The sequence below is a fragment of the Pseudopipra pipra genome, chromosome 14 (genome assembly GCF_036250125.1).
Source record: "Pseudopipra pipra isolate bDixPip1 chromosome 14, bDixPip1.hap1, whole genome shotgun sequence".
Classification (NCBI taxonomy): Eukaryota; Metazoa; Chordata; class Aves; order Passeriformes; family Pipridae; genus Pseudopipra; species Pseudopipra pipra.
In genome coordinates, this window is record NC_087562.1 from 16,132,341 (window position 1) to 16,254,236 (window position 121,896).

The window sequence follows — 121,896 nt, forward strand, 5'->3', positions numbered from 1 at the left end:
AATCATCTGTACTGAAAACACTAAATTCCACATAATTTGTGTACAGATCTTATAGTCCCTCTAAAAAAAAGTCTGCAGTCGTAAGCATGAAAGTCAGTCCAAACAAATAGTGATGTAACACATATATATATGTGGTATATATACATATATACCATAGTTATGCATCTGATAACTGTGATTAGCTGAGAGCATCCCAAATCAATGCATCTCTCGCTTTGCATTTTTGACATAGCAACACTATATGGCAGCATATTCCTTTTATGGTTTGTCTAGAGGATTTCCTCTTAGTTTTTATGCTGCTTTCAGATGAAAAAGGTAGGGGAAATATTTGCCTATTTAGCATCACTTAACAAAGTTTTAAAGGGACCAAGTGTAATTTAAAGTAGTAATAAAAAGTCCTTATAATTTTCCTTAACTCATCAAAGTGAAAATATTTCAAGTAGACATTATTCCTTTGAGCACTTCATTAAATCTGCTTTCAGAGGGAAAAGCATATTTCTTCACTTTTCATAATGGTTTCTAAACATGTTACAGCCAGTATGAAACAAACAGCAAAGTGTTATTGTGTAAATGAATAGGGTGATTTTCAAGTGATAGTTTTCAACTTGAAATCTTTAACATGAGGTGCAAATGACACTAAAAAACTGACATTGCTTATATCCATAGTTCTGATGATAACCTGAGTTCTAAGTTGAATGGCAAATAAAGGTAACTTCAGTAGTTCTGCCTGGAATTTTTCTGTAGTGGAAAACATACAACACAGAACCTGCTCTCATAGGTCTATGCATTATATTGCTGTATAGTAAATCCATAAGCAGGAAAGAGTGGATTTTATGGGTCTGTAGGACCAATTCTGGAAGTTCTGGTTTGGCCCCTGCATCTTTTTTGAAAAAAAAAAAAAAAAATCCACATGAAAGAATTTGGCATAAATTTTCAAGGATGACTGGTAAATATCTATAATCTTTATGATCTCAGTTTATATATAGTATATTAAAAATGTATTAAATATATATGTGTGTGTGTAGTGGCACTTGAATAGGTTGTTTATAGACATTTTTTCAGGAGTAAATTTTACTGTAAGACTTTCTGTCCAGCTCCCTCACACCCCTCTACAGCTCTGCCCACATCACAAGATATGTTTTCATGTAGATTTAAATATACTGGCTTCTAATTTAACCTCCAACAGTACCACATTATTGCCTGTGGTTTATGGTTTGATATGTTTAAAGGAAGTGTAACTGGAAATAGCTACTGCCTATAGCTTTCTCTCAAAATAGAAAAGAATTGCTCTTTTCAACTTCAGTACCAATTTATTTTCCCTACAATTAAGGAATTGTAGAAAAAGCTGCAATTAGTAGGTTTTCTAGAAAAAGACATTTATAATGAGTAGTATGATCTGACATTTGAACGGTCTTTAAAATAGTCACAGTTAAATGACTAATGCAAGTGAATGTCAGAATTGTTTTCCTCTCCTAACATCTGAAGGAAAAAAAATTGCTTATTTTTGTAAATTACATTGTTGCAAATTGTCATTTCCTTTAGGAAACATCAGTGTATCAGTATGTTAGGAATACATTTTCATATCATACCATGGTTTTTAGACATAAATATGTGAGGGACTATTGTTTGGTATTTAAGTGTTTAACATTCAAATGTGCAGATCTTGTAAAGAAAAAGAGAATAGCTGTAACACTGTTAATCATCAACTTATACTTAAAAATACTTATATTGCCCTTGTACAACCTGGAGGCAGGCTGTTAGAGGCTCTCTTGGAATTATGCTGTCCAGCTGTATTGAACAGTATCCATGAAATGTCCTCAGCATCCTTGGCTATTTCTGTAGCCATCCTGAAAGTTTTCCTTAAGTTGGTGGCATTAGGCTTCCATACTTAGTAGAGAGGGAAATCTAAATAATACTAGGTTGTCTTTTTATTACTGTGCATGTATAAATGTTAATTTTTTACAAACCCTTTCTCCCAGGTATTATGGAAGAAGGAAGCACTGTTGCAGTATTGGTGCCAAATATTGGGGAGCAGGAAGCTGTGCTGATTTCAGAGACAGTCATTGGCCCAACACTTCAGAACAGCGAAGATCAGAGAAAATGTAAAACTGATCCACTCATCCATGTTATCCAGAAACTGAGCAAAATAGTTGAAAGTGAGAAGTCACAAAGATGCCTTTTAATAGGGAAGAAACGTTCCCATCCCGATGCTCCTGCGCAGTCCTTGGACGCAGAGGATCTTTGTGAAATCCCAGCTAAAGCAATTGAGCTGTCAGTGATTGCTACTAAAAAGACTGAAGAGTTACAAGCAGATTATTTTGTGACTGAATGTCTTCCACAAAGCAAAAAAAAAGTGACGTGCTACCAGTGTAGTCTCTGTAAGTTTCTATCCCCTTCGCTCTTAACACTACAAGAACATATAAAACAACACGGGCAGAAAAATGAGGTGATATTAATGTGCTCAGAATGTCATTTTGCTTCCAAGAGCCAAGAAGAGCTTGAATCCCACTTCCAAAATTACCACGAGAACGGTGGTAAAAACAGCATCCAGACAAAAGCGCAGCAGTGCGTAAATGTCGCCAGTTCATTCCTGCAGGGGCCGGTGGAAGGAAGTGTCAAATCAGGGACTGATCAGACAGGAAATGTGGAATGTAAAGATGGAAGTCAGTCTGCTCCTGTGCCCGAGGTGGGCAGGAGGAAGTGGTACACGTACGAGCAGTATGGCATGTACCGGTGCCTCATCTGCCGCTACACGTGTGGCCAGCAAAGGATGCTCAAAACGCACGCCTGGAAACACGCCGGGGAGGTCGACTGCTCCTACCCCATCTTTGAGGAGGAAAATGAAACTGCCAGCTTGTCAGAGACAGTTGTAACTCACACACCTCACAGCATGGATACAGTTGTCCTTTCTTTGGAAAACAATGAACTCGATATCCACAGTGAACCTTCTCTTCAGCTTCAGATTTGCAATTCTGAGCAACTGTCATGTAAGTCACCCATAGGAACAAATGTAAAAGAAGAGGAGATATTAACTGAGTCTGTGGTGCATTCTCCTACTACAGAGGTTGTAGAGGAGACTGTATCAGACACAGAACCGGACAATATGATAACTGACAGCCTGCTGTCATCAGCACAGAAAATCATCAATTGTAGTCCAAACAAAAAGGGTCACGTTAATGTAATAGTAGAGCGTCTGCCAGGTGCTGAAGAAAGTGTCTTACAAAAGCCATTCTTGATGAACACTGACATTGACACAGAAAAAAAATTAATCTCTGAGGAGTCCCATGTTACCTGTGAAGAACCTGAAGTTTATCGTTCAGATGAAATTCAAGAAGTAATAATAGAATGGAATAATACTGAGAAGAAAGATAATGAATTAAGCCCTAATAAAAATGTAACAGCTGATGAAAATGTGCCTCCTGCACGAAGGAGGACAAATTCAGAGTCTTTACGGCTGCACTCCCTAGCAGCAGAAGCTCTTGTTACAATGCCCATCAGAGCTGCAGAACTGACACGGTCCAGCTTCAGGGCTCTGACTGGGGAAGATGCTGGGGATGCAGGTGCAGGACAGGGAGGAGCTGATGGCCCATGCGTGGCTCATTCTAAAGTGGTATCCTCACTTAAGGATCCTTCAGAGGAGTTTAGTGGCTTAAACCAAAGTGAATGTGCAATAGTGGAGATAAAGAAAGACAGGCCAGAGTTATCAGAAGCCCCAATTAAAATGGGCATCAGCATGTCACTGCTCACTGTCATCGAAAAACTGAAGGAGAGGACAGACCAGAACGCTTCTGACGACGACATTCTGAAAGAACTACAAGACAACGCACAATGCCAGAACGCCAGTGATGCAAATATCCCTGGAAGCAACCTGGTGGAATACATCCCCAACGTGGAGCGGCCCTACCGCTGCCGCCTGTGCCACTACAGCAGCGGCAACAAGGGCTACATCAAACAGCACCTGCGGGTGCACCGCCAGCGCCAGCCCTACCAGTGCCCCATCTGCGAGCACATCGCTGACAACAGCAAGGACCTGGAGAGCCACATGATCAACCACTGCAAAACCAGGATGTACCAGTGCAAGCAGTGTGAGGAGTCCTTCCATTACAAGGTAAAGTTCTTTCCTGTGCCTGCCTGTAATAGCTAAATAACCTAATTTGCTACTTTTTAAATAATCGGTGATCCCTCTCTCTAACTTAATTCAGTCTGACATCCTGGCTTCGTTGTAATTACAATTAGGTATACTGCCAGCAATATACAATTCAGCTGTAATTACTCTGGGTTACCCACTGAAATAAATTTGCTTCCTCACTTAAGTTATTTTCCTGAGAATCATCTTATGGACATAATAACATCATGTTGTTTCTCTGCCCACATGTAACAACAGGAGGAAATGAAACTATCAGACAACTTTATAGTTGAAACTTCAAAAGAATGCTCAAACATGTCTGCCAGTTGTGAGTGTGCAAATGTAATCATGGCATTTGGGAGTACCATGAGACACATTGAAGCAGAAACCATTTTCTTTGTTTCTCTGTTGTTGTGTTGGTCTGGATGTTCTGTAGAACTTAGGTTTGAAAGATTACATACCAGAGCAGAGTAATATACTTCTGCCATTTTCCTAATTGCTATTTCAAGCATTAGTGCTGGTGAGTGTGTCCCTGTGTACTCAGCTCAGGACTCAAGAATATGGAATAGATTGCATCAGTATCGAGCTCTACAGCTGAAACTCCTGTAGGCAATCCTATCCCATATTTAATGTCATTTACACTTAGTTTGAAAAAATATACAGGTAGGGTAGCAAAAGGCTTTCTCTTCCCTCCCTTCCCCAGGCAAGCAGAAACAGGACCAACGTATTAAGTCACAAGGCAATACAAAAATTGAGTTAATTTTTACATAAGCTCTAACCTCTAATCTAATACTGCTTTGGGAGTATAATAATTTTGGAGGAAGAACAGTGGCCAGTTCTCTGTGGGAATGAGGGAAGAAGGAAATCTGTTTTCTAAATGAACACAAATCATAGAATGCTCTCGGTCATTGTCATCAATCCTTTATGTTACTAATCCATGATATTTGTTTTATTTCTAGTAAAATTACCTAAGGGATAATCTGTATATATGTTAACATTTTATAACAGTTGTCATTAAAACTTGAGTAACAATGTCACAGATGATTGCAGCATTTCAAGTGATCACTGTATGTTTGTAGTGTATATTTAAACATGGGAAACCCTTTTTTTCAGAGCCAACTGCGAAATCATGAAAGAGAACAACACAGTCTTCCAGAAATCTTTTCAACAGCTACATCTAACAAGCTCATAGTTTCCAATGAAGTTGATGACAGAGAAGGTAGTGTGTATATTTACACCTGAAATTACAAAAAATCATTCATAACATTACTTCTGTTTGCTGTATTTGTTTCAACATCTGCTGAAATGTTTTCATGCCTGATCATAACCTTCACTGTGTGTTTTTTTCAGTGTAAAAAATTTACCATAGTCAGTCTTGAGGTAGCATTAATTGTTAGGTAAGATGGTTTTAGCCCCTGTAATTGACCCTTGTATTTCTTGTGAAACACAAATGATACAGAGTATTACTCTGAATTTTTTCCTTCCTTCAGCAGCTACAGTATTTTTCAAATCACCTACAGTAAACAAAAGAAAGCCTTTTTTTTTAAAGTCACCATGGCAATGTAGTTTGCTGTCAGCATATACATACAATTCCATCCCTTCTGTGTTTAGAAATTTCTGTTTAATTATGGTAATGTCCAAAATGAGTAATTTCTTTTAGCCCTAGAGAGGCAAATGTAAGGCATTCTAAATATGCCACCTGTATCTGTAATAGTTGCCAAGGTAACAGTAGGTATGGATTTTCATAGAATCACAGAATATTAAGGGTTGGAAGGGACTTTAAAGCTCATCTTATTCCAACTCCTGCCATGGGCAGAGACACCTTCACTAGACCAGGTTGCTCAGATGTTTGTTTAACTGTGTATCTGCTTATAATGTTATAGTGTTTGTTTTACAAACAACAACAGCAACAAAAAAACCTCAAACCCTTGATGTGTTAAGGTAATCAGGGGAAAAAATAACCAAATTCTGTAGGAGAAAACGTGGCCTTAAAATCCTGTGAGTATCCTGGAGACCCAGTATTTATCACTGTAATGTAAATGCATCCTCTTCTCTGGTGAGTTACCCTTACTGAAAATATTTACAGCATTTTTATTTTGAAGGCAACACTGTAATTATTAACACTTTGAAATTTTAGAGCACTGTGAAAAAATACTAGTAATTATATAGTCTCTGAACAACTGTGAGCTGAAGTGTTTCCATTTTGTGCACATAGCTCTTTTCTGTCCTAACTGTGCTCTCTTGTTTGTTTAGACAGCAAAATGTGCACTCTAATAGTACTTAGGTTGCAGTAGAAATTTCTGGGTTCCACTCTCTCCTCTACAGCTGGTCAGTGAGTGCAAAAGTTATTGAAATTAATGCAGCTCCTTGTGAGAAAAGGGACTAACCAGCATGAGCCAGGGGGGATGGCTTGAACCAGCAATGCTTTTCCAAAGCAACGTGGTCCATGTCAGAATAGACTGACATCCATAACTTTTGCCTTCTGTTCTCTTAGCTCAGACTCTGTTTCTGGCTTTCAGTATACGAGTTAAAAACTTAAAAGCTAATTACCTTATTAGCCTCAGGTAGAATGACCCTTCCCAGCTCCTGTTTGCTCTCATCAATGCAGAAGGCATTTAAATTCAGGAAGTTGATCTGCAGTGCTTAGTACACCTAAGCCTGAGAGAGCCATCTGAAGTCAGGAGAAAACAGGAAGATGGCTGGGGAGAGTCTGCTGGTAGTGGGAACATTTCCCATTAAGTACTGGGTTTTTTATTTCAGAAGCAATAGCATAAATATTTTAATGGAAGTGATAGGAAATAAAACATTCTTAGTTTAGCTGGTTACAGCTTGGACTATTACTTCTGACAATGTTTTTTTTTGCTGTAAACCAGTATTCTTAAAGATGTCATGATATAGGAATATAACTATCTTGTAATGCCTGAAACATGTCAGATTTTGGGAAATACTGTACCTTTGTAGCTGAAGTCCTGTTAATGTGACTGAAAATCAAGAGGACTATCTGCTTTTGAAATTAGTATGTTTTAATGAAGTTGGTTGACTGTTTATATCCTGATCTTGTAACTAAACTTCCATGCAAGAGGAGCCCCTGTTCGAGAAATCTGCCTGCTTTTAATGTAATTACTTCAGAGATTTTTTTAAAATAGTTTTTACTCATTATTATCTTATCCAAGTGTTACAACCATGCACTTTAATTGATTGTTTACCCTACATGAAATTAAGTAATGTGGCTTGAATGAAAACAGTTCTTCTTTTAAACTTTTATTAACTCATACTGTGGAATGCTTAAATTATTTCAGAACCAATTTATAATCAAATTGCAACACCACTGCAGTACAGCAATCTCTTGTCAAACAGATGTCATCCCTATAAAGCGACACAAAACAAAGAAGTTTATGGCATAGCATCTGTTTATGTGAAAGATGCCTGAGCTGGAACAGTTTCATTTCTTGTTTATGAAATAGTTAGTCCTAAAAGTCTCTTTATTCATCATGGTTGTACAATAAATTAAAGGGGAGCATTATGACACTGCATATGATCAGATTGTAAATGTCTAATAATGAAGGAATAGGGTAATAAGCAGCATTACAGGAGCACCTGTTACTGCTGCTACAAAAAAGATCTGTCATTTCCATGTTCACTTTTAAGAGACCTGATATTCTCTATCCAGAAAGCAAAAGAGGCCCCAAACCCACAAGAAATAAGCCAGTGAAGGGGATGAGGGACATGACTGCTATTTTGTAACAGCAAGGGATTATTTGATGTATTATAATTTATGTGCATCTTGTTGAAGGAATAAATACAAAGTAGTGATTGGTATAAATAATTGCTCCTAAGTGTGTGCTACTGGGTGTGAGCCACACAGAACTATGCCACAGCTAATATGTTTGCATAATGCTTTAAAAATCTCATTAGACACTGTTTGTTTTAAGCTGCCTGCCCAATAAAATACCAAATTCATAACAGAAAATGCATTTGGAAGCAGTTTATTCTAAAACTGCAGAATTTAAGATGGAAAACCCATTCAAGTGGAGCATGGAATAGCTTCACACAGCCCCTGCTCTCCCATGGATCTGCAGCCCAGTGAATGTCCTCGATTCATTTGAGATCTTCTACATAAATGTGCTTTCATAAAAAATTAGTTGTAGAAATATAAGTTCCAAGCATATAATTAAGATTGTTTTGATAATTTACATTAAAGGAAAACCAAAACTAATAAATTTTACTAGATGAGCATATTGTAGGAAAAATTCCAATACATTTTGCCCTAAGGTTGACTTGCAAAGAGTGCCTGTTATATATTATTTCCATATTATTTTTTATAAGAATGCCAGAAGAGTGAGCACTGTGTCATGTTTTAAAGTGAAAAATAGGAAATATATTTTCTGTTATCTTGGTACACACAGAATTATTCAAATTTTATTTCAGACTGTCTTTGTATTCAGATTGCTCTTTTATTTTACATGATATACTGTATATTCTTCATAATAACCCTCTGGGGTTATTAGCCCTACCTGATTACTTTGCATCTTGAACCAAAAGTGCTGAATTTTGGGGTGCAAGTTTTATTAGTGGTAATTTTTCCTTTCTACTTCAGTTAGCTGTGTGACTATATCCCTCAGGACAATATTTCTAAGACTTTTTTTTTTTACATAATTCAATGCCTACCTGTGGGGAAAAAGAAATGTCTCCTTAAAATTAGAGTTTTACTGTAAAGATTCTCAGTTGCTGTTTTGATAATGAAAAGATTCAGTCTAAAAAAAAAAAAAAAAAGCATGAAGTGCTGCATGGGAATGGGAAAACTACCTGCATAAAAATACCATCCCTCTTCCCAAATGTTAATACCTTAACCCAAACCAGTTCCATTACTCAGTGAGGGAGCAGGAACAGGGCTGTTTAAGTCTACACACATCTCAAAAAATATTCCAACTGTGCACTTGTGGGCACACATTTTCCTGTGTTTAAGGAGTCATTAGCCTCTGTCTCTGCAAACATTAATTTTTCAAGAGTCTTTTTCATTCTGGAAAGAAAAAATGATTTTTTTTACAATTGCTTTTTAGTAATTTGGAGAAGTTCCAAATTATTTATTAAGACATCTGGTCAGTATCTATTTTTTTTATCATCTCATATCCTTCGGAGAGTGTGAGTATATGTGGATGATGAAGAGGATTTAGAGGGTTTGGGAGGCCTTTTGCTTTGGTTTTCTGTGTCTGCCAGTTTGAAACTCTTCCTTTCTCAATCCCCATCTTTTCCTTTGATTTGATGCATTCTGCAAAGCAGTGAAACTGCTGGGTTCAGCAGTTCCCACATTTCATCACCTTTTGCTGTAAGACAGGATTTTACCCAACTGCAGGAAGAAGGGAAGTGTCCACATAAAGAATGTGTTTTCCTAAAATTTTAATAATTCCAGTAAATGGCAGGGCTAATGCAGAACAGCATGGTAAAATAAACCATACCTTTATTATTTCTATGTCCGTTGCCTGTTTAATACTTTAAAAGCATTAAATATTCAAGACTATTACTCTAAAATGTTAATTCATGTTTTGTAACTCAATTGTGATGAAATTCTCATCTGAGAACTCCTTACAATGCTGGATGCAACTCTCTAAAATAAGGGATTTTGTTTCATACAGGAAATAAGTCTTCAGTTCAGAAACTGTACAGGTGTGATGTATGTGACTACACAAGCACAACCTACGTTGGTGTACGAAATCACAGACGAATCCATAACTCTGATAAGCCATACAGGTAAGTGTCTCAATTATTGCCAGCCTCTGACAAGGTAACTGAATTGCTCATGCAATTTTGAAGACATTGCTAAAGAAGTGCAGTTACATAATTCTACTGCAGATTTGAAGGAGCCACACTTGCTGGTTGACTCAAACCATGTAATTAAGATTTGCTAATTTTTCCAGAATGTACCTTTTGCTGTAGCAGTCTATTGCTTGTTTTCAGTTTGAAGCATTCACATGTGGAAATGGAAATAATTACATTGTAATATTGGACTTCAGCCAACAGCAATAAGACATTTCTCAAAATCCTTGCATGCTTAAGTTCATTTTGGATTTGCTTTGTTGCAAAATGTTCTTCTTTGTCATATTACTGCTTTATACACTGGCTACTACAGAGTGTGGCAAAATTCTGCCCTTTATCTTGTTGCCAGACTCCTCATCTTTTTCACAGGTTTCAAACAATATTACCACACTCACTTAGGATCAGATTTTATGAACTTTCTATGAGGGTATCATATGGATTTATATAGAAACTTGGATATCTAAAATCATGTGTAACACTGTAGCTCAGGTCCCCAGCAAAAAACTAAATCCTGCACTTTTCTATTGGTTGCTGCATAAATTCCTGCAAATTCAATCTGTGCTCGTTCAGTGTGGATCTCTGTCCCTCTCTAGTGGCTAGAAAATAGATCAGACTTAATGGGCTTTTTGAGCTGATATACTTCTGACTTTTTAATACAAGTTCTGGAAACTCAACACCTTGAAATGCTGAGCTCAGCCAGGGACTTTCTCTTTTGGATAAACAAACCCAGAAGACATGTTGTATTTTGATTTGTGCATTATAATGATATCCCAGAACACTAGCAAAAATTTGCAAGATGTTTGCTCAGAGAGCAAACGTGGAATACAAACAGATTGTTTTTCTCCTTAGTATCTTCCCTCTTGCCATTATTTATGACTTGTGAGGTTGGAACAGCAGATACTGCAGAGTGTCTTGTACGTGGTAGTTTTCGAATTGGTGTTAGTTGGCCTGTTTTGATTTAGGAACCCTTGGAATCCATTGGTGATACAAACTGCTGCATACTAAATATAAACTACTGATGTGGCTTGCTTTTCTTACTATTTTTTCATAATCTCCTTAGACAAATTCAAAAAACTGGCAAGCAACAGCCTAAAATCTGTAATGATCCAGGATTTATGGTATTTCTCCTTCTGAAACATGTATTTCTCAAGCCCTCCATAGTATCAAATAGCAACCTACTTTATTGATGCCATTTTTAGAGCTCTAAACATATTTTATAATTTGACAAAAATTGCTGGAAATTAAGCTGTACAGCCTCAAATGATGTGTTTTTGTAGATTTCATACCTTCTGGATTTTAATACTGCACAATTAAATCCTTTCAAAAATAAAGTGAGTATTTTCATACAAAGTGTCCTGCAGTCTTAAACTGTTCCACACTATAGACTAGACTTTATAAATGTTAGACATTTTACCATTAAAAAAAAACCCAACAACTATAGTCCTAACAAATATATAGGAGTTTTAGCTGAGCTTGATAGTTTCCACTTAAATATGTTCTATACAGGAAGGTTTTGTGGTACTATATTGATATTCATGAATAGCATAGAATTTGTGCAATACTTTGAGATCCAAATCCGTGGATCTAAATCTAAATTCAGACTGGTTTATGTATTGTTTTTATACAAAGATAGTGCATCAGAAGTAAGAAAAAAAACCCCAACATAATTTGGACAGCGTGATGAGACACACTTGTCTGAGGGCACTTGAAGCTAAACGTGTTGATCATGTCACTGATTTCTATTTCAGGTATAATGCCCTGAAACTTAGACATTTCATTACTAAATATATAGTTTGACTTTTAAAATGGCATGAGAAACATTGCTGTTGCATTAAGTAGAACATATATTCTGGAGGAACAAGGCTCATGTCTAAATCTAGTCTGTCCCCTATAGCTCTTAGGGTCACATTGTGCCTTTGGTCAACACAGCCAGGTAACTTGGATCAGGGCTGCATCCCATCCTCATCCCCCTTACACTTAGTGTGCTTGCCCACATCAGGAGGGGTACACAAGATAGGTGTAAGGAAGGAACATAGTCCCCATACCCAGAGATTCCTGCTGAAAGGTGGAGGCATTTTTGGGCTGCAAAAGATTCTCACTGCCCAACAATTACAGGTCAGCATCATCACTTTGACTTCTGTAAATACTGTTAGCCTTGAACTGTAATCTTTCTAGGAACCTTTGCTTTCTCTTGTTTTCAGAACAGTGTTAGCAGTTAATTGTCAGATTAGTTCACTTCTTGTTGTCTCTTCAGGTGTCGAGTCTGTGACTTCGCCACCACAAATATGAATAGCTTGAAATGCCATATGAGGCGGCACCCCCAGGAGCATCAGGCAGTGCAGCTAATGGAACAGTACAAGTATGTAACGGCTCTCATTTGGCAAAAAGCTGTCATAGTACTCATTTTGTTATGTTAAGAAACAAAGCAGTGTTTAGATTCTATTATCCTCCCTCCTAGACTCATTCTTTGTTCCAGAAAGTTGTTTGGGGTTGGCTTTTTTTTTGAGGGAGAGATTTGCCGTGGCATTCCCAGGGAGTGTTTATGCTGGCTGATTAAACATGTCCACGGCTTCCCTCTGCTACAGCATTCAGCTTCTTCTTCCCAGAATGTGGTGGTTGCATATAAACTGCCTATTGCAAGTAGTTTCTGGACCGTGTTAATTACCAAAGCATGCCTGGAATTGTTTGGGAGGATGCATGTGCCAAAACCATGTCATGGCACTTCTAATATTTAACATTATAGATGGGTAAATTCCAATATCCAGGAATGTTCTCTGTTTAATATCCTAGTCTAAGCACAGCCTTTGCATATAAATGTTAGTTAGAATCCAGGTTGGCATTACCTAGTTAAGAATTAGTATGAATAGTCATTATGTTTAAGTGATGAGTGTCCTTTACAGTTTGTCCATAGGTATGTGTAGTTTATATATATATGAGAAAGTTGGCACAAATATGTGTAATTGTCTACTACTAATTTGCAACAAAAAAGCTGGGAAAGAAACTCAGGAATATTCTGAACACTTCTTAGTGGAAGATTTTAAAGGCAATAGGGAGAATGCAAATAAAGCACATTCACATCAAGGTTTCTTCTCAAGAAAAGCTTCTTCTACAACTTAAAAGTCCTTCCACTGCCTTTTCCCCTAAAATGTTCCAAGAAGCTTTAAGTTCTATTTGTTCTGCTGTCATACTTCACACAGTATTGCTGAGTGCTCTTACTGTAACCAGAGATTACACTTTGGTCCCTGCATCCCCAAGTCTATCAAAAGCTGAAAGATAATTGTTTCCTTGGTAGATCAATTTAGGATACACTTGAATAGTAAGGTTTAATAATTCACCATAAGTCAACCTGTAGGGCAGATCATGCTATGGAACTGAAAGGCTTCTACTACTGAACTCAAAGGTAAATAATTTTGTCTCTCTGAGAATGTGTTGCATATACTGTAACTATATTTTTAAGTATATGATCATTAACTGTAGTGCATCATGCTAAAATTGTTGGAGTTTTTGTGTCTCATTTGAACTTTACACTAAAGTAGTCAACAGTATTTGGCAATATTCTCACAGTATTCTCAGCAAAGTAAATCTTATTAGTAAGTTAATAAGTGTAAATTAATGAGTAAATTAATTAAGTTAATGTACTTCAAAAAATAAGAGAGTAATTAGAAGGAGATAAAAAACAAACACTGGACTGCAGCTTCCTTCACTGTGTTACCAACCCACTGACCAAGCTGTGTTAGTGGCACAGAAAAATCATATGTATAATAAGACTAGTGGATACATGTGCACACAGAATGGAATTAAGATTATTTGTTGAACTTTGTGTTTTGCAAAAAAAAAAAAAAAATATTTTGGCCTAATTTTATCTGTAAATTAACTATAAGGTCTGCTTTTTATCTTGTTTTTAATGATTTGTTTTTTAACAGCCTCATTAGAGACACTAAGATTCTCAATCTGAGAATGAACTGGCCTATCTTTGAAAGCATCCATTTTCTTTGTAAGGCTTCAAATTAGAAGGAAAAGAGAAAAATAGGATATTACATTCCAAATCAAGTAATAGAGAAAAGTGAGCTAGAAGGACATGCCTGTTGTTCCCCAGCAGGACAGAATTATCTTGCTACATAAGCAAGGTAATGTACCGTGCCTTCACCCAACTTGGGAGATTTTTGCTGTTCTCTGCAATCTTCTGCTGAGCAGAAATAGTTTCCAATATATATGATTATTTGCAGGGCATTTAGGGAGTATATTCTACTGTCATTAAGAGAAGTCATAAAACCTTACTGAATTGTAGTGTATAACGTGTTTTTGTGTAGGCCTTCTTATGTTTTCAGGTTATACTTCTGAAAAGGTCTTAAAAGTTTACAAAATCTGACTAGTATGGTAGTAATTTTAACAGACTCATCATAGTGTACCTACTGGGATCACATTGCTTGAGCAGAAAACACCTTACTCTCATTGAGGAATGAAATCCTTTCCTAGCTATAATTTATTAGCACAAGGTCACCTTTGATTGCTTCTGGCCTTTTCCATGTGATTTGGGAAACTAAAAACTTCCAAAGTAGCAGGGAGCTGAGCAAAGGAGCTTCTCTGTCCAAAAGGCAAGCAGCTACATCATCTTGACTATGTGTGAGGTTCTGCTGTGGAGTGATGTCATGCACTCATCTCCTTTATGCTGAGGTGACTTATTTATCATTTTAAGAAACATTTAAAAAAAAATCCTCTGTTCTGTGTTCATATATGAAAAAATTAATATGAGATTTGATCAGGTTTGGGTTATTTGCAGCCATATACACTACATCTCCCTGTAAATAGGATTTATTCTTCAAGGTTTTGTTCTTCACTGTATAAGACTGTTTTGCAGGGAAATAGAGAATAATCTGGAGGTACCCAAGCTGATAGAAAACTCCGCAGAGAAAACGGTCACCTGTCTGATTCTTGAGCTGTGAATATATTCAAAATCTGACTGGACACTGTCCTCAGTAACCTGCTGTAGCTGATCCTGCTCGAGGCAGGTGCACTGGACTAGGTGATCTCAAGAAGTCTCTTCCAATTTCAACAGCTCTGTGATCCTTAAATAAACTAATACATGCTACAGCAAAGACTTTATTACTTCAATTGACATTATCAGTGCTGATTACACAGCTCCTGCTTGGTTCAGAGCAATGGCAAAGAGAGCTCACTACCTGCCTGCCAGATCCCACACACCAACACACGCCCTCTTTGTGCAGTCATCAGAAATACTGCATCTTTGCAGTGTTTAAGCAGTTTTAACTGGCCAAACAGATTAAGATTTTAATTCAGTTGTTTAAGAAATCAGAAAAATCAGACTTAAAAATTCTCAGACCCTAAAACTAGTCTTATATTTCAGGATGGAACTTTGCAAACTAATGTGGCCTAGTTCTGAAACTGAAAATGGGGACCAGGAAGAAGATTCACGTGGATCTCTCTGCTCATCCTTTTGAAAGAACTAATCCATTACTAAACTAATAAAATTTAACTTCTAAATGTTTCTCTTTTTCCTTCTCCATTTTCCCCTAGATGTTCTCTCTGTGGATATGTATGTAGCCATCCTCCATCCCTGAAGTCCCACATGTGGAAACATGCAAGTGACCAAAATTATAACTATGAACAAGTGAACAAGGCCATTAATGATGCCATATCACAAAGCAGTAGGTATGTCTGATTTGCTGTCAAGCCCTATCATCTAGAATTTTCCTAAGACCCAACCCTGATCCAAAATAAACTTCCTATTAAAAAGCAACAACTGTACATTTTGATATCTGTTTTGGTTTTTTCCTATTATTCCAGGTTTCAAGGACAGCTCACTGACAAAACCTTATTAGAAGGCACAGATGAAAGTACAGTACCTATACTAGGAAGTTCAGACAACTTGGTGTCTTTTACAGAGTCTATCAACCAGACTACAAATGAAATTTCAGGTTCTGATGAGAATGAAAAACCTAACTTGATGAATACCTCATGCAGTTTAGAAAAGAACTCCACTCTACCCCATCTTGGCACAGAATACTGTGTTCTTCTCTTCTGCTGCTGCATTTGTGGTTTTGAGTCTACTAACAAAGAAAACCTGCTGGATCATATGAAAGAACATGAGGGTGAAATCATAAACATCATCCTAAATAAGGACCACACCACAACTCAAAATACAAACTAGGTGAAGCAGTAAGTTAAGAGGATTTCCTAGAGTGAATATTTTCTTGCTTTGCTAATTTTTGCCTGAGAAACTTGCTAAAGAGAAGAATTGCTAGCAAAACTTGATTTCCCATCCTGAGTCCTTGTTTCAGTAGGAGTACAATATTTTAACCAGGGACTGATGAATCATTTAAGAGATAAATATAATGAGTGATGAATAGAATGATCCATTTGAACCTGTTATTTCTTTATATGGTGCCAAGAATGTAGGATTGTTGGTTTTTCTTCTTTCCTTGTCAGTTACTCATCAGTAATAATGCATTAGTACAGTACTTTAAAACCCAAAGGTGTGAAAGCTTTGTATCAGTTGAAAAGCTTTTCTCTTCCTCCCTCTTTGTTGTTTTCCAAGTAATTCAGCAAAGGACTTTTTAACTGTCTTTTTTTGAAACTGGCAACAGGCCAGATAAAAATTTTACAATATGATCTCATAAACCTCACTGGATTCTGGAAGGTAGAGCAGCAGAAGTTGAAGGGCCTAGAAGCATTTTGCTAATAATTTGATTGGATCCCCACTAAAAAACCTGATATTTTTCCAACTCGTAGTGTGTAAAATATCCTTTATAATAATGACCTGTTGTTTCGTAATGGTCTTCTTGACACATTCAGCAGAACTGTTTAAAAAAACCAACCTTGTAATGTCACTTGCCATTTGTGGTGATTACTTTGCAGTATGTATGAGCAATGTTTTTAATGAGAACAAGATATGAATAATAATTGCCACTAAGTGACGTAGACTCCAAAAGATGTAGGTGAGCACAAATTGGGATTTTGAGAAATGCCTACATGCTTTGGCAATCTTTGAAATCCCACTGAGTGGCTAAGTTTCCCCTGTGTCTGTCAGAGCTGTAAATGTAGAAATAATGAGCTGAAAGATAACCTTCCTGTAGAAAATCTTATTTAAAAAAAAAAAAAGGCAAACAATGTCTTAAGCCAAAACTGCATCCAGTCACTTATAGAATAAAATTTTACTAGTATGGATTCATAAAGGGAATTAGAGATTACTTTGTTTTCTAAGAAACACATAGAAATCTCTCCCTCTTAAAACCTTTAGCTTCTAAAATTACAGCGTGGGGGGTTTTTTGGTTTGTTGTTTTTATAGTTACAGCAATTTGCAGTCCAAGACATTCATCTGTGTATCAGTTTGGGATATTATTACACTGGTTAGTTACCTGGCAACTTTGCTGAGGTTATTTATGAAGTTGGCTACTTCACTCGTTTGAAATACATATATCAATCAAGTGAAGTAGTAGCACTTCCAAAGAAGCCCTTTAGCAGCCAGATTTAAACTTTCTAAATCAGGCAGGTATTCCTGCCTTTAATGAATGGCAGATGCACAGCAACACGCCTAGTTCCCGACATGGGGGTGCAGTTGCCTGATTTTCAGTAGCTCATGACTCAAAAAGTTACTTACTCTTAGCAAATCAGTGGTTTCTGGTTCCTTTATTTGTACATTTCTGCTCTCAGAAATCAGCTCCAGCTGTAAATCTGAGAGGGTGGCACGTGTAGTGTCTGTCTGTTGTGTTATCACTGACTGAAGTGGCGACCAGGAAAAGAAAACAAAAGGTCTTTGTACAGCCTCACGAAGCAGCACAAGATGTAAAGGCCAGGGTAAAAGCACTAAGACCTCAAGTACATTTAATGGTATTTGTTTTCATGAGATTTCCTCAATTTGACCTATTCTTAAGGTTAAATAGCTATTATTTTGTTTATAAATTAGAAAGGCGAAAGGACAGATTTTACTTTAAAAATTGGTCAGGATATAAGGTCAAAGCATTTTTGCGTTCAGATATTTGAGACATTTTAAATACATATGTGAAGTACACAGTATTTTAAGTTAAAAGTAATTTTTTGTATTCCTACAGATGGGTTTTACATTTGAAAAAGCACGATTCATTTACACTATCTCAAATTCAATTAGAGATAGTAAACTTTTAGTGGGATATTCATACTGTCTTACATCAATATTTTACCTTCAGTATAGAACTCATGTGAAAATCCTACGTTATCTGGAATACATCTCAACTTTCTCATTCAGAGATCCCATTTGTTGGAAAAATTAAAGGACAGCGAGATCCATTGCTAAACTACCGATCAGTATTGACAGATACAATATTTACCACATTGTTGTTTTTGTGTAAAGGGATAATTAAAGTTGCTCAGCTAGTGAAAGATAAAAGTGAAAAACTTGCATTTATAAGCTAAGAAGGAGGTGACAGTGAACCAAGACTTAAAAAGTGATTCACCTTGAATCAAAATGAACAGCTTTGGTGTCTGTGGAAGGCACACTTGCAGCACTGTGTGCAGTGCACCAGGAATCAGTGTCATGGGATTACTGAGCAGGACATGTCTATTCTCAGTTCTTTGCCATCTTGTTGCTTTTTTCTTTTTGACCACATGTTCCTATAAAATAGTAGAAAGCTACTTGCCACTAAAAACCGTTATCAGTCCTAACAAACGCCAACAAAGAATTCTTTCCCACATACAGAGGTTTATTTTTTTATCTGTCTCCATGCTGCTTGCCTTTAGTTACCCACTCAATTCCCATGGACTCTGTCAGGAGTTCTGCATGTAATCATAGACTTAGTTTTTCTGAAAGCAAATTGTTCCTCAGGTTATCTGCTTTCAAAAGCCCGTGGATGGCTTGGCTGCATGTTTTGGAAGGGGGTTTAAGCGCATTTCAAAGTCACAAACACTGGGGTTTTCCCCTATTTTTTAAGCTTTTAAAATATTCTTGGATCTTTGGTCACAGCACTATCAGGTGATCAGCTACTCACATGCTGTTTGTTTAAATTAGATTTTATTCTGTGATATGAACTGTAACTTGCAGCTTTGTTTTAAATGCCTGTACTTCCACTAAAGAGCAAACTTCATTCAGACTGGGCTGTACTGAAAAATATTTGCATATTTCATCTTCCTGATTTATGCTTGGAAAAATAGAGTGGGATTCAGTCAGAGTTATTGCATTTTCCTCTTTCATAAGCACTTATTTAATCATTTGAAGAAATGTACAGTTGGTGCTCAAAGTAACATTTGTTAAGATATATTTAATAGAAATTTACATTTGCATTTGATATTCATGGACATGGGTACATGTATTTTTTTAAGAAAAGGTATTGTAACACTATGGCACTGCTTTTATAGCCAAAGTATAAAAAAATTTAGAAAACTGACATGTAAAGACTGCAGTTAATTCTGATACTGTATCTTATTAAATAGGATGAGTTTTGTTTTATAAAGTTATCCAGCACATTAAGCTGCATGCCTTAAGCTCTCTCTAGGATTGTGTTCCTGATAGACAACTGTTTGGAACTATGAAGCAAAGTCTGTAGTACTACTTTAACTACCTTCTGGAATACTGTACAATGTTAGAATAATTTATTTTGCTTTACAGGAGTTTGTCACGTATTGACTTTAATATTGTATTTTGGTAATAAACTTTTTTTGTTAAACGCTTTAGTCACTTTTATTTGATCTGTATGAAATATGAATATGGAAAATTCAAACACTGAGCCAGTGTTTAGAGAGAGGGGGATCTGTTTAAATCAAAAAGTATTTGAAATACTTTACTGCCATTTCTCACCCTTTTGTCAATTTATTACAGTTTTAATACTGTTAATACAAGTTTTATCAAAGTAATTGTGGTGATGAAATATGAGACTGTTAAAGTCAAAATACTTGTAAGTCTGCATGCAGTGAGGATGGGACAATGCTGAAGGACAGAACTGGAATTTCTGAATTCACACTGAAGCTAGTGGGAGTTTTTTCCCTAATTTAAATAGAGTGAAAGGCTTGCACAGCTTTTTTCAGGTAAGTGATTGATCTTTGCTTATCCATCACATCAGCCAAAACATATATTGCAACCTAATTTAAAATATACAGCATATTTCTTGGCCTTGCTGGAGCTTTTCTTCCCATCTTTTTCAGGGGGACAAGAAAAGTCTAATTCAGTTACAATTTCTGGAGAGAAAAGAGAGAGTATGGCCAGAGTACCTATTGCTGGTATCAGCATGGTTTATATTTACATAAACAGGCAAACTTTTCTTCTTATTGTCATTTTATTTTTGCTATTATTATTATGGCCCTGGACCAAATATGTTGAAATAAAAGGTAGAAAACTAAAAATGGGTTTAGATGCAATGCTACAGATGCTGTGTCGTGCAGCTTTGTCACATTTTCTCTAATGCAAAACCTGGGGAAAAAAGGTGTCTGGGCTAAAATACCATCCTCACTTCAGCTTAATAAAACAAAAGAGCCCCATCAGAAGTTTCTCCCCTCCCATAAATAACTAGTTGAGTATGATCACAAATTGGACTGGACCCAGGTTGTTGGGATAGAGCAGCACCTTTGATTGTTGTGACACTGCTGGGAACGTGGAGAAAATGGGCAAGAGCCCTGCCACACACCAGTGGGATCTGAATGACTCTGTCCTATGTCTTTGGCAACTATTTATGGTTGGAATTGCTGCAGAAAAGTTAATGCATGACATTACTGAGGGTTTTTTTGCAGCCCCTTTTAGGCATATTTGGAAAAGAGCTGTCACACCGAGTCACTCAGGAAGTGAACCACCATGAGAACTGACCTGACCTAACAGTAGCTTGGTAACAAAATTCAGAATAGATAAAACTAAGATTCTTTTACCCAAAAGCAAAACTTCAGGACCCTGACAAACTGTAAAAGTTGGGAAAAAAAGAGAGAATCTAGAAATTTGGTGGGTTTGCTACACACCACATGGCTGCTGAACAGCAACTAAAAACATTGCAGGTTTAGACTCAAAATTTACTTGGGCAGAATTTGAGTCTTGTGTTTCACAGTAGCTCTTTCTACAGTATTGAATGTGACAAGCCAAGAGAAAACAAATGTAAATAGTATAAAGAAATTGAATTTAAAGTTTCATTCATTCCCTGTACGCTATGGTTTGTAGATGTCATTTGCTGAGATTATGGGGAACCAGGTACTAACATGAAGACTTTGCTACTTTGATCTAATTGGAACAGAATGAGCAAACAGAATATTGTTAAATATCCTTTTGCTGTTCTGGCAAGTAAAAAGCCAGCATTACAACAGTATTATAACAATACTGTAATGATATAATAATAATCAGTATTACTGATTGCTTGCTGCAGTTTGGTGAATTTTAATTTACATTTTATAATACAGTTGTCAGATACTAATATCAATCTGGAAGCTCTTTAGTTCTCCTTGAACTCTCTTCTCTCTTCACAACTTGAAACATTAAATTTCTATCAACGAACATGTTGCCCAATACATTGTTTCAGTGAGAATATAAATAACTCCATTTTTTTCTAGTGCTGCACTCAAACACTTATTGCAACAGGAAATGACTTGTTAAAATATACAGAACTGAGGAAAAACGCATTTTTTATTTTCCCAACTATCTAATCTTCTGCTCTTTGAAACTTGAACAATAGGTGTTAGTATTTCAAAAGGAAGGTGATAGCTGATTAGTTATCCTAAAATGACTTAAAAGTAACATTTACTCTTAGATACATTAACAACTATGTAAGGCTGTCCAATGCTTTTCTATAACACAAACTTCAGCTCTAATAACACTATTTTGCAGTATAGACTGTGTTATTAGTTCAGGAACATCAGTGGGATTTGTACTGCTGGTCCTGTGCAATCATTTGCACAAAATGGAAAACTGCTCCAGGTGACCAGAGTAACTTATCACATAAAAATCATTACATCCACGCACAGTGTCACAAAATACCATAGAATTAAGACAACCCCCCCCTTCTCAGGGATTTCTAAAGCTCTTCACTGATTATGTTTTCTAACCAACTCTGCAACTTTTTGTTCCATGTAGAATTTACTTTTCATTGGCCTCTTTACAAGTAGTGGATAAGGAGAATTTCCATTCAAGGAAATATCTTCCACAGCATTCACTTTCTTAGAAATTTAAGTACATTATCTGACCTCCTTTACACAAAACCCTACAGACATTCAAGGTGTTTTTTCTTTTTTCACACTGTAAAACTGCTTGTCTCTATAAAATATGTTCATTTTAACAAACACCTGACATGTACGATGTGGCAGTGATGCTATTAGTGATAAAAAGAAGGTAAATCTTATGCCCATGGTGAAGCTCATAGTTCTTTAATTCTCACATTCCAAGTTAAGCATTTTCCACAAATGTACCACCTGCCTTATTGTTCTAAATGAATAAATAAAAACCAAGTATGGCTGGTCTGTTTGCTGTAAATTGATTTATAGTAGAATTTTTAACTATTTTGAGAGCTTTATCAGAGGAAGTAAGAAAATCATTCTGTTTGTTCTAAAATACTTATAAAACATTCTAATGTTTTATGTTCTAATGTGCAAAGCAAATACTGAAAAATACTGAAAAAAAAGCTGTGAATTACCAGGACGATTACTACTTACAGTTTTCTTGGTCTCTCTGAGCATGCTTCCTATGAGTTTCATGCCTCTTTTTGCTCAGCGACTTTTTCACTCAACCAAGGTTGTGGAATGCAAAAGGAAAAAAACAAACAACACAACTCAGTATTGCAGTACTGTAAAATGGTGATGGAAAATCAACTAAATACTGTCTGATGCTCAGAATTTGCATGGATTATTGGGAAATCAGCTTTCTGTGATAGGATCTGGTTATGAGTTAATGGGGAATGTTTTTTGAAAACACTACAAGCAACAGTTACAGGAAAAACACATTGCATGGGTAGGTTGTACTGGTTAAATAGAACGAATGTTTGTGCTGCCATTACCTTCCTACTACAAAAGGTCTTCCCCCCCCAAATGTTTATGGTGCAATTAATCAAGACACACAATAGAGTGTAAAACGAGTTAAATACCAGGCGCGCCTCTTTAGGATTCTAATTTCAATTTGAAAATCAAGTACACGTGACACTATAAACATGGGGGGAAAGCGGGGGGAGAAAAAAATAAAATTAAAATACGACAAACACATTCTAGGGCCCTATTTTAGCCCAGGCTCTCCCCGCGGGGTGAGACATCCCGACCATCGGCGGGGAGCGCATCCCGCTCCCGGCTCCCACCGCCCCGTTCCCGGCCGGATTTCCGCCGCCATCCCGCCTCGGGAATTCAAACCAGCGCTGGAACCCGTGTCGGGGCGGGCAGGGCCAGCCCTGTGACGGGGCTGTGCCCGCCCCGCGGCCGCCCCGCCCGGCAGGGCCGAGCGCTCGGCGCCGCGCCCGCCCTTTCCCTTCCCTTTCCCTTCCCTTCCCCTTCCCTGCCCGCCGCCGGGCCCGGGCGGTCCCGCAGCAGCAGCGCCGGCGGGAGCGGGAGCAGCGGCCGCGGAGCCCCCGCAGGTACCGGCGCGGGGTTCGGGGGAGGCGGCGGGAGGAGCCGCCCTGGGCCGCGGAGGCCGCGGGGAGCGGCCGGGCCCGGCCCCGCTCCGGTCCCCCCGGGCACGGCTCACCTGGGCTGGGCGGAGCGTGGGGAGACCCGGCCGAGGAGGGGTGGGGACGAGCATCTCGCCTTTATTTAACAATTAATTGTCAGGTGTTCCACGAAACAGCTGTTTCAAACCAGCTTAGATACACGCTCGCATAGTTCTCCCCCCGTCCCCCTCCCGCCGTGTTTTCCCAGGTGTTTTCCAAAGCTGATCCACTGCTAAAGCTTTGCACGAAGTTCCGTGGTTACCAGCGCAGTTACCCCAGCGGTGACACAAACACCAGCTGCCGCTGGCTGGGGATGGAGCGGGTTTTTGCAGGGTGGGATGTCGCTGATTTCCAGGTGTGGAGTGGCAGGATGGAGCAGTCCGATGTATGGAGCATCCCTGGGTTGCTGAGAGCACCTGGGAGTTGACAGGGGAATGACTGCCTGCGCTTTTTGTCTTTCTTGTAATGTTCAAAAATTCTGTGGTGCTTTAGCAGCATGAAACATCAAGTATTTTTTTTTAATGCTGTCTCCTGTTTTTTTATAACACGTGTTCCCCTGGTATCCTATGGCCCCCCTTTTTTGGGATTTCCTGAAAGCCAGGATTTAAAAAACAGGATTCCTATTTTAAACACACAACTAAAATACCCAGAAAGAACTAATTTTTCTTTGAAAGGCCTACACTTTTTTTAAAAAAGGGGAACCTTGAGTGTGTTTTGAGTCAAGGGCTAAAAGTGAGGGCAGTCAAAATTATAATCATTCCGAAAGCCTGTTCAAGAGTGTGTAAAATTTTGAACCTTAGGTCATTACAAACGTTTGCATTACTTTCATTTGCTCTCTGAGTTGTACAGATTACAAAAAAAATACCTGCATTTTTGTAAGATATGCTTCAATACAGTAGAATTCCCTAAGTCAGAGTCTGTGATGTCAGTAAGATGTGGTTCTGTTTTCACATATTTCATGCACTGTTAAGTGAATGTTTGGGTAGGAAGATGCACTGCTTGTATGTGTCCATTTAGGAGTCAGGCTGAAGAATAATGAATTAAAGTGACTGACATCATGACAGCCGTAAGACAGAGGAGGGTTGGAAAAGGCACAGAAGCAGCGGAAGATCAGCCTTCAGAGGAGACAAATGTGAAGCCTGATGGGAAAATTCCATCTGGTGGGTAACGAAAAGGATTGTAACTTTATGAGGTTTTAGTAATGTTTAGCTTTTGATGCCTGTCCTAGGCACAGGTTAGAACTAGGTATGTACCCAATGCATTGTCATACTTAAATATCACCAAAATCAATTGGATTAGACAGAGGATGTGCAGATTGCTGTCAGTGTCATCTCTTTTAAAATCCTGATGTAAATTGGTGAGAACAAATTCAGACTTCATGTGTCATCGTAGCTTCTTAAAAGAATCCCAGTTCAAATCATTGGTAACCTAAAAAGATTTGAAGACAACTGATGAGATGTGCTTAAGTACAAGCAGATTGCACATAAAATCTGAACTTACCTGCAAACTTTTGCTTTTTAATTTATAGGACACTAGGTAGGTAGATTTAAAAGACAGACGTTAAGTGTCTGAATTCCAGGGTCTGTTTAAGTAAACAAATTCTGGCAATATTTTTGTATGGAATTATAGCTTTAGAGCTGACAAAGTTTGTTGGTTTTTTGTTTGTTTGTTTAAGTTACTTTAAGGGATGTTTCTATATATGCAGTTTGGGCAGAGGAAAGGAAAGTTACATGTTTGTTTCCACACAAACACACTTAGGGTAAATACACAAAGGGAAAGTGATCGTAGTTCTCATCCAGCCCAGCCCTCAGTTCCATGGAATTGCAGGGCTGGACCTTGTTATGGAGATGTCACACAGAGTATGAAATAGCCATTTCAAAGATAAAATTCCAGGACACTAAATCCTTATTAAACCTTACATGAACTTTAAAAAAAAAAAAAAAAAAAGAAAACCTCAACAAACTAAAACCCAGGAATGTAAGTGTACAGTAAATGGCTTGAGCTACCTAGAAACACAACCTTTCTTTCCTGTGATTCCATCCCTAATCTTATTCCACTGTCAGCAGGAGGCCATCTGCAATTCAAAGCAGGACACCATTATCAAAGGCTGCTTTGGCTGCTGTTCAGTCTCTTTGTGGGTATTTAGTGAGACTTCTGAACCTTCAGTGCTGTTTTTTACAAAAAAACAAGCAAACCCCCAAAAAACAGGGAGCCGTTTTATGACACGTGAAGGAGATGCTGATTTCTCACTTTGTGTTCTAAGTGTCATCCTGTATTGCTTGAATTAAAAATGTTCTCCTGGAGGATATTTCAATTTAGAATTACAAATTTGGTATGGCACTGATCTAGACTTGTATAGGATCATGGTGTTCCTAAATTGTAACTACATTTTACCAATTAAGGCACCTTTTATTTCGCTTTGCACGCAAATAAAATCCTCTGAGTTTGCTATATGAGAAAGTAAATAACGCATCTCCATAAAGATGTGTTAAATCCAAATGTCCTGTTACCTGCAGAATGTAAACTGTACTAGGATAGGCAATGTCTAAATGACTTTCCAGAATTCCTTTAGGTTCATTTATGTGTTTCACGGTTACAGACTGAGTTATTTTTCTTCCAAGATCATACAGGTGGAAAGCTATGGAACATACTCTCAGTAACTGTTGGTGGAATTGTTGCCATCTCTCTTGGACTTCTTACTTCTGTTTATGTTGCTACCCTGCATGAAAATGACCTGTGGTTTTCCAATATTAAGGTAACAGCATTAATATGAGCGTTAATTGAAATTTCATTTCTTTATGTATTTATCTTGTAACTTGCTCAAAAAGGTAGAATATTTCATTTTGAAAAATTCAATTTAAAAAAAGCTGTTCTCTCCTTCCCACCATTTTTTCAATACTTCATCAGTTCTATAAATACCTGTCCCCAATTTTTCTCTAAAAATATTGCTACACAGCTCCTGTCTGAATTGTAGCTACAGTTCTTCCAACCATCGATCTTTATCTAGAATAGAATTTCAACATTCTGCTCTATGTTTCTCTGCAGTCATCTTTCTTTTATCCAAAGCAGTCCAAAATTAAAAAAAAAACCAAACATAAAAACAGTTAAAATAAACAATATGCAAAATCCTGGCAGATCGATCTTTAATTGTATTTATACTGTGATATTGTAATACAGTTTAGGGACAGTCTTTTACTAGCCAATACAAATTTTATATAATGTTATCCTAAATGTGCAAGCCTCAAAACATAATTTCAGCCATTCACCAATGTAAAACCAAACATTCCCAAGATCTAGGACTGACTAGTTTTTTTCCTATAATCATTGCACAGAAAATAATGCCGCTGTACCCATAGCTAAATTTAACCAGGGAAAAGAACAGGTGAGTCATTTTCCTTTCAGATGCCTAAAATTCACTCTGCCAGGTCTGTGTATTATGTTATTCAAAGAGTACACCTATTTAACTGAAATAATTGCATTGCAATATGTCTTTCCTATACTGCACAATTTTTCTGACTCAGAAACATTTATATTCCCCTTATAAAAATAATTCGCACTTACTTAAACAACTTCTGTTGTATTAAACATATAATACATTTTGTAAACCACCTTCATCTTTCTTTGAATATATAGATAGATGGTATACAATATATTGAAGGTACACCTTAGGTTTGCCTTTTGCTTCCAAAAGCACTTATTGAATAATTTCAAGGTGTTTGAAGTACAAACAGACATGGATTTGTGGCAATGTGTGGACGTAACAGATACAGTGTTTTTATTCTGTGAAACTAATCCAAGGAGCACAAACTTCACTGAGATAAGCAATACTGTAGTTGTAATTAAGTTGTCCTCACTAATTTCATTTGATAATTAATTGTTTTCATTTTAAGTACACTAGAATTCTAGCCATTAGATATCAAAACTGAAGTAACACCCTCTAATTATTTTTGATCTGGATTCTGTCTCTGTAGCTCTCATTTCATCCCATGGAGTTGATTGATAACAAGTAACATTGGAACATGAGCAGTTTCAGCCAATTTGATGGAAAGATTATAAAAGCATTAAGTTCATCTCCCAGCAGGTTAAAGAAGAAAGATGCAGATACTCTCTGGTCTCACAGTGTCCCTTCTCCACCAGAGAATGCACGTGGCTACAGTGCTAATTTTAAACCTAGTATTGGTTTATGAGCAGTATGGAACAAGAAGACTTCATATGAGGAGTCTGTAAAATTCCCTGCAAAGCTGGGATAGGAAGGCTCATCCCAGCATCTGTAAAACAGTGTATAGACATCTCTGTACCTCTGAGTGTGAGTGGACAGTGTAATCTCTCTAGGAGTTTGTATCTTTTCCCAGCACTTCTGAATTGGCTAATCTTGTAATTACAGCACATAGTATATACTAATAATGACATGAATAAACTATACTGGGGAACAATCTGAGACCCTCAAAAATTACATGGAAAACAAATGGAAAATTTGCTTTTTTTCTGTAACATTTTACTGTTTGGTCAAAAGATATCTTTTTGCATGTATTAACTGAACTTTCTAAAAGCTTGGAAAGAAAAGTTTAAGCTCACACCCCAGCCCAAATTGTCAGAAGGGAGGACTGTAGTCTAATCCTTGGCCCACAGTTATTGCATGCCTTGCTTAGTGAAATGCAGAGGTGATTTTGTTTCATTACATTTTGATTAAACATAACATACGGAATAAATGGATGCAATACTGATGCATGTTCAATGTTTCATTAACCCCCCTGCCCATGAAACATGGCAGTGCATCACCACCGCTCTGAAACATAGAAAAGAAAATAAATTCTAAATCAGTTCCTTTTTGCATGCATTTTGAACTAGTAACTTCAGTCACACTGAATTGGCTATAAACAGTGCAAATTTGGGGATTTATGTTACTGAAAGCTGATACAAAAACTATGTAACAATATATTATCCCCATGAACTATATTCCTTTCAATAAGCTACAATTAGTCAGATAACAAGAATTCATACCCCAAAGGATCTGTGTGGCAACTAAATTAACATAGTGAGATGTAGCAGGAGACTCGTTTCGCCATCTTTTCTTTTACTCCTCTCTTTGTACAGCAGTAGAAGAAGGTCTGCAATGTTTATCTGACAGGTTTGTACTAGGCAGATGTTTTTACCTGCACTATTTAGGTACAAAAGGTGGAATTTTTGTTCTGAAGACCCTGTTAATACATGAACACCACAGTTGCATACTTACAAAATCATATAGTTTGCCAATTGTACTCAACCCTAAAAACTGGAAGTAAAAAGAGTTCATTATGTAAAGTCATGATTCTTAACTCCTAAGTCATTAAAGTCAGAACTTGCAGACACACGTGCAGTGATTGCCTTCCTCTAATTTCAGTAGCAATTCATCCAAAGCCAGTTCAGTTTTGGGTGTGTTTCAGCAATGGTTCACCCAACCAGAAAAACTGTTTGGTAGTGGTTAAACTGTTTTGCTCTATTTTGAATGTTTTGCTCTGTTTTGAATATGGCTTTCAACAGTGCCTTGATTTCAGCTGCTGCAGTGTGTGAGTCCTGTTCTTATTTGCTAATAAATACACTGCTGTTATCAACTTGCCATGGTCATTGGAGAAAGATGTAAAATTGTTTTCTTACCTGAAAAACTGAAAATGCACATCTTGAGGAGTGGTTTATGCTATGAAGGAGATACACCATTGCTGCTTTTTTTTGCCTTATTTCAAGCCTTCCTGAAAGAATGACAAAAAGAAAAAAAACCAGAAGACAATGCAGCATACCATGTCACACAGTCAGAAGTTGTGTTTCTGTCCCCTATCAGCAGGAAATAATCACTTATATATATGATGAATATCACAGGTTATAATCACTTATCTTGACCAAACAATTTTGAAGAAAAAAGTTTGAATCCATTCTTGGAAATGTTAAACCAACAAAGATTTCTGTTTTGATGGTGGCAGTCAAAACAGATTTCTTATCCAAAAATCTTCTCAGTTTTCTTAAAATGTTCTGGCATAACATATCTGAAGTGGCTTGTCTATTTTCAGTGTTTTTCAATAGCAGTTTAGTATCTTTTGGTGCAGAATCTGCTATGAGAATAACAAAATGGGGGCCACCTCTCCCATCAGCTGTTGCATTGCTTGTTCAAACACAAATCCTGAAGAAACTTTGAACAGGAATGAGCCAAGGCCACAGAGCAAATTAATACTCTAGAACAAACAGATAAACTTCAGAGCATTCATTTGTTCTTCATCCCTGCTGAGTAAGCATTTAAACTACTATTATTGAATTTCCCTTTAATAAAATGGCTGCTTCCAAGAAGTCAGATGTAAAAATACAAAATTTTAAATCTTTCAGACATGCAGGATAAGAGTCTTGGGATTTAGTCTCTGAAGTGCTTATATTTTTACATTCTGAATGCAAAACAAAGATGGGTTCCCAGAGAAACTGAGGCTGCCCCATCCCTGGAAGTGTCCAAGGCCAGGTTGGAAGGGGCTTGGAGCAACCTGGGCTAGTGGAAGGTGTCCCTGCCCATGGCAGGGGCTGGAAAGAGATGAGTTTAAGGTTGCTTCCAACCCAGACCATTCCATGATTCTGTGAAAAAAAGGTGGGGAAACAGGAGGCCAACTAATTAGAACTGTACAAAGTGAATGTGTAAGGAGAAGGTCAGTCCAGAACTTTGGAGGTACTTTTCCACAGAAGTACCTGTTGAGTTGTTATGGGTACTTTTACTCTGGATCATAAGTCTGATCTGAGTAGGAACATGACATCCTAACAGATGGGCTGGGGCTTAACCAGCCAGGAGACCATGTCCAAGGATTAAATACCTTTGCTGAAGGCGTGTTCTCAACTGGGAACACTGACAGCAGCTGTCTAGGTTGACTTCCCACCTGTACAGACTAAAAAACAGTTTCCATTACAAAAATTTTGCTTTAGCTATGCCAAAAAAGAAAAGCAATTGGAGCCTTATTTATGCTCTTTATTTATTATTTATACTCAAGTCAGACTTGGGCTGCTTGCTCAGCATTCTGAATGACTTCTTTAAGCTAAGCTGTAGAATTCTGCGCTGCCCATGAAAGAACGTCCTTTGTGTTTTGCTGTGTTTAATATTATAAAGATACAGTTGCATAAATTGGAATAATATGTAACTCCGTGTGTATTCTGGAGGACAGTAGTCTTTTTTTTATCCTTGGAAGAGTGATAACTTCTTTGTTAAAACCTCACTAAGTGAATATACAGAAAGATAGAAAGATAAGTTTGCTCTTCCAATGCTTACCCATAAGTCTGTATTTTATTGACGTGGAATGCAAGGAAAAGTATAAATTGCTGTAGAACTGGAAAAGTATTGTGGGTGAATCAAACAGATGTTATCTTAGCATGAAACAGATGTAAAACTCACTAGTGTTTGTCTCATAAAGTATAGCATTTGGTTGAATACAGCTGGTGTCAGGATTACAAATTAATCATGTTTGAATGCATTTCTGCTAATTAGATCCCCCTCTGTGACTCCTCTCTCCCCCTTAATAAATTCCAAATGTTAACATTCCTTTTTTTTTTCTTTTTTTTTGTATGGACACTTAGAGTCAGCCACTTTTTGGCATTAGAAAACCTTTTAGTAGTGATGACTTTAGAACTTGTTCTAATCTTTCTGAGTGTGTGGCCTTTGGTTATTTGGTGCCAATGTCAGTTCCTTCTGCTGGTATGATGATGACTTGTGCGTCCTAGGGCAGCTGGAGAGTTTAATTGTGAACTTAAATTGAATCAGCTGTGGTTTTATCTGTTGACTTTTCTCAGACCAGAACTAATACTGGTTTGTCAACAGTTGACTTCAATAAAACACGTGTTTTGAGATAAGATTCTATACTAGGCAGTAAAGAAGAGAGGAACATGATTTTTTATCCAGCTTTATATTAGCTCTGAAATAGTATTGATTCTGTTCCAGCAAAAGAGATGGGACTGTATAAGAAAGATGAAAGTCTTGGGGTTCTGTGCAAGGTTGCATTAACCAGAGTGGCATTCATAAAAGTCTCTGAAAACAGTAATTTTTTGTTACTTCAGAAATGTCCTTTTGTAAAGAATGAGGAATTAATAAGATTATTTTTAGAAATCTCACATAAATTTCTTAATGACTTGCATACACCACATAGAGGAATTTAATTGGATTTTCAAATCTCAATATAAGCTTTTTCTAACTGGATATAAATGCTTTCTAACCTACTGCTTATATGTTTGCTGGGATGGTTTTATATAAACTACTAAAAAGATCACTAATAATAGAACCCTTTTGTACAAGATGCCTATTAGTTCTCTTCAGATTGGTTGTTCATGCAGTCTTACTTTGTTTAAATGTGGTTGCCCAAGGCTGTGGATTTGCTGAGTTTCTCTGGGTCTTCCCAACTAATGAGTTGACAAAAGGAAGTGAATTCCAAAGTAAAGAGCTTTCAGATCTCACTGGACTCCACCTGCTGCCATATCAGCCAAGAAAGAGCCATAGTTTGAAGTGTACCTGGTTTAGATGATTTGAACATTTTGAAATTAAAGATAACAAATTCACCTAGACCTAAAGCCAAGTCAAGAGTCCCTTTTCCTTTACCCTGTAATTTAAGAATGAGAGTGATGACAGCTGGCTTCCTGCAAGAACCAGCACTGAGCAAGTGGGCAGCAGCATCCTCTGCCAGCTGAAATATCCCTGGCATTTTGGTGCAGCCCCAGTATAGCACACTGGATTAATTGAGCCTTAAGCTGGCAAAGCCATGGAATGCTATGGGATAACTACATCTGGAACAAAAGGTTACATGCACTGAGCAAGCATATGCAGCTTTGAAGTCCAGCTGCTGGCCACTGCACCTATCTAAACGTTTAATATTACAAAAAAATTAAGATATCCAGAATCTTTCCAAGCAGCATATCAGAATCACAAAAGCCATATATAGTTCCCCAGTTAACAGAGTCATTTACACCTCAGCCCTTTACCTCTCACCCTAATTTTCCATGTATTTTACCTTTAGTTGAAGTAAGTTGCACGGAATGCCCAAACCCAAAGCCTCTGTGTAGGTGAATTTCCCTGGTGCAGCAGGAATTTGAGTTGAAGGCAGCTTCATATGACTATGAAAAGCGAATGGAAAGTGAATTTACTGTTGAACTTTCACTTGCAGGAAGTGGAAAGAGAAATTTCATTCAGGACTGAATGTGGACTTTATTATTCCTACTACAAACAGATGATTCAGGCTGCTTCCATACAGCAAGGTATTGTAAACTGTAAAGTAAGTTTTGCTTGGTGTTGCCAGCTGACTGTTCTAGGTTTGGGTTTTTTTCAAATACAACCAAGAACAAGAAATACTATAACTGTGAGATAGTGTAACAATTGTACTGTTCATATGCCAGGGAGCCACTAAGCTATGGACATAATAAATTTAACAATGATACATTGGTTTCTGTGCCACACCTTCACATCCTGATGGAGGCAGTCACTTTGAGGGACAGTTTTCATAACTGTTGAGGTTTCAGCCTTGCTGGTTTATGTGATGTACTACCTTCATTTTTATTCTTCTCTTGTTTAATTTGAACTATTAGCTATTTGTGGGAAGGGACAATGGTTTTTTGCTTGTATGCCTGGACAGTAAGTGACACAATGAACAGCTTCCAAGGAAATCATACAGTGACGGGGCTTTCTGGGACAGTCTCATGTTTTCTAGGTAGTTAACTGTTGCTCCCTAGCAATTTTGGTTATACTACACATTTGTCAATATTAACTTCACTTGTGCTCAAAGTAGGAACAAGAAAGTTCTCAAGATCCAGTACCACACATTCTATGCTAGGGATGGAAGTATAAAAATAAATGTGTTATACACTACTAAATATACAGTACTTGAATTAGCACTGTGAGTCACATTTGAAGTGGGGAAGCTGAAGACCTCAGAAGGTCGTGTTGTGATTCAGAGGTGATGTGTTCTGAATCATTGACTCAAAGTTTGCAGTTTCTGATGAGAGATCCTAAAATACCTTTGAAAAAGTTATTCACTGTTCAAATGAAGATGGAGGAGGAAAATGACAATCTCCTATTTCAATTTCTCTTTATCATTAAGGTTTACATGGTTTAGTATATGACAATAAAACTGAATCTGTGAGGACAATTAACATACTTGAAAGAATGAATGTTTACCAGGAGGTGTTTCTCAGCATTCTGTATAGGATTCTTCCAATTCAGGTAGGCATTTATTTATGGCTTTAGATTGTAAGTGCATTATGAAGATTTCACAGTGAATCATAGCTCCCCTTTGTAGTTATTTTCCAATTAGAAACATTCCTGATACCTTTTTAATTTGTAAAAGCAAAACCTAATTCATACTAAGTATAATTCCCACCCCCCATGAGTGTTTTAATGTCAACATCAGTATTCTTGTGTTTTACAGCAATACCTAGAGCCTGTTTATTTTTATATCTACACTTTGTTTGGACTTCAGGCAGTTTATGTCATTGCTCTGTATGTAACAAGCTGGCTTCTTAGTGGAACATGGCTTTCAGGGTTGTTGGCAGCTTGCTGGTATATTACAAACAGGTAAGTGAGATTAAACATTCACTCTTTCTAAAATTGTACCTCATTTCAAAGGTAAGACATTAAAGCTTTAACTGCATGATTAATTGGAAAAAAAAAGTGAAACTATAAGGCCTCTCTCTGATAAGCCAGAAAATGGAAAAAAATGTTTATTAGAAAATAATCAGAAATGAGCTGACAATTGCAGACTGGGTTTTTAAACTTTCATGAAGTTTGAATAGAAAATTTTGGCTTAAATTGGTCTCTGAAAGTGGACTGCATCTTTCAGATGTGTCTGGACCTCCAGATGATGTGCCCTGTCTTCTCCAGCCTAGGAGCTCTTAGGTGTTACACACATCTGCAGGTATTGCCCTTCAGGTCTCTCCTCACTGCCCCACACCCAACCTCCAGGGATTCCTTCAGCAGCCTCAGCTCATCAAAAGTTCAGCTTCTCTCTTCCCTTATTCCTGTAAACATCTCCTTCAATAAACCTCACAGAAAAAAAAAGATGATACTTGAGCTGTTCTGGTGCTTTATCCCTTGGAGAATTCTTTGGAGATAAAAACTTAAGAACTGGCTTTATGCCAGAAATAAGCTGCTGGCATGAAGCTAAGACTGGTGACATGGGCTGTTATCTGTAAATTAATCAAGAAAATAAAAGTACAGTGTTGGTTCTACCAAAATTGTTTGATATGTTAATCAGTAGCTCTGAAGAAGTTTATCTGCAAGCATGTCCATTACAGAATAATTGTAGGTATACAGTGGCAAAATGTTTCTTTCTCCAAATATAAAAGTAATTAAAAAATAAATTCAGTGTACAGTATTTCACATGTTTCTTTGATGAGGTCATCTTTGCCATTTACAGAATATTTGGAGCAAATTTGTTTTATCCATCTTTCTAATAATCCATGAACAAGGAAAGCTTGTTATCCTTTACACAAGTAGAATAAATACATGGAATTGATTTGGATAAAGACTTTCTGTCCAGATAAAGCACATCCGAGGCTACTGAGTAACTCCATTTAAACACTTCTTTCATCCAGCTAAACATGTCTCAGATGTCTTGCTTACTTTCCTTTTTAGCAAACATTTTCTCAACACAAGAAAAAAAGGGAATTAGTTTTTTTTTTAACCTTTAATTCAGGTTTTGTAAATAGCTGCTCTTTGGGGAACTTTTACTAACTTCACATCCTGTTTGTGTTCAAAAGTTACCAAAATGACCAGAAACTCTTAACCAGTTTAGCTGTATCCAAATTCAGTGCATTGGGACCGCAGTGAAGAAACTGATACCTGTTTATATTATTATATGTGTGTTTGCAAACCAAAAAATGAAGTAAAATTACCTGTGGTGTGAAAATCCATGAGTTGGATTTTGGGAGTGTTTTTAGTTTGGGGTTTGTTTTTCCATTTTTAAATTTACCCAAGCTGTTCTTCTTAAGTAAGTTTTAACTCATAGTATATTTTTTTGACTGTAAGTGATACTAAAGTACAATATTTGAGATACAGAAACAATGGATAACTGACAGAACTTCATAATGATTTTTTTCAGAGCCAGGCATGTTGAAGGAACTAGACTGTAGAGCCTGCCTTTTTATAAATAAGTAGTTTAAATACCACAAAGATGCCTGTCATTGCAACTTCTCTATCACTGAGCTGGTGTTTTCTTTATTTTACATTTCTGAAACTCTTTGTTTTGTACAGAGTAGATACCACAAGGGTAGAATTCACCATTCCTTTAAGAGAGAACTGGGCACTACCGTTCTTTGCTGTTCAGATAGCAGCCATCACATACCTACTCAGAACTCATTTACAGCCTGTTCAAGAAGTGAGTATTTCTGACAAGTATGACACAGTAAAATTAGTCACAGAAAACTGTCCTGATCTGCAAGAATAAAAGCAAATGGGTGATGCAGTTTCTTTGACAGACAGTTGTTAAGTCATCACTCCTCGATTTGATCAAGTAACTGCTATTTCTAGCACAGTAAAACACGTATTGCATGTTAATCTAGGGGCTGAAACTGGTTGAGATCTCACTGTTTTCTTGCAAGTGGTGTTAAAGGGATAAAATACAGGCAATAAATCAAGAATTCATAACTCTAATAAATGTTCATTATCCTCCAAACAGTTATTGCAGTTATAAAACTCATAGTAATGTTTTAAAAGTAGATTTGAAATAAAACCAAAGCAAGGTGGGTTTTGGTCGGTTTTGCTGGGGTTTTTGTTTGTTTTGTGTTTTAGTGAAGGAAACTATAAAATTAAATAAAACCTCACTCCCTCCTTCCAGAGACTAACACTTATGGCTGTATTCATAGCAACGTTTCTCTTTAGCCTGACTTGGCAATTTAACCAGTTCATGATGCTGATACAAGCATTGGCATTATTCATACTGGACTGCTTGGACATGCTGCCCACAGCAAAGGTAACTTTATGTTTGGAAATAACCAATTTTTCTTTATTTACTGTCATAAAACTAAGTTTTGGAGGTATTTTACTAACTAGTGGCCTGGATACCTAGAGTAATACAGATTATACACTGTGCATTGTGCTTTTATACTGCGAGTGTAAAAATTAGTAAACTCTTCTCTGCAAACATAAGCTGAAGTTAACAGTTAATGTGACAAATCAGCTACATTAAAAGTTGGCAAATTACCAGCTTCATCCTGAATTCTACCAAAACTGACTTACCACACCACTCTTATTCCATATTAGTTTTCAAAAAAGTGCTACTTAAAACTGTTGGAGTTTGTTGGGCTCTTTGACGCCGATTTACACCACTGCTCTAATGCAAGACTGATCTTTGTGTCAGGTAAAATGTGTGTTTTGTTACCCCTGTATCAGAAAACCAACAGTTTAGTGTTTGCATTCAGCTGAACAATAGTTTAGCATAGCTCAAACAGGACTATACTGAACTATTATTAAAAAAGGTGATGTTTGGTTGCTGAACTTCACTGAGCCATAACTGTTGAGTCATAGAGACATCAGAGGCTACAGAAACACTTCTTTGACTAGAGAAACTACAAAGATCTTCCAAAGTATATTGAGTGATTAATAATTTCCTCATTCTGCAATTACTTATTTGTATCTGCTTGATTATAGGATCAGGCTTCCTTAGTTACAACATGGGCATAAAATATTAACCTCACTAGTTCAGGACATAAATATAAAGAGGATGTAGTAATGGCTTTAAATGGGATGATTTAGTGCAATATGATGCATTTTTTGCAAAAATAATAGGCGTTGAAATAAATTATAAAACATATTCATAGAAGAGTAACCATGACTGTTAGGTTTTGTAGACATAAAAATCTCATTATTGTTCCAGGTTACGTGGCTCTATATCATTCAGATTTCTGGATTACTGCTCGTCTGTGTCCTACAGTTCTTTAATTCTATGATTCTTGGATCATTACTTATAAGTTTTAATGCTTCTGTCTTGATAGCAAGAACAATCCAGGTAGGTACTGAAATATTTTTGTGGTACTAAATAAAGAGTGGATCGATATCTGTATATACATAGATATGTATATATGTAAATGAGTAATTTTTATGCATTATAACTTTCAATTACTAATACTAATTAGAGGAATTATGTAGTGTAAAGCAGCAAAAACATTGCCTGATCAAATAATGACTTCAATTACAGTAACTGCAGCATAACCAAGCACATCAGACACCATAATTCTGTGATTGCTATTAACATTCATGATTGTGCAAGCAGCAGTTTGGATCCTGCAAAAAATTGCATAAATGGACTTTACACCTGTTTCACTAGGTCTTGGCTTGAATTTATGGATCTGCCTCCAACAAATATTCTGGGAGAACTGGGCACATGTTGAATTCAGCTTACTGAAATCTCTTTTCTTTCAAAGACTCGGGTTTTTACTGCATTTACAGTTCTTTTTTCTGATACTGACATCGACAACAGTCTCTGACCAGAGTGTGTGATCTTACAGGGCCATTCCTGTTGTCTCTCATTTCTGACCACCTAAAATCAAGACTGTATTTTTTATAGTTAAGACAATGTCTGTGCCTATTCCCAGTTGTCTGTGAGCAGCTCATCTAGATCTGGAGCTTTTAACTGGGAAATTGCTCAAAATCCTTTCAGCTGACAGTTAGAGCCAGAAGACCTCTTTGCCATGTTTAGGTGGAAGATCTAATGAAGAGGTATTTCAAAAGGAAATTAATTGTATAAATATAATAGGGCCACTGCCAAAGGAAGGTTGGTTGGCTTCTTCCAAAACTCTGCCACATCAAGAGCCTGGGGAGCTTTTGTGATGTTGTCCCTTCGGTTTTGTGGAAGAAATGTATCTTTATACTTGATTCTGCATACATTTTTGCTTACACGAAGCTAATACAATTTGATCCTGATCAGGCCTAGCAGAGCAGCTGTTTCAAATAGCCTGTGATGCTTTTGTTCCAAATACATACAAAAAACCCCCTGAAATTCTAATATTTTCTTCTTTGTAGAAAAATCTAAAAACAGGTGGCTTGCTTAATAGGCTTGGGAAACTTATCCTGCATGTTCTGTTAGTCTTGTGCTTGACTCTCCTGATAAATAAATTCATCAAGGTAAGCAAATATTTTTTTATGTAGAAAGTTGCAAAATGTATTATGTTAAAAGCTATTTGTTAACCATCTATAGTGATGTCATTAAGTAAAAATTGCAGTGAGATTTCACTGCATTTCATAGGCTGCATTCTAAAAATTAAAGATTGTTTTGCTAATCTTTTTGATATATGGATTTGAAAACCTCATAAATTAACACCAAATAATTGGTGTTAACTTGAAGCTCACCTGTAATTTTATAACAAGTGTAGATTTATATTGCATTCTGATACTGCTGAGCATTTGCATAGTTTTTCATTGAATTTACTTTTCAGTGAATGCAGTTAAAACTGAAAGCTTATTCAATTGCAAAGCACCCTTCTCAGTAAGCCTGTGGTGCTCTACAGTTTCATTTAAATGATGAAAAAAACCTGCTTACCTGTGTGACATTTTTGATACTTAAAATACAATTTCCTTTCTTTTTCCCTACTCTATAGAAAATTCTTAATCTTGAGTCAGATGAACATATATTCAAATTTCTGAAAGCAAAATTTGGATTTGGAGCAACAAGGTATGATTTAGCTGCAATTCTGCTTTTTTTCCTTTGACTTCATTAATTGAAGCCTGCAGGTTGTTCTCATTTAAAATCCGTGTGATAAATCATGAATTTCTACCTCATGATTGTGTCATATTTTCCCTTACAATAATCTGCACAACTGCAGCTTTATAATTTCTCGTGAGAAAAGCAAACTTTGATCCTTTTTGGCATCAAATTACGCCATACCTGTTGACAAGGATTATTCTCTTTTCTTTAGAGATTTTGATGCCAACCTGTATCTCTGTGAAGAAGCTTTTGGTTTATTACCATTAAACACCTTCTCAAGGCTCTCGGATACGTTACTTTTTTACGTTTACGTATTTGTTCTCTTCCTTATGGCAGTGGCAGCTGTAATTGTTGCCTTTAGGAACCTCAGGTAATGTACAACTTTAAGATAATTCACATTTTTATCAATTTTCTCATCTTCAAATGGCTCAGGAACTGACAGTTGAGTACAGCAGCTACCAGTATTACTTCCACAGGTACTGAGGAAACAGTAGGATGTCTGATAGAGAGATCAGGCAGAACAGTAACATCCTATTAAAGCTAAAAGTGTAAACTTTCCTTCAAGCTCTTTGGATTGCTGTTAAGGTTTTGCAGTTTGTGTGGGGTTGGTTGGGTTTGGGAGGGGAAGCAGGAGAAAGGTGCGAAGCACTCCCAGCTGTGCATCACTGCTGGCTGTTCCCACAGCTGATCTGTAGGATTCTGAGGTATTTAGAGAACACTAGAAGAAAATTAGACAGAGTTGCTATTAAAACAAAAAAAAGTAAATGGTTCATTATAGGCCTCTCAGTTTTATAGGTACAATCTGGGCTGCAGTTAGAAGGGAGGATATAAAACTTGATTAAGCAAAAATTCAAGGAGTGTCATGTAACTAGTGCCAGTCATCACAGATTTTAGGGAAGACAGGGTAAAAGAGAGAGGGAGGAGGTGGCAGAAAGAGAGGGCAAGTATCTAAGACATTCTGAAACTATTTTGTGACAGTTATGAAGTGAGTCATCTGTAAATCATTTTGGTACTATTCAACCAGCCTCTTAAAAAACTTTCTGCACCAATTTTAAATTTTAAAAACAAAGAAAAGACTCTGCTGCTCTTATTTTCTGTAATCCTAGATGCAATCACAAACATCACCCTAATTTTTAACACTGTCCAGTTATCTCAGTTATCCCCTGCCTGAAAAGAACAGGGGAAGACCTCACACATTTAAGCATACTTTTTTTCTTTTAATGGGCCCTCCACATACATTCACAAGACCAGCCACCTCAAGCTACAACCAGTCCTTTCAAAACTGATTTGCTGTAAGTCTGCTTCCAATCTATGGCTTTATTGGCATCCAGATATACCAGCACGACCCCACAAATCACAGTTAAATTCTTCACTCTCATCTAAGCCCTGTGAACCTCATGGGAGTAGCTACTTCAAGCAAGAAACCAAGCTTGCCTTTCTGTAAACAGTTTTATCTCACTCTAATCCAGCTCATTTAAACTCACTGCATTTCCAAAAATCTAGACATGAAAAGAAATACTTGCTGCTACATCAAGTTGGTGGTATCAGGCTTAATTATATCATAGATACAATAGAAGATTGTGGACTGATAGCAGTAGTATTGCTTTCTAGCATCAGAAGGATTCAATGCTGTTTAAAATGCAGATAATGATATGAAATATGTTCGAGAACTTAATATAACACTGTTTCTTTCTTTAATTAGTGGTTCAAACCAAGTCAAGTTAATGAAAAAGATGGAAGAGTGCACAATAACACTGAAGCCTGATGCTGCTTACAGCTTAGTTCACACAGTTCTTTTTGGATGTCTGGCATTAAGCACAATGAGGTATATATTTTTAAATTCTACTTGGGGCTTGTTTAGATGATTGAGTGTATTTTTATAAGAGTGTAAAATATGTTGACCGCAAACTTTGTAGGATCATGAACCTTCTTTCTCTCCCTGGTGTGTTTATACTTGTAGACTGAAGCATTTCCCAGAATTCTGCCAAAAAGAATGTTTGGGAGTTTGGGAACAGATATGTTCTCAAGAGCACATAGCAAAGTGCCGAGTCAATCTTGTACTCAGTTATTTCAGAGTCCTGAAAGTCCAAGAAAATTGTCTTCAGAACTTCTCTGGACATTAACTGCCCTCATCAAGCAGCTCTAGCAGAGCTCCAGATGACCATGAAAACCTTGTGTTTTTGCAGAATGAAGTACCTCTGGACATCCCACATGTGTGTGTTTGCATCCTTTGGCCTGTGCAGCACAGAAGTTTGGAAACTTATCCTGAAGTGTGTCCATCTCTACACATCCCAGAGGGTACTTACAGCATTTCATCCAATGGGGTTTGGTCCTTATCTAAACCAAATCAAGGCTCACAGCTGAATATTGTTTGCAGTTCTCTTTAACTGGATATCTCTGATGTATATTTGTATAAATTTAGTAAGTAAAATGTATTTTCTACTGGTTTCTGTATTAAACAATTCCATTTGAATACACTAGATGGCAATATAGATGTGGCTATGAAAAATAACCACAATTTTACTAAAAAAGCCACCATATTAAGAAATCCTCAGCAGTCTGAGAAGACCTTTGCAGTCAATTATATTGAATGACAGTGTTTTCCACTTTGTAGAATATAGATTTAAATATAGAGATATCAGTCCATCACTTGGGGTGGGTCTGTAATTAGGGTTTTACTTGAAAACAAAATCAAAATATGGTCTTAAAATTCAAACTCTGAATTCCACTACGTGTTAAGTATTTTACATATCAATACATTAAAAATTAAATCTATTCAAATAAACGTATCATCAGAATAACCAATATTTTTTTCAATTTCTCTTAGGCACAGGTGCTTAAATATTCTATACCAATAATTACATTACTGTACATTTCATATAAGGTAAGAAAATTTTTTTCTCAATGTTTTGGCATTTTTTAAGTTACATGGAATTTCCTTTTCTCATAAAAGGATGTTGTTTTATTAGTTACTACATGCAAGATTTGTAACTGAATGGGGATAGACTACCTGAAGTGCAAGTACCTTTATGTGTATGGAATTGTGTGTAAAAGATCAGTTGGGCTCATTTGATCCAGAGTAGCTGTTTGTGGATACAAATGTTTGTCTAACTGTATATATGTAAGTCAGCAGGTGTTATTTAAATGCATAATTTTATGGAAATGGGAGTTGTCTGTTTGGCTTTTAATTAAGTTATGGATAATATGCAGATTGTTAAATTGTGTAATGATTCATGTTTTAAAGTACAGAATTGTTAAGTGTTCAAGTACCTGTCTGTCCAAGCAACAAAATATTATTGTCAAATGTTTAAGTGTAAATACATAAAAAATATTTAAATTTATAACATGTACAAGGTTATCAGTCTGTCATAGCAGTGAGATTTAGATCATTGATTTAATGGGAAACCATTTTTTTAATCTGTGTTCACAAAGACAAGAAAATCAGATGCTCCTTCGATGGAGCAATTGTTTCTGCAATAAGTAGTCTGAGATGAGAATATTTCTGTTAAATAATAATTCCCTTCAGAGAAACTCAAGATTAATTTCATTATTAAAGTTAGAAAGTCAGTAGTGTAAAGCATAAGAGTTTAGAAAGCTGCTACTAGACCTCACTCCAGTTTCCCTGTTTAAAGCTGAAACAAAAAATCAAAAAATACTGTTTTCCATTTAAACTGTCTTATTATTCTCCTAGAAAACTCTTTAGGACTTTTTTTTTTTCCCCATTGGGAAGTCATTTACCATTTTCATCATCTATGAATATGACAGAAATAATGCCATTTCTTTTGACATGGGGGATACCAAGAGCATGACATTCTGATAGTCCAATGTGACAGATAACTAGAAATAATTTTTCTCCCACTCTTCATGAGCAGATGTGAAGTTCCTGAATCCTGTCAGATTCAATTCAGAAGTCAACAGAAATCAGTGATTTCATAGACTTTAGGTCAGCCATTAGTTGTGCTCAGTCTGCCTGGGAAGCGTAATTTTTGTGTTTCTTCTAAATAAAGGAAGTAATTTTTATGGACATGAAAAACACTGTTTTTCAAAGTTCTCAGTGGGAATGAGAAATTCATCACTTCTCAGTGTTTTTTGTCCTAAGTCAGTTCTTGCAGTTCAGCTGCCAGGGGTGTGGATATTTTTGTGTGTCTTCTCTGCAAAGCTGAAAGAGTTTATGAGAAGCCTGGTGGGCAAAACCTGTCACAGGTTCCCTGTAAATGGTCAGAATAAAAATTCTTACAGAGAGATTCGGAAAGTATCCATTTCTTCTGTGAGAATGTGTTTATATATTCTCTCTTTAAAACCTTATAAGCAGGGGAAGGAGATTTTTGTAATTACCTTTCTCCTTTCCAGACAAGAATTTATCTGTTCACACACAGTGCTCAGATTGCAGGAGCAGTTTCAATGTACACCACAAAATTAACTGGTCATCATGGCTAGTTTTCTGGAATTACTAGTGGGGCAGTTCTGTGTTTCACTACTTGTTGTGGTTACATTTCTCAGAAGAACTATACTTTAGTGCTGTTCCCCACAATAGGAGTTTTATGGGATTATTAACCTAATCCCAAATAAGATAATAAAGCCTCTTTTGAGGCATGTGGTTACCACAGTCCCAAATACATCACTTGAACAATAACTTATCAAGATAAAAATGCAGCTGTAATTCCACCTATCTTTCAGATTTCAGGTACAGAGTGTTTTGACACCTATAAGACATCAATGTTTCTGTTTACATGTGTTCTTCATTAACACAGTGCAAACATCTTTTAGATAAAGTGAAAATGCTGAAATATTTCCATGTACATCCTTTAGCTGTGCTGTAGATAACACAACACATATGATGCAGTACCAAGTCTTATTCATATAATTCAGCTTTATCTGTGTTATATTTAACTTCACAGTAATACTCATCAATTTGTGTTTGTATGCCAGTCATTCCTAAATAAATTGTTGGTACTTAAGGTTAGCACCTGAGTTTCAGCATTCTAATTCCAGGGTTTGCCAAATAATCTTGATTTCTCTTTGCTAGTAAACTATCCATTCATGTAATATCTCTAACTGCATTTTTATCTTCATCATGGCCAAGTCTTTTTGCTCCAGACACATACGTTTATTGTAGCACATAGTGCAACATATGCCCATGATCTGAACAGTCCTTGGCTGTACTGAACAACTCCCTGAGTGTACTGTATGTATTTATCCTTCAAACCTAAAGTCTGTAGAAAAAAATTACAAAAGAAAATGTTGTGTTTATTTCTATTCTTAATATCTAATGATTTTTCTCTAAGGAATTCTTAATTTTCATTCTTAGGCCAACAGTAGCTATAAAGAATGCAGTAGTACTTGCTTTTCACTTACATTCAGAGGCCAAAGAGTTAATATACTTTCTAAATTCAAAATAAGTGTCCTTGTATCTGAGAAGTAACTGAACTCCCACGGTCATCAGTGGACTGTTGAGCACCTCCGGGTTTTTGACCAGCACAGAAGTCTCTTTCTCAATTCAGTAATAGCAAGCCTCACTACCAAAATTTTCCTCCAGTGAAACCTGCTTGTACTGACTCAATAATTGCAGTAGTGTGACACTGTGACTTGTAAAACCTCTACAGATGAGTGAATGCCACATAATAGCCCCAGCACTCAGTAGAGAGCAGTGTCCCAGGCTCATTTCCTGTGTCCCCCCCTGAAGGATCCAAGCTTTCAGAATGTTTAGCTATCCAGGCTAGTTTAGTAATGGAGAGAAGAAATTTTGATCCATTATGAGACTCTACAGTCTCATTTCACAACAGCTTAGTTTATTTACTAATCTCTTGAGAGAGCTTCTGAAAAGCAGAAATGTGTCTGTGATAGTACTTCCATACTCGCCAAAGCTGCAGGGTTGTGATGCTGCCATAACTATATTGGTTGTTTCTCAATCTACCAGCCAGTAGTACTTGAACAAATGTAAATGTGTCAGGTAAACAGTTAAACTAAGTATCTAAATTGGCCCAATTATATCTCCTGCTCCCCAGTCCTCCTACACAATTACAGTTGTAGTGAAAGAATGCATGTTTTTGCAAAGGAGCTCAGCAGCACCACATTCAAATTCCTTCTGAACGCTTGGATAAGCATTATATAAATTGGATGATTTATGGCTTTTTAGATTATCAGGTGGGTTTTCTTAACACTTTTTCTTGTAGCATTTCAGTTTTCAAGCCAGCAATCCGTACTATCTAAAGAAAGCAGGTTTGGAATAGGTTTCACTGTAACAGCCTCTGTAGTAAAGACTGAAGCACAGCAATCTGTCATTAGCACTGTCATTATCTCCCTTAATGCTCCCTTCTTCCCTTGACTATTCACTAGCTGGAACAAGAAACCCTTAAATAAATCTTTGTTCCCTTAGCTTTTTTGGGGGGAGGGTTAAGCTTTAAAGAATCAGTTTCAATCATTTTTTCTCTGCTCCAGATTCGATTTACGTATTCTTTGTCCGCAGTAGATTTTGAAATGTTTTACCCTGATAGTCTTTTCGTTGGATCAGTTGCCAGCTAAGAGGGAATAATATGTTTCAGCATCCAGAACTTGTTTTGTTCATTCTGCCTTGAGTTTGTTCTGTTTTGTTTCCATTATAGTTCTGGCCAGGAATAATGGATGAACTATCAGAGCTGAGAGAATTCTATGACCCAGACACTGTGGAGCTGATGAACTGGATTAAGTAAGAGGATTTTTTCTCTATTTAAGTTAAATGCTATTTGTGTAGATCTAATGTTCTTAGTTATAGTGTTCTCCCTTATTTGTCACAGCTCATCAGTGAACTCTGGTGACCCGTGGAGATAGTTAGGGTGAGTGGGATACCAAGAGGTTGGGATATCAGAGCCCCCCAGACCACTCTGGTTCAGTACCACTGCTGTGTTTCATGTGCCTCAGGGAACCATCTGATTCCATTTACTCCCATAAGTACACATAGTTTTCCCAGCCAAAAGAGGTAAATTGGGATGTGTCAAGCTTCTTTCATCATATTTAGCTACCTCTGTACGTTAATAGACCTTCACAGTGAAATCGTTTTATTTTTGTCCCCCCAACTTGGTGTCCTTCTCAACTTTATAATGGTAAAAAGCATGGATGTACAATGGTAGGACTGGAAAACTTGTACTCTGCAGCCTGTTTCTTGAGCTTTAAAACAATCTAAATTGTTTATACTTGTTAGTATTAATGCCAACAAGCCTTCTAAACTGCAAACAAAATATTTGTAATTGAACTTGAACTTGTCACAGCTAAGCATAGGTGCAAAGTCTTTTTCAGGAATTTATCATTCCAACCCCACCTCATCACTTCTGCTTTCTGACAGAGCACAGGAAGGTATTTGCACAGGAAGGTGCAAACAGTTTGTAGTACTGCCTGTGGAAGGGCTGAGAAAAGAGGCCAGGTAGGATGGTCCCTGGAGGGCTGTGAATTCAAGGGGTATGTTCTCTATTAACATACAGCAACCACTGAAAACTTTCAGGCTAAGTTCTTAACAGGGAGATTCCTGAGACTTGTATTTATTTGGAACTCTGATAGTGATTTTTTAAAAAGAAAGTCAGTTTCATATTCTGGAGGAAAACATTCTGAAAGTAAATCTGAATTTAACATAATAATAATTATAAACAGCTGTTTGAAGTATTTCCTTCATATACAACGAACTTCAGTGAAACCAGTCACCCAGCCTATTCTATCCATAGCAACATATTTACACTCCATAATGCTGTATTTCTTTAATTCATAAACCAGAAGGAGTAATTCAGAAGTAAAATATATTACAAGCCTTCACTGACTTATTCTGAAAGCAGGCCACGTTTTTTTGCATCATTTAGAATCCTTGCCGCCTTATTGACATGTTTTTGTGACTAATGTTTACCAGCCAGTTCCATTTAGCACTACTGTTTTATTAAAAGATGGTAAATGTCTGATAGTTCAGGTCTCCTGTGTACAATATATAGAGTTATATATAGATTTATACATAAAATATGCATGTGGAGTTATTCCCAGCCATGAGCTGGATTTGACTGGCTCCGATGAGAATAATGTTTCATGTGTTCTTAGTGCTGAGAATGCTAAACTGGTGCTTGTCCTCTCTTCATTTTAAGTCATGACAGACAATCACAGAGGGAGTTTTTTTTACTTAGAATTTATTGTGTTTAGAAATATTATTCCTGTAAAGAAGAGTTAATTGTCTGTGCTTTAAATACCAGTCAACAAAATTTATGATAAGTTTCTCAAAGTGGGACAGATTTTCTTAAGTTTTGGCGTGTAAGAGAAATATGTTACTATACCAACACTTGATAGTTGTGCTGTAGTTAATGACCTGTCAAGGCTGGTGTCAGGGGCTAATCATTCATTATTAAAACTCAGTATGAAAATCTCTTAATTTGTCATGTATAGCAGTGAATTAGGAATAACTCATCTGTCTTGCAATCTCTCCACAACAAGAAAACCCTTCTGTCTGCTTAGTTCTAAATGCATATTAACTTGTCCAAGTACACAATCTGAATAATGACCAACTATTAGTCTGTCCACTGGGAAGTGTCTGCAGATGTATTTCTTACTTTTCCCCTTACTCAAGTTGCCATAGCATTTTCAGGAAGATCTAGTGGTTTATATCTGTACAATTACAGAGCACGGGTTTTTTTTTTTTTACAAAATGATCTTTCATATCCCAGTCTCTGCTTTTTCCTACCCACCACCTCATTTTCTTAGCTTTTTTTTTTTTTTAAAAAAAAAAAAAAAAGTCAAGAAGGTCCTGCCAATGCCCCAGGGATAGTTCACAGCTCTCTGTTCCCTGCTGGGAGGTACATTAAAATTCTTAGTTTTGGTCTTTCTCCCTAAGACAACAGGAACAACATGCTCATTTGTGAGATGGGGAAGAATATCAGTAGAATGAGCAAATCAATAGCGTGAACTTCCCTACTCTGTTTACTTCTGGTAAGTGCTAAAGAAGCAACGTCTTCTGCCTTTAAAGGGGAAATCTGTCTAGAATTGTGGAATATTTCCTAAGCAGTTGCCAAAAATCACAGAAAAACTTCTTAGAAATCTCAGGCAACAGCCAAAACTGGATAAGTTGACTGAGCCTGAGATTCAGCAGAGCATAGTTGGATGTCAACTGTACTTGAACCAGGTGTGGGGGACAAGCAGGAAAATTTGTACATTAGTGGAAACCCCACAAAGTTCTAAAAGGCTCCTAAGGTTATGGAAATGAAATACCCGTGTTTCAATGGTGGTTCTTTCATTTAGTACTTTTTATTAATTTATATTAGTGGCTATATTTTAATTTCAAACCAGTTAAAAATTTTAACTCGTCTCTGTTATTTACATGCCTAATTTTCAAGGGTCATCACACTGAAATCAACACATATCCCAGACTTTAAAGGCAACATTACACCTTTTTTTTTTAATTGTTGTTCTTAAATTCTTGGGCTTATCCCTTGTCATTGACTGATTTGTCAGTAAAATTTAGGCACGAACTTGACAGTGCCTAAGAACTAGGTTTCCACCAACTGTGTAGGTGCATTCCTTTATGTGAGCAAAATCTGCATGCATAAACTTGAGGCTAACAAAAATGCATCTTGTTGCTTTTTCTTTGTGGCTGTCGTTTTCCATTTTTGCAATTTTCAGTCTCTCCAAACCAGAGGGAAAAAAAAGAACCATGACAGTATGACTGAATATGCTTTACTGCCTATCACCTCCAGCTAATCCTGTGATATTTTATTATAGCACTCTGCAAATAAAAAGAGTTTATTTTAAAGAAAAAGAAATATCTATCACGGTGTATTTAAGAACCCCTCCCCAGAATCTCCTTTTCTCAAAGCCTTTTACTTTGTAGATTCATATCAGACTCGAGCACTAGTAAAGGAATAATCTGAGGCTGGTCAGATTTTATGGCTTTGAAAGCCAACTACAGGGTTCATCTCTGGGGGAGTTTTAGTAGAAATACCCATTTTATTTCTAATGGTGCAACCTGTAATTGCAATGTTGGCCATTTCTTTCTTAGTGCTGCCTTAAAACCAGCTCACAATAATTTCTTAGCAGTTTAAGAGAAAGAATTACTACAACTTTCAGAGTCTGTGCAAGTACTTCCTGTGAAACCTTTTTATTTTTAATGAGTTATTCTTTAGTATTTATATAATTCTCTAAATTCTTAAGTGTAGGTAAAGAAAAGCTTCCTGCAATATAATATAGTGCTTAGTTTACCCATTAGTTCAGCTGTAATTAACTTGTTGAAAGCTTAGAGCTTCAAAAATAAATGAGATTATTTGTTCAAAATGCCATCAGGTCTGCTTGGAATGGCATTTAAATTATATAATGTAAATCAGTTTGACCTGTAAGTCCTTGTCATTATTTAGTGACATTTCCTAGAGAATAAATTGTTTGCAGGTTGGGCAGTGTGGTATGGAGCTTGGCAGAGAGCTATAAAACAAATTATCCTTTCATTTTATACATCATTTGCTCAGACAGTTGTAAAAATTGCTTCGTTTCTGTGTAATAGAGAAGTGTCATTCAGTGGTTTGCAGCACAATGGGTGCAGTGGGTGCAGAGCAATGCAGTTAGTGCCTGGCTCAGACAGGGGCATAGGGGAAAGAGCTTCCATGGAACGTGGAAGTCATCCTATCCCTGGGAAGTATTCCTTAGGGTCTCTCCAGCAGCTCCAGTAGTAGCAGCTGGTGGTCTGGAAACATCTGAGCTGGCCCAGTAAAAAAAGGACAGTGATATGTCTGAAGGAGTATAATTTTCTAGGACTTGGAACATGTAAATCTGAGTCTCAGGGAAACATCTGCCTTCACCTGGAACACCGGAGTTTAAACTCCATCCAGGACCAGAGCACATAAGCCAGTTGTTAGAAAAGGGAGGGTCACTAAGTTGCTTTTAAGGTACAGGGAGGAGTGCTGGCAAAACTCTTACTACCTGGTAAATAAAGAATGCACTCAGCCCTTCTGGGCAGGAGTGAATGTTTTTGGAAAGGGGAGGAATGGAGCCCTGCATCTTCTACGTGATCCATCTTCTGAGGGGAGACCTCATCAGGGTCTGCAGCTTCCTCACCAGGGGCAGCACCAATCTCTGCTCTCTGTGACCAGGGACAGGACCCGAGGGAGTGGCTGGAGCTGTGCCAGGGGAGGTTTAGGCTGGATCTCAGGAAAAGGTTCTTCCCCCAGAGGCTGGTTGGGCACTGACCAGGCTCCCCAGGGCAGTGGGCACAGCACCAAGGCTGCCAGAGCTCCAGGAGGGTTTGGACAAAGCTCTCAGGGACAGGGTGGGATTGTTGGGGTGTCTGTGCAGGGCCATGAGATGGACTGGATGATCCTTGTGGGTCCCTTCCAAGTCAAGATATTCTATGATTCTACATTTTTGGCAAGCATTTTTACACGTTATGGATTAGGGGCACTCACTGTTTCCTTTAGCCTTCTTTTTAAAGAAAAGAGGCTGCAGGCTGGTTTGACTTTTTTTGTTGTTTGCTTGTTTTCCTGTGGTTTTGCCTCTGGTACTTGTTGGGGGGGCTGTATCAGTGTGTTTAAGGAAGTTTGAGTCTGCTAGAGAGACCATTATAATGCAAATTTGCAATCCGAGGTGCAGGGTTGCCTTGGTAAGGCCAAGGTAGGAGCTAAGTACTGCAGAGCATTTTAAAATTTGAACTAATCTTGAACAAACACAGAAACCATTTTATCACACTAGAAGTTGCCCGGCCGAGGCATCAACACGGAAACATGTTGAAGGTGCTTTGAGAATCATTTTTTTCTTTCAGGTATCTAAGCTGTACCCAGTCCCTCTGAGTTTAGCCCATGTCCTTTGCAGCTTAGCCTAAAGACTTGTGCTTTCCTGCAGATTCAGGGATGAGTCCTGGCTGACAGCCTGTCAGGGCCATTACATTAGCATAAATTCTGACAGGAATTCATTTCTTTTAGTGAAACATTTACTTTGTGACACTTGTAACTTTGAATATTTTAAGTAAAAAAAAAAATAATTTTTAAGAGATTAAATATTTTCAGACTTTAAAATGAAACTGGTTTTCTAAAGTGCTGAAGAACTAGTCGATCAGTAAAGTTAAACTGGCCTATTAAAAATACTGTCTCTGGCCTTCCTAGATGAGATTAATGTACCAGTGCAAGAATTCCTTGGAAGGGTTTGTAATTATTAATTCATTTGCTAAGCATAATCTCTTGAAAGGCGATAATAAAATTTAATACTTGTCTCTCAACATTCCCAAGCTGATCATGGAGCTTAAAGACGACTGACTTTAGAGCTGCAGTTCCCAAAGGCTCCCTTAAGTGCACCCAAAGTGTCACAGTTACCTGAGTACTAGAGGTGCCATATATGCATGCACAGGGATGTTAGGCAACTATTCACACTCTAATTTCATTTTACTCCATCTAATGTGTGCTTCTTTCTGCTGTTGTAGTCTTCATAGACCTCTCCAGGGAAATGTGCCTACTAAGGACTAGAAAACACTGATGGCCAGTTTTAATTAGCCTGATTATAGAAGTGTCTATTGCCTGGAATTTTTACTTTTCCTTCTGCTATGCCCTTCTCTTGTGTCTTTACATACATTTTAGATTGTAAACTTGTTGGGGGGAAGGTGAGCAAAAACAGTTTTTTCATTATGGGTATTGAAACAATCCTAAAATACCAAGGCTGCTATTTAGATAACAATTCTAGACATTGGCTTGGAATTTCAGAGATCACACTACCAGTAAGTGCCAGCATTTCTATCTGGCATCTTCTGCATCTTCCCCTGCCCCAAGCCTCAGCATAACAGTTTTCTTTCCAAGTGAATGGTGAATGCCAGGAGAGGAACAGGAAATTTTACCATTCAGAATAAATAATCCATTTTATATAAAGTACCTCTATATATCACACAGAAATCTAAGTCACAGTAAGTTTCCTGAAATATTAAAAGAATCAGAATATAGAATTTATCAATATTCAAAGGCTTTATGAACCTATGAAATACAGAAATAATTTGAAATTTTCAGGATCATGTTTTCCTTAAATTTCCTCATCATGCTTAGTGAATTTTTTATTTGCAGTTAGAGTATTATGACAATTTATCCACTTTATCCCCTGTATTTGAACAAAACACAGTTGCTTGAACAGATTACTCCCTGAACAGAGGCAGAAAAATATTTTTGCAGTCTTTTTTTTCCTTCTGATCTATCACAAGCATTGCAAAAACGCCCCTACAGAGACTTCCTCAGACTTATCAACGTTTGTTTAGGTCAAACACTCCAAACACAGCAGTGTTTGCTGGGAGCATGCAGCTATTAGCAGGAGTCAAACTGTGCACTGGACGGACCTTAACTAACCATCCCCATTATGAGGATAAGAATCTGAGGGAGAGAACAAAGCAGGTAAGAGTGTTCTGATTGTTTAAGCTAGTTCTTGTCCATGTCAGTGGCTCCACTCCAGAAAACAAATATCCTCTCTAACAGCACATTGCAAATGGCATCAGGTGCTTTACTCGCTGAGGTAATTCCCTGTCAGACACAGGCCCAGGATTTACCTGCTTCTGTGAAACTCCTACTTTGGGCATCTGCTGACTCACCTCTGGCAGCTGGAGTGTGTCTAAACTGCTGTGCCTGGGTACTCAGCTAGTCCTGAGGGCACTGGTTTGGGTTCTGTTGGCATCAGTAGATCCTGGTGCCCAGCTAGCCCGTTAAACCCACGTGGAGCATTTCGTGATTTGCCTGATCCTCCCTTCAGTTCCTAGACCAGCACAACACATTTTAGATAGAAACCACCCTGAGAAACTCCACATAGAGCTGGGGACCCTGTTTTCACCTACCCTTTCCTGTAACTTAGACATTCCCCCAGTCTGCCAGCACCATCCAGTGTTGTGCAGTCAGCAGCAGTTCTGTTGTGCGTCCGAGTAGCCATAACACACAAACTCCAAGTGGCTGCTGAACAAAGCATTTATATATTGTTTGTATAACAGTTAATTCAAATCACATGGTTTCTCTATCTCAGTTCTTTCTGAGCCAACAAAGAAATAGTGGCAGTGTCATGTGTCTCAGAGCTTAGATTTATCTTGTTCTCTAGATTTATCAGATCTATGCCAAGCGATCTCCTGAGGACGTGCACGGAATCCTGCGGTCCTTTGGCACGGACTACGTGATCCTGGAGGACAGCATTTGTTATGAGAGGAGGCACAGCAGAGGCTGCCGCTTACGGGACCTGCTTGATGTAGCCAATGGCCATGTAAGTGTTGGAGACAAGATTTAGAAACAAAATTAATTTTGCTTGACTTCTTTTTGAAATGCCATTACGATTTGAAGTAGCTCTGGGGGAAGGAAAATCTAATGATGCCTTTAGACATTCTCAAAATGGCCACACTGAACATTGCTTTTAATAGTATTTGAGAATAAAGAAGGGGGAATTGATCCTGGGCAGAATAAGTAATCACTTCCTGATGAGCTTCAGGTTTGCAGTACTCAAACAGTGTTTCCTTCCAGAGTGTAAATCACTCCAGAGCTTCAGTTCCCTCTGGAGCAGCGGGTGGTTGTGTTACTGCTCTGTGCCAGGGGAGTTCTCAAGATGAAACCAGAGCAGACTGAACAAGCCAAACCAGATATGGACCTCTGACAAACCAGCTTTATCCATGCAGAGATGACACTATAAATCTTACTGGTTTAAAGCTCTTTCCTTCCTCCCACTTGTTTCATACTGTTAACAAACCTGGCCAGCCTGACCCTCTGAGTGTATTGTCAAGATTGTTTTTAACTTGTTATTGCCTGTAACTGAACTGGCTAAAGATATTTCACACATCTGTTCCATTCCTTTGCAGATCATGGATGGTTTGGGAGAGAACGCACCCGATTTGAAACCTGCGTTGTATCCTCGCTTCTGTGAGGAAATTAAGAAAAACCTTCCTTCTTACACCACACACTTCACCAGAGTGTTTCAAAACAAAACATTCCATGTTTACAAACTTGCCAAGCATAAATAACATTTCCAACCATGGCTTCAAGGTCAGTATTTTACTGCTAGGACCCACATTAGGCATTGCAGATGAAGTTTACAAACAGGTTATGTTTTTAAGAACGTTTTACGTTGATGGTTTCTTGTTTAATTACTGTGATTTTTTTTTTTTAAGACAGATTAGTTTTGATAACATTCCTGATGTTGGCAAATTTTTCATAGATTCATAAATAAATGCTAGCAGGGACCATTTCAGTTATGAATTCTGACCCTTGGAATACTTAGGATATAATTGTTTTCCAGTTTGAACTGATTGGAAGACAAAGGCAGCAGTGTGTGGGAGCACTGCCCAGTGCCAGCCTGTGAATCTGCTCAGCAGTTGAGATTTTTACTCTAAAATAATAAAAATTTAGTGAAAGCAGCCTATGCTACTCCTTTTGTGAGTAGGCATTATCTTTGTGAATCCTGAAAATGGTCACAATAGGAAGTTTTGTCTCACAGTCTGATCCTCTTTGACAGATCCTTTTGCTCTTTCAGTGCCTCCTTTTTGAATTCTTTGGGAATGTGTGCAGATATGAGTTTCGAAGCTTGAGTGTGTGATTGCAGAATCAGTGAGTGCAGATTCAGCAAACAAGTTTGAAGAGTAAAACTTTAATCCTTGTCCAGCATTTTTAGTGATCAGAGACATACTGTTTTATAACATTAAGTGTTAAATGATGGACTGTTACCTATTTCTAGTGAGACTAAAGGCTGGAGCATGCTTGATACATGTTGCATGTTTGTATCCTTCTAAAGTTCTCAGAACAAACAAAAACCCAAATTTCTCAGTTTGCATTCTCACACCACTATTTTCTGTATATACTTTCTGAACTCCAGGGGATCCTTTTTCTCCCCATGAGAATCCTAGTAGGATATCAAAATTGAACACTGCCAACCTTACAAAAGAAAAACTCATCCCTAAATCAGCAGGAAAATTCGGTATTTAAGATATGTTCAGCTACTGGAGCTTTGCTTTATGTTATTTCAGACACTAAGCTCTATATTTTAGCACAAAATCATTGTGTCCTTGCTCTTTATCCTAAAACAGAGACTACAGGTATTTTAAAATACTTGGAAGGTTAAGTGAAGCCAGGCCTCTATGCTGAGAATTTTGTGATTTGTTTGTACCTGTTGTCTTTTTACCAGCCAGAACTTTGTGAACTGTACTGAATTTCTAAATGCTATGGAGGGACATGGCTTTTGCTGTGTTTTAGCACTTCTTTGGTTTTAGATTGAAATTAGAGATTAAATCTGGAAGTCTCACAGTGCTCTCCATCTTAAGAGATCCACCAGGATCATTTGTTTCTTGTGAAGAACACAACTGTAATAATCAAGTGCCTCTAGGCCCAGGTTGAATTAACATTTGAACACCTATAAGAGTGTTTGTGGCCTTGCAAATAACTCAGTTATAGTAATTACCACTGCAATTAATTTCTAATGATGGGAAACTGAAAGTGCTACAGATAGCAAACTCCACATTTAATTTAATCAAGATGTGTAATGAGATTAGCTTTCACAACTGAGCTGGGTTCCAATTCCAAGTGATTTAAGTGTTTTTCCTTTTCAGTTGTACCAAGGTAAATTAGCAGAGAGATGGAGATGGTTATGTCATATGCTCAAACAATTTTATATTCAGTAAATACTCATTAAACAATGTTCAACATCTTCCTGCATTTCTGGCTGACACAAAAGGCGAGTGTGCTGTAGTCAGGGTGTGTTAAATCACACACTGACAGGAGCTGGGTTGTTAAACTCAGCAGCTGAAACTCCTGAGTAATTCCTAGCCTGTATCCCTTAATGAGGTTGGAGACCACCGCAGTTTAACATAATACAATAATAAAACATTTTAATCAGTATTAAAACTTTAATTAGGCCTGTAATGATGCATGGCTGTTCTTGCTGCAAGCCCGGGTCAGTGAATCCCTCAATGAGTGCCTTCAGTAATTGAAAACAAGCACAGGAAAGGTAAAGTATGTCTGGGCTGTGCTGGCTTGTTCTAAAATGGTTCTTTCTGGAACGGTGCAGTAACTTTCCTCTGATGGAGGTGAGGGACTCCCAGGCCCAGTGGTACCCTGTGCTTTTCAGAATTTACTTACAGGTAATAACTGAGATTAAGAAGTCCTGACTGTAACAATAATTATTTTTAAACAGACTTGGTTCAAAAATGCCATCTCTTAATATTGCCAAAGGAGAAATTTAACCTTTTCACAGAAACTACCAAGTGCACATTGGTTTGGTTTTTAAACAGAAAGACCTATTTTCAGAAAGGTTTAACACTAAGGGATATTCCAGAGACAGTAGTGCAGCATTCAGACACCAACCTCCCTAAAACAGTAAATCCAAGAATGCCAAGGAACAAAAGCACTTACCAGAGCTCAGAGGAGCAGAAGGACACCAACCCAGCCCTGGAGGAGAGGGAACAGCTCCTCTCTGCCCCTGTGTAAGGCTGACTGGGAAGGCAGGGCCAGCTGGAGTCAGGGCTGGGGGGAGAGGGGCTGCACCTCCCATTGCCACAGGTGGGTGGTGTTTTAATTGATAATTATTTTATCTACTTCCTGTGTCTTGCTGTGATCTCCATTCACTGCATTAAAAATGTGCAGTTTTTGTTAAAATAACTCTCATATTCTTGAACGACATCACCCTGATGCACCTTATTTCCAAGTGGTTGCCCTACATCACTGTCCCAGTCAATTAGGGATGATCCACCCCCAGGAACAACCCTCCTGGCAGTGCATGTACCAAGTCTTACTAGCAGTGGGAACAGCAGGGACATGACATGTGTGTTCTTGGTGTCCTCGAGGACTTTCAAGCTGCACATTATCAGTGGGACTGTGGTATGAATTACTTTTTTTAGATTGCAGAGATGAAATGTTATCAAGGAGCCAGAATGTTTTTAGGAGAGGAAAGCCTTTGAGATCCATGTGTATTTTCATTTCTTGTTTCAGTGTTCTGCTGGTGAGATCTAACATAGTTATTTTATAATATGTTGTTGTAAAGAGATGTAATGACTATTGTATACTAAATAAATTGTGTAATTTGAAAATCACTTTTTGCTTGTCTTTATGTTGGGAGGGATTGAGAAAGGCCTGGTTAGGGAATCATCTTTGTTTAAGTCCATATTGCAGAAAGCAACATTTTTCAGCAGGAAGTTTTGACTTTTCTTGAGCTCATTACATCATGTTTATCACTGACTTTTGGAATCACCTTTGTATTTTAACAGCTTGGGCTTCCTTTCTCTGGTACAAGTTAAAGGTGCCAGCCTTGATTTTCACCAGTCATCACTCAATGCACGTTAACTCCAGTAGGCTGAGAAAGTTTCTCAATTTAAATAAGTACATTTTGCTTTGATCGTTAGGGATCTGCTTGTTTCCATGTTGTAGGTCAAGTTTAGTATTCGTAATGAACAGAAACACGTGTTCTGTGGGAGTGAAAAAGTGCATTATCAAGGGCTTTATGTGAAGTGGGATGTCCTGATGTAGGAGTCTTGTGGCAGGAGAAGTGGGATGTGCAGGGCTGGAGGTGCAACTGCCTGGTGTGGCTTTGTCTCCCTGTGGTGCCCAAGGGCAGTCACAGCCTCCCATGTGCAAGACTCCTTTAAAGGGGGCTTGTCACCAGTGTTAATTAGGTACAGACTGGACTGCTGTAAGATTAATTTAATTTATGGGACGTGATCCGCACATCCCATTGTGTGTGCTTGCATAGAAGGGATTCTGGGCTTCAGAGAGCCTCCTCATTTAAATCCCCAGGCATGGGTTTTATCATTTCTGTAATTAAGAAAATGCTCAACTTTCTTTTGCTTACCTAATCCTGCTCCTTCACAGCCACGTTTTCCCTTCTAAACCTGCTGGTCAGTAGGTCAGACCTAAGGACCATCAGCTTTCATATGGCTTGGCTCCATGTTGCATACTTGGAACGTTATTTTAACAGAGGAATACTACAAAGATTAATGTAGTTGACAGGCAGACAGATTAAATACTAATATCCACATGATTATTTAAATTTCAGACCTTAACAAATATTTTATACTAAATAAAATGTTCTTACTACATGTTTAAAGTCTGTAAAGAACACGGAAGAAGATTAATAAAAGTACCAGATTACTGAAAATCCCAGTACCTAGGGACCCAGTGATTTTTTTATTCCATGTTTTTTTCTTCCCCCCTGACCCGTTGCACAGCTTTCCCTGGGCAGCCAGCTGTTCTCTCCAGGAGCCATGGCAGTGGCTGTGCTGGGATAAGCCTTTTTGTAGAGGCACTGACATATTTGTGTGTGTCTGTGTAAATGCAGAACAAGTGAGGATATGATTTCAGCAATTGCACAGTAATTAAAAGAGCAGCATGCAAATTAAAAGAGATAAATTAAGTGAACTAATTAGTAATCTCTGGAAAGAGGAAGAGTAGGCTTTAATAGGGCATGACAGCTGCAAATGAGTGTGTCCTATTACTGAGATTGTATCGACACAAGTTCCTAGAGCAGCTTTGAAATGTTTCCTGCCCTTTTGTTTTATATTCTGTGTATTCTGGCTGGCTGTGATTACAGAGGCAGCTCCGAGGCTGGGGGTGTTATTATTAATGTTTGGTTACAAATTAGGGCCACAGCTGTAACGGGGGAGGAAGCAGCAGTACAGCAGCAACATTTGGGAACAGCACTGAGACATCTCAACCTCAGCAGCTCTGCAGCTGCTCTGTGTGACCCATCTGCCCGTGGGTTTCCCAGGCACCAGGAGACAGAGTTGTGTTGGGGCTTGTTTTCAGTCTCACCCAGGGACCAGTCCAGTATTTCAGGGCTGGAGTAACAGCTCTGAAAACTGGGACCAAGATCTCCACACAGCAGCCTCTGGGAGCAGGGTGGGCTGTGGCCCCCTGGGGAAAACACCAAAGTGGTGACATGTCCTTTGAGTGTGTAACCAGAGCCTGAGTCTAGACCTCAGTTAGAGGCTTTTCAGGCAGCTCAGCACCCATGACTCAAATCTGTGGGAGTATCTGATCAAAACTGAGAGAGAAATAATTCAAGAGTCCACACTTCACTCGACCTTACGTACAAGTGAGGCAGAGACACCCTGCACAGAAGGCTGGTTTATTATTTATATGGTGCCTTAGATAGGCAGGACACTTCACAGGCAAGTCAAGTCAGTCTTGGCCCCAAGGAGCTTACAGGCTAAATTAAATTAAAACCAGCCAAAGCAACAGCATGTCCACAGGTATGGGGAGAACACAAGGTATGCAGACAAAACTACTGCTTTTGAGGGAAAGAATAGATTTTTGTGCATAATATAGATCTGCTTCATTTCCCATATCCTGTTTGTTGTGAGTGCTGAGATCATGAAATACAGGCACACCAGATTTACGAACACTGCAAGATGTTCCAGCCAAGGTTTCCTCACAGGCAAACGTGTCACTAAAATTACAAAATCATAGGCTCTGCACCTTCTGTGAACTGGAACCACTGGGCATGGGTAAAATTGGGATTTAGCTCTTCCAGATGAAAATGCCCATCATCTGCAGTGTGTAACCAGTGGTTAATGGTGTGCTCAAGATTTTCCAGTGTGTCACAAATGCACGTGAAAACGAGGTACTGTGTGAACATGTCTCACAGCCTGCAGACAGCATTCACTTATGGTTTATGGTTTTAAATATAGTATAAAAATAAAAGCAAAGCCTCCCAAAACAAACTACTGATGCAACTGTGAGCAAAGCAGTTTTAATGTCTTTTGCAATACATTGTTTCATGCTTTGTTTCAATGAAACAAATTATTAGAATCCAGGATGTATCCATATTATCATCTGATAATATATGATGTACATATTATATATACTTTATATATTATAACAGATATAATTTACATATAATACATAAACAGCACAGCTTAAGATTTTGATCTTGCTGCACTGTACTCCATTTAGCTGTACAAGTGGTCTCAAAAAAAAAAAATCAAAATTAATTTTGTGGCACCTTCCCTCTGCCCAATATTGTCAAGTTTAAGAAAAATCCAGCATAGTAGCTGGACATAAATGGTCTGAAAAAGGGACTGGTAATTCAGAGCATAATATTCCATCCCAGGCTCCTGCTGTTAGCTTTTACCTGTGTTTCTCTGGTCCCAGAATTTTGTTTATGACAGTACTTTATTTTCAGAAGTCCCAGGGGTGTGTGAAGTTCTTTTTGGAAAGACCTTCAGTCTTCTGACATCCTAAAGACAGGATAGTTCCAAGGGATGAAGAGTTTTTTCTTCACTGGAAATGCATCTGTGTTCCCAGTTAGCTCCTCCTGGCATGGCATTACTTGGCTCCAATTGTAGCTGGTCAGTTTTTCTATAGAACAGGCACAAACCCAATTCCTGCAATGCTTCTGTCAAAGGAGGTTCAGAAAAATGTGGGGACGCAACTGCAGATGCTATTGCACAGTTCAGGCTGAGTTACTAATGAGAGATCATGGTGAACTGCAGGGTTTGCTACTGAAATTCCTACCTGGCCTTTTCCTTAGGAAAAGCATTTAGTTGTAGGCAGCTGGCTGGATGTGTTGTGCCTAAATCCAGCTTCTGTATTTGTATGACAGGATAAAGAAATTTCATTATGTTATAACTGAAGTTCAAAGCACCATCCACGTGTTCATTCCTTTACCTGGATCCGTGGACTCTCACCTGCAGGATGGTCAGTGAGCAGGAGCTGGGCTCACTCCAGGGAACAGGAGGGATATAATACAACAGGGACTTGCTTTGCACAACAAAAAGACAATGTGCTTTTCATCTTCAAATAACTGCTAAAGCACCGACTGAAGCAGCACTCCCAGCACACTTCTCTCTGAGCACACCTCAGGCTGTGTGCTGGGATCTCTGAGTCCTGCGGTACTTCAGCAACAGAAAAAATTCTGTACTTCTTAACCACTTATGTGAATGATTAAGTACCCCAACTTCTCCTTTATTCTTCCCAGTAAGTTTATGTCCAAAAATGTAAATGTTCAGAATGTCCCAAGATTAGCTCCTTTGCACTTTTCAATTCACTGCCAAGTGTGGCTCTTTAGAGCACCTGAATCCCTGTTGTATCAAGTCAAAAAGGGAGGGTAAGGGTAGTACAGAGCAGGAGCATGAAAAATATCACCCTTGCTTCCAAAACTGAAAATAGGAGACTTGGTGATCTACTGGTCTCCTGTATCTCTCTGTGAGTACAGTTCACTCAGCTTCTCAAACTTTGGTCCCCACTCTTTGATGTCATCACAGACTGTTCCTTCCTCCAGCCCAGTGGAGCTCAGGGAGCTCAGGCTGCCGGCTCCCGATCCGGCTCCCTCCGTGCAGAACACCCTGAGAGAGTCCTGGGGCAGGGCCTGGCCCTGCCAGTCAGCTGCTCTGAGCACTCCTGACAGGTACTGACCAAAGTCTGTGCTGGGAAAAGTGGCTCCTGCAGTGGCTGCTGCTCGGGGCTGGCCCTGCGTGCAGGGGGACGCGGCACCAAGGACACCCCTCCGCTGGATTGGGGTTTCTTTCCTCCTGCAGAGGGAATAGGCTGGGCTGGCCTGGAGAGATACTTGCAGCTCTGCCATGTTGTAGGCATCCTGCAGTGAGAAACCAGTCACAGCAAATTAATATCATCTATAGGTCCCAAAAGTTCATGTTCCAGTGGAAATAAAGAAAGAATGACCCCGAGCCAGTCCACGCAGTGTGAGCACCTGGAGGACTGGGTGTTCAACTGACTCTGCCACCTGCAACACACCTGAGACAGCCAAAACCCAGAAACACCTGTGCAGTCTGCACTGCTATGGTGGGCCAAAATCAAGTCTGATTTCACATCAGAAGCTAAATAAACATGACAGAAACGCCTCAATTTTTGTTCTGAAATTCAGATCTGAGTATCTTACCACCATTAAACATTGACACCAAGTCTGGCAGAAGAGGTGAGAGAATATTCACCACCAGCACATTAAAGAAATACTCCTGCAGTAGTAGTTCAAACAATGCTAATGTGATTTCTGATAGAATTTTATCAATCTGTGGAATAATGGCTGGTTATGTTATATGAAAGTGGCACGACTGTAAAAGCCAAGTAAAACTACCTAGTCCCAAAAAAGTAAATAATTCCCTTCTGGCACAGCCACAGCAAATGCTGTCTGGGAATTATGCTGCAACTTCTGGCACTAAATCTGCCAATGCCAACAGTTACTTGTGTTCACTGATCAGAATCTTTGTGCCACCTGAAAGAAATAAATGAATCCTGTCCCACGGTGTCCTTCACCTTCCTACAACCCAAAGATTGTGGCTCTGGACAGATATACAGGCCAAAGAAAAATGACAGGCTGTGTGAGACAGAGCTCAGACTGTTCATGAACAATCAGTGACGGAGTTGTGGAATCAGACTTCCCATAGATTCCTTTTGTTCTCCCACATGTGGAATTGTGCATAACCATTTTGTAAGAGATTATCCTAGGTAATCTCAGTGAGCTTCACAGAATTTCAACTGGAGACAGAATGGTTTCGAAAAACCCTGCAATCAAGAAGTTGTGTATGTGGCAAGATGGGGATTTGGGACAGGAGCTGCTTATTTCCATTCCTCCAGAAACTAAATGCTGCTGGTGATGAACAGTGAGCCCTACAGTACAGATCCCTGTCTTGGGCACGTTCTAAATAAGTGCCTAAGAACACCCTGAGCACTGTACAATAGCTCAGCTTCCAGGGGAAGCCACAACAGGACAACTTGTCATCGTATACAATTTAAATGGGAATTTGTTCCAGTACAGACTTGAGGATCAACCCTTCAGTGAACTGGGTGATATTAAAATCATCCTTCACTGCTATTAGTTGTTCATTAAAATGACACATTTCTTTTGATAATAAACCCTTCTTAGCTGGCCATCTGCAAACCCAACTCAACCCTCGCCTCTGGGTCCAGAGCTGGCTTTTAACAACGTGTTGAGTTCAGTGTGTACTCAACAGTGCAGTGACCTCCTGCAATTTTTATGAACTCCTGATTTCTCTGAGGGACAGTTTTATTTATTTCAGATGCAGAAACCCCATTGTAAGACAGCCTCTTGTCCCCACAGCCCTACCCTCTGCTAACTTTACAAAACCAAAACTCTCTTGTCCAAGTGCCCTCATGGTCCTTTTGTTAAGGAAACATTAGAACACAATTAAGGTGGTGTAATTCTGGGTATTTTGGTTTTTTTTTTTAATCTAGACAATCAATTAGGTTTTAGCTTGATAAGTTTTAGCTTGCAACCCCAGCAACTGTAAAATCTGAAGAAATTAGGAAGAGTATACAGAACCCAGAGAGGCTTCACTCCAAGCACTATTTCTTCAGGCAGAGTAATAGCCTCAGATGAAGATCATCAAATCACTAATTTGATTCTTCTCCTTAAAACAAGGAGTGTATTTTAAGAACTCTCCAAAAGTCATTAAACATGTCATACAGTAACTGTGGATTTCCTCGAAGAGACCTTCTGGGTGTAAAATTGCAAAATATTGCAGAGGAAGTTAATCTGATTAAGGAAAACAGGATTTATAGCTGTCTATGTTATCACATGGAAAATGTCTCTGTGTTTATTACTTTCCCACTAATTCACCAAGAAAATAAGGATATTCTACAGGTAAAAGTATTCTCCCAGGTGGCCTGACAAAACATTCTCTGTATTTTATAACTACAAATTTTTTAAAATATTTGGAATTTTGGGACAGGTCAAATTTAATACTTCTTCTAAATCACTGGGGTTTTTTCACCCATCACATTGGTGGCATATATTACCTCTGCAGAGTCACATCACTCCTTGAATCCACAAAATGAACAGTTTCAAAGGTGACAATTAAGTTTCTTACCTCTTTTAAACATAGCAAACATCCATGGGTGAGTAAATAATCTGTTTAGACTACTCGTCTATAATATCCGCAATTTTCTTTCAAAGCTCTATCTTCGCCTGACATGTTGAAAATGTAAAAGCAGCTAGCAGAAATGTTAATTATATCTGTTTGGGTATAATCTGCTCTACTCTAAGTATAAACACAGCTTGTGTTCACTGGTGCATTTCTGTCCAGAGCAGAAAAATGCAGAAAGATTCTTCCACAACCACCCCTTGCTTCAGGGCTTAAGAGGAGTGAATGCAGCACCTCCCCTTCCTAAAGTCAGGTGTGAATACCTGCTGTCAGGAGCAGCCTCCAGAAAGAGTCTGTCCATGAGGAACAGTTCACACCAGGCTCTTTGAGGCCCTCAGAGCTACCCCAGTAATGAGCCCTGAGCACCTCAGGGTCTCCTGAGCTGTGAAACCAAACCCACCAGCTGACAGTTCCCTGCTGCTAAACTCGCTCTCCAGGCTCCTTTCAATATGCACACAGGATCACTTGCTTTAAGACAAATTAAAAATGAATAGGCACTTATCTCTGCTTAGGAAACACACATCCTCGTGTACAGAACCCTACAAATAATTCATCTGCCAATTGCAGGAGTGAATCAGCAGAACAAAGGCTGAGGACAAACCATAAAATGTGTTTTCCTTAGCACAGTGAGCCACCAGTCCCCTCTTAATTGTAACTTAACAGTGATCCTTACTTCGTCTTGCTCCCCACCCCCTTCTTCATTGTAGTTGAGGATGTTTTCTCTGATGTCCTCCAGATCCTCGGGATGTGCAGATCCATGGTAAACACCTCCATGCAGACCCTTGCGTGTCTTCCAGTGAGCCCACAGGAATCCAGCACTGAGCAGAGCTGTGGGAACACAGGAGCAGAGCAGAGCATGATACAGACCCCAGTAAACCCCCACTGCTGCACTGGGGCTTTCTCAGCACATGGCTGGTGTTTGCACTCCTCAGAGCAGTTACACGTGAACATCAAACACAGAGGAAAAGCCTTTAAAGAGCATTTTGCAACACCCTTTGAAGTACAGCTCGAAGTTGTTAAAGACCTGAATGACCCAAGTGGTGTCTCTGAGCTGCCTCTATCCTGTGTGGAGCTAAACTGTGTCACAGAAAATGCATTACAGAGGGGAAGCACTGAAAGAACAACATGGTGACAAGTAACAGACACAATTACACACAAATGAGACACAAGAAGACACAAGACAAAAGAGGAAATCACTTTTAGATGTTTTACTAGAAAAAAAAAAGATCAGGCACATTTTGCCTTAGCATTCATGAATTTAAACATTTTTCTTAAATGCTGAGGTGCATTTTACACACTGACAAGCTTCAACATCAGATAATGAACATAATATAAATTGAAAATTGTGTATCCCAGTGTTACCAACTCTGTAAAAATTGATAAACGCTCATAGCAAGACCTCAAAGCATTGAATACCATAAAATAACAATGCAGTGAATTAAAGAAACTAGAATCTCTTACAGAATATCCACATGGCAGAAGGTCTGTGGAGCAGCATCTAAATGACCCTTGAGACTGAAACTGGGGTACACAGAGGTCCCTGCCCTCTAACAATGATCTATTATCAACCTCAGCGATCTGGGATTCCAAAAGCTGTGATACCACTTAGCTTCCCACGAATTTGCTGCTCATATTTGCATGGCAAACATAGTATCTAGCAGAGTTGGGGAACATGATGGCATTTCAGGTAGCTACACAGATGGATTCCAAAGAGTCCACAATACATTTCCATACTCTTACTACAACTTCTGAATGAAACAGCATTAACACTCTAAAAGTCATGAGAAAAATCCTGTGTCCTTACTCAGGCAAACTTTTACAACATCTGAATAAACAAGAAAGGCTCAAAGATGTGATCCCTCCTCACTAGTAAAATCCTTCTGGTTTTCCTCTTCTTTTCGAGGTTCAATGGCTAAGCCTGAAAATGGCTGAGGAAGACAAAAGCAGCTGTTTAGGAGCTGGGACACAACTGGAAAGATGCAAAGTCTGCTCCTGCCTGACGGAGTGTATTCCTATTGCACTGTATGTTTCTCCTACATTGAAAAATCTGTTTCATGCTCAGCAGTATTTTAAACAATGCTTATCTGGTAGCAATTTCCACTCTTGCTGTTCAGTTGCATTTCCTTCCAATTATGCATCTGAACAGTTCCTCAGCTGTGAAGTGCAAATGTGCAGAAAAAAAAAACTGCAGAGACTTCCCACAGCTCACAAACCTTGATTCACTTAGCGATGGGTGCACATGGGGATGAACAATCAGTTACTGCCAGAGCCAGGATCATGGCAAAGAAATGAAGGCAGAGTCAAGACTCCATGAGGAAATGGAGTTTTCCAGCAGGAGGATGAGATGACAAGTGCTCAGGACAAGATGGACACCAAAGGTGAGCTCACCAAAGGTAATACAAGACGTAGTTGCCGTAACTACCTAAGAGCGCCAGGAAGCAGATGCAGATGGCGAACAGGGAGCTGAAGCTGAGGCCCGTGTCCTTGTGGAAGATGGCCAGGGTGACCTCGCAGTGGCGCCCGGTGTACCCATCGGGGCAGTGGCACTGGAACTCGGCGGGCGAGCGCGCGGTGCAGGTGCCGTAGTGGCAGGGCCGCTCCGCGCAGGCCGTGCGCACGCACTGCCGGCCCGACGCGTTCTCCACCACCATGTGCCCCCGCGGGCACCTGCGGAGAACAAGGGAGGTTACACCGTTAAACTTCGAGAAAAGCAGGCGTGGAAGACAGCGCTGAGGATTTCAGAACAGCTGTTGACACTCTACGTACGGTTTCTGAGGTAGCTACTGGGAGTAAGTTCTGTGAAATGATTATGGGATTACGGTGTTTCCTGGAGCAGCCATACAATAATGAGCTCCACAATTTCTAACCCTTTTGTCTGGGGCTTTCAGAACTCAGGTATTCCATTGGTTTCTGCAAGATTATCCTTGTGAAAAACAGCTGGATCAGGGTCTGCAGCTCTGGCCAGGCAGGACAAGCTATGCCATGTTCTTTGTGTTTCCCAAGTAAGAAAACTCCATTTGTGTGGACAGTGGCAGTCAGGAACGCATGTAAACACTGCAGTGTGTATGCTGTACATTTGCACAGCACAACTAACTTGAATTAGAGTCCTGACCCCAGCCCAGCCACACACAAGAACCTGAGCTTAATGGTGCAACACTTCTGACACAGCCCAAGTGGCCTGGAAGGGAACAGAGGTGACAGCCTGAGACAGTGAGTGTAAGATGTCAGCACTAACAAAAGAGGCAGGAAGCCAAAACTGTTACAGAATCCCTGGAGCCAGCTGAGGGTGGTGCCTGTAAGGACAGAGTAACCTGCTGTCTGTGCAGGCATCCAGCTTTGTGTGCCACTGATCTGATGAGATTGCCAATGGCAGCCTTTGAGCTGCACTTCAGCACCCGCCCTTTCCCACCTCAGTCTGGAGGGTTTTGTGTTTCTATTTCCACCAATTACCTGCATTCATGCATCATCCACAAATCAATACAAATAAATTCCTGGTTACAAGGGTTATTCCTACAGGCCTCTGAAGAACAGCCTTCTCTGATGCCTTGGGCACTCAATACTGACACCAGCTCCTTCCCCTGAGTGTCCAGAGGGATTCTGTAGTTGTTAAATCTGACATCCTTCATACATCCTGAAGCAAGGCAAAAATACATGGTTTTAGAAGACATTCAGCAAGAAGGATGTGAAGCAGCTGTAAGATTTGGCAGCTTATGTTTAACAAAGAACCCAGGCTACCAAAGTTTAAATCCAGGACTGAATTTACCTTAACATTCATATCATTTTTCTTAATTTTTTTACTGAATTTGCTAAAGTTTTCATTCAATTTCCAGGCTGAAATTTGATTTGTTTTTAACATACACCATGACTTTGTCCACTCAGTTTCTAAAAATTCAGACTGTTAGCTCTAATTCAATAAACCATTTCTAATTTTAGTTAATGTTTTGACTGAGTGTAAATTCCAGTAATGCAAAGGTAATAAACCACAGTTTGGTGGGTGCAGCCAAGTGAAGAGGTGACCCATCTCTGTTCCAAGTTCAGTAGCTGACCATATGTGCAAGATGCACATCCCTGCTGTACCTTTGCCTAGTCAGAACAGCTTATTTGTCCCTTTTGCAAAGTGTCATGCATGAAATCTGTGTACTTTGGGATCTCCATAAACAAGAAAGCTTCAAGTAAAATGCCCACGTAACCTTCATTTTTACAGGTCCATATTCCAAACAGTGAGATCAAGAATTCCTACCTTGAAAACTCCTGTTTTGATTGAATGGATAGGTGTTTCCAAGGACCAAGCTGCTGGGGTCAATCACAATCTCTTTGTATAATCCTTCTGCTTTCATAATCTCTCTCTTCCCACCTCCTTCATAAAGGCGAAGAGTAAATTCATTTTCATTTCTCTCCAGTGTGATATGATGCCATTCACCATTATCAATGTGGTAGGAGGGAAGGCTTACAGAATAGTCTCCATCACCCAGGTTGTAAGAGACCACTAAGAGTCCCTGGACAAGCTTGTGGATAATTAACAAACAGCAAGAAAGGAAAGTCATTCCTTGATATTTGGTATTGACCTGTAACTTCAATCTTAAAGCACTTGTTTAAATTTAGGGTATGTTTACACTGCACATACAGGTGTAATATAAAAATACTTCAGGTGCTACTGAACTAGACAACCTAAATACTGGCAGCAGTGAACTCACAGTAGTATCTAAGTCACTCAGAATAATTCTACCCTGCATCTCTATTGCACAAATTTATGGGGTTCTTCAAATGGCTGTGTCACAGCTACACTGACAGCTCAAACTAACTTAGCTGAAGAGGTGACTCGTTCAGTGGTGTGTGTAAAATGAAAAGGTTGTCATTTGAGAGCCTGCCAGCATTAGAACTGCTACAGGCACTTGGCTTGGCAGAGTCTGAATCACACCGAATCAGCCACATGGTTCAGCGGGACACCAGGGGACAACACCCTATTCATCCTGGTGTGTATAGAAACTGTATTTCAATGCATTTGGCAATAAATTCCTTTAAAATCCAATGGGATACCACAGCTCTGTAGTCAGTATCTCAAGCAAAGGATCAGATCTGTGTGTATCCATAAAACAAATTCCAAAGCATTTGTGCCCAGTGTAAGGTTTCTTGTTCTATGTCCAACTCCTAAGCTAATGTTTGTCTGAGCTAACTGTGACTGGCATTGATGTGACTCCCTGCTATTGCTGTCTCAGCTGCCTGGCTCACCTGCAGGGTGATGTGCTCGTCCTTCCTCCGAGACAACATGCTGGTGATGACACTGTCGGGCTGCCGAGTCCGGAGCATGGCCTGGAACAGCGTCCTGCGGGCAGAGACGCTCACCGGGAGCTGGTACCGGATGTGAGCCCCTGGCTCAAAGGTGTATTCCTGGGCAGCTAAAAGGGATAAAAACCTTTAAACCCTTTTGTGAGCAGAGGAAAATATTATTGTTTCCCTTATTGCCATAATAAGTGTTGAAAGTAAAAGGAAACAATTGCAATGCACAGCCTGGATCCATGAGACAGCTTGTCTTTCAGGACATGCCCCTTCTTTTATTTCCACAGCTTCTCCAGTCACCCTCCCACTTCATCTTTCTCTGTGAAGAGGTGTTCTCCTGCCTGACTTGATCCTGCTAATGCTCCTCCTTACAGTGCTCACATGGGATGACAGCAGGAAAGCAGCAGCTCTGACCAAGACAAGAGGCTGCAGACCAAGTATTAAGTACCGCAATCAAATTTCACAACCTGCTATTTTATAGTTGTCTTTCTGCTGCAAACTCTGGCTCCATGAGAGCTAAAGGGTCCTACTATTCCCAAAGCACAGATCCTTAAGCCAACAGAGTCCCTTCCTGACAGCAAGAGAGCAGTGATTTCTACTTCCAGTTGTGCAGTTCTAATTCTGCACAGAAAGTGGTACTGGCACACTCATGTTTTTAGGTTATTACATAGTTCTGAAAGTGAAAACAGATGCAAATTAAAAAATTGTGATAAAAATCAAATAATTTTTTTTCACAATTTTTTTGTCATGCTGTCTCCATTATACAGTTATTGCACAAACACCCTTGGGATTAAAGAAATAACCCAACAGAGAGAAAGTAATTTCTCAAAGGGAATTACAAAAGAAATTTGTAACAATCACAGGCAACTACTACACTGAAACATGGCTTTACACAGTGTAAACATAAGGAACCAACTTAGCAATCATTACCTTCAGATATTTGAAGTTTTCTGTACTGTAAAACTTAGCAGCCTATCAATAATGGAAGAGAAAAACAGGCCTCACCTTTGTCACAGCGATACCCGTGGTAACCCGGCAGACAGTGACACGCGAACGAGCCCCAGTCACCGAGGCACCTCCCGTGAATGCCACAGGAAGAGGATCCCATGGTCTCACAGCTCTCATCCGTAAGTGTGCAGCCAGGGAAGCTATTCAGGGACTCTGCAGGAGACTGAAGGTCATATACCTTCAAGAGAAAATTGTGTGACACCACAATATCACCAAAGAAACACTTGCACTTCATTTTGAACAGAAATAGCTGCACCACTTCGCCGCCTGAGCCTCATCTGCACTGCTGAAGTTGCTACATTTGCTTTTTGACATTCAGACTTCGACTTATTTTATCAAGAGCATCTTTTGCCTTTGAATAAACTGAACTGACTATGAAAGCAAAAGCCCTTAATACTTCCAAACAAAGCAGACAGCTGGCATAAATACACCGTTATACAATTGCCATTCAGAAGTTCCCTGAAAGTGCAAAGAAGCTTGGAAAACAGCTGCATGAAGCAGGGGATAAACAAACACACAGTTCCTGACTCATTAATACATCTGCTCCTAACTGAGAAATAAATTTTAAAATAGTTTGTCCTATTTATTCTATTCTATTCTATAATTTATTCTATTTATAACAGAAAAATCCAGAATTTTCTTGTATTTTACAGCGACGCACGTGGGCATTGAACGGATTCGTGGAAGCAGAAGTTTCAGGAATAATACAAATCTCCCAAAAATTTAATAAAGAGGTTTGCTCCTTTGCTAAAGCAAATGTTACACTGCTCTTACCTGAGTATCCAACATGAAATTGCGCAAGCAACCAGAGAAATGTTTGTGCAGCAGTTGTGGGTAGGAATATGGCAACGATTCTTTTACACCACCCAGCTGCAGAACATGGTTCACATTCAAATACCTTTAAAAATCATATAAATAATAAAAACAGATGTGCATCTAACCTTCAAACAGAAGCATTACATAATAATGCAGATAAATAAATACCTACACTGCACTTCCAAATAATACAGGTTTTATAAAATCACAGCAGAATGCAACTACTTTATCTTCCTCTTTCTCTGAAATAGTGAGTGGGAGCTGGCCCTTCAAAATAAAGGGTATTTTTTTAAACGTGACAGTGAAATCTGCTGGAAGTTTTACTGTGGGACACTATTACAATTCGGGTATGTTTGTGTTCACATCAGAAACAGCTGTGATATTCCAGACACCATCTTCTCCTTGAAGTGCTCTGTGCGTGCACAGCCATCCTATGCTGTAGGAATACTACCAAAAAGACTGTTCTGTGTGTGATAAAGGTCAGAAACTCAAAAGTTGGTGGGTCCATGTGGTCTAAAAGGTATGACACACACGTCCAGGCTCTGCAGTGTCTCCCAGTCAGCTCTCTAAGCCAAAGAATTCCACATATTTTAGTCCTCACAGTTTCTTTTTCCCTGAGTTATCACTTCAAATTTTTTTCTTCATTTTTTCTTATATTTTTCCCTTTTTTGTGTGCTCTTTTCATGATCAGGAGGGCTTCATACAGCTGCTGACAAGGCTTAATCCCACTGCTAATCAGAGCACTTGCTGGACTATCTATTCCACAGCTCAAGTATCTGTTTGTACAAAGGTTTCCCTAAAATGTAACCTGAATATTCCTCACTGTAACTTTAAGGCCCTCTACTGAAGAGCTTGTCTAAATCCTCTTTGTACCATCCTTTTATATACACTGAGACTTATCATATCTCTCCTCAGTTTTCCCTTATTTCATTTAACTGACCTCAATTCCTTCATTCTTGATAGGTCTTTCTCTCAAGAGAAGCTGTGTAGAGTCATTGCTCTTCTCTGGACTATTCCCAGCTGGTCCATGTCCACCCTGCACCCAAACCACTCTACAGTTCTGTGACTGAATTATACTTTGAATGTAATAACTGCTTTTTGAATCAAATTTTCCAACTTTTTTGGTTCTAACTGAGGCTAAGTGCTGACCCAACAGTACAAGCAATTTAAACCACCCCAAACAAGAGCTCCAGCATCAATCCCACAGTGTTCTGGGGCTGTCACTTAGTACTGCAACACTACTCAGGGGAAGACTGGTTTCTTAAAATTTATTTAGTGCTTTAAGATCCAGGCTCAGCCTAGAGGGTCCTAGAGAAAAGGAAATGCTTTTAGGCTCCTAATGATCAACAATTTGGGCTTCAATCTGATTGGTAGAATGTTCACAGGCCTTAGAACCAACGGCCTCTCAGGGAGTCTCTGGAAACGTACCTTGCTCTTCGTGGGACAGACCCAAACACTTCACAGTTTGTACGATCCTCAGTGGACAACCATTTGCCAACTCCTTCTATCTCCGAGACAACAGCTGCACTGCACTGATCCAGAGTGAATCGAACATCCTGTGCCAAAACAAGAGCTACTGAATTAACCATTTCCACAAAATTCAATAAACAGTTGGTTTTTTCCCCCCATTCTGTTTTCCCTCTTGCAATAACCAGTAAAGCCAAAACGGAACCATTCAGCAAAAGAAGGAACTTAACCCTGCATTTTATTTATGCTTTTGAGCAGTTTAACCACTTACACAAGACATGTAACTGCATCTGCAAATTAAATAATTGTTGCTTTTTGTGCATAGATTCCAGTGTCCAAATGTGCACATTGCATGGGCAAATGACAACTGAGTTTTTGTGCACATTCCATATGTGCTGCTGCAGAGCTTAAAAAAGACAGAAAGACTCTTCTGATCATAGAATATAAATTACAACATAGGCAGATTTGGAACTGACAATGTGGTCTTCTCAAAATTTCTATTATTCATCAAATCTACAAGGACAGGTACAACAATATATATAATTACCCAGTCTGTTCTTTCTACCCTCCTGTTTCCACACAGGGGAATGCTATTGGAAATATTAATACCCTGATGTGGAATAAAAAACCCAAACAAACTGACCTGACCATTGGTTTTAACTTCTAGTCGATGCCACTTCTTGTCTGCTACATTCAGATGGCTTGGAAACTGCAGCACCACAAAACCTGAGCCGTGGCTCATCTTCAGCACAGGAATACCACTGGAGAGTTCTAACACAACATGGGCAAGAAATTAAACTCAGCTCTAAACAAGAATCCTTCCATTTTGGATATGTCAGCAGTTAGTGACTTATTTAATGGTTATTACTGGTCACATAGAGTGGGTTCATTACAGAAATAACTAGAATTATATTCTAGGACTTCCACTATGCAGAAATACTCATTCAGTATATTATTTACTTTTATACTTTAGATTATGCCACTTCTGTCAAAACACTGAAACTAATTCCTGATAAGCAATCTGCAATTTTATGATGTTTAAACAATACATGCAGGTTTAACTCCCACCTTCAACTCAAATTGACAAGGAACTGCAAAGCAAGGCAAAAAAAGGTAAATTATTAACAATATTACCTTTCCACTAATTGGGAAAATAAAAAATGCCAACTATGCTGTGCATCTTTTATACGAATCCACAAAAAATAAGCAGTAGTAACCTTTTAAATATATGTCAATATAAAGCACTGAGTTCTACTTGTGTGGTATGTGGGGCTGGATTCATGCATTAAATCATTGCATGTAAAAAAAAGTGTAAAATTGCCCCAAACTGACAGGTTAAGTGGATTTATTCTCTCACCAAACTAGATAAGAATGACATGCGACTAAGACTACATTAATCAGGTAATACCTGTCTTCAAAGTACCTAAATTCCTTTATAGCACTACAGTTTTTCTAGGTGGATTATTTTTTTTACATATGTATCAATCTGTTTTGCTTTCCCCTTCATTTCTACAACTCTGTAACGGACCTAAAGCCATAGGTGCAGGCTACAAAAATAGACATCAAAGGAGAAAAGACCTATTAGGAAATGTTTCAAAGTATTTTCACCCCAGAAAATAAGTTATCTCATTAAAGGAAAAGACAGAATTCACAGACTAACTATTACACTGCTCACAGGCAACCTGTTCTCAAAGACAGTTAATTTTTCCACACACTTTTGCAGAAGTACCTATTGCAATGAAGTTTCCTGTACTCCCAGGTTCTGGATTTGATAAAGGACCACTATATAGTAAAAGTCCATCTGGAACCACAGTAATAAACTCCAGAGAGAGTGAGCTTTCAAAACAAGGCCTGATGGGATGAAACCATGCATATCCATTTCCATGGAAACTGTGCTTAGTCTGCTGGCACTCTGGTCCATGAAAGGAAGCAGGACAAAGACATCTGAAAGATGATAAACAAAAGAAATAGTAACAATTCCCCCGTGTTCAACTTTTTTTTTTAATTTTACATGCAATAAAAGCAGCACTTAAGTAACAGTAAAAAAATATCAGTGAAACAAAGATTTTTAGCAGAATCTCAGGGGTGTTTGGCAACTATTAAAATACTCTAAGAGTACATAGCATATTTATTCCCTGTACTATCTCTCTCAAAAAAAAAAAAGTATTTTTGAGGCCATGTGTTTGAGAACAATGAACTATTTCCCTAAATTAGTAACACAGAACACCAAACGTCAATTTAAAAACTCAGAGGGGTTAATTCCTAGCTGAAATAAACCAATATAATTTCACTGAGGGAATACTTCTGCATGCCAGGTGATGCTATAATAAAACAAGTTTCCTATTTAATGTTTTCCAAGCTCCCTATTACCCTCTGTTTAAATTACATTTCACTCCCACATCCACTGACAGTCACTCTTATTATTATTCTCAGTCACTCTTATTATTATTCTCTCAGAAAACAAAAAATCCAGGGTGCACATTCCTTCACACTGAACGAGGTGCTCTTAAAATATGACATGTGTTAATTACAGCATTTTGTTTTCCCCAGAGTTTTCCTTCTTATTCACACACTATTTCCACTGCTTTGGGGAGCACAGCACCATCACGGGTCATCAGGAAAGACCCTGTTTAGGCCCCAGGGTGTGGGGGTTTTTTTGTTTCTCCTTCAGTCAGAAGTGTATTTATGGCTATTTTAGACCTGTGTATCTTGTAAGCTCTACTCGTCACTTTAAAAACAGGAGGAAAAAGACAATGTGCAATACAAGTGTGCTCACCTGTAGCCATTCAAGGTGTCAGTACAGATGCCCCCATTGAGGCAGGGGCTCCGAGGGTAGGAGGAGCAGGGCTGGTGGAACCGTTCCCGGGCGGAGCAGCCGCAGCTCGGGTGGACGGTGGTTGTGAGGGAGACAAAGGACACGCTCCCAGTGTCCATCACTGTTGGAATGTCGCCCACCCTCAGGTGGTTTGTGCAGCCCCCACTGCAGTTTGCACTCCTGCATTCGTCCACATCGATCTGGGAGATGTTCAGCTGCAGAGCTGACTGGATCTAAGAGCAAATACAGTTCAACACATCACCACTCTCGTCCTAATGAAGGCTTTTACTCACTCAACTTCTGAAAACTCTAAGCTATCAGAGACTTCATGGAATGCTTTAGTTTCTTGTTTCTTAATAACATCCCTGACTATACAGACAAGTAAAATTACCCCAAAAATACAGGAATAATTTTGTAAAAAAATTTACAGCAGCATTTCCTAAAAACTGAATCGTTGACATGACTGACTGCAAACATGTTAAATCTGTACTGGCCTACTAACACTATTTCCAAGGACCAAAGCTCTGGGAGCAGTGATACTCCACCTTGTGAGTTGTGTCATCTGTGTCACACCTCTCTGCACCCTGATAGCAACAGGCAAATTTCAGCTCAAGCCAGGATAAATTCCTCGGGAGTAACACCCAGATATTGTTTCTTACATTCTCTCACACACAGGCACACAGACATGGGAACATGCAGGGCTGAGCTGCTTTCAATAATCATGTCCACAGACAGTGACCTGAAAAGACAACTCTGCAGCAACTCTGATTCAGTCTAATGATTCGTGCCCCATAAATTTAGATTTAATGTCAAACTGTCTGAAACAAAACACCGTCAGTTCAGCACCCTGGATGCTACATTGATCTTTGCTATTCATCATTTTTATCACTAATTGGAGTTGCATCTGAAATCCCTCAGATTTCAGAGCCTCAGTGCACACACAGGTCTGTAATGCAGAAATAGTGTCTCCACAGTTCCCACCTTCTAATCCAAACAGACCAAGGAAGCCCCAGCAGAGCACAGGGAAGGGAAGCAGCTGTTCATGGGGTGCCTGAGGCAGGAACAGAGCTGCCATTATTCCTGGCTTTTTGTCCTTCAGCCTTAGCACTGGACTAAGTTATGACAAAGTTTGTTCCCTGGCACAGATTTCTTCCTTCTACTTGCTTGGGGATTTTGCACAGGTGCCTATTAGAAAGCTTCAGAATTTGATCTGTGTTTGGTGATTCAAATACATTGAAGTGACGTGTCTGCAGTGCCCAAACCTGAATAAAGGAGACCTCACTACTCCCACAGTGCAATCCACCAAGGTATTCAAATATAAAACTAACAACACCAGGTCTTTATATACTTAATATGGGGGTTTTTTTTCAAATTATAAAATGCATGGCATATTAATTAAAAATAAGTTTTGAAAAGATCAAAACAAATATGTAAGTGAAGTGCTTCTATTATTTTTTCACTAGTGCAGTCATCTCAACGCACACTGTCCATATATTCTCAAATATAGTAACATGTATTGATGATCACATCCCCATGGGCACAAAGTTACTTTATAATGACATGATGCATCCTGTCAATGCAGTTCTGTGTCTGCTACCCACATCTATAACCATCAGTGAAGGGTCTGTAATGCACATTTAGACACCTCTGTAATACTGTTATAGAAAAAATGTATATAAACAACCTTGACTCCTTTAAAGTATTAGGATGGATTATTTTTCTGCTAAATAAAAGTAGCTGTTGTAAAACTATATCCCAAGGAGGTAATGCAAACATACTATTTATGTAGCAATTCAACAAATAATTCCAGTGCTAATTACTTATTTTCTGTATTTATAGTTAATATGTACAAAAACTACTGGAGGAATTCTCCAGCTATGACTCTTTTCCTGTAAACTATTTGTCATTGCTCACTAAACCTATTCATCAAATATTGAGAGGTGATATATAATTAATACAAATGTATTTTTTTCATTAAAATAAGTGAAGCAATCCCCTTGTTACCACTTTGAGAAATACACGTCATGCACTGTGGCAGAGAATATTTGAAATCTATGCTGTTTTCTATATTAACGTTGCAGTAATTCAATAAATATGCAAAAGAAGCAGTCGTTACCCTTCCCAAATACTCCCTGTCTCTGGCATTTCCTACTTGGTCACTCTGAACAGTCTCATACCACACAGCTATTTAAGATACAGCAAGATATAGGCAGGTGTTAAGTTAAGACAGCCCTGTTTTGTTCCCAGAATCAGGCAAACTCCACCATATTCACACAAATGGCAAGTGCTGTTTTCTCTTTGGGAAAAATCCTCCGTAAGATGTACCATGTATAAAACCCAAATATGGTCCCAGAGCCACAAACAGCACATCAGGAATTCCCTCTTATGATAGTAAAAAAAGTTGGAGGAGGGTGTCACTTCGTATTTAGAGTCATCCAGCTAAATGCAATCAGAGAATTGGTTGTCTCAATCTCACTCATCTGTTGAAACTGTTCTTCTAACTGCATATTCCTCCCAGAAGGGCTTTTTCTATGAAGTGTCATCTCTCTGTGCAATAGAATTTCTGTCTGGGTGGCATCAAGCCTCTACTCTGAGTGTCTAAACAAAGGCTGATGATTTGGAGATTTCCTTCAGCACCTGAAATGTCCAAAAAGCTGTCATTTCCAAGACATTGTCTGTACTACAGTACCACTTTGGCTTCTAGGGATTCTTCTTATTTCATATTCAAAAGTCTTGACAGATTACACAATGAAACACTAAGTGGAGAAAACACAGGCATCTGTCCCATGATGGAAATGGAGACCCATCTTCCTGCAGCTGTAAAGTGGTTATATGCACTGAACCACAAGTCAGTAAAACCATACAATAATTGTAGATGTGGGACTAAAAAGAAGGGAGGAATCTTGAATTAAGCATTTACTTGACAAGTGCTTTTTTCCTGAGTGAAGCAGTAAAAACCTTATCTGTAGATCTAGAATATTTTTCCACTGAGGTTTGGGATACACACTCCCCAAACTCAGAGTCTGGGTGAATTCCATGGATGCACAAACCTCATTTTTAAACGCTGCCATCTCAGCGTGCAGTTTCTCAGGTCTGTAATATGCTGAGCCACCACGGACTGCAAATCTGACATCTGTCTGTTTTCCACCCCTGTTCATGACACTGAAGACAATGACATCACTCAGCTTAGCAGGCAACATTTTTGCAAGTAACTCCTTGAACTCTCCATGTCTTGTTTTGCCGTGTTCATCTCTCCTTATGAACTCCTCTGCTGTCACATCTGAGTTTGGGATTCAAAAAACAGATAAACATGAGATACTGGGAGATCACAGGCTAATTTCTCAATTTTTTGTATTTAACAACATGGAAACAGACCAGAAAGTGCCCTGCAGTGATTAGTAAATCAAGTATTAATATAACAATACCTACACCACATAATCATTCAGTTAGAGGAGGAGCTGATCTAAACTCTCACCAGCAAATAAAACCAACCTGACAGACGCACAGTGGCTGAGTTTTGTATGGCTTCATTTTCCAGCTCTCTGACATGGATTTGTACTGTAGATATAACATCAGGACAAACTCCATCAGAAACTCTAACCTTTAAGTCGTATATTCCCTGAGGAGTATTATCCACCATCAGCAAAGACCCGGTCCTCTGATTTAATCTGAAAGAACTAGACAGAAACCTTTAATTAGGAAACCTTATTAAATCAAAACTGAGCACTTACTTTATTCATTAACATGATTCAGAAGGCCTTAAATGTTACTGTGAAGGTTCCAGGATCAAAAGTGATGGGAATTAGCCAACGACCTCAGAAAAGCACCAGAAACACCTTAGTTCAGAAATGACAATTTGCAGAGCTTATAAAAAGATGTTTGTGCCACTCAGATTTTCCCAAATTTCACTAAAATCAGTGTGCAGTTGAACCAGGATTTCACAGTCACCATGAGCTCAGGTAAGAAACAAAGTGACAAACCACATAAATCATTCCAGATTATCACATCTCTGTCTGGAACAGGTCTGTCTGAAACCTCTGACAGCACCTTCATTTCACACCTCAAAGGGCCAGTAATCTGCAAGTATGGAAATATTCCAATATTATGGAATGGTAACCTCTTAACAGGGAAACAGGCCCAGGGGCTGCTGATGGATAGAAAACCAGTCTTTAATTTTGGGCTACATAAAGCTTTTAAATTTTTAGTCACAGCGCAGGCAAAAAATTCACATTCACTTTCACATCCATTTCTTCCCTTTCAAACAGCATTCAGTCCTGCAATCACCCACCTCGCTTTGTGATATGAACAAATAATGTCTAAGTAGGAATTAAGAGTCCAATTCAACATTTCAATTAACAGAAAAAACTCCACTAATCTGAGTTATGGTTTTCACATGCAATTGTAAATTTAGACATCAAAGGAGATCACCAAATTCCCTTCCACTCTGGATGAAATTATTCCATTCTCTACTTTTAAATTTGGGATTTGTATTCCATCAACTCTCATATCTGAGAGCAAGCATTAGAAAGTCTGCCTATTTTTAATCTGGATCTTACAGAATGCACATTTTAAAATAAATTAACAGTGACATCTGACTAAAAATCAACATCCTCGTATGATCCTGCATTCTCTTGGAAAAAATATTTTATGCATTACTTTTCTTAATACTTCACTACCCAAAGGAAAAAGAAAAAGAGCATTGAGAAGGTACATCCCTTAATACACTCAATAACCCTGGCTTTATGCAATCCTGAACACAGAGGAATACATGGTAAAATAATTACAGAAGCATAAATATTACTCATTTTGACAGAAATACAATCCTCACTTGAGCAGTTTTCCTTCAGAGAGAAATGTTTTATTGTCCCAGTCATCTTGATCTGGTGCAAACACTTCCCCAAGCACTGTTGTTGACCATTTTCCTGGTGAGATAAATTAGAATAAATCTGCATTTAATTTTTGCTTTTCAGTGCATTTTATGTTCTGCCACATTCATTACTGCATTTATTATTTATTTATTATTTTCAGATTGATGATAGTTATGATCCAAGATTCTTAAAACAACGCACAGCCTGTCATATGATTTCTGCCAGTTCTGGAAATGTGAATATACTACAGATGTCACATGAAAGAAAAGCTGAAAACAGCACAAAACAACAACAGAATAATACATAAATACAGCTCTCTATGAAATTCTAAGACAGAAAAAAAAATATCACCACATCAGGAGTTAATCCCCAAATGTTTCACTGCTTGTCTATTATTTTAAACAGCACACAAGTGGAATAGAGCAAAAGAGGGAGAGATCTTGTGAGGTGCAGCTGGGAGAGAAGGACATGACTGAGAAAAGGTAATGGGTAAAAAGCCACCCAGCTGGGCCAGGACTTGGTCCTTTTTTCAAGCCCCTATGAGCCACAGGAGTGCAACATCCAAGTAGCTCTTCTAAAACAAAAGAGCAACTCCAGGGTTGGAGACCTCTGAATTCAACAGCCAAGACTCAGCAACATGGGAAATTTTTAAGGTTCAAATCAGGACCTAAACCACCCTAGAAACTTCATTCTCTCATTTCTACAGTACAACCTGGTCACATCTTTTTCTAATTTAGGTGTACTGAATCCAGCAAATGTTACTCATTGCAACGCACCTTCCGTACATTCATCTTCTCTAAGATTTATCAGAAATTCTACTACTGCAGTGGCAACTGAGATATGGCCAAGTCTATCTAGAATGGACTAATTGGGGAAAGGTGTAATAAACTACCAGAACTAGTGTGAGGTGAAGTTTTATAGGTAAACTTGAGGAAAAACACAGGAATAGATATTTAAGACAAATGTTAGAAAATATTATTAAATTGTTCATCTTCTGTCACGTACTTTCTGAATCATGTGTGCACACAAAAAACTCTGTGTAGGTGAAAGCTCATGAATGGAAAACAGATTTTACTGGTTTATAAAAGTACTGCAACTGCAATGTATCCATGTCTTCAGCTAACAGTTTTTTGGTAGATAATCTTTTACAAACTAGGGTCTGAGCTTAACATCGCTTATTTATTCCACTTTATTTAGTAGTTCACAGAATTGAAGTCACAGTTTTGAAATACTTCAACCGTTCAAGAGATAGATTACCAGACTGCAAGAGGAAAAATTATGTGTAAAACTCTGCTATATTCATGAACCTGATAGAGCATCCAGAATCTGCTATAACATCCAGATAGCACTTACCTTTGTAACTGTACACATAGACTTCCTTATGGCCAGACTCATGGCAGTTGTCATTTTCATCACCAACTGTTATAGTCAGGGTGTTTGTAGAGCTCATAGGTGGAATCCCACTATCTGTGATAACTATTGGCAGATGAAACACCTTCTGCTTTTCTCTGTCAAAGGACCTCAAAGCAGTTACAGTTGCTGTGCTATTTCCGTTGTCAGTAAGAGAAAAATCCAAAGAGTTCTGATAATGTGGTGGCAATGAAAACGTGAAGGGTGGCCCATTTTCCTCACTGTCCGGATCAAACGCGTGAAGCAGCTTTGATGTGTGGTTCATATAAACTATTTCAGGCTTCAGTCTATTCTCCCAAACTACAGGCATGTATGGTGCCTCAAACCTTGGCCCATTGTCATTAATATCAAGCAAGTTAATCAAAACTGTAACGCTCCCAGTGCGGGCAGGTGTCCCTTGGTCTGCAGCTTGTACAATTAAAGTGTATTTCTCAATGACTTCACGGTCCAGGGTATTTGCCACAACCACGTGACCATATTGGTCAACCACAAACTGTCTCATAGGATCTGAATCTGATTTTATAGAATATACAATCTTCCCATTCAAATCAGAATCCTTGTCTGTAGCTCTCACTGTGGTTACTGTAGTACCTACAGGCATGTTTTCAAGTAATGGGTTTGTCTGAATAAATGGAGAAAGGAAAGCTGGGCTGTGGTCATTGGAGTCTTCAACCTCAATCAGGCACACTGCAATACTGGAAAAATCCATATCTTCCACCGTGACAGTAAGATTAAACTTTCTTTCACGTGCATTCTCAAAATCCAATTTTTTTTTCAGTCGGATAGTGCCACATTGCCATTCTTTGTCATTCTCAATGTAAAACTTCTGATCTGGGTCTCCCCCAAGGATACTGAATGTCAAGTCTGCGTTTTCCCCAATGTCTGCATCTGTAGCACACACCTGCAAAACCTCAGAGTCGATGGCTCTGTTTTCAGGAATTGTTGCCTGCCACATCTTTTTTGTGAACGCAGGTACGTTATCATTGATGTCTGCAACCCAGACAGTGGCAGTGCCAGTTCCTGTTAACCCTCCCCCATCTCTTGCTTCCACAGTAAGAAAATAATTTTCAGTCCTTTCCCTGTCTAGCATTCCCCCTGCAACGTGGATTGTACCGGTATTGGGATTGATATTAAACATGTCAGCACCAAACTCATTTTTCACGTTCTCCGTTATGCTGTAAGTCAGGACAGCGTTAAGACCCACGTTTGGATCATCGCGATCAACTGCACCCATTTCCATGACTAAAGTGTCCACGGGAGAGTTCTCAAACACATTCCCATTGCAGTCATCGGGCATGCACATGAACATGGGTGCATTGTCATTTATATCCCACACGTTGATAATCACATCAGCAAACCCTGTGAGTCCTCCTCCACCTTCATCAGTAGCCAACACAATAAATCTCCACAGCGCTCTCTCCTCCCTGTCCAGAGTCTTGTGTGAGTAAATGCTGCCTGTTTTCTCATCTATTGTGAAAATATCAGCTGCACCATACCCGTGCAACGAGTATCTCAAATCTCCCTCATCCACATCACTGTCAGGATCACTTGCCATGACCTACAAAAGTTTTGAAAAGAAGACATAGAAAGCAAGAAATATGCAATGATTGCATCACATCCTACATGTTGCTACAGTCTAAAGGAGCCCAACAAAAAGCATATGACATGCTATTAATATGAGTGTGCCAGGGAACAGCAAATTAGGGACAATTCAGTCCTTTGCACTACAACAACAATGTAGATATTCTAGTACTAAAATAATATTATATTTTTCATATGCATAGAGGTAATTTAAATATGCTATTCTGATAGCTACTTTAAAATGCTAATTATTTGCTCTTTAGGATCATAGATGATCCATCTTGTTTCTCCTACTGTCTTTGTAACTGTTTTTTTCTCTAAAAGTCCACTTCTCCTCTTCCAGTGACAAAAAACCTCAGTAAAACTAAACTTCATTAATACATATGTGCTAGATTATTGTCCCATAATTGTCCCACAGTAATCTGTGCACTTTCATTGAAATATCAGTCTCTGAAACTGAATACACTACCTGAAGTACAAAGACTGGTAAAGCATCCAGTTCCTCAATTATACTTCCATAGTATTCATTGATAGAGAAAACTGGAGCCTCATCATTTTTATTCATGACATTGATGATGATAACGGCGTAATCTTCCCATTTCCCATCAGAGGCCAACAAGTGAATCTCATACATTTTTGTTTCTTCATAGTCCAGTGGTTGGGCAATAAAAATGGCTCCTGTTTCTGGATCGACATCAAGGACTCCTCCCGTGTTTCCAGCTGTGATCTGATACCGTAATTTAGCATTTGTTCCTGTCAATTACCAACAGGGTCAGAAAACACACATTTCTGGAAGCAGACTGAAGCATGGCACGTTGAGATGAAGTACAAATCACACAACAGCTGATCTGTGGTATTATGGGTTTTGTGGTCTTTTAAAACATGCAGCTATGTCAGATTACTTATCAGCATTTTCAACTCTGGAATGTCTCTAATTATAAAATGCGTCATCTTTGCCATGACATAATAATTCTGCTTTTACTGTATTAAGAGGACAGAAATAAAGTGCAATATATCCATCATATCAGGTCACCTGTCCAACACTATAGAGCAGATTTACAGACAGCTTAAGTAACAAACTAATAGTTCCTTGAGTAGGTAAATCCTTTTTCAGTACATCTTTGTCACATTTGCCTCAGCCTCCTACAGAGTGGGTGAGCAATCCAGTGCAGTCAGGATTTACTTCTACTTCACAAACATACTGACAGAACAGTCCTTTGGGACTTGTGCAACAAAAAAAGTAGGGCTTCTCCATACAGTGGAGTCAAATGAGTGATGCACCACAGCCAAAAGATGCAAGTCTGTACTGTTCCCTCTCTCATTTATGAGCACTGGCTGTGTACTTACTTTTACATGACCCGTGGCTGAATTTCTGACTGATTTGTGGATAAAACAATATAGCTAAGATTCATCACATGCATTTAGGAAGTCTAGATTCAAATAAGAGACTGTTCAAAAGAAAAAGCAAAAGAACAACTACACTGCCCATTAAGAAAGCAAATGAATCTCACTGAAATCAAGTCTGATTTATTCTAGTTAATCAGGACGTTTATACTGGCACCCATTTGTAAGAAAATGATATGATCTATAATGAATCTGTATTTTCTGGCACAGAAATTATTCCATATCATCCCACATTAATGCATGTCTCCTGAAATAAGAGATTACACCTCACGGCTCCATTACGAACTGATGTTCATGCCTGATCAGCTCACACCTAAAAGAAGTTTTAAAATCTGGAGACAAAAAGACATTTCCCTTCCTAACACCACTAAATATGTCTCGGTGTCCTGAAATTAACTCATGAATATTTTAGACACAGCCATGGGGAGTCTCAATACTTTACCTTCATCTTCATCGTTAGCACTGACTGTGACAATAGTGGAGCCCACGTCCTGGTCTTCATCCACATTTACTTCATAGACACTTTGAGCAAAGACAGGCTCGTTGTCATTCACATCACTGATGGAAACACGCACATAGGCCGTGTCTAGAGACACGAGGAACGAGAGATTAAAACCCTCAGCTGTGCCACTTCTGTCAGCTACGATTCCTTAACCTGTCTCGCTGCACATTAAATGAAGACAAATATGCAGACAATACAGAAGCAAACCCTTAGGGTTATGGGCCATATATATACCAACATTACTCAAAAGCACTTGGATATCAAATGAATGTCACATCCAATTTGTTTAAACAGATAATACATGAATAATTGATGCCTAATATGGCCTTTGTACAGTTTTTAGTCATAACTTTTTGTCCCGAAGCCACAAAATTTTAAGCTGTTATTTAAACAGGGAGATCAATCAAGAAAGGGATTTTCTATCTTGAACATTTCTACTTCATAACTACTTTTGACTGAATACAGTACCATATGCAGTGCTTTGAGAAACACTTCCACTGCCCAAAGATCTGCATTGTACAGATAACAGGTGCATCTTTACTAGCCAGGAAATTCTCTCTACACTCTAAATATGAAGCTCAAGTTTTCCTTTAATTTCAGAACAAAAGACTTGCTTGATGATCAGATAAAATGTATCTCCCAGCTGTGACATAACTGTTGCACAAACAGTAAAAAAAACCATCCCGAAACCAAACCAACTGATACTCTTTCACAAGCAGATTTGAAAAAAAGGAAAGTAACATTTGATCTTGCATTTCAGAGACCAATCCAGGTAATATCACCCTTGTTGCAGACATGTCTCTTACCAGAGTTTGGCTTCCCATGTTTTCCAGGTCTGGCTGATTCAGAGCCATCCACTGACTTGACTTCTAGAAGGTAGGAGCCCTTCTTCTCTCTGTCAAACACCGAGGCCGTGTATATTGAGCCTGTCTGGGAGTCCAAGCGAAAATGGGCGTAGTCTCTGCCACTGTCATGTAACAGGGAGTAAGTTATCTAAAGGATTAAACAGAAGTTGGAAAGTTTACAGCTAAATAAGTATTCAGGGAGAGGAAGAACAGTCTTGTGCCTGAGAACTCGATCAGGGCCAAGAAAGCCTGGTAAAACTGTATCTTGAGCAATCTGAAGTCAATTAACTTCCTTGCATGTTGACTGGTGATCTGTAAAGGAAATAAATCTGTCTTATCTAATCAATTCCCAAGTTGACTAGTACATGTCTGCACAGTGCTTGTGCAACAGCACTCAAACTCAGCTTAAGATCCCCAGTACTAATATAATAGCCCAGGTGAGCTGGATTTGAACTTGCTCAGTATTGTGGATCATGTTCCAGTCTATTTTATATATATATATATACATATACACGTTTCTGTGATAGCCCTCAGCTTGCACTCTTGTTCTAAGGATATACCTACTTTCAATTTTTTAAATCAGCAAGGAATATCTCCACTTTGGGTGTTAACTTGCCATATTTTGTAAGGATTCAGTTTGCAGTACCCCCAGTGATTTACAACTCGTAGAAGCTTTTAACATGGTTTTTCTTCCATTAATTTATCCAATCTCATTTTAGGCCTATGCTGACCTTCCAAAACAGAGCATTCTATACCAAGTACTTCACCTAAGCTCCAGGTTGTATAAATATTTCCTATTTGTTTTCTGTCTCACACATACTAGTTTCAGTTTCATTTTTCACATGGCAACACAGAGAAGCTTGTAATAAACTACTTTATTTCATTCTACATTTCCCTATTAGTCCTCCCTTTTCTAGGCTGAAGACTCCCAGACTATTAGCCATTGCTCACACAGAAGTTATTCTCCACCCTTCATCAAGGGAGATGTAGGTCCCCCTCCTTACCTCCCCATTCTGACCAAGGTCAAGGTCGGTGGCAGACACCTGAATGACAAATGTCCCAACATCAGCTCCCTCTGTTACTGAGGCTTCATAGATGGATGAAGTGAAGAATGGGACATTGTCATTGACATCTGAAACACCAAAAGAGCACAGACAGAGAAAACTATAAAGCATTAAAGAAAAAAATGTGCACAATTCTGGTGTAACATCCCCGAAGGGCCGACACACCTGTGACATTAATATAGACCGTGGTAAACGCTGCCAGAGGAACTGCAGCAACGTTCTGTGCTCGAACCCTCAGCAGAAAGCTCTTTGTTGTTTCATAGTCCAGGGGCTCAGCTACCAGGACTGAAGCAGAACCATCGTGTCTGTTTGGAGTCAGGTAGAAGCGAACCGGCATGTTGGTCTCCGGAACAAGTCCCTCCTCCAGGTTGTAAGTCACACGGGGATCACCAAGGGGAGAAGTTGCTTTGATTGTCTGCACAGTTCAAAAAGTGTGTGTAATCAACACTTCTGCAAGTACATCAACATTTCCCAAAGCTTTTGTGTTTTGACTCTCCCAGGTACTCAGCTACAAAACACAGAACTGTTATAAAAGCTCACATTTAAACAAATAAAAACCATTCACTTACTCTAAAGCCTTAGAGCTACAGACAGACAAACAACTCTGTCCACTCTTACCAAAACTGAGGCATCTCGTGTAATATTCTCTGGAATAACAACTTCATAGCTGTCTCTTTCCCACTGTGGAGGCTGGTTTTTTGCACTGGTAACAGTTACAGCAAGTTCAACTTTAGTGCTCCTATTACCTCCATCTGTAGCAATAACTTCTCGAATTATAGATGACCTCTGAACAGTAAAAAAGGTTTAATTACAGAAGGTTTTGAATAGGGCTCCAAAATAAATTGATACGTCAAATTAAAGGCACACTTAAATCTACACAGAAGAAAAATATCTTCAATTGAACTCAAAATATTAAACAGGTGTAAAGTTGATGAAAATTCTGCTATTTGCTTTACTGAAGATTGCTGGAGTATTTTGATATGTCTCAATACACCTTAGTACATTTCACACAAACTCTAAACAGAACCAAAATAGCCCACTTTGTGAAGCTGAGTTCCCTTAGCTTACCTATAAAAAGTTTTTATTAGGTCTACAGGGTTCTTAGATTCACTAAAGAAAACATACTAAAAGGACATATCTTCACCAAACTGTGTGTCAGTAACTTAGAAGTTAAATTTCAGTATTAAAAATATCTGTTAGGTATTTAAAAACTGGCATCTACAATAACATTTTCATTTTAACAAAAATTACTTGAGAACTCTGAAAACCTCAAACTGTTTGTGCAGATGTTTAGAAATGGTCAAACTGATCAATCTTTCGTGCAACAATTTTATTCATTATGCCTTCATCTTCCTGAGGGATAGCTACACTTAGTCCACCACAACTAACATAAATCAAGTAGGGAATCTGTATCAGGACCAAAATTTCACACTCAGGTTTGTGCCTTAACTCATTGCCTGTTAACACGGTGAAGTCCTACACTTGGGTTCCTGCTCCCCTGCTTATGACCTCAGCCCTCCAATTAGCATGTCAAAGCTAGGGAAATGGGAATAGCAGACCCTCAGCTGCTTTCCAGCTGAAAGCAAGGTTTGCTTATATGCAATTTACAGTCTCATGAGCTAAAAGCCTTAGACTCAAGTTCAATTTAAACACAGCGTATTGATCCTTCAGTGTGACGGGGCAACACGAACTCATGGCCTCAGTCCCTCCCGGGATACACTGACATAATCAGCTTAGAAAGGAAAGCAAGCACCACACCTGAGATATGGGTTGGTTCACAAACACCCAGCCTGTAGTAGGATTAATCTGAAAGTAATTTGGTTCTTCACTTGCTATGGAATATGTGATGGCAGCATTTGAGCTGTAGTCATCGTCCCGGGCTGCGACACGCAGGAAGCTGGTCCCAACTCTTGTGTCCTCTCTTAAGAAATCTAATGTAAGGAAAGGATATTTCAAACACATCATTCATTCACTGAAGTACCATGGACATCTCATTTAGCCATGAAGAAATACTAAAGTAATAATGTATGGAAGGTATAACTTGATCTTCCTTGGAACAATGGCCATACACATTGCACTGAGTATTTTAAAGGGCTGCTATCACTCCAGAGCTGTGGATCACATTTGAACTTCATATTATCACATTCATAACCTAGAATTCTTATTTCTTGTAATTTTTAAAATTGTATTTTAATAAAAGACTAATTGCTCTGTATTATACTTAAAATGAATTTTAATTTCTTGCATAAAACCAGAAGGACCACATTGTCAGAAATTACTTTCTAGGATTTGCATTGTAAAACTAATTGAGAATTGTCAGTCTTCATTTTTTTTTTATTAATATTATACATGTCTTGGGGTGCTTCCATAAACAGGAAGGGTTTTTTTGAAGAACCAACAAGGAGAGGTAAAACAACAGACAATGAAGAATTATGAAATTCAAATGGGAAAAGGAAAACTATGCAATCAAAAGTTATGACAGGAATCTACTGGATCTGAAAACCAAGGATACAGTTAATGCCCAGCACTGCACACCCACATTGTTATCACAGGTTCCCCATCCCTGTGCAGTACCAGACACTTGGTATCCTCAGGTAAGGGAAGACATGGCTATTGCTTCCAGGAATTTTCCCATAAGCAAGGCCAATGAGCCAAGACCATACTTATTACATCACATTACACAGAGTAACAGTTCTACAACTAATTAAGGTAAGAGCATCCCTGGCTGCAATCACCTAGTTTGTCACATATTCTACCACCAGGAAGAAAACAAAAACCCCAAAATCTGAGACATCAGGCAAGCTCACACTCAGGGCACCGAAACTCTATCCAATGACTCTCAATTACATTCATAGTGGGTGTTTTCAAATCTGGGGTCATTGTCATTTTGGTCCAGGATGACAACATTTATCTGACATATTCCAATGAGTGGTTCCGCTGCCTGATCTGTTGCTGTCACAGTGATGGGATATTCCCTCTGTTTTTCTCGATCAAATACCTGAACAGTTGTCAGAACTCCTGAAAACAAAGTAAATACCAGACAGTTAAAATATTAGGCATCTGAAAATATTCAACATGTAGATGTTTTTTGGTCTGTCAACACACCGACACACAAAGCAGAAGTTTAAATACACCTGTAACATGAACTTTGGGTTCAAGGATCCAAAGACAAGATTTCACAATTTCAGCAGCTGACACTGTTCTGCTCAGGCAGATACAAACTTCAGTTACACTTACATTTACACACAACTGGACTTACATTTAGAAAATGCAGATAAGTATCAAACTAACTTTAAGAGAATGAGTTTATTAAAGAAATATTTCTTTTGAAGAGCAGTAAGTACAGGGCAGAGGGATGTTTCATGCCTTCCATCCTCCAAAAGTTCAAAATGAACTTATTTTCAACCTTGCAAGACTAAATTCCTTTGCTGTTTGTAAGACTACTGTCACTTGGATAAATCATTTATATGCCACTAGCAATATTGCAAGATAATGTTTGGGGTTTTTTTAAATCCAGTTACAAAAACACACAAGTTACTTCACACAGCAGAATTTTCACATTTCAGGGAAAACATCAGTTTTAGTTCAGTAGTGGACACGTATGAAACTTAAGTTTCATGGAATACTTGTTCATGCAGTTAATACAGTTTATATTTTGTCTGCTGTCAAAAAAACTAAGCATGAAGTCTGATTTTATTTAAGCCTTTTTTCCACCAGTGTTACAAAGTGGTTTCTAAATGTTCTGACATTTTTTTTACCTGTGTCAGGATGAATAGTGAAGGCTGGTAGGACACCATCTCTGTGCATCAAGCCATATTTCACTATACCATTGGCTCCTTCATCAGCATCAGTGGCTTCAACCTGCAGTACAACTGTCCCTGAAGGCTGGTTTTCCAAGACAGAAGCATGTTCCCGATAATACTGGCACTAAGACAGGAGAGAAAATAAAAAAACAACAGAAAAATCAAGGACTTACCATGCAATTATAAAAAATATATACCAGAGAAGGAAAAAAAGGAAAAACAATTCAGCAACACTTCCATTCCCATGCATTGCTGTTAATGTTTTATCTGTACCATCATTAATTTACAGACTTCACCTGCTATTTTTTGGTTATATGAACCACGCATAACATGAGGCCACTGAGCATCTCCAACAAATGAAAATATTTGGAGAAAAAGCTGCAGTTACTTCCAAATGCAAATATTTTTCTAAATTAGCAAAAGTCTAATAAAAAAAGAGGGCATACACTTGCCCAAACTGCAGAATTGCTTTGGTCAGAAAGGGATTTCTACACAAAGTAACTTGGTCAAGGAGAGGTTACTGAGAATTTCCAAGACTGACATGAATAGTTGCTGACTTTTCAAAATATGCAACATTGTCCATCAACATTTGAGCCATCAGCATCAGACCTAAAATTTTTAGACAACAGATCTTTAATATGAATTAGCATTCTGAAAACAAGTGACAGTATTTATTTTTTACAATATTTACTATTTAAGCTAAAACACTCAATCTTCTCTCATCAGTTCCAGACCACGAAAGGAAGCCTATGTAATTTGGAGAGGTATTTTGGAATATTCTGAAACAGGTCCACTGCATAGATAGCCACATGTCACATGGAAACTCCAAAAGTGCATCACAATCTCATGTTCTGGAATGCCAGAGATGAGGTGTGGTTCAGGGAGCACAGCGCTCACAGAGCAGGACACAAGAGGAGGACAAATCCTGCTGGTCTTAGGGAAGGGTGGAAAAGATGGAGAAGACAGAGGCATCAGGACTCAAAAGGAGAGGGAAGCAGAGCACCCCCCCCAGCAGCTCATGTGCTGCACACTTGCAGTGACAACACAGTGTTAAATAAACATTTACACACAGTACAACACAAATGAATGAGCCTCAAATATTTACCTTTTGAAAGACAGGTTTGTTATTGTTGACATCATCAATTTTCACAACAACCTGGGCTGTACTTGTAAGGGGATGGGGCCCTCCAGAGGCATTATCATCAGTAGCTGTGACATTAAGCACATATTCTGTCCCCTGCAGCTTAGGAAACGGGCTTGAACGAAGTCTAACTAGCCCTGTAAAAACAACAGGTTGTGGGGGGTTTTTTCTACATTAACCAATTACCATTATTATTCTCACCAGTAAGAATGACAACAAACCATTCTGGTTTGCCTACTCACAAATAAACCATAAGGCTGCTGCAGTTTAATTTAACTATGGTGTTTTTACTGCAGTCTGATATTAAAACAAAATTAAGACATCACAACAGGTTTGTCTGCAGGTATGGCTACAGAGTTAAATGAGACAATAGCTACACCTCAGCTGACCTGCACAGAACAGCTTTCATCTACCTGCTGCAGAAAAAATGGAAAATAAAACAAAAAAAAAAGACAGAGAAGCATTGTGTTTTACTTGTGTTTTACCTGCACCTGCCCCACCAGTGAGCCTGGCTCTGCTGCTGTATCATTACTGCAATGAAACACGTGCCACAGCCTCCTGCTGCAGCTGCCACCCACAGCTCAACTGGAACTACTTCAACTTTGCCTTCTGCAGCACAGTCACAGCAGCATTTGCTTGTAGAGGCACAGCCTCAGAAACCTCTATTTTGCTACTCTGATAATTCCCTCAAATGTTACACCCTGCTGGGTGGGATGTAAAGGCACTGTCAGGGAAAGACGTGCTACAAAAACAGAGACCATGCAGCGAGGAGCTGTCGTGCTTTTGCTCCATCATCCATCCATCACTTCTGTTATTCATCAGGAATAACAGTAATTGCCATTACAACAGAGGATTGTCACAGCATCAGTGTCACTCAATTTGCTTGCAGATGTATTGTTTTAGCTGCAGCACTTATCTTTGACACATCTCCACTTTACCTTCGCATTTCTGCCAAGGGGGTACAGACTATTCCCCTGACATCATCCCTGAAAAGGAACTGCTGCAAATCACTGTATAAACCTTTAATAGTTTATTCAGCAACTAAAGCCCAAAAGTGTCTTGGAAAAAATGCTCATGTGCCTAAAATAAAGTTTCAAAGACTATAAAATTAATTTCCAAAAAAGTATAAACATACCTATACATGATTATCTACATTAAAACTATGGAGCTAATCCCAAGAGATGCTATCAGTCAAATGTTAAAATGCTCTGAGCACTTAAAAAAAGGGTTTTCAGAAGTGTCAGATATCTTAATGCTGTGGCAATTAGACACTTTCAAAACCACTGTTCCTCTTCAGGTGACAAAGGATCTTAAGAAATTTAACTCTCAGAACCTGAAACTCTCTTTTTAAGTCAGAAAGGAGTTCACAATAAATTCAGGATTATACTTCAACACTTCCAAGTTACCTGCAGACCATATTTTTGGGAACATTTCAGAATCTACACATTAATATTGCAAAACCATGACTGCATCGAAATTAAAATTTCATGTTAAGTGAACTCCATGAAATAAAGAGAAAGAATAACTTAGGGCAGCTTATGCCTTCCTATATATTCAATGCTTATGCTTTGAAAACTCTAAGTTCAAATTTTGATTGCAGTTCAAAATACAAAGTAGTTTAACTGAAGTTAATTAAGTTAATTCAGTCCTTCAATGGGATTTCAGTTTGTTTGCCTGTTTCAATCTCAAAACATCCTCTTTTGTTTTTTTTCAAGCAATCAACAGCAAATCAATCCTATTAATTTAAAGGGATATGCCAACCTACTTGTACGTTGGGTGTTTCTGCAATTTTTTATTTATTTTTTTCTAATGAGAACACCAATGTGGTGGGATTTTTTTTCCTGTTCATGTTTTAAAAATATGTGACTGCTGAAAAGAAAAAGATGTTAAAAATTGCTAGTTCAGAACAAATGCCTTAAACTGAAAAGTATTATCCACACACTTTTTTTTCACATGCATGCAGTGTTCTTGGCTAAATAACAATGGCCATGGGAATGATTTTGTCCTTAAATAAAAACTATTTTTTTTAGCTCAGATTTTATATACTTTTGCCTTCACTGAAATAACAACAATGGTAGTGTCATTCTACCTACAAATGCATCATTTTGTGTCAGTACAACAAAAGTAAACTTGGCTAAAAAAAGTTTGCTCACACGTGTAATCAGGACAGACGTAAGCATGGTGGGGGGGAAGCCTCATCTAAAAACCAGAATGTCCAGTTTCCTACATCAAATGCTATTCAGATCCTTGTCTGACATTTTGGGATGTCACACTGTTATCAATAACATTCTTTATGAAGTTACTGTCTATTAAGCTCCCTGTTATCTGTAATAATGTTCTATTAAGTTACAGACTGAAAGCAAACACTGAACAAGTAAAGAGGATCAATCATACAAAACTTTCAGGAAATTATACCTTTTTTTAACATTAAATGAGAGTCTATGCATCCTTCCCCTGCACTTTTTAAAATTAAGCTTCAAAGATAGCATTCAGTTTTATAATAGCTACCTAATTGTGACCAAATCAGCCAAGGGAATGGCTGGAGCTGTGTCAGGGCAGGGTTTGGTTGGATCTCAGCAAAATGTTCTTCCCCCAGAGGCTGGTTGGGCACTGCCCAGGCTCCCCAGGGCAGAGGGCAGAGCACCAAGGCTGCCAGAGCTCCAGGAGGGTTTGGACAACGCTCTCAGGAACAGGGTGGGGTTGTTGGGGTGTCTGTGCAGGGCCAGGAGCTGGACTCTATGATCCTTGTCAGTCCCTTCCAACTCAGGAATATTCTGTGGTTCTGTTCTGTGATTCTGTGAAATTCAAAGTGCATCACAACAGAATCAACATTACTGCAGCAGCAAAGAGCTAATCTATCATTACCTTTCTTAGGGTCAATAACAAAGTTTCCCTTCTGATTCCCAGACACAATCTCATATGTCACACCATCTCCATCAGGGTCAACAGCATTAACTGTAGCAATCAGGGTGTTTGGGCCTGCATCTTCAGAAACAAAACTCCTGTAGCTGTTAAAAAAAAAAAAAACAAAAAACAAAAAAAAAAAAAAAAAAAAACAAACAAAAAACCCCAGCAATTTATGAATTTAGACAGGAAATAATGTACTGAGAACTAAGCTTTACAGCATCTACTGATTACCTGTTCAGAGGGCACTGCAGAGATTTGTAATGTACTAATACAACTACACTGGTACAATGCTTCTTTGTTAATCAGTGAGATAGCAGTATTGATGATCTGTCCCATCATCCATGTCTTTCTGTCATTAACCCCCACAGGTTTCCACCGCAAATTTCCAGCAGAAACATGGCTTTGAAGCTCAGACTTGTTGAAGACTTGTGCTAACTGCAGAAGTCACTCGGGTTTTTTAATTTAAAAAAATGAGCTTCATGATTCACAGACCCACAGCAAACATTTGGTAAGTTAAAGCAGGGCCTGTTACAGCACACTTTCTGAGACAAGCCCACAAAATGCTTTCAGTGCAGTCTTTGCCCCAGCATGACTAAGATGAGAATCAAATCTGGAGGATATGTGCATAATGTCACTTTTACAAAAATCTCTTCCCAAGTCCAGACACATCACTGACATTTTAAGCTTTTAAGAGGCATTATCAGCCTAAGCTTAATGCTCTCTGGAGTAGAAAAGCTCCCTGCTTTAGCCAAGTCCCAAATATTTATTATTTTATCTGACTGGATTGAGCATAGGTCAGACTAAGCACACCACAGACCTGTCCACAGTAGATATCCCCAAAGCTCAGCTGTAAGAATGAACTACAGCTGCCTGTATCCACCCAAACACGTGCACCACTGGGTTCAGAGTGCTTATGGACCCACTGGCCATGTGCTGAGAATAGCAAAATATTTAAAGAAAATGGATGCAAAGAAAACCTCTCCCTTAGTTTTCGTTGTCGAGATACGTGTGTTTGCAACGAAACCTTCATAGAAACAGTTTCTTTTCTTCCCCCAGTTTTATATTCAACCAAGTAAGAGAAGTAAATTATTCTGCTTTAGCTCGGTGACAACCCTCAAGATACTGTCTTAACTCTTCATCTGGAAAGCAAATGAACAGTAATGCTGATAATTTTTAACGTGAAATACAGGGACAGAAGAGTTCAGAAGAGGTCTCTTAAAAAAGAGAAAGTAAAAACTGACAAAATGAAACAGAGTGGTAGCCTTAAGCATTTCATAACTGAGATAAAGAATAACTGTGACGAAAGAAAGCTCGTGGCAAGGAATCATGAGTTTATACTGGACTGTAAATCTATTTAAACAAAGGGCTAGAAGGACAACATCATCATCTAGATTTGTATTAGCCTGTCACAGAGCATAACATTAACTGCAAACTAGTCTCTCAACAGGCCCTAATCTACGTGTGCTCCCAATGATTCTATTTCATTGAAAACGTCAACGAAGTCATGCCTGAAATTCACCTCTGGGTTCAAGGGTTTTTTCATAACAGGAAAGACAGAATAAAATCAAAGCCTAGTTAACCAAAAACTTGAGATAATTTGAATCCCAGGAGCTGAATTCAGTTCCAGTGCCAATCTAGACATACGCACAACAGCAGTTTCCCTGCTACTGCACAAAGAACAGAAAAGCTTCTTGTAAATGTTTGGTAATTTAAAATAATGCTTATTTTAATCATATTCTTCAGTAAACTTTAAATATTACTTGGCAGGGTTTGGGGTCTTTTTTAAACTATATTTTCTGCTTCCAATTTGTTAGAGATGTTTACGGCACCTTTAACAGCATCGCTCACTTATGATTAAAATATTAGGAACAGATATAGATAAATATTCATTGTCTCTGAATATTAAACACATAAATAAATGAAAAATAGGCACCAGCTGAAGAGTGAGAAACTTAACCTGGTTTAGTGTTTGAAAATACAGAGAGATCTAATAAGAAATTACAAAAGATCAAATTTTCCAAGCTCTACCTCCAAAGCAATGCTCAGAAAAGAAAGGAGGGCGCAAGATTTTGAAGACTGAGGTTATCTTTACACACAACAAGCACTGTCAGAAAGCTTTGATGTTTTGTTCAGCTAAACCCCAAGCTTAACATCACTGAAATCTCTGCCTCGGTTTTGTTCTGAGCAACTTCTAAGAGTAGAAGGCTGATACAGAAGCTGACTGGAAATTCCATTACTAAGTCTTTAACATGAATGCAAGTTTATAGTACTTTTGGCATTGCTTCAGATGTTTGTGAGCCCCAACCATGGAAGAAAAGTGCTTATGGATGCTTTAGAAGGAAAAATATACATATATATACAGCTTGGAGGGCATAGGACTAAGTGAAATTAAGTGAACTCCACTTACTGGCATTTATCTTGTGTGTTTTATAACTCAGTGGTCATTTAGGATTCTGTCACCTAAGCATTTTTCTTTAACAACTATAAACCAGAGATGCAGATTGCTGACTCTAAGTTTAAACTGCCTAAATAAAAGGCAAAATTCACCATGTTTCTGGATGAGGGCTCAGGGTAACACTGTGTTGCCTGTTTTTTCTGCCTGATTTCCTTTGGTGGTGGAGGGGTCCTCTTGAACTGTATAATCTGAAATTACTGCATCATATCTTTCAGTACACATTGGAAGCAATATAAGTGCAAGATCTGTCAGAAGGGAATGTCCATATACTACCTTTTCTAATTCTTCCTGCTAGTAAGAGAGTCTCAGAGTGAAAACATTTGTCAGTCCAGCTCTCAGATTTGACTGAACCAAGGCCAGTCACCACCCTGTGATCAGCCTTTCAACCAAAACACAAAATGCAACAGTAAATGACAAAGATAACAAGAGTTTGAGGAATATGTATTTACACTGCCTGGGAAAACTCAGGTGCTTCATCATTCACATTTGAAACGTGGATCCTGACGGTTGCTGTCCCAGTCTTTGGCTCTTGCCCTTGATCCACAGCCATAATGATGAACTCATAAAGGTGGTTGGGTCGCTCGTAGTCCAACCGTGTTGCTGGGAAAATGGTGCCATGAGAAGTGATACCAAAGTCTTGAGTCAATGTGTAATACAGCAATTGGGCATTCTCTTTGGAATCACAGTCAGTGGCTGTCACTATTGAAAGAGAAGAGAAAGACATTGGGTAGATCAAAGTTAGTGAATTGGAAAGCTAAGTGCTGTAACTACTGCTGTAGTAGGCCTTGCCTTGGCACGTGGTGCTTGAAATCATTTATAAAAATGTGCTCTCCCCTGTGCTTTTTACTGAACTAACCCTTACCTGAAAGTAAGTCATTTAAAAATAAACAAAAGTGAAGTCCCCAGCTGAATCCGGCCACTAGATCTTGCCTTTGTCTGGTGGATTTAAAGAGCCCTGTACTATCAAGAACACATTCCCACACAGAAATGTATATTCTCATGTCCACCTGATCCACAGTGCTGACTTCAGATCACTCAAACAGATCTAAACTAAAGACGGAATATTTACATACATTATTCAACTGATGCACCTTATGTGTTTGTCAGATCCTACTCATAGCCTACAAAAATCCATGCTAGAAGCACAGTTACCAGAACAGTAACTAACTACCATTAGTACAGGATAAATCACTAAGCAGAACAGTAGGAGGTTATAAAATCCTGTTTACCATGGAAAAGCAATTTTCCTGTCGTTTAATTTCCTTTTCCCCCCTCAAGATTTAGAAAAAGTTTATGTGACGGTTAAAGACTAATACAAGGCTCTTGTACAACTGCTAAGTTGACAAAAAATTGCTTTATTGACACATTTTACAGAGCACCATCACTTAAAGCTTAAGTTATTGGTTCCACTGGGCAGAAGCAAAGTCTTTTTGTCAAGCATGCAAACAAAACCTCATATAGAACAGTTAAACTGTACATGAAGCTTTTAATGCAAGAGAGCAGAATTCCTACATTAAGCCCACAAAGGACTCTCAGAGATGGGCAGAGAATGTGAGCTGAAGTGTCCATAATTTCTGATCCAACATCACTTCCTTCCTTCAAGAAATGTAGCAAGATTGCTACTATGAGCCTGCTGCTACAATACCAACCACAACTGAAGTTCTGCTACTTCAAAATCCTACAGAGAAGATCTCTTTCCTTTGTCTCCCCCTCCCCCAAAATTATTTGGGCTGTGGCAGCAGTAAATAACTCTGACAGAATTCTACAAGGTTCCACTTGCCTTCAGAGAGCTGCAACCACCCATGCTGGGACAGGAAATTTTGGCCTCTGAACTGAATTCTAACTAGTGGGAGGAAAAAAAAAATACACACTCAGTGTAACGAATGGTTTCAGGAGTACTGACCTTGCAGAAGTGCAGTGGTCATAGGAACTGTTTCAGGAACACCGACTTTGCTGTAAATCGACTGATGAAATTCGGGGGCACAATCGTTCACATCTGTGATTACAACCAAAACCTTAATGGAGAAGAGGGGAATGTTAAACAGCAAAGTGATTCAAGGGAACAGGTTCAGTACTCTACACATATCACGTAAAAGAACTTCCCAAAAACATCCTTGAGGTCTTCAGCAGCTATAGCACATAGAACAAACCATTTTTCTTAGATTACTCTTTTCCTGCAGAGATATTACATTCCAAGATACTAGGAATTGCCAAGTCCCAGACCCTGCAGCAATGTTTTCCACTCACCCTTCATCTCCATTGGTTATTCCCAACTACTAATTTAAAGGAAAATGGACCATCTGCTTGCCAAGCACCCTTCTTCCGTTATCTTATCTTACAACACTTCTGTGATTCGTAACACTAAAAGCTCTACTGCCAAGCATATTACATTTTAGCAGTATAAATCTCCAAGACCAAGTTCTGAATTCAATTAGAGCAGCACAAATCAGATGTAAACTGATCCCCAGGGCAGTGGTCACAGCCCCAAGCCTGACAGAGTTCACGAAGCATTTGGGCAACACTCTCAGGTGTGACTCTTGGGGTGTCCTGTGCAGGCCTAAGAGTTGGACTCGATGATCCTTGCAGGTCCCTTCCAACCCAGAATGTTCTGTGGTTCTGGCAAATCAAGAAAGAAATACAATTTTGCTTCTAACATGTTTAAAAATGCTTTCTTATTCCTGTGTCACGTATGAGTCCACAGTTGCATTGTTTACACTCCAAGCAGTAAGGAGGGTGTAAATTAGCCTTTCTGGCCGTTCATCCTGCTGCACTTCAGGCTCTCTGAAGCTGCCTGGGGCATTCTGCATTACAGAGGTAGAGCTGTATTCCATCGAGCCTTACAGAGCAGATATGCACAAACTAGAGTTTCTCTCTCTCAACCGTTGAGGTTGTATCAGTGTAAAGCAGGTACCAGTTAAACTACATTTAGGCTAAATGTATTTGTAAAATCATCTCATAATCCTCTTTCAAGTCATTTTCTGCCCCTCTTCATCTTGTAGTACATTAAAGGGGCAATAGAAACTATCATCTCTGGCGTGCTACAGCCAGTATTTGTTACACTGACATGCTGCTTCCCTGGCTCTCCGTGTCTCCTAATAATTGTCTCTTGTTTCCTCTATAGTGTACACCTTATTTCCTGCAGGAGGAAGAAGCTCATACTGCATGCTTTTCCCAGCTCAGTGAATCCATGAATTCAAGCAAGTGTAATAACTATATTCAGAAATCTTTTTGCTCTCAAAGAGCTTTCTAAAATACCACAAACCATAAATTTTTAGTATCTATGAGTTTTTATTACTTTTTATTTTTACAAGTTTTACTTATTTTGATACAAAATAAGTAATTTTCTGCTGTGTCTTTGTTTTAAACTGGAACAAATCTTAAATGTCACATTGTATGAGGGTTTAGAGTAAGACAAAACCTCATGTCTGGCTTGGCTGCACCTATCTCCATGTCTTCCCAGATGAGGCTTAGGATCTGTGATGGGATAGAATACTGCTCCCCCAAAACAGCCTTTAGAGCATCTGCAAGAGTGAACTCTAAGAGTACCTCAACCAGTCTTCAACATCTATCCACAGACAGAAAGACTTCTAAAAAGGACAGCAGAACACACAGAAATGGGAGCTCCTGGTGAGTCTGTACAGAAATCAAAAGGCTGAGGGAAAATGGAATTACATGCAGGCTGCCAGAGGGGAGCACCTACCTCAGCAGCACTGCTGAACTGTTCCTCGGCCTCCTCTGCTCTGACCAAAAGCAGATACTGGTGTGGGTCACTCTCATAATCCACACTCCGAGTTAAACTGATCTCTCCTGTTGCCTGATCAATACTGAATAGACCACCAGGATTAGTGAGTAAACTGTAGCTCAGGGATTTCTTTTGATATGACACAGCAGTGACTGCAAGAAAGCTGCATTAAAAAAAAAAAATAAAAAGAGAGAACTCAAGCATATAATACAATATTCTGCGAAATATGACAAAAACTATGCATATCATAAGTGATAGTGCCACCCTGTAGGTCTGCTCTGAGCTATCCTCACTGAACTCAGTGACAGCTGTATCTAAACACCAATTCAAACATTTTGTTACACAGTAGTTCTATCACCTTGGGGTTAAACAGATAAAGACAGGATTCTTGGAAGCAGAACACAGTAAGGATTAAAAACACAGGAACAGAGGATTTAATTTTTGCTGTAGCTGAATTTGCCTGCTCTAACTTCCTTCTACAGCAGTAGAAGATGGTTTTCAGGCAGGAAGCTAAAAGATAAAGCAAGATGATAAAGATTCATTTTAATATCAGCACAGTAAGTTTGCTGCTGCAGTCATACCACCCTAAAGTTCCAACAGATAACTGCAAAAGGACAAGAGCCAGGCCCTAAGAGCGTGGGTGTTACAGCTTACACAGGACATATGGTTTTAGTTCTTGTCTGGCACTGTCTTTTTCCCACTGAAGTCCAATGTCTTTAAAGCCTTCAAGTGGAGACAACACCCACAGGATGAAGTAAAAGAAGAAATTAAAAACTAAGACATTTAAACCAGTATACTAATTCCTCAACTGTCTGTCAGCTTATCATGCAGGTTCCTTAGGAAAAAGAATTCCATCTCCCAGGAGAACCCACCACCAGGTGTGATCCTGTGACAATTACAATCAATAAGACAAAACTCATTTTGTGCAAACTCCTTTTTCACCCCTTGTATTTCCATGCTGCTGTCTTCTCACTTCCCTCAGGTGCACTACAAACAATGGGAAACATTCCTGTAGGTCATTATCTCACTGGAGTTTTGTTCTGTATTTTCCAGTGATGGGGTTTCACAGGCAGTTCCAGCCAGTGCACGACTGCATTCCTGCCACCAGGAATTCTTCTGCCCCCCTTCCAGCTCCCTGCCCTGGCTGGATGCTCATGCCATCTCTCCTCTCCTGTCAGCACTAAAAACCACAAGGCTGTGCTGGGAGAACATTTAACAACCCAACTGAAAAGCTTTGTCTGTTTTTGGCTTTGTATTCTCTCGGCTCAGCCTGCCCATGCAGCTGGAGCTGATTAGCACCACTGGCAGACCAAAGGAAGAGGGAGATTTGGTAATGCTCCTCTGCTCAGCCCCAGTTTTAAATCAGCCTGTAATTAGGAAATCCTAAACCCAGACATCCAGTGCATGACAGCAACTCTGTTCTCCTGCATATTTAGGTATCGGTCCAATTTAAACATGAGAATTTTGGGATTCTAAATGGATTTTCATGGCTATTTCTGGTCAACACACCACAGAAACCACTTTCACAGGGTGCACTTCGTATATTCAAACCTTTTCTGATGTAAAAACCACATTAAATACTTAATTCCTTTCGGATATTACCAAGCAATTTGACCAACTGACTAATCTACTATCTTAGGTGTGCAAACCTATTTCTAAATAGCTATAAAAATAGTTATAAAGAATCTAGTTATTTTTAATTCCCAAGACTGTAGGTACCTGTTAGATATTATAGTATTTTGTAGTTCTTGAATTCCTTTTATGCCTGTGCATTTTATTGTAGTTTTAAAGAAAAAACCTGTTATCTACTATTAATATTTTATCTTAACAGTCCTTGGTTATTCAGTCACTGTAAAACTAAATGTTGTAGATTGAACAGTTAAAATACAACACCACAGATAATGTAATATAAAAAAACAGCTGAATTGCCACAGAAAGAAGATATTTACTGGACAAAAGTATTTTCAATTCACGTGGAAGAACAAATATCTGCTGTAACAAAAAAAAAGTTTGTAAAAGAAGGCACTGAGTATTCAGGTGGATCTATAGGACTAACATTTTCTGTGATATTTCAATCAACACGGTTAGACAAAGGATGGAAAAATAAGATGACAACTTCTATGGCATCTTCATTTTTGCTCAGTTTGTCACTGTGATGAACACAGGAAAGCAAGTCTTCTGGTTTTTTCCAATTTTCTCTTTGAAGAAGTCGATTCTCCAAATTTGACACATAAAATCATTATGTTCTTTCACACAGGATATCTTCCTTTGTGATGTAACAGCACTAATTTGTACTCTGCATTTAGTTTGAAAATTAAGACACAACCAGCATCTTCTAATTCTTTCCATATCATTTGAAAAAGCAAGAAACCACAATTATGCAATACCACTTTTCTCTATAAAAGGATAACTAAAAAATACATCATCAAACTGTATCTTGATCACCTCTAATAAGAGAACTGAACTGCTGCTCACAGTATGTATTACAATTCACAAACAATATGAGGCTTTGGGAAGATCAAGCAGAAGTTACAACTTGGAACACAACCTCACTGCAGTGTTTTAGCTGTTACTTACGGTTCTCCTCGTGGTGTGCTCTCAGGGACATACACAAAGTATGACATGTTGGTGAACTGTGGTGGTCGAAATCCAGCAAGAACAGAAACAGAGGCTGGAGACCCTCTGCTTCCAAGTTTATCTGCTGCCAATACAGTCAGCAAATACTCCCTGTCCCTCACCAACGGCAAACCTGTTGTTTTAATCCAGCCAGAGTCCCTCTCAACTTCAAATCTGTCTTCACCACCTAAAAAGAACAGGTCCACAAGCTGCTGTTAGCAAGAACACTTTTACTTGATTAAAAAGGAGGAGAATATGGTAACAATTTCCCAGTTGGCTTTGGCTTAGGATAAGCATTCACACTGAAGTTCAAAAGTTTGTTTAGAACTTAGAAATCACTATATTCATGATATTCATGGTTACATTTCTAAATAGTATTTTATTTCTCTGGACAATTGCCACTCTTCTGTATCACAGAATCATAGAACGATTTGGGTTGGAAGGGACCTTAAAGCTCATCCAGTTCCACCCTCTGTCATGGACAGGGACACCTTCCACTAGCCCAGGTTGCTCCAAGCCCTGTCCAACCTGGCCTTGGACACTTCCAGGGATAGGGCAGCCACAGCTTCTCTGGGCAACTTGTGCCGGTGCCTGACCACCATTACAGGAAGAATTTCTTCCTAATATCCAATCTAAACCTGTGCTCTGTCAGTGTGAAGCCATTCCCCCTTGTCCTGTCACTACATGCCCTTGTAAATAGCCTCTCTCCATCTTTCTTTTATCCTCTAATACTTTGCTGTTGTTTGACCCTAAATATCCCATACCATACTGAAGTCCTGGCCAAGAGGACTTCAGTTTGCTGCTCAGATAGTTTGAACTATTACTGAAGTTTTTTTTAAGAGATATGCAAAAAAATTGCCAATGAGTCTGTCACAGCTTTACACAACCCAGACCTTCAAATCTTTGTTAGAGATGAACCAGAAGCATGACTGCTGCAAGGGATAGTAACACTAACCCTCCTCTCCACCCAACAAACTGTGCTCCTTCCCCATCCTGTCTTATCTCATAAACAGGCAGTCCCCACGGCCACCCCCCTGCCAAAGCCCTGGGGAGTACTGACTGCTCCAGTCATCATCATCCCCCAGGCAAAAAGATGGGCAGGAACCCAATTTTGCAAAGAAATCTGTCCATACCCTGAATAAAAGTTGATTTTTCTCACACCCAGAGCTGAAGGTTTATGAACCTTTTGCAGGAAGAAGGGAAGGTCTTTCACTAACAAAACTGAGGATAAAAGACAAAAACAGCCACAGTAGCAAAGCTTAATACGTGGGGAATGGGAGGGTTAAAATTTACCTTCCAAGAGAAAATATTCCACAGTTCCATGGATCCCTTCATCTGCATCCACAGCAAGCAGCTTGTACACTTCAGTACCTCCTGGAGCTTCAGGGGAAACCACAGCCAGGAAGGGGAAGGGCTCCATGGCCCAGGCGGGGACGTTGTCGTTCACGTCTGTCACAGTGAGGGACACGTGCACCAGGTACCAATCCTTCCCTAGGGGCCATGGAAACGGGAAAAATGATTAGACAGCTACTTAATGGCACTCAGAGTAACAGGAACTTCACAATATCTGAGTAATATCCTGCAATATTGTTGGCATGTAAGCCAGAAAAAGTCGGGGGTTAAGGTTCTTCTGGAATCAACAGCATCCAGACTGTGGGGAACGAATAACCAGCACACATACTGCTGAACTGCACGACTGGGGCCATCCATATGACATTCTACTAAGATCTCTCCTTAGGAAAGATCAGACATTCTTTTATTTTCAAAATTTAAATACATATTTAAATACAAATATTTTCTAAAAGTTGTTTTTTGTTTTTTTTTTAAAAAAGCATCAAATATGTTTTTATGCAAAGATTACAGCAACTCTGAATTTTGAAATCTAAATATTTGTTGCCAAAAAAATTCTAACCAATCCACGCTAAGCAGAGATTTGCCATTTTAGAAACTTCACTGAAATCTTGTTTAGTTTTCACTTCTGCTGAAGTTTAAATGCTATTAAATCCAAACAGTGAAAACCAAAAGAAAACCCAAAACTAGAATGGAACTATTCAATTTTCCAAAAATCAACAAGATAACACCCTTCAAAATTGATGAAAAATTATTTACTATACTTTTGCCATGACTAAATCAACCCAGGAAGACAGTGAAGCTCCTAAGCAAGTAATAAATATTAGGCAGGTATTGCTGAAAAGGAAGCAGAAAGGAAAGACAGGACAGTGACAGAGTATTTTTTTTTTTAACTGACAAATATTATCAGTAACATCAGGGAGTTCAGTATAAATAGAAATCAGGCCTTTTGACCAGTTTGGCTCCCAGCAGACTGACACTGCACTTGTAATAGTTTTGCTAGAGAAGCCAAGGTGAGTGTTCCTGCAATGCATATTTAATGCCTCTGGTCCCAGAAAAGTGATGCATTCACACCTTGAGTGACTCCAAAGGCAGCACAACTGCACTGACACAGCCTGGAATGTGGCCCAGGTAACAAAAGCCATCTACATTTCGAGCATGACTTATCCACAAGTTTAATAATGGATGTAAAGTCAGAGCTGATGGTGTTAATACTTAATTTCAGTGTTGATTTATTATTTATACATGCATGAAAACATAAGCACACATGCACTTATTTTCAAAACAGCTTTAGAGGAACTGAAACAACATACAAAAAGGAACATCTAAATTATCGGTTTTAATTTAAATCTAATTAATAATACAAAGCATTTAGTATTTAAGACTCTAAAGTGCTGCCAAAATATCTGATCTTGTAAACAGTGTTACCTCGCTAAGGAGGCCTATTCTCCCAGGAAGCTGTGCCACTTAGGCTGAACTGCTGTACTTGTTCTCCCTCCCTACTTCCTTAATTGCAGCATTACATCCCTCTTCAAAAAACTTCCATGTTCCAACTAAAATCCGTTCCTTTGTGTGACATGTGCATTTATTGATGTTGTCCCTTCACTCCCACAGAAGACACCATCACATCTTTCACATCAGCCTCTTGCAAGCTTCAGCTTTTCATACTTAGAATCCCCTGTCCACTGGCAAGTGGCCTATTTAGCACAGCATATCAGAATCTGCCATCTATAAACAACCACAAGGGGATTGTTGTAAACAAAACTCCTCGGTGTTGTGACAGAAAAAGTCAAATGCAAGTTTCCTAGTTTAGATTCCCGAGGCATATAATCCATCGTGACCTTTGAGTATGTTCCATTTTTACCCAGAAAATTCCTTAACAGAAAAATCAGCATTCACCCAAGATAATCACTGAAGTTCTTCGTAGTTCAACTCATAAAACTGTATTAATTCATCTGAATTTTAGAACTGTGAGTACACATCCTTTTTTTTCCTTTCTCTAAATAGCAAGAAAAACTGTAGTGACAGTAACTTACTAAATCCACAATAAATTCTTTGTAATTACACTCTGTACCCAGAATCTAAGTTCCAGGGAATACAGTATCAGTTTAAGGTAACACATATGAAAAAACAGTGTCTGCAGCAAAACCAGACCTCTAATTTATCAAATGGTAAATTACAGAAGTGATCAGTTTCCTAAAAACAAACCTTAAACATGCCTTGCACCATTGTAGAATTTGGATACATGCAAAATGACGTTTTCATGGGAAAATTCCCAGTTGCCATGTACATCCAAGTCCTACAAAGTCTTCCCGACTCCAAGTGAGACCACCTGTGTGTGTAATGTATTATTGCACTTCTGCAGACAGAAGGGTTGGGAGGCCCAGTGTGAGGATGCTCAATTCAGCTTCTGTAGCCAAATGTTCTTTGAAACAGTGCATGTGGAGCCAAAGTTCCCAAACATGAACTCCAACTGCCTTGCTACAAAACAGCACTGACACTCAGGCGATAGCACAGCAGCCCACACTGCTGTTGCACTTCCCTTGTAGTCACCCAGGTGTAATTCCCTCCAGCACTTAGACAGGCTCTGTGAACACAGCTGCTTTGCTTTCTCCTCTACAGCACAAAGAAGAAGCCAAAAAGAACTGAAAAAAACTTATTTCCCACTACTACACTAAATAAAACCAGACATGGTTCAAAGACACGTCTTAAGTCAGAATATGTGTTCCCAAAGTCCCAGGACAGTCAGTCCAAGACACCTGAAGAGACTGCAGAGGAGGGAATATGTTGGACATTGGTCTGAGTCTGAGGTTGAAATCCACCACAGCAACCCACACCAGGGTAAGTTCTTGAATAAGTGCCAAACGAGATCACTGATTGCTTGAACACTCCAAAGATCTTAATTAAAAGGTGTCCAAAAAGAATAAGTACAAAAGGGAGAAGTTAATGTCAAAATTGCCTGTCTCCTCTGAAAAGAACAGGTCTGGTGGAAGCTGCCACAAGTTTGTAAATACCCACTCTTAGCCTAGTTTGCCTGGGCATAGTGCAGGCTTAAAATAGTGAGCACTAAATTAGAAGCTGAGTTAAGAACCTTCGAAAATCTGCCCCTATAATAGCAAGACCTATCAAGGATGTGAATGCCACCTAGAAAGGTTACTGATGTTTGTCTCTCTCAAGTCTGGAAATCACTACTCTATCAACCAAAGAGCTCACTCTGTTACAAGTTCTGCTAAAGTTTTTGACATGCATGTATTCCTCTACCAAAAAACAAGTCCCAATCAAAGAATAACTGCTTTTTATTAAAGAAATAGTAATAATCCTGGATACTAATTCCATTCTTTTCACCTAATGTATAACCAGTTCACTGAAAATTAATATGCTGATACTTACAATATACTTGTAACTGAGGAAGACCACTTGTAAAGAAACTGTGCAAAAGTACATCAGGACTGAGATTAGTCCTCACATGATCTAGCAAACTTTATTGATCAGAAACTAAAAGGTTTCAGGCACATTCCTCCAACTACTTCTGTTTTAATAGTTAAGAGACCTTACTGTCATTTTTGGTATCTTGGCAAGACCAAAACTTTCAGCAGTATGTTGGTTACCTCTGAAACATGTGAATAATCTTGAGAATTTTGTTAGGATATGCAGCAGGAACTGCACTGCAGGTAATGGAAGAGACAGGCCTGGGTGCCTCTCTTGACCAGCAAACATTCCCACTGCATATCACCTTACAGATCTTATGGGTATATTATCTTCTTCCATCAACCCCAGACAATCTGATTCATAACAAAGAAGCAGTAAATAAATCATCATGATTTCGCTTTCAGATAAAGGCAGTGTGGAGGAAAATGACTGTAAGTAAGTTTTCCCTTGACTGCATACCATATATCAAAGCAAAAGCTGCAGCAGGAACACCGGACAGGGCTGTACTTCTCCACAAATGCGACCTGACAACTTGTAGAAACAACATCAGGGTGTTCAACGAAGCATGATTGGACAAGGACTTGCCAGAGGACAACGAATGTGCTGAAGAGACTGACAGCGACAATAATGTGTAATATGTGGATGTCTAGCAGGACAATGCATTAAGGATTTCAAAATACACGTTCGTGAACATGATTTTTTTTAAGCATAACTCCACATCCTAACGAGGGCAGCAAATATCTCTAAGTTTTTCCTTTTTTTGCAATTACCATGACACACACGTTACAAAATGCAGTCCCCTGGTGTTTTGTAACTGGCACAGCTGCTTGCCTACAGAATGGACCTTAAACCAGACTTAACTCATTTTTAATAAGGTAGATAAAATTAACTTTCTCCCTCATTTATGACAATTATTTGTGCTTCAAGACAGTGGATGGAAAGAAATTTTAGAGACATACATCTCTCAACAGTTAGGTATCTCAAGGTATCTTCTTCTAACAAAATATCCCCCTCTATGTATCTTGCAGATATATTATACATGTACATCAGTATACTAATAACAGTACATTATTATGCATCTGCATTCATATAATTAATAGTAGTTGATTAGTAGTATATGTTCTGTAATATTGCTACATTATGGGAGAAATAATATGTTACAATTCCACTCAAATCTTAGCAGAAACAGCTTAAAACTGATAATCCTCACTGGATTTGGGTTAAGTCCTACAAACACACAGAGAGGTTCTACTTAAATTATCTGTTCCCAATACCAGGTCCTGACAACCAGTGGAGATACCTGCCACTGTATTCAGCAGTGCAAGTCGACCACAGGCTTAATTTCCCCAAAAAGAATTTTCAAACTGTTGTGTAACACCATACCAATTAGAATTTCTTCCATATTAAATGCTAGATACATGATTTTCCAGCCAGGCACACCACAGATATCTGACACAATGTCATCCATTCAAGAGAAATCCTACTAAAAGAATGGTTCTGCTAATTAGATTGTTGGCACACACACGGATTTTGCCATTTGACAGATTTTCTTCCCTAGCTTCAAACAACAAAAAAATTTAAATTGCTTTCTCACAGATACTGAGCAAGAAGAGATAAAACTCAAAATGGCCCTTGCTGCACATAAACATGACAATAACATAACACTGGAACATCTCATGTCAAAAATCAGTATTTTTAAAAGTCATATAGAAAATACTACTTTATATTCTAAAGGGTAAAATCATCTTTTTATTTAATCACAAAGTGTTTTTCCTCCTATTTTTCTTCACTATGGAAACTAATGATAACAGTTTCTGTGAGCAGATTGCTTTTCCCATGTATTTGCAAACACCCTTTGCAGTATCAAATCTAAGCCCTGTCTACAGCTCTCTTTTCAATTTATACAAAAAACTGAAACTAAAATTATAAACTCTAGTCCAGAGCTTTCTCCTGCTTTAGCCGCTTAATTCCCTATTAGAGTCAACTTGTGTATCATCAAAAATCCTTCTTAGGGCAGCTCATCCTGAAGTCTGCTTTTTTTCCTCTCTGATATTCCCTCCAGTTGGAATTACTTCCTTTTAACTTAATATTACTGACAAAAGCTGCAGCATTGAAATTCATTCCGAATCACCAAAATCAATCTTCATAATCCACTGCTGTAACCTCATCACAGGTATCTATCTATAATTGCTTATTTTTCATGCCTATCTGTGGTTGAAAACTGATAAACAGAAGGATTTATGACTCTGAATTCCAACTACATTAGGTAAGATAATACACCAGCTGGCCCAAGTTTCTGCTCATGGGAAATATGTGATATGTCACCACTCACAATTTTCATCCTTTGGAAAAAAAAAACCAAACCAAATCAAACAAACAAACAAAAAAATACCCCCACAAGCAAAATAGTCAGTAATTTGCTGAGAAGTTTAATCATAGTAAAAAGGGGAATAAACGGTAGTAAGTCATTAAAAAAAATAGAAAATTTGAGAAAGAGTCTCTAAAATATCTTTCTCAACCTTCTAGATCCACAGAGTTAATGGAATCACTTCTCTACCAACATTCTCTGCATAAGTTACACATCAACATAATCTCCAGCAGAACCATTTCAAAGGATGTCAGAGTTTACCTCCATAGTGTCCCTGGATGTTAAGACTTCCATCATTGTGTGTTGGACCAATTTCAGCACTACACCTCTTTTAACTTTTCAATAGATGCAAAAACCACAGGCCCCCTGAGCAAAGTGATTTGGTAAAATCAGAATTACTGTTCATCCAAGAACATTCCTTCCAAGTCCACAAGGCCCATAATACAGACAGGATTTGTACAACATATAAAATCTTCCTAGGTTAAGACAAAATTCACTTTATTGCAAGGAAGTCACTTCTCCAAGAAAAAGCATGAAAACCTGTTATTTCAATGCCTTTCAGAAAAGGCACAGTGCAGATCCAGGGCAGTGTCTAATTCCAGCCTCTCCACTGGGTTCCTTTCTCCAAGTCTCCACAATGAGCACACTTTTAGCACTGAGAGGCTTTAATAAAGGCAGCAGCAAATATATAGGAGAAAACATAACATTTTATATTAACTATTCAAAGTTAGAAATCTACCCTTTGGCAAGACACAAACCACATTTGTGTAATAAAATAAACTGTTACTATTAACAGCAATCTTAATACTACTATACTGTGAAGAACACTCTTCATCCAAAAAGTTGTGAAGAATTTCTAATAAAGGGTGTCACAAGCTTGTAAAATAATTACCATCTTTTCACATCAAATTTAAGATATATAGAGAGGAACTTAGTATTAAGAATGAACAGAAAGCCCTCTCAAAATCATGAACCTCTTGGACAGTCCAAGTTAAAAACTTGTCAAAACTGAAGAACATACTGGAAATTACAAGAAATAAGCACGTTTCTTGTAATCAGAAACAACCACTCCAGGTTTTTGACAAGTTCTTTATGGCTTTACTGAATCCAGGTTTATCTGAAAAAAATTCTTTTGTTGGTGTTCACCACTAATTTTCCAGGAAAGGGTTTCAACAACCAGTAACATGAACCAGTTCCTCCAACCTGGGATTGCAGCTGGGTTATAAAAATTCATTGGGCTGCACACAGACACTGCAAACTAATAAATCCTGTCATTTCATACAGCAACTAGGAACAAAAATATTCTCCCACCTACCAACCATGTTACTCCAGGGGTGGCAGGAAGGAGGAGAAGGATTTAATACTTAATCATTCAGTTAACAGCAACTTTTGAAGGTTACACTGGTTAAACCAAGCCTTGAAAATCATGCGTGCTGAAACAGTCCAACTGCAATTTCAAATACTGTAGGTCAGAGTCGCCTCTAAACCCATCTCTTTTCACCATGTCAAATTACAAAAGATGCTGTCAATCTGTGAAATCCAACGTATTCTCAGACTTCTGATTGCATTAGGATTATATGACTGTCTTTTCTCTCAAAAATCCAATGGATAATTCTGTAAGACGAGACTTGAAAAATAAAATCCTTATATTCATTAAAAATGTAGGCTTCTCTGCATCAGTGTAATTGATAAAACTGACAATGCCAGACATTCTGATTTAAAACATCTGACAATAGAGACTATGTAGTTGACTGAACATGTCTCTACAATTGTGGACAAACATTATACGTTCCTTGAATGTACTGAGGGCAGAGGTATTATATTATCATGATTAAGCAATAATGGGTGAGAAGCTAGGTTGCTCCTGGCATTTTCAGGTCATTTCAATTTATTTTTAAAAGAAGATTACGAGAGTGTTAAAAGTCTTGCAAGCCTTGAGGTTAATACTGGTATTACATACTGCTCTACATCTACCAGCAAATTTAAGTATTCAAGCTGGTATTTTTGGTTTTGTGTTGGTTTTTTTTGATTAAGTTTCTCCAATTTCTAAGACTTTTTCTCTAAATAGACAAATATTCTTTGAAAACTCGGGGGGGGGTGTTGCTATTTGTTTGGGTTACTGCAAGTGAAATATTTTGGGGTTGCTTGAGAGGATGTTGCTGTTTTGAAGTGGCTTTGCAAATATCATACTGTAGTATTTTAAAACCTCACTCTATCATATGTCTTCACGTAAAATACCTACTGACTTAAAGTTTGGGAAGATACATTTTCAGAAAAAAACATCTTAAAGCCCTAAGCCTCTAGCTGCAATCAGGAGAAATCTCTTTTCCCATTTTCAGACCATAACATGAGATAGAAGCTACCGGTTATTGTACCCAGTCCTACTGTATATCCTTCAAAAAAAATAGGACAATTATGCACAAACATTTCTCTACTGCCATTTCTGAAAATTCCTGAGGTATATGATGGGCTACTTTTAAGTGCAGTAGTTTGCTCATTCATAAAACATAAACCTTCTAAAGATATAACTTTGATGGGCTCAAGCTGGGGACAGCCCACATTTCCTCCTAATATGCCTCATCTTTTCTGCAGATAGAATAATGACAGTCTGGCATGTCTCTGCTCCTTACCATCATATGGCTTTTAAAATAGAAGTTAAAGCAAACCAGAAAACAAAAATAAAGAAAGCATCAGAGGAGCTCAATGATCATGGCAGAGTGGTTCTTAACATGGTTATCACCTTAATGTATTTTAATTGGTAATTTATGTTATCAGAGACTTCCCAGTGTGGCATCCATCTGCTGGGAGTGGCAGACAGAAAAACCAAGCATGCCCAGGTAATGAAATAATAATCACAACAGACATCCTTAAATAACAAAGCATGTGTCTTAATAAATGACTGTTGATTGCCAAAAAGCATTATCATAAGAAGAGATCCTGGCTAAAGCAGTAGCAGCTACTGGGCCACTGTAAGATGGGAAATTCTCTTGAAATTTTTCCTTAGAATTTCTTGGGGAAAATCTAAAGAGAGAAAAAAAAAGGATAAAAATGCCACTACAATCAGTAGCCTCACCAGCAGAGCCTGCTGTAATTCCTTGGATCATTATGGAATCACAGAATGGTTTGGGTTGGAAGGGACCTTGAAGGTCATCTCATTCCAACCCCCCTTGCCATGGGAAGGGACACCTTCCACTACACCAGGTTGTTCCAAACCCCTTCCAAGCTGGCCTGTATGTTCTATAATTTATTAGTTCTGTCAGATTATCAAATTTGTGCTGAAGTTTAGTTAGATCTTGTTCATTTCTTTTGCAGAAACTGAATGCTTGAGATGATAAACAGCCAGAAGATCTAACCAGCTCTGGTGTTCGAGCAGTCTCACAAAGGTATTTTTAATCTGACTGCCTGCAGTAGAAAGCAGATCATTTCAAAAATTCAGACTGATCAAACAACAACACAGTGCTCTAGAGCTTCCCCAGACATTCCTTTCTACCACAAATCAGTAACATTCCAAGCCTGTAAACACCCATAGCTGTCCCAAATGCACCTACAATGTACATTCTCTTTTGACTTAATAGCACGAAACCCACTGCAGTTTAATGAAACCCATCTGCTGGATAATAGATGATGATTTCAACTTGAGCTCAGCTTGATGTGTAACTGTTAATATGGCTGTAATTCACAGAAGAGGTAGTAAGAATTGTAAAAGGCAAAACATCATCCAGAAGCTACCTAATTCTTAGGGATGATCCCCCCAGAATCAATACAGCTAGTAAGGGACTAAGGCCTCAGATAAAATTAAAACAGATGATCCTTGACTTCCAAGCATGAAATCCTTCAAGGTTGAATATATTACTAAACTTGGTATCTCCACCCTCTACGTCAATTTAAACAGGAAAAATATACTTAAAATGTAACTAAGTGCTGTTAACCGTTGGAAGGCCCTTGGTGAATCCTCTGATAAGAAAAAATGAGTGACAGGAGATTACAAAGCTAATGCCCATGGATCAAGTAAGGTCAAGGGAGCTTGAGACGACAGAGGATTAGAGAGACGGGATCTTTCATGCACTGCCCCCAAGCACTAATGGAATAATAATGGCTCCTTCTCAAATTAAAAGCTACCTCTACATTAAAATATTAATGTGTACGACAGTCTAAGAAATTTTACCTTCTGTTCACTGGGTACAAACTTAAAACAGCATTATGCTTTTGCTAAGAATGAACTGTGTTCCCATAAATTAAATGGGATGAAATCTGAAATGCCACAAAAAACATGAGCACAACCATTGGTCCTTGGAGGCTGAAGAATATAAACCAGGGCTGAGTGATCACTGGGGTCACTCAAGGAATCTCCTCCTCAAGGACCATGTGCCAAAAAACACATTCATGAAGTTAAGCCCTGAAATTTTGGAATTCTGCTTAACATCTTGTGGCTCAAACTCACGTATGAGGTTTTCTTGGTGTTTCTCTTTGGTTTGGGGTTGTGAAGTTTGTGTTTCAGTTTCTTTTAGTTAAAAAGTTTGTTAGTTATGAAAAATGTAAATATTGTCAGGCCATATTTCAATTTCAAAGGAGTGTTTTCATCTCTCAGGACTGATTTTTTTCTGTCCAATGGCAAGGCAGAGCCTCAGAAACTTCCAGTGTCTGAAGGGGCTACAGGGAATCTGGACAGGGACTCTTGATCAGGAACAGTAAGGACAGTTATGGGTAATGTGTACAAATTGAAGGAGGGGAAATTTAGGTTGGATATTAGGAAGAAATTCTTTACTGTGAGGGTGGTGAGACACTGGCACGGGTTGCCCAGGGAGGCTGTGGATGCTCCAACCCCGGCAGTGTTCAAAGTCAGGCTGGATAAGGCCTTGAGCAACCTGTTCTAGTGGAAGGTGTCCCTGCCCATGGCAGAGGGGATTGGTACTAGATGATCTTTATGGGCCATTCCAAACCCTTAACATTCTGTGGTTGAAGCTCTCACAGCTGTCAACATACAGAGAATGTTTAACACAAAGGCACACACATATCAGTGCTGAAACTGCAAAATCTAACTGCCAAGGGGCAGCAAGGACAGGCTGGGCTGCTCTGCAGGGTATGGTGAAAGAAGAGTCAAGGGACCTCACTGGCGCTGAGCAGGTCCTGAGACTGGTCACCAGACAAATCCACAGGGATCAGTGGAGCAGGGAGCCAAGTGAGCAAGGCAGTGTTGGAGCAGGGGAGGCACAGCCAGGCACAGAGCACAGCCCTGGGCAGCCCAGGGAAGGACAGTAGCTCAAGCACAGCTCCTGGGACGTGGGGCAGAGGCCACAGACACTGCTGGTGACACCCACCTGTCTGATCCCAGCAGTGTCAGAGCTGGCTTTGAACCCAGGCAGCCAAACCCAGGGAGCTCCAGAACGTGTCACTGCACTCCAGGACCTGACAATCCTGCTGGAACAGCCCTAATCTGACAGGGAACATCCTAGCAAGTCTGTGAAAACTATCAGGCTTGACTGATTTGTGATCTCTATTTCTTTAAACTGACTTCAGCCTAGTTTTAAAGCTTCCTGCTAAGAATTCATGCAAGGAACTCACCTTAATTTTAAAATCCAGCAAAGGTACTATCTCCTCTCTCTTATCCAGGCCCCAAAATTGTTACTCCTCCAATCCACATCATTAAAAAGGCACTTAGCAGTAGAGGTCCAGATTATCTTCTTGCCACTTGCTAGTAACTACTTACTGCCCCCAGAAAACATAAAAACTATAGTAAAACTAAGTCTACACAGTATCAAATAACCACAAAGTGAATAGAGTTAGTAACATACGATTTCCTCTACAGAGTGCAGTTAATTTTACTGTAGCAGTAAAATACACACGATTATTTGTTTTTTCAAAGAAAAAATAAATTTTAAAAAAGGATTGTTTTTGGCATCTACATTAAAAAACAAAATCACAACATTTATAACTAAATTATGTCCCATCACAAAGTAACTACAGCATGTAGCTGCACTGGTGATGACAATAATAACAGTAATCTGTCCACATCAGTACCATTAATTTTAGAGCTCAACTGCAGCTTTGCCAGAAACCCAACTCTGCATGTTGAAGAGTTGTTCATACTGCAAATGCCCATCAAAGCTATCTCTGACATAGGAAAATGTGTATCAGCACCAAACCTATGGTCTTCTACTAAAAAATTCTCCAGATACTGAGGAGTGAGCCTGTTCCTTTGGTGGTTACTTGCCAAGCCAAGTGCAGTGAGCTCAGATACACTCACACCTTCCACAAGGTCCAACTCAGTGAGAAAACCCTTTTCATGAACATGTGGAAGATCATGTGGATATTGAGACACTGAAGGTCTGGTTGCATCTGGAACAGTATTTGCTTCTATGGAACACCAGCCTTGGACATGCTGCTGTGTTGATTATCCCACACAGAATTCAGAGGAAGTAAACAGAAAAGTATTTCAAATTCTATTTTAGCTCAAGCAGAAAAAAGAAACAAACATACAGCCTGTTACATACCCTTCGTACTCCTCTGAAGAAAATTTCAGGAACAGGACATCTCCTACACAGTCCCCTTTATGAACTGAAGAGTAGGGGCTGTCACATAAATGAGGAAAAAATACTACTGAATGTTGCCTTGTTGCCATATACCAATCTTCTTGTTACTATTTTGGGAATGCTCCATGGGAGGGGGGCAGAAATCATTTATTCTTCCTAGCAATGCATTAGGACCACTTGTGGCACAATGCTTTTAAGCATTCTTTACTACTTTAGGTAATGAAGTGCACATTACAAATGAATCACGATAAACTACATTGAAAAGATAAAGGGAAAGAGGGTAGACCCTATATGCTAAAGCTTTTAAACATCTTGTCTTATCCTTGATATCATTGCCTGGGTTGAAGAAGAGACTAATGACAGAATTAATTACTGGTTAATTTTCAGTTCTCAGTTACCAGGTGGCAAGAGTTAGGGGAAAGTGGAAAAAAAATTAAAGAAATTAATACAACTTTATACCATTTGAACATAAATTGACATCTGACACCATAAGGTCTAATATTAGAGAACTGCAGCTGCTGGAATGTTTATGGTTACATACAATGTAAAGTAAGTGAACACAAATGTCAAAAGCAAAGTAAAACAACTGGAAAAAAAATCTGAACTTGAATGTTTACTCACAAGAAAATTTAGAGTAACCATCTCTGCATTTTAATTCACCCTGAGAACTCACTTCTGTAAATACTTTGTGTTTTCTCTTGGAGCTTTTGCTATATACTATATCTTCCTTATTTCAGACTATTAAAACATGTAGTTGTGCTAGTCATCTTTCTCTCTCTCCTATCCCATCCTTTTGGTTATCTTTTCTCAAATTACTGCAGTTTGAATAGCAAGAATGGAAAGAGACACAACTTGCTAGATCTGTTTGAAAGTATTATGTTAAATGTATTTTAACTCCTACAAAACGAGAATGTAAGCACTCTGCAACTTCAGTTTTAAAGTTCTCAATTCATTATTAACCTTTAACTGATGAAAACAATAGTATTAATAAAGGTGTATTTTGAATTTACTCTCCTTTAAACCAAGAAACTGAAAATCACCAGTATCTAAGGCATATCATTTGTACTGCCCACAATTAATTGCTCTCTACCTAACCTGAGTCAGAACCTAGTTCTACATATTTCTTAGAGATTTATTCTCTTACTAGTACATACTACTTAACAGTAATGTGTCAGGCTAGTGGAAAATACTCCAAAGGTGAAAAAATCCCCCTGAATTTAAGTCAGAAGTTGTTTTGGATTATTTTTAACTGCAGAATTGCTTTGGAAATGAAACTCAGGTGTGACAACCTTTGTTCCAGGCAATCTCAGACTTCTATATTCAGACTAGACAAGAGCCAAAACAATCACAAAGGTGAGAGTAGCAGTAACCGCGGGCTACCACTTTTCTAACATCATCATCTTGATCCTGACAGAGGGAGCTGCGACGCTGACACCTGAGCTACCTGACAGAGTAGGTGAACATCCCAGCAGCACACTCAGATTGACCCGATGGATTTTGTCACTGCCTTGGATTAATGACATCCCCCTTGGCAGGTAGCCTTGCTCGGGATTGAGTAGCGAGCATAGAGCAGGGAAAGCACTTGTGTTTTGGAAATTGGTCTATCAACCTCTTGGTCTGCAGCCAAAGCTCAAGCTGGAACACAGCACAAAGCCAGTGCGAGTGACTGACATCAACACAGCGACAGGCACAACAAAACCCAAGAGAGAAACAGAGGAGGATCTGAGAGTTGCTCCTCAGGACCTGAGTGAAAGGAGTTGCTGCTGCAGCCTCCTGCAGAGGGGGAAGTATCCATGTCACTGAAACTGTCAGCACTAATTAGAACCCTGCAGGCATCCTCAGGGATTTAACAGACACCAAGGAATAAACTGCCTCTCACTCCTGTGGGCTGCCCCTCAGTCAGAAAACAGGCGAGATAAGGGAAAGGATCGCGTGGGAAGCTTTTCATCTCTCCCGCCTGCGCTGCTCTGTGGCTGAGGGAAATCACTCCAAGCAGCTGCAGTGCTGAGAAGTTAATCGTTTCCACAACCACTAGAAGTCACATAACGCCAAACCCTTCCTAAACCTTTCCAAGATGAAATCAGGCCAAACAACTTATTTTCTGCTGATACGATTTTCTCTAGAATACTCATCCTGGGCAATCTTCAGAACATTGCTACAATCACAAGGAACATGAAAATAACAAGACACGTGGTGAACATGCACAGACATCCACCATTCAGTAAATTAAAAATATGCTTAAATTACGCTGTATTTTCATAGGTGAAAAATATTTGCAAAGGTGGCAATTAAAAACTCAAAAAGGATTTTTGAAAGCAAAAGATGCGATCAGTAAATGAAATGAACTACTCTGCTTGAGTAAGAGCCTGCGAATGATGACAATTTAAGTCACAAACGTGCCATTTTAATAGTGCACACTGGACTTCTCGATTTTTTTTTTTTTAAAAAGCAGCCACATAACTGCAAATGCTCCATAGTTGTACAAACCCATCTTATAGTTGTGAGTCAAACACACAACTTTAACAGTGACTCAAAAGCGAGTGGCTTCAGCTGCATGCTTCAAGTGAGGCATTTACAGGACGAGAACTATAGGGAACATTTTAATAGCAAACACCTGTATGGAAGAAGTGTGGTGTATCTAACATGCTGTGCCTTGACATACAGGTCAAGGCACAGCATGTGGGTCCCTTCCAACTCATAATACTCTGTGAACTATTACATATTTTCCATGCCACTCATTAATGACTGAGAATATTAACCGGTGAAACGCTTAAACTCTGCTAAACATCCTAGTGCTCCACGCATTGCCACCGAGCTCTACAGTCCACGCTCCCTAAGCCATGAAACGTTTCTTGTCACCTCCAGTGCTTTGATATCAACAATTCACAGATTCAAAAGACCAAAACTACATTTTGCAACATAACAGCACGTGACACCTGACGCTAGACCAGCGTTAGGTGCTGCTTGTCACCTGGGGACAAAAGCTGATGGGACAAGACCACTACTCCGAGTAAGTCGCAACTTCCCTCGCGGCCGCAGCCGCCCGTGCCCGCGGCACCCCCGCGTCCCCCGCCCGCCCCGCACGCACCTCTGCGCTCCTGGACGCGCACCACGATGTCCCAGGCGGCCGCCGCCTCCCTGTCCAGGGCCGCGCTCAGCACCACCTCGCCGCTCTCCCGCTCCACGCGCACCGGCGACTCCTCGACGGGCGGCGACAGCAGCTCGAACCAGGCGGCGGCGAAGCGCGCCGGGGCCAGCGTGGCCAGGCGGGTGCCCGGGCGGGCGTCCTCGGGCAGGGCGAGCGCCAGGGGCGCGGCGGGCGGCAGCGCGGCCCGGCGGCGGCGGGGCGGGGGCGGCGGGAGGCGCTTGGGCTGCGGCAGCACCTCCAGCTCCAGGGGCTCGCTGAGCAGCGCGGGCCGCCCGCGGTCCCGCGCGTAGAGGCGCAGCGGGATGGGCGCCCGCAGGTGGAGCAGGGAGCGCACCAGCACCACGCGCCCGCTGCGCGGCACCACGAAGAAGTGCGCGCTGCGCGGGAGGGCGAAGTAGCGCAGCTCCGCGTTGGCGCCCGCGTCCGCGTCCTCGGCCCGCGCCTGCCACACCTGCGACTTGAGCGCCAGCGTCTCCTCCACGCGGAGCTGCGCGGGGCCCGGCCCCACGAAGCGCGGCGCGTTGTCGTTGTCGTCCAGGACGCGCACGGTGAGCGCGGCCAGCTCGGCGGGCGCGGCGCCGCGGGGCGCGCAGCGCTTGCAGCACAGCGCCAGGCGCAGCGAGTACAGCGCCCGCGCCTCGCGGTCCAGCGGCCGCCGGGTGCGCAGCCACACGCGGGCCGTGCGCGCGTCCAGCGCCGCCTGGAAGTGCGAGTGCCCCTCGCCCAGCAGCTGCAGGTGCCAGCGGCGCCCCTGCACCTTGGCGCACCAGGGCTCGGGCCCCAGCCGCGTCAGCGGGATGCTCAGCCCGCGCACACGCGTGCCCGCCGGCCGGTTCTCCGCCACCTGCCCGTCGAAGGCGGGTGTCCTGCGCGGGGCGGCGCGGGCGGCGGCCGGAGCCCCGCACAGCAGAGCCCCGCACAGCAGCAGGCAGCAGCCGGCGGTGCCCAGCGCGCCCATCGCGGCTCGCAGTGCGCGGCGCTCCCGCGGCGAGTGGGCGGGCGGGGAGGGGCCGCGGGGCAGGGCCGCGCCCGGGGGGCAGCCGGGGCCGCGCCCGCCCCCGCCCTGACTCCTCCCGGCCGGGTTAGGGTGTCCCCGCCGGCCGAACTGTCCCAGTTACCCTGCTGATGGAATAATCTCCTCCGGCCCCCCACCTTCCCCAGGAGCCAAGTTCTTCGTCCGCTCACGCCGGGTGATGTCCTGCAGTCTGTCACGTGCGTCAAACAGGCTCCCCCAGCGCTCTGAAAACATTTTATTGTTGATTTCTTGATAGCTACCTGTTCTTGATGGCTACCTGAGAGCCGGTTTTGCTCTCAGCTTGTACCTGAGCCTAAAGTCACATCCTTG

The 121,896-nt window shown here is 39.2% G+C and overlaps 3 protein-coding genes across 9 annotated transcripts in view; 2 read left to right on the forward strand and 1 right to left on the reverse strand.

The window, feature by feature from the left end:
• Positions 1-19,596, forward strand: part of ZNF507 (zinc finger protein 507) — a 20,385-nt gene extending 789 nt beyond the window's left edge. Inside the window, exons 2-7 of one of the 2 annotated variants that reach the window (XM_064671238.1) lie at positions 1,980-4,108; positions 5,240-5,345; positions 9,760-9,874; positions 12,195-12,299; positions 15,476-15,610; positions 15,746-19,596. In XM_064671238.1, coding sequence (XP_064527308.1) covers positions 1,985-4,108; positions 5,240-5,345; positions 9,760-9,874; positions 12,195-12,299; positions 15,476-15,610; positions 15,746-16,109 — 2,949 coding nt within the window. In that variant the 5' untranslated portion in view covers positions 1,980-1,984 and the 3' untranslated portion in view covers positions 16,110-19,596. The remainder of the gene's footprint in view (positions 1-1,979; positions 4,109-5,239; positions 5,346-9,759; positions 9,875-12,194; positions 12,300-15,475; positions 15,611-15,745) is intronic. The other variant, XM_064671239.1, reaches the window with a different exon arrangement.
• Positions 19,597-23,286: 3,690 nt separating this feature from the next.
• DPY19L3 (dpy-19 like C-mannosyltransferase 3) lies at positions 23,287-57,201 on the forward strand. 6 transcript variants are annotated; one of them, XM_064671258.1, is made up of 20 exons: positions 23,289-23,454; positions 24,544-24,686; positions 26,148-26,281; positions 32,676-32,766; positions 33,606-33,727; positions 33,933-34,078; positions 35,756-35,879; positions 36,339-36,473; positions 37,377-37,508; positions 38,522-38,623; positions 39,097-39,170; positions 39,415-39,573; positions 40,906-41,028; positions 41,390-41,501; positions 42,031-42,087; positions 45,806-45,888; positions 52,417-52,549; positions 53,238-53,396; positions 53,983-54,166; positions 54,654-57,201. In XM_064671258.1, exons 2-19 carry the CDS (start codon positions 24,584-24,586, stop codon positions 54,142-54,144), a joined length of 2,151 nt encoding a protein of 716 aa, XP_064527328.1. In that variant the 5' UTR covers positions 23,289-23,454; positions 24,544-24,583; the 3' UTR covers positions 54,145-54,166; positions 54,654-57,201. The 6 variants fall into 6 exon arrangements, 4 of the variants coding, with proteins under 4 accessions (XP_064527330.1, XP_064527331.1, XP_064527328.1 ...); XR_010434368.1 differs by lacking the exons at positions 53,238-53,396; positions 53,983-54,166; positions 54,654-57,201 and adding exons at positions 46,522-46,599; positions 48,040-48,134 and having other exon boundaries at positions 23,287-23,454; positions 52,417-52,527; XR_010434369.1 differs by lacking the exons at positions 53,238-53,396; positions 53,983-54,166; positions 54,654-57,201 and adding an exon at positions 48,040-48,134 and having other exon boundaries at positions 23,288-23,454; positions 52,417-52,527.
• Positions 57,202-59,215: 2,014 nt separating this feature from the next.
• Positions 59,216-121,516, reverse strand: LOC135422196 (neural-cadherin-like). The gene is made up of 33 exons (XM_064671240.1): positions 120,492-121,516; positions 105,020-105,217; positions 103,688-103,913; positions 101,069-101,273; positions 99,272-99,383; positions 97,818-98,067; positions 94,872-95,014; positions 91,971-92,143; positions 90,821-90,989; positions 89,910-90,080; positions 88,821-88,993; positions 87,681-87,848; positions 87,228-87,477; positions 87,003-87,130; positions 85,960-86,146; positions 85,094-85,237; positions 83,717-84,000; positions 81,610-83,224; positions 80,217-80,310; positions 78,881-79,065; positions 78,439-78,668; positions 75,350-75,621; positions 74,303-74,517; positions 73,217-73,344; positions 72,535-72,662; positions 71,065-71,188; positions 70,288-70,468; positions 69,235-69,401; positions 68,246-68,510; positions 67,456-67,636; positions 66,428-66,672; positions 64,679-64,833; positions 59,216-61,700 (listed from the first exon to the last, which is right to left on the reverse strand). Exons 1-33 carry the CDS (start codon positions 121,507-121,509, stop codon positions 61,287-61,289), a joined length of 8,598 nt encoding a protein of 2,865 aa, XP_064527310.1. The 5' UTR covers positions 121,510-121,516; the 3' UTR covers positions 59,216-61,286.
• Positions 121,517-121,896: the final 380 nt, after the last annotated feature.

Coding starts and splice junctions, on each gene's coding strand:
- LOC135422196 (XM_064671240.1), bottom strand. CDS start 121,509: ATGGGCGCGCTGGGCACCGCCGGCTGCTGCCTGCTGCTGTGCGGGGCT. Junction 73,345..74,302: donor AGGAAACTTCATTGCAATAG/GTACTTCTGCAA, acceptor ATGTTGTGTTAG/AACTCTCCAGTGGTATTCCT. Junction 72,663..73,216: donor AAGTTAAAACCAATGGTCAG/GTCAGTTTGTTT, acceptor GTTTTGGCACAG/GATGTTCGATTCACTCTGGA.
- DPY19L3 (XM_064671258.1), top strand. CDS start 24,584: ATGACAGCCGTAAGACAGAGGAGGGTTGGAAAAGGCACAGAAGCAGCG. Junction 41,502..42,030: donor ATCTCTACACATCCCAGAGG/GTACTTACAGCA, acceptor AATTTCTCTTAG/GCACAGGTGCTTAAATATTC. Junction 52,550..53,237: donor TGAGGGAGAGAACAAAGCAG/GTAAGAGTGTTC, acceptor CTTGTTCTCTAG/ATTTATCAGATCTATGCCAA.